At 41.2% G+C, this 144179-nt stretch overlaps 3 protein-coding genes across 3 annotated transcripts in view; 2 read left to right on the forward strand and 1 right to left on the reverse strand.

The window, feature by feature from the left end:
• Positions 1–3960: 3960 nt before the first annotated feature.
• Positions 3961–85416, reverse strand: reln (reelin; the record flags this gene model as incomplete). The annotated part of the gene is made up of 64 exons (XM_083893811.1): positions 3961–4057; positions 8125–8223; positions 8598–8795; positions 8903–9122; positions 9370–9527; positions 9622–9783; positions 10068–10141; positions 10230–10405; positions 10518–10760; positions 10838–10944; positions 11033–11208; positions 11317–11494; positions 11669–11883; positions 11978–12132; positions 12217–12467; positions 12568–12761; positions 13538–13715; positions 13924–14064; positions 14209–14377; positions 14513–14762; positions 14944–15202; positions 15307–15457; positions 15577–15800; positions 15907–16133; positions 16224–16329; positions 16422–16590; positions 16720–16902; positions 17006–17090; positions 17190–17367; positions 17484–17624; positions 17729–18002; positions 19033–19227; positions 19332–19490; positions 19708–19784; positions 19911–20118; positions 20222–20379; positions 20549–20784; positions 20884–21090; positions 21308–21479; positions 21630–21835; positions 22503–22689; positions 22854–22991; positions 24177–24289; positions 25018–25210; positions 25498–25734; positions 26229–26390; positions 27243–27476; positions 27689–27755; positions 28329–28438; positions 28525–28653; positions 28832–29040; positions 29616–29731; positions 29918–30069; positions 32158–32303; positions 32482–32722; positions 33109–33217; positions 34422–34473; positions 35919–36015; positions 36178–36256; positions 36339–36371; positions 43771–43841; positions 53243–53381; positions 68744–68851; positions 85164–85416. The coding sequence occupies 64 exons, from the start codon at positions 85414–85416 to the stop codon at positions 3961–3963; spliced, it is 10431 nt and encodes a 3476-aa protein (XP_083749937.1).
• A 31468-nt stretch (positions 85417–116884) lies between these two features.
• On the forward strand, positions 116885–132602 carry LOC310930622 (LHFPL tetraspan subfamily member 3 protein-like; the record flags this gene model as incomplete). The annotated part of the gene is made up of 2 exons (XM_083893657.1): positions 116885–117311; positions 132358–132602. 2 exons carry the CDS (start codon positions 116885–116887, stop codon positions 132600–132602), a joined length of 672 nt encoding a protein of 223 aa, XP_083749783.1.
• Positions 132603–143038: 10436 nt separating this feature from the next.
• The window catches only part of LOC310930766 (tripartite motif-containing protein 14), a gene marked incomplete at both ends in the record, with an annotated part of 5835 nt that continues 4694 nt past the window's right edge, over positions 143039–144179 (forward strand). The window contains 2 exons of the mRNA XM_083893807.1: positions 143039–143291; positions 143937–144179. The exon at positions 143937–144179 is cut by the window's right edge and continues 704 nt beyond it. Of these exons, the coding sequence (XP_083749933.1) occupies positions 143039–143291; positions 143937–144179 (496 nt within the window). The remainder of the gene's footprint in view (positions 143292–143936) is intronic.

Raw genomic sequence — 144179 nt, forward strand, 5'->3', positions numbered from 1 at the left:
GTGTCACACACACCAGACAGTAGATGGCAGTGTAACCCTGTTTTAAGTCTCAGTTTGTTGTTTCTTTTCTTTCTTTTTTTTTAAAGACTATAATGTTTTGAAGGAAAAAATGTTCAATTCTATGTGCAATAAACTGAAATATAAAATCCAATTTTGTATCGGTGGTTGATTAGTTTGTATATTTGGAGAATTGTTGATAAAGTGAGCACAAAAAAAAGGTTCAAATTAACACCTGTTTCACACACCTGCCTGGTAATCAGCTGCTTTGTTTGGAGGTTTGAAGCAACATGGGATCACAAGGACGGGACAGGTGATGAACAAACCTACACAAAACAATGGAAAAGCATAAAAGATGTAAGAATGGTTTTTAAATGTTTATCATTCCTGTATGTGTCTCTCTGTGTGGGTGGAATTACATCAGAGTGGGCGTCCGTCAGCCGGGACCACGTTGGTTCCTGACCTCCATCTTGTTGGCCACAGCTCTGGTCCTCCCAGCTCTAAGTCTGGACAGCCTGCTGTGTCACTACTGTCCTCTGCAGCACAAAAGCAAATCCTGCAACAACATCACCGTGGAGTGTGGGCCTGGTCAACGCTGCTCCAGTGACACAGGACGCTACGGACTTGTCCACGTCCTGTCCTCTCAGAGCTGCGTGGACAGTAAACTCTGCGGTTCCCATGAAATGATCTCTTACAGAGGGGTCAGGTACAACGTCAGTCACACCTGCTGCTGCGAGGACGAGTGTAACAGCCCGCCAAAGAGTGACTTTAACTTGAAGAAGCTGCTGGGGATGATCCAGGACAAAGTCCCTCTAGTTGCCGGGGAACAGCTTTACGATTCATGTGCAAATTATACATCAGGGATGAGCAACACATCAACTACTGTAGCATAAAATATATAAGAGACTGTGGAGAGGCCTGTTAGCCACAAGTACTTATCTGAGTCTTTGTTACTGCTGTGATTGCTGGTGTGTGTTCTAAATTAATGTGTAAATGATCTGTGATTTACTTTTTTTATTCCAGAGAGAAAAGGGTGGATTTGTTAACCATCTTCCTGGCATACTTTAAAAAATGAAAAAATAAACACAGCTTTAAAAAGAGTAAATACTGACATCTTCTGTGTGTTTATTGATGAATGGAGTGCAATGAAAGCATAGTGATTAAGAGGCCATTTAGGTGGACTTTGTGTTTATATGGAACAGGTGTGCTGGGGAGGTGTGGTCTGTTCAGGAAGATGTGGAGTGTGGTTGAGATCCTCTGCAGGACACTTTAGTGTTTCATACGGCTGGATTTCAGATGTGAAGGTGAGTTTTTAAGTTCTTAAAGTCAATATTTTAATTAAACATTGTTTCTGACATCACTTCCTTGCATTAGAGTCTAATCACTTCAAATCGTGTGTACTTGTGTAAGGCTGGAAAATGTCAGCTTATTTGGTCATGGGGAAGTTGCACTGTAGAATGTGACAGTCATGTTACTGTTTTGTGATGTCTGAGGTAATAACTGAAATAAAGTTGCATCATTGTAAGTGTAGCAACTAATGATTTTGGAACTTGACCTCATTTTCCTCAAAGGTGCCACAACTTGACGGACTGACACTAAGTCACTGATTGTGTGTTTTATCTTTTGTATTTTTTCAAAGCTTCATTACAGCTTTAGTCAGTGAAATACCAGACGTTTCCCTTCTTCCTGCAGACTGATCATGTTCCAGTTTCTGCACATTTTTGTGTTCTGCCTCGTCCTTCCTCCGCTACTATGTGCCAACCTGCGTTGCTACTACAGTCCCATCATGGAGAAGCAGAAGAAATTCAAGCTCATCGTGACAGAGTGCCCTCCTGACGATCTGTGCTTCAAGGCAGATGGTCGCTACGGTAATTACAGCGCCCTGACGGCTAGGGGATGCATGGAAAAGGAGAAATGCAGCCAGGTGGACACAATCCGTTTAAAAGGAACTGTCTACACCATGAACTACGCTTGCTGTGATGGAGCGTACTGTAATTCCTGCCTGGTCACCACAGCCAATCTCCTCTCTATCACTCTGACACTTGTCGCAGGAGCTGTGATATGACCGGCAACTTGTGACCAAACACTCCTGTTTTGTGTGTGTGAGCCTCTTTAATTCAATGTCAAGGTTGATGAAGAGTATCTGCAGCTCAATAGCTGCAGATGAATAGTCTGTGCGCACCAAGTCGATGGCAGGTTTCAATTGTCTTTTTTTATATATATATATGTAATTTGAGTAATAGCAAATGTTTTAATACTGTTTGATTTTCCATAAATAAATGTCACATGTTCTGTGCTCCTTCAAAAATGTTTGGCACTTCACTCACTCTCTCTCTCACACACACACACACACACACACACACACACAAGACAAGGCTAAGAATTCTGTAATTATCTTATTGTCAACAAATTTTATGACTATGCAAAACCAAGTGTTTTCTGTGTTTACATCTTTTATCACAGTGAACAAAAGCAGAAGTTTAGTGCGATTCACTGGGTTGGCAGAGGTGAAAACGATTAGGCAAGGGAAGTATTGACGCTTGCTGACGATAAAAAAAAAGGGGAAGGAAGAAATTAACAAGAAAAGCTGAAGCAGTTTGTACAGTTTGAGGTTTGGACAGTTCTTTATTTCCCTTTTATAAGGCTGCTGGGTCTCCCCATAGTGGATATACATATATATACAGGAGATTGCTATACTGGAGTTACACTGAGGGCAGAGGGTCCATATTACACAGACTTCAAAAAACAACACTAATAGAGCCTCATCTCCAGGTTTCAGAAATCAGCAGAGAGAGCGAGAGAGAGAGAGAGGAATGGAAAGGAGGGGAAACAGCACGAGAGAAGAGGGAAGAGAAGGAAGAGGGGAGATGATGTGGTCTGAGAGACCGAGTCATCCGCCTAATAAGTTAACACTAAAAAATAACATACAGATTTCACGCACAGTGCATCTTAAATAGGTTACGTGAAGAACCATTTACCATAAATATCTGTATTTTCGGGAACCAACATATATAAAAAAGGATAAAAAAAAAAAAATCATTGTTCAGTTCTTTCATGTTTCTCATTCCCTCCTTTTTTCCCCAATCGTGCAAATCATCCTTCCTTTCGGACTCGCCGTGGACGCCGGGCCTCTTTCCCGCCCAGGCCACAACCATCCCGGAGAAATGAGGAACAGGAAACAGAACCCAGCAACCCCCCCCCCCACCTCCCTCCCTCCCTCCCCCCACTCAAAAGCATGTGAATTAGTAGAAAACAAACAAACGAATGAACGGAACACCACAGTCAACTCATCACAAAAAGAACCCACAGACACACAGAACAGCAAGAACACAGTACTTTTTTTTTTTCTTCTTCATGACCATTATTCCTCTTAATGGTCAGTATCATCATCATGGTCTTTCTCCTGGCATACTGGTTGTCAGCAGTGGAGTGGTCCCCGTACCCCCCTCCCACCCGCGGCGGCTCAGTGAAACTGGGAGGCAACTCTCCAAATGGCTGGTCAGTTCAGCAGTGATATATTATGTCTCAATTTCACAGTGTGGTAGGAAAAGCAAGGTGAGGAGAAAGAGGGGGGGGGGGGGGAGTGGGGGGGGGTGATGAGGAATTAAGCGAGAAGGAACAATATCGCAGGTAGGAACATTAATCAGAGAAACCACAGCAACGATTAGAAAACAACTAGAAACCCCCAACGTCCATGAAAAAAGTAAACAAAATGGCCGCTTCACTCCTTTCTTCAGAGTTCCATTGTCACCGACCCGTGTGGTTGGGCAGGCCTTGATTGGCTGGCGTAAACTGACTGGATTTTTCAGGCAGGGGGTCGGGAGAGAGATGGGTGTGGGAAGTCTAAGGCTGACTGGAATCCACTGGTGGCTGGGACTCAACCCGGGCAAATATGTCGTCAGGAAAAAAGGATGTGCGATGTGTGCTTGGCAGGTCAGAGAGCAAATCCCTTCCGGTTGGTGTTCAGGCACGCTGTCGCAGTGCCCGCCTCTTGCGGCTGTAGTAGTGACGTATGCCGGTCTGTCTGGCAAAGTTCATCATGTAGTTTTGTTTACGGGTGCTGCAAGGATTAAAAGAGAGTGAAAGAGGGAGGGGAAGAGGAGTGTGAACCTTAGTGACTGAGAAAAGTCCACACATTAACCATGCACACACTCTGATCTGTGCATGCAAACACATGATAAGTCGATGCAGCTTTCGTTCATCCACACAAACCTACTCTAAATAGTGTTTCAGTCATAACCTCAAACACTCAACACCTGTATGGGTGGTAAGACAGTGAACAAGGCAGTGGGACTAGCTACATGTAACCAAATGGAAGACCAAAATGTCACAGGACAAGACACAGGGCACAGAACTTACAAACAAACTCTCACGGAAACTAGAGGGGAACTCTGACTCTGAGTGTTTGAGGTCAGAGTTAAAAGCAATAAAGAAATACTTAAAAAAAAGAAGAAGAAGAAGTGCGGGCATGTGAGTAGGAAAGGGGTGGTTTACAAAACTAAGAGACACAGAAGAAGCTTCAGAAGATCGCTCTTGCTTAGCCTGTTCATTGCCTCTTCCATCCAGCAGGGCGTTGCCAGTGAGCCAGGAGTGCAGCCAAGGCAGGCAGGGGCCTCTGCGAAGCAGGGGACTCAGGAAGGGTAGGGGTAAAGGGGAGGGAAGGAAAATGGTGCGCTGATGTGTGCGGTTGTGAGATGGTTGTGAAGGTGGAGCTGTGATGGTGGACTGGAGGGATGGCTGGTTGACTGTAGTGTGTCCATGCGTGTGTGTGTGTGTGGTTCTGACTCATAATCAGAGAGACAATGAGAATGGAGCTCTTGGCTCAGGGTCATGTGATGCTTTCTCCAGTCAGAGGAACGGATGAGTGAAAACAGGGTTGGAGAACTGTCATAAATGGAGCTTTTCCACTACATGGTCCCGCGGCACGGCACGGCACGGCACGGCACATAGAGTCGAGCCGGTTGGTTGGTTGGTTTTCCATTACAATAAAGTACCTCCTCAACATGGGCGGAGTCATCATAGCACAGCGACGTGAAACTTTACACGCAAAAAACACATCTAGTGACTTGTGACTTGTAAAGCAATTGTTTTCTGTGCAACTGAATCATTAGAACCAGTTAATTGAAATGATTTGTTCACAGAATCGTTCAGTACTTCCTGCATGACCGGACACCGTCACTGAACTGAAATACAGCGACAGGGGTTGTGAATCGGTCGCTCGCGATTACCGGCTTTCAGCAGCTGTCTCTGTCTCTAAATACACCGGACTCCTCTGTTAAATATTGAGATTTTAGACATTTCCGTGCTAAATGTTGGAGGTTAACGCAGGTTTTCAGGATTTTTAAGTCTTTTTAACTGATCTACAGTTCAGCATTGTTCGGTTTGATTCTTTGTCGGACGACACGCTGACCAATCAGTGCACGGCAGTCTGGCGACATCATGCGTAGTATCAGCTCAGCTCGCTTGGAACCTTGCCAGAGCAGGTACTGAAAAAAGTAGCAGGTACTATCGTGACTATATGGAAAAGCGGCATTTTGCCAGTGACTCCACAAAGCCATGCAAGGAGCTGGATGGAGGCAGTTAGTCAAATGAAACTGGGGCCACATGTGCCATCACTTGTAATTCATGTTGCAGTATGCCTTGCCGTGATGACGTGATGATCTTGTTGTACAAATGTGAAAAATAATAATGAAAAAAGCAGATAAATAAGTCCTGGGTATTTTCCAAACAAGATCATTGAATTATACATGTGGGCTCAAAAAAAGCAAATCCGTCAGTCTGTGGCAGAGATAATAAACAGAACAATACAAAGAGAAACAGGTATAATGATGGATTACATCACACATATACACACAAACACAGAACCTCTGATATTTGAAAATGTAAAAGTGTTGCATTAAAATGTACAGGACTGTAAAGACATTCAAAATCGACAGCTTTTAGGGTTGCTTTTACAATCTAGTGACATTGTTTTGTACAGTTTAGGGGACGTAAAATTGTTGTTTCGCTTTCTTTCTCAATAACCGCCTCTGTGTATTGGATCATTTTATCAGCGAGACTCCACTTGGGCACTGTGAGCGGCTGGTCTGCTTTGTTGACCTGCCTGGTGCTTGAGTTAGGAGGGCATGGAGATGACCGTGGCGGTAATGAGGAGGAGTTATGTCAGTGGAGTTGAGGGAGGGTGTGTGCGGTGTAACAGATAGAAGAAAAGAATGGGAGGAGGATGAGGGAGGGGGGGGGGCTGCATTCAGGAAGAGGCGGGAAACTTACCTGACACTAAAGCCATACCAGAGGGAGCAGAATACAGAAGAGAGCAGAGGTTAGAGCGCGAGAGAGGAGATGCAGGAGGTGGGAACTGCTGTCTCGCAGAAAGGTCTGGGGGGGTGGGAGCCCCGGCCTGGGGAGGCAGGGGCCCAAAGAGAAACAGAAGGAGAAAGGAGGTGGAGAGAAAGTCAGGGGTTTAAAGAAGAAGTGAAAGTTAGTGAGAAAAAGAGGAATGCGGAAGAAATGAAAAGCAAAAGAGTAATATGTGGACAGAAAAGTAATGCAACAAAGAAGAAAAAGATAACACAGGAAGAGGTGAAGACAGAGAAAAAAATAACCCCAGTCATAAATCCAAGAAAAAAGAGAGGGAAGGAAATTTTAGGAAGAAGAAAGTAAAGAAAAGCAGCAGGAGAAAGAGTGTGGGATGAATTGGGTAAGGTAGGATACAATGAGGCACAAGCAGAGGTGTAGCGGGACCACGTGATCAAACACATCATTGACAACAAGTAGCAGGGAGGAGCAAAAGAAACGTTTGCGCAGGTGTAAAAGTGAGAGGAGCAATATGTGTGAAGGAGTGGAGGAGTGGAGGAGTGGTGAACAGAGAGAAATAAACAACAGAGTAAAGTGTGAGGAACCACGGTTACTCTTTTTTCAGCAAACACTGTTGAAAACCGTGCAAGTGTAAGAAAGGGAGGGAGTGGGACAGGTCACGGCCACATAGACCAGGAACGGCTCAGGTGAGGCACAAGTGTGTGTTTAAGAGTGTGTGTGTGTGTGTGTGTGTTGTTTGTACATGAAATATCAATGTGGCCTGAATGACTGTTATATGCAGCATTTGAAATGCATTGAGTACTGAATGAACAGGGTCCACATCAGAGGGAACATTACTCTGATACCCAAAGCAACATGCAGAGAATGCATTCAAAATGCTTGATGGTGCTGCCATGTTATGCTGAGGCCATCGTCATATCTTCAGTGCCATACAGAATCTCCAGTTTTTTTACCCTTCTTAAGCTATATTTGAAAGCTGAAACACACTTCCACTTTGGCGCAAATGACAGCTGCTGCAGGTTGAAAATGTAAGTGCAAAGGATAAATATTAAAAGGGGGAAAAAGTTTGAGAGAAACAAATGATATATCCAATCCATCAAATCAATCATATGAATCTGTAAGCACTTGTATTTCCCATAGAAAGAAATTATGGACAGCTTTTGCATGAAATGATATATAATAGTTATGTAGGACCCCCTTGAAAACAAGTCACATTTAAAAGAGTAATTCATAATAAAGAATATCCAAATATATTGGTTTAGTGCTCTCTGAAATGTGTTTTAATGGCTTGCAAAAGGGTGAGTGCTTCAGTATGTTCACATATCTAATGTAGACAATAAGATATTTAATGTCAGTAGTATGACAGTATTATTCCCATTATAAACACTTTGGTCTTTATTGTCATAGTCCTTAAACTTTTCATTGGAAAAATGCACAAAGTCTTGACAAATGTTATATAGAGGAGATATATATGTTCTGAAAGACACTGAAAATATGAAACGACAGTAGGCGTTGATCTGTCATACACAGAACAGGCAGAATCTTTCAGAACAAAGCACACTGCAGTCTTTATTTTTTTACTCAGCGTCTCTGACGTCAGAAGCCGCAATGACTATTTAAAACAAGTTGATGTCGAGAGGTTTTGCTGTAATTTTAATGCATATTCTGCATCTGTGTTTGTGTGGAGGAGAGGGAGTGGTTTGCTTTTGTTTACAGGTGAATCTGGGGCAGAGGTAAAAAACAAGGGCAGATCAGGGCACTGTTGGGGGCCAGTCTGGTTGGCCGAGGGCTGGCAGGGAATTGGGTACTCACAGAACTACTTCCACATGGTCCAATGCCCACTGGTCATGTCCTGCACCGTCGTGACGTGGCTGCCACCATCGCAGCATCACACCTTTAACCCTTGCCTCACTGGAGGAGACCACGGAAACATCGAGAGGTCAGAAAGCTCAACAAACATGTCAGTTATTTGAGTGGTGTGGATTCACTCCAGCCTAATAAAATGTACCACATCATTTTAAACAGTACCACTTTCTATCAAAGCATCCTTCATAAAACTGAATGCATTCATAATGGTTAACAAATAACATAAATAATAATAAGATTTGTTTTTGGACTGCATAGATACATGTTGTGTCATGTATTATACTTGATTTTGGTAATATTTGAAAGTGAGGAATCATTATCATGTGCTATTTACTCTCATTTACAGTAGAAATCTGAAAGTTACGATACAGCTTTGTCTTTTTAGAACCACTGAACCACTGAACCTGAGTGTCACTCACAGTGGGATGTTGTAGGAGACTCTCTGGGCCTTTATGAAGTCCTTGGGCTGGTGCTGGGCAATCACATGCCAGCTGACTCCATTGTTGATGCTGTACTGCAGCAGCACTGCTCTGTCTACAGTGTTCGCCTGATCCAGAGCTATGTTACAACTGTCTGTCTGTGCCACACTACCAATCTGTAGCACAAACATGATCTTACTGCAGGGAGACAGAGAAGGGAGGGACACCAAAATGTTATATATTATACAAACTATGACACTTACAGATCATGTACATTTAATAAATTGCTGCGGTAGTACCTGTACCTGGCTCGAGTGAGGTCCAGCGGTTTAGTAACTGCCTGCCTCATCTTACAGCCACTGAAATAGAGTGAGTCTCCATGAGCATGTGGTGACAGTTGCCCACAACCACTGCCCACTCCTCCACCCTGGATCAGCTGCCAGCTCTCCTGAGACACACTGCCAGACTCAAAGTTGTCCTTAATGGAGCTAGGCAGGTCACTGCTGGAGAGGGAGCAATCATCACCTGTTTAGGTGAGAAGAAACAGAAGGAGGGAGTCACTATTACATAAATGATGACATTATTAAGAGTTGTGAAATACGACTTTATCAGTGGAGCTGTCTCTGTCAGATAGTAACTTTTTTACACTAAGTGTTATGCACATACTCAGTGTTCAGAATAACGTTGTCAACACATTTTTGCTAAGCAGCAGTACTAAAGAAGTGTATATGTTTTTGATCAGCTGGAATGTAATCAGCTAGTTTTGGCCCACCATGGTGTCCCTCATCACAGATGCAGACCAGTCCACTTGTACAGTAACCCTGGCCACTGCAGAGCCCCGGGCAAGCTTCTCCAATGTAAACATGGTCCACTCCCCAGCTCTGCCGCTCTCCTAATCCCTCCTTTTGAATCCAGCGAAACTGGGTTGCCCTGGAAATGTACAGCAATTAATAAAGGCTGGTATCATTGCCTATTATTCTACAAAACAAGTATGATCAGGAGTGCTAATGTGTTTCTGCGCTACCCTGAGGAGATGTGGTCTGGCAGCGGGACAGTGACCCTTGTCCATGATGAGCTGTTTACTGGACTGTAGATTGTGGACTCGTGGAACTGGAAGGGAGAGCAGCCCACGTTGTTGACTGAGGAGGGGAGACACTCGGACTGTACCAGCTGCCACGAATCAGACCTGATGGGAAAGCAAAAATGTAAAACTGGTACTTTTTAAATGATAAGATTCTTAATGAACATAGATAGAAGCTTATGTTGTTTGATTCTGTTTTATTTATTTTTATTTATTAAGTCGTGACATGGCACTACTTAGGTACAAGGCTGTTGATTATGTAGACAACAGCAGGCAGGTTAAAAGGTTTTAACTGAAGTATCACAGTGAAAGACAGAAAAAGACAAATGAACTGCAGCCAGACCTTATCTGTGTTTATTATTATGACTGAATGCCAAATATTTTCTTACCTTGCATCCTTTCTGTACTGCAGTAGGACAGAATGATGATCTTCACATGTGTCAGCCTCACACCCAACAACGATCTGCAGCAGGGAGACAGCTGTTAGGATCTGAAACCACAGTTTACAGGAAAAAAACAGCACAGTGTGTGGCTTTCTTGCTGCAACGTACTTTGAATTGTAAAATATAGCCAGGCTGCACTATAAGTTCTCGAGTGGCCAGGATGTTGTGTGTCCTGTCTTGATTCTTGTTAGGCCAGTACAAGTGAAATGAAGGGTTTCCGCAGAAGCCAGCTGTACGCACAGCATTAGGGTAAAAACTCCAGCTCTCCTCATGAGAAACACCTTCTGGTGAAAGGCAAACAAGTGATCGAGAAGAGGAGGAGAGTCAAAACAATTTCTACAATGTTGATTTAGTTGTTACACTCATTTGACACTTATGTCAGCACATAAAACTCACCATCATCAAAGGTGTCAAGCAGCATGGGTGGGTTGATGTCTGACCCCCCTACCAGGATGTTATCTATAGCCCACTGGGCTCTTTCTAAGCTGGGGCTGGCCAGGCCAGAGGAAATGGTGAAGGGCTGCCACCAGCGAAGACGGGTTGCATTGGTCAGAGCTCCCTCTGGGAGGATAATGTAGTCTCTCCTCACTGAAACATACTTTAGGTAATCCATCTCATGCAGCAGCATCCAGGACACACCTGAGGGACAATTAAGTTGTTAGACAGAATGAAAAAATACAGACACAATACAATACAGTAGTATGCTGTTAGTGCACCTCCATCAGTAGAGTAATCCAGCAGCACTCCCTCTTTACGACAGGTTGGACGATGACACATGGTCATGTTGTCTTCACTTCCAATCCTGGCCCAGTACTCCACAAACCTTTAAAAAAACATGCAGTTTTCAATGCACTTTAAGTGGCACAAACATCTCAGTGTATAGGAATGTCCAACAGAAGTTTAATACTGACTTGGACCCTCGGAGGTCGAGATCAAGGGTCACAGCTTGTCTGGCATCTGCTCCACCGAAGTACAGTGCAGTCCCTTCTACTAACACACCACAGTCTGTACAAGGCCTACCGCCTTCCAGCACCTGCCACTGATGTCCTGCTGACCCTTCCCAGTCAAAACGCTCCTTCAGTGATGCCTGTAGAACAAAGAGACAGTATCTGAATCACTTATCATTTCAAGTTTATATTTTCTAAATCATCATATTACGCGCATGTAGTCGACCAAGAGAGCCAGAATGATCTACCTTAAGAGCAGCGCTGGCATAGCAATTTGGTCCAGTGAATCCCGGGTCACAGAGACAGCGCTGATTCAAACAGTCCCCATGTCCCCCACAGTGACTGTCGCACGCTGGCCCGATGTAAAAGTTCTCCACACCCCATTGAATGTCTGAGTGCTGCTGGTAAAACCGGAACCGCACCGCACTGACACAGACGGGACAGGTTTGTCAAACAACATCATGCGCAACATTTTCATGATTTATATGATGGTGGTTTAATCATTTATAGGCACAGGTGGCATGATCAAATATGAAACAGGACTCCATGTTTTGTCAAACGCTTGTGCGTACGAGGCAGATAAGAGGTGGGGTGACTCACGTGTCAGCGAGGCTGTCAGGCAGAGGATACACTGCTCTCTTCCAACTTTCAGTGGGGAAGAAGACCGATGGCTGTGAAACCTGACCTCCACAGCGGGGGTCAGCAGGCAGGCACTGGGGCACTAGGTACTTCCATGTCACTCCAAAATCGGCTGAATACTGGACATGGACTTGCCGGTCTGCGAGACGCTCTGGCACACTGCAGCCAACTGAAATCTAACTCACATGACAAAATGTAATTAATTTGTTATGTAATAGTATACAACACAAATATAGCACTGGCCTGTGCCATATTACACTAATTAATTACCTTGAACTGCATGACCCAGCCCTTGTCAGGAACAATATCATGTGTGATTGCATACACCTCTCTTCCATCAGCATTTCCACACACCATCACTCCATCAGGAGAGCTGCAGAAACGCCTCACTGAGCAGTCTTCTGAAAACAACCAGTGATTGCTCACTGAGAATCCAGAGAAGAAACATTAGAATCAGTGTTAATGTAATTTTAGCCTTGATTTGAAGGCCTTGTCCAAATTTGCTATACCAATGGGTGTTTCCTCCTGTTCGCTCAGTTGATCTATCCTCCCTGAGGTCTCATCAGCCGGAGCTCGCTCATGGTTAGGCAGTGCCACCCCTCCGAATGTGTCAGAGATCTGTGCACGTGGGTCCGAGCCTGCAATAAGGACGTTATCCAGGGCCCAATCGCTGTGGTCTGCTCCGTCATGTTGTGGCTGCCACCAACGCACGCGCACTCCTTCCTGCCGGGCGGCAGGGGGCAGCAGCACATTCACAAACCTGAATACAGACAAGAAAGTAGAATGTAGACAGATTACTCTACTTAGTTAACCACAGGTCATTATATTTCTATGTGTGGAAGATAAAAAAAAATATTCACCCAGGCTTGGTGTACAGATCATAAAAGATCTCTGTCATTAGGTGCCAGTTGATTCCACCATTCAAACTGTACTCCAGAAGCACACCCTGGTTACGGTTGCTTGGGGGGATCATGCAGCCGTACATGAAGTAAAACTGGATAAATTCAGCATTGGTCAGGTTCAGGTCCACTGTAACCAGCTGACGACTACAGCTCTGTGCAAACACAAAGTAAATGTCAGTTAGGATAAGAAGACTTAAGGCTTAAGTTAATTACATATTTCATGCCTTCAGTGCTTATGTTAAGATAATGATGCAATTTCATAGTTATGTCTTCATGTCATCATCACAATCTGACTTGCTTGTTTGAGGTATAAACAGCATCTGTGCACAACGTATGAACCACTTCTCCAATGCTGTTCATTTATATTGATAGAAACAATGGCTTCACCTACAAAAGCAGTCTTCAGTGGCTTCTCTAACAGTGTCTTTCCATATTTAGATCAGTCTGTCAATAGGTATCCATTTCACACACTGTCCTACAGTAAGTGCCTTGGGAGAAGTTGCACATAAATGCTGATAGCTACTTACTTAGAGGTCTTTTATTCAACAAATCAATAGTTGAATCAGCATCATTCAGCTGTTAAGCTTGTGTCTATCGCTGTATCATGTTTGCAGGCATTATTGCAGAATGTTTCTTTTTCTCACTGCTCTCGTCGCCTGAATATAAATTGTTCATATAAAGCGATTGTGGCCCAATGGAGAATAAAATGGCCAGAGAATTAAAAATAAAAATACATTTGGTTTGAGCAATAGTAAACATTATAAACTAGTGCATATCCTATTTGCCCCAGAGGATGTTTGTAAACACTAACATGCCATTTTATTCCAGCTATGCAATCTATTGCACTGCTAAATGTGATGTGTATAACAATTTTGTACAAAAGAGAGAGACTAAGGCAGGATGAACAACAAGGTAGACATGTACTTACTCCACTGAAGTGCAGAGCGGCTCCAGAAGCCACAGCTCCACACACAGTGCTGAGTTTTCCACCAGTCAGTGTGTGCCAGTGACTGAGTGAGGGGGCTCGACTGAAGCTGTCCTTCAGCTGGGAGGGCAAAGGCACCACAGGTTCATCACAGTACTCTCCACCCCACTCTTGGTCACACCTAGGATGGATGATGGGGTAAGATGCGAATAATCAAAACACAATTCAATACACTAGTAAAGTATTTAGTCAGAATATAAATACATCTCTCAATTAAAAAGTCTTAATTAAAAATACAAAGCTGTTAGTGCTACTCTCAATTTAAATTTTGCAACTCCTTATTCCTGAGGTTTTTTTTTTTAAAAAGGACTGCAGCTATTATTACTTACACACAGGAGCTTTGTTGACAGCGGCCATGTCCAGAGCACATGTCTGGGCAGCCATCTCCAATGTAGAGGTTATCTAGCGCCCACGTCTGCTGCTTGTCAAACGGAGCCTGCTGGAACCATCGGAACCTTGTGGCTGGAGATCTGAAGTAATAAATTCAACTAATTGAAATATATAACATGAAAAGACATATAATGACAATAATGTAGTCATACATTTGCAAGGAGCAGCTACACTAAAAAAGTTTTTCTGGTCTTGCTATCGTTATACTACATGGTGGTGCTGACCTGACATATGATGGGAGAGGCAGGGTAATGCGTCCCCACTTGTTGAATGTGTCAGAGACCAGCAACCTCTGCAGAGTGTAGGATGAACAGTCAGGACTTGTAGGCAGACAGTCTCTGACCACAGGCTGCCAGGTCAGACCCAGATCCAGAGAATACTCCAATTCTACAGCTACAGAGAAATAAGAGAAACACAAATTAAACAACAATCAAATATCACGTCAACTCTATCATTTAATTAGGAAAAACTATTCAGTCTTTCATATAGACAATCAAAAGGTATTACTCCGATTGTTTTATGACTTACAGTAGCAGGAGTTGGTGACAGAGCAGGAAGCAGAAAACTCAAACTGGATAAAGGCGTCTTGACTCAAACTGATGTCAGTGGTTACAGCATAGCGAGTGTTGGACTTCTCTATGAATGCAAAAGCAGGTCCGTCAGAGCCACACACTGGCATTCGGGTTCCACCAGGGTGAAGAAGCCATGAGCGACCATCGATTGATGAGAAGTCATCTTCCAGAGGTCCCCAGCCACTTGCACTGCCCCCTACCACCACCTATTTGATAAAAGATAAAGTGCATAGATAGTTGATGCAAGGTAGGTAGGGAAAGTGGAAACACAATTTGATATAATGGTAATAATTACAGGATGCTTGCATGGATGACAGCCATGTACTGTGATATGACATAGTGTTTCAATGCTTGAATTAAATTGATTAAACAGATGGTTCAGTGCACCTGGTCAATGACCCATGGGCTGTAAAAGTGGCCGTTCTCAGAGGGCTGCCACCAGCGGAGGCGAGTGGAAGGTGTGCGGGCACGTAGAGGGATTTCCAGGGCAACCAAGCGAGCCTGATTACTGCTGTTACTGAAGAGAAACTCCTGGAGAAGTCCCCATGTAAGACCTCCATCCACAGAGAATTGCAGCAAGACAGGCTGGGAGCGTGGGTCAGGAGATGCCTTACCACAGCCAAGACGGAGGAAGAACTGAACAAATCTAGAGAGAACAGTCATTGTCACATGAGATTACAATAGAATGTGATGATGTCATTTGGTGTGGCGTCATTTTTTGTTGGTTTTGAATGGCAGTAGTAGCTATACCTGGCATTTGAAAGGTCCATATCAGTGGTCACCAACATGCGCAATCCATCCTCGCTAAAGAACAGGTGGTTCCCACTTGACATGATACCACATTTCCTGGATGGTTTACCACCACTAAGTTGTTTGAATCGCCCAGCATCAACAGCTCCGCCTCAAGAACACAAGTATGTACACAAGCACATATAAAGGAAGCAAAAAAAAAAAGAAAGCAAAGTAAACACACAATCACTAATCCCTCACAGAATGCTTTAAAATTAGAGTGTGGTGTACCTTCAAAGTCCTCTTTGAGAAAATCAGGGTTGGGGGCGTCAGGCACAGAACAGTCTGGTCCAGAGAAACCAGGGTCACAGACACAATGGGTGCCACCAATACATGCCCCATGTCCATTACACATGTCCTGACACTGTGGGCCTATGTAGACATTGTCTATTGCCCATGTTGGAGGAGCAGAGCCAGTTGAGAAGAACCCCTGGTACCAGCGGAACCTCACAGACCTGTAGGGAGATTGAAATCCTGTCTTGTAAGGATGTTAAAAAATTTGAAGAAGAAATTGCAAAGGTTTTACTCGCGTTTTTTTTACAAGATGTTTTCAGTGCTTACCCACACAGATGAAGCCTGCCGAAGTGAATTACCTCCCTCCTCCAGCCCTGTGTTGTACCAGGGAAATAGATGCTTGCAGGGTGGAGCTCTGTGGAGCACAGTGAAGATGGCTGTGGCCCACCAGCACAAAGAGGTACAAGAAGGTGCCACGTGGCCCCAAAGTCACGTGAGAACTCAAGACGTACTGGGTTGGCAGAGGAGCTTTCAGCTGTGCAACCCACATTAATCTGGAGAGAGACAAAATGTCTTCAGTGATTAAGTATGTTATTATATATTATCGCTTTGGAAAATAGGTCATCAAGGCAGTGGTGGTATACCTCAAATTGGACGATGGTGTTCTCATTTACTTCAATGTCCCTGGTGGTTATTGAATGCTCTCCAAGCTCACTGGAGATAAACACCACGGCTGACTCATCCTGCTCACTAAACCAGCCACATACACAAACACACATATATGGTTTTATCTTTGTTAGGCTTTTACATTCAGCATTCAAAGACAAGTGCCTTTTTCTTACAGGCCAGTCTTTTGGTAGGGGCAGTAGAGGCCAGTATTTCCCCCAGGAAAGAACAACCAGTTGGACTCATTGGGGCCTTCATCAAAGCTGTCTATAACCACTGGTGGGTTGTGTACGGAGCTGCCGTCGATGATGAGATCATCGATCACCCACACTTCCTCCTTCTTACCTGAAGGGAATTATATTTTGGTGATTAGACACTGACAGAAAGAGGACTGTACATGTTGAAAATGGAAAAATGACCCAATGTTTAGAAAGACCAAATAAAGTAAAGTAGTCTGTCTGTGTGTCCGCTCACCACTGTTGTAAGGCTGCCAGAGTCTAAAGCGGGTGGCATTGGTCTGAGCACTGGCTGGCAGTGGCAGGTGGAGGAACAGAGTGTCAGTGGAAGCTGGAAAGTAAAATTCATCCAACAGCAGCCAGCTGATCCCTCCGTTCACCGAGTACTGCAGCAGCACTGAGTGGGAGCGCTCTGGGACACCTACAGCAAGACCACACAATGAACAATTACCACAACATTTCCCAAAAAAAAGATATGAAATGTAATACATCTTAGATTACATCTCCAACATATTATGTTGTACCTTTAGTGATGAATTTAAAGGAGAACTGGATATAGAGAGTGTTGGAGCAGTCCAGATCACGTGACACTATCATTCGCAGACCATCCTGCAAGCAAAGTTTACACTGTCGGTCAGAGATCTTAAGTTTTCTAGAAGTGTTTATGTGGTTTAATTCTCTGTGTGGTATGTATGCATGACCCCCTACCCCTTTAAAGATCAGAGCAGTGCCAGATTTAAGAGGCTCTCCGTTCAGAGTTCCCCGCTCTGCTCCATACACCTCAGGCCAGATCTCCTGCTGCAGGTTCTCATTAAAGTCCTCTCTCAGGACAGATGGCAAAGATATTAAAGGCACACAGTGAGCCCCTCCATAACCCTTGTCACACCTGTGTAAGCAAGAATGAAAAGGGGAAAGGATAAGTAACATTCAAAGAAACAAAAATATGTAAAAATATAAGAACAATTACAATCAGCTACAACCATAAAAGCAAGGATCACTTACAAACAACGGCCATTGTCACACAGACCATGTCCAGAGCACATCCAGGGACACCCAGGTGCAAGTAACACGTTATCTAATGCCCATCCCTCTGCCCCTGGGGTGAAGTGGGTCTGGATCCAACGGAACCGAGTTCTGGGGGAACTGAGTGATTCAACAACACGTTACAACAAAAAGTGTGCTTTGGAGTTCATGCTTTTTGTGCAAAAACTATGAACTATTTGGAGGTATAGGAGTTAAAAACATACTTGGCAGCACTTGGCAGATAGACAGTGATCCTCCTCCAGTGTTTGTACTGAGTTGAGGTATAGATAGAACTCTGAGTATAACCAGCACAACCGATGGCTGGTGGCACACATTCTGGAGTAATGAGAGACCAGTGACGACCACAGTCTGTGGAGTACTCCAGCCGTACACCATGGGAGAAGGAAGTGGACTTGCTGCACCCCATACTCAGCTCAAACTGCAGGAATGATGAGCCTGATACCTCAAAGTCCCAGCTCTCTGCATACCTTGGCTTCTCTGCAGAGACAGTGTGAAGATGCTGCATTTGATCACATTTATTTTAACCTCACTCCAGCATCTATGCAAAATATCCACACAGTGGATATGCTTCAATGGCACCTTCACAAGATTGATGTCTGTAAACTGACATGTTTGCTGGAAATCACACCTGGTTACCACATGATTACTTTTCATGCAATAAAATACAGCTCAAGACTGCACTTAGCAAGCTTCATTCATATCTTATTTAAAACCCATTTGTCTTTCTCTTCATTTATCATGATTTAATTTCCACATCAGGGTCACATGAGACAAAAGGTGTTTACTGAATCATACATTTCAAATGCAAATATAACCTTGAACATAATAGATACTGCTGAAGAACAGCCATCGAGCCTAACAATCAGAGCTGTATGTGTGCAAAGAGGCACACGGGAGCTTTACCTTTATCGATGTATTGCCAAATTGCTCTTGCTTTGCACACTTAATGAATGGGCCCAGTTGTAATGTAATATTTGTGCAAAGTAAATCCACTCACAGCATGATGCAGGCATAAATAACAGGCAGGATGTTCAATCAGGTCTGCACTCGTTAATAATGCAGGATCCTCGGCGCCACAGTGAATGGGTGATTTAATTTCAGCCTGTTGTGGGTAATACTGTGATGTCCCTGTACAACCACTTGTGGTTTGTTTGTGTTTGAGTGTGTGTGAATACAAAGGATGCATCTGTGTTATTAAATGTGTCTAAGCATGTACATATTTTATATGTAAAGTTTATATTTTGTTACCATCACGTAAACGAAAGAAAAAAGCAAACTAAGCTGCCCAGCTGCTTTTCTGCAACATCCTGCTTCTTATTGATTCGCGTCAACATTCTGTTCACTTAAGTGTTTTACACAGTGGTCACTTGTGATTGTTAAGGTGTTTTTTTCTGAATACACACTTCCCAAGCCAGTCTAGAAGTTCAATTCTTAACTTAAAAGCCTTTGTTTTCCCCTCTGTTTTCTGTGTATCTGCTTATAGACAATGATGCATAATACGACTTACTATCAATGGCCTCAGAGTTGAAGGTAAGGGCTGTGTCCAGAGACAAACAGTCCACAGTCACCTCTCCACCCTGAATGCGGTACCAGTTGTGCCTCAGAGGGGTTGTGCCATCAAACTTATCATGAAATCCTGTTCTGGAGCTGTCGTTCATACCAATCAAGACATCATCCAGAGCCCACTGGGCAGAGTGTTTCCCTACAAGACAGAAAGTGCTAAAAGTGAGAACCTGAAATACAGAAAATCTATTCAAACAGTCAGTTTTATGCACTTTCTGATACATAGTACAATAGTGCACTTACCCTGTTGTGGTTGCCACCACCGAAATACAGTGTAGGGGGTTTTGGCTGCAGGTGGCAGCTCAATGGTCACCACTTGGGGCTCTAGGAAGGAACTGAAGTCTAGCTCCCTCAGATACTGCCACTGCACACCATTGTTGGTAGAAAACTGGACAATGACACCTAGAATTACAGAACATATAGTGAGTGAACTGATTATTACAGACAAGCTGTAAGAAGCTGGTTTTTGTAACATTTTATCAAACAGTGCAGAAACAGAGACATCAGTACTGCTGCAGGCTAGAGATCTGCAATCTGCTCACTGTTGAACAGATGAGAACAGACAAGGGGAAACACTTTGTCTCTTCACTAAGTGCTGCAGTGTTGTGCCAATAATTACCTTCATTGCGGGAACGAGGCCTGGTGCAAGTGGGTCCCAAACTTTTGCTGCCAATGCGGACGTAGAATTGGACCAACCTGTACGTGCACAGTGACATCTTAATAACTTGAGTTAGCTTTAAACACAAGGATAAGTGGTCAGGGTTATGGGTTAGGTTTGTGTTTTTTACATCTGAAAGATTTGTGGATGTGAAATCCACTCACCGTGTGTTGCTGGTGTCTAGAGGCACAGTGCGTGCTTCTCTCATCCCTGGGCTACTGAAGTAAAGGGCCTTTCCCTCACCAATTATGCCACAACCACTTCCAACTTGTCCTCCACTCAGGCTCTGCCAGAGAGGGCTCAGCTTCCCCTCAAAGCCTTCAGTCAGCTCTGTGGGACTGGCTACAGACGGTACACAACTATCCTGCTCAACTATATGAAAAAATACAAGGTAAAACATAAAGATAAATAAATTTTTCAAAATATGACATTTCTTTTTGTTTTATTCTTCTTCATTTCCAATATGGTCTTGAACCTGTGTATCCCATATCACAGAAGCAGACTCCTGAGATGCAATCTCCATGTCCCCCACAATGGTTTGGACAGGACTCTGAGATGTAGACCCCATCCAAGGCAAAAGGTGGAGCATCTCTGTACACGCTGCTCTCCTGGTACCAGCGGAATCTGGTTTTACTGTTAAAAATGAGAGGGAACAGATTAACGCAAGGGGTGGGATATGGTAAATGTGTAAAATGTTAGTGGTAATAATCAAAGTAGCTAATCTACCACTTTTAAAAATGGTTCTGACGATAAATGAAACTTCTATTTATCATAGCAATGGCATACTTGTTACCATAGCTACCTGGCTGCAACACTGCGTGGTATAACCACAGTGACCCTGGTCCATTGTTCATAGTCTCCAGTGTTGTAGACAGTGGGTTGTCTAAGCTCACGGCCGCTGCCCTCACATATTCCTGCCCCTGGGGTTCCTGGGTAACAACCCTCCCTCACGAGGGCCCAGGTTCGACCAGCATCATGGGAGTACTGCAGCAGGACTGGAGCAGATGCACTGAACTCTGACTCACAGCCGATGTTCAGCTGGGAACAGTTAAAGGAAAATCAAAAACAGGTTTTTTTCAGTTGTTTAAAAAAAAAAAAAAAAACATACAATAGTTTTCACACTTCCCATGTGAGTACCTTGAATTGAAGGGTGTAGCCAGAACGCAGGGCCAGGTCCCTGGTGACAGCTACTCTGTCCCCGTCAGATCGCCCAAACACCATGGCAGAGGGTGTTGCAGCACAAAAGCTGTTGTTGCTTTCCTTCTCCATCCCCTCATTACCCAGCATGAGCCACACACTCATCTGATTCAGAGGGTAGTCAAATGCTGGCTTCTCATAAAAGTTCTATAGAAACAGGAGGGAGACAAATTTAGTGTTTTGTGTGCACAGTCAGGTCGTGGTGTCTGCAGCACAGCACATTTCTTGAAAGATAGATGGATACACCTTTTCGTGCGTCCAGACACTTCAATTTACAACACAAGAAGCAATTTATCATGAAGCTGCTGCACAAGGTTAGAGCACAAATTATAAATTACAGGAAAACTAAACTCTTCAAACTGACCTGTGGTAGAGTTGGATTGGCCATGGGGATAATGTGTTTCTCCCTCTCTGACAAAATTATGACATCATCAATTGCCCACTGGTCGTAGCCCTCCCCAGAGTGAAGAGGCTGCCACCAGCGAAACCTTGTGGAGGGTGTTTTAGAGGCCAAGGGAAGCTCATAGTGGACAAAACTGAGCGTGGTAGAAGAAGCAGAGGCAATGTGTTAGTGCCAATTCTAACGGATCAACAACCATCACATACACATATGTCAATACACTTTTGTAAAAATGTGAAATATCAATTTCCTTCCTTCCTCCTTCCTTCATTCCAAGGATTCTCACCGAGGTTTAGTGAAGTCCGTGAAGTACATCTCAGCAATGAGACCCCAGCTGATTCCTCCATCATTACTGTACTGCAGCAACACTCCTTCCTCTCTGCTGTCTGCCTGGTTACACTCTGCCCAATCTCCACCCACTCGCAGGTAGAACTGCACAAACTCCGCCCATTCAGTGTCCAGGTCCCAGCTCACCAGCTGCCTCAGCCCAGCCTGACAACAACATGCATGCACATATTTTTTACAAATGAAGTAGAAGATGACATAAATGATGTATTATTTCTCAGTTTATCACCACCACTTCCTAGCTCTCATTACATATTATTATTACCTCCAGCAAGAAAGTTGTTTGTTTCCAGCCGCATTTGTCTGTTTATGAGCAGCATAACTCATAAACAGACAATGACCCAAGGACACAAATGGAACTGAATTCAGGCTTTGTTTTTAAACCACTGTAAACGTTGTGAGATAGGGCAGTGTATTGACATTCTGGGAAACTACAGCCTGGGTTTGCATTCTCTGAGAGACGTCCCTGTTTTTTTTAAAAGTGAGGCTGCTACATTTTCTTAGAGGCATGCAACTGTCTGAAAACTGTCCATCCAGTCAAGATCAATTAATTTGCAAGCACTGAATTTATGTCTTTTGTTTGCAGACTCCTTTAAAGTTATATTAATATCACAAAATATTTTCATAACTAAATCTCGGTTTTCACCTAAACAAAATAAGAGGATTTGTATGTCTTGAGTCAGAAGTTGAAGAAAAAATATATTATTTTAAAGAAATAATTTACTCTTTGAAAAACAATGTTAAGAAATTGTTCAGAGAGCCACCATAAACCAAAATAAATCAAATAACAAAAATAAGATTTTGCTTGTTCTACCTTGCTGAAGTACAGAGACGATCCAGACGAGACCACTCCACATCCCATGTCAGGGGTGACCACCTCTCCACCAATCACCTCCTGCCAAGTGGCCAGCAGTATATCCTGGGACTCAAAGTCAGAAAGAACACTGGAGGACAGGGGGGAAGAGGGCTGGCAGTCTGTTCCTGAGAAGCCGTCATCACATCTGTGAGAGAAGGCAGTGATTTGGTTTCAGCTCTGATTTAATATGGTTCCCGCAAACACCCATCAAAAGATATTTATAGGTCCTGGCATTAAGTGTTAAGAAAAAGTAATGGAGAAAAACCTCAGGAAGTCTTAATGTTTGTGTGACTGTGTGTTAAAGCTGACCTGCAGTGTCCATGATCACACCAACCATGTCCATGGCACATGTTAGGACACTGCTGACCGATGTAAATGTCATCCAGAGCCCACTCATCCTGCTCCCCATAGTAGTTTTGGATCCAACGGAAGCGCGTGGCACTGGACCTGAACACACAAATACAGCTCAATTTATTTGGCTCACTATAGGTAAAGTTTAACCCTATCACATGTGTGTTTTACGCATTTGTGGGTATGTGAAATGAATGTCAGAAAGAGGACAATATCATCATAATCACATCATCTCTGTAAAAGGTAAATGTAAAATGTGTGAGTGTGTATTTTTTGTTTTGTACAGTGATGACAAAGGTCACTGGAAGTGTAGAGAGTCAAACATGTTGGGTGTTTTAAAGCAGGGAAGATTTTGTGTTCTGCTGCTGCAACTGGACTCATAATAACTCAGACCATCTCCCGAACATATTAAGCAAGCCATGACCGTTTTATTATTTATTGCCTTGACCCAAAGACCTCTAATCTCACACTGCTGGAGATCTGACCACCTTTATTTAGGAGCTGGGAAATAGATTGAAATGGAAGTGGAGGTCACAGCGCTCAATGTGGAAGGTTTATTTGATTATTTGTGTTGATAAATGTGTGAGGTGTAAGAATATAAGTATTTTTCGCAAACAAATATAAAATAAAGTGTGAGTAAGTTCTGGTTTCTCTGTAAATTAAATGATTCGTTTTATAAGCCTAATACAAAGTAATTATAGTCTTTGGACTGGAACAAAGTGAAAAGTGTAAAATAAACCATGATACTCAGATAAGATCAGTGCATACAGCCAGAATCAGTGCCACAATAAATAAAGGGTTAGTGAAAACTGAGCGAGAGGAACCTCCCACATCCTTCAGATCCATGTTTGTGGGGACTATGTTTTTCTAGGAAATTATAGCAAAAACACTTGGCAGTAACTAAGTGGTAAACCAAACATAAAAAGTATGACAACATTTATCCCTGTCTGACAGAGTTATGCCTCAGTAAATGGTTGTGAGTGCAAAACCAAGTTGAGTCTGGCTGAGACAGAGCAGGGGTTATAACCTCTCTTTTCATGAGTGTTAATAGTTGTGGCTACAATGTGTCTGATGTTTGCACAGCTGTGTATAGATACATTATGAGTGCATCTGTGAATGTGCAATCACTGACAGGTTGGATATTTTGCAGTTTTTCCTTTTTAGATTTATGCCACACCTGTATCGCAATTTCCCATTTTAACACAAAAGTAAGAACAGGGGAGATTTGATCTTCCTGAACCTTGCGGTCCGTGTCTATTGTACAGATTACGTCTTACTTACCATGTCTTTTGTGGCAAAGACAGAGTGATGCGTCTCCAGTCTTTGAACTCGGACGGATGGTAGACACTTGGAGCTGTAAACTCAGAACAGCTTGGCATGCCAGGCAGACAGGCCTAGGTCAAGGAAATGGGGTTTCATTACGATACATGGTTCATCCTTTGCTAAATGTTGATTTCTGAAAAACACATTAAATACTGTACTACTACTATTGTGGATTTTATTATATAACAGAATCCTTCTAAAACAGCACAATATAGACACAATAAAAATAAATCAGCCCCATATGCATATAAGGATTACAGTGTATCTGACTTTGAACGCTGGAAGACATGCTAAGATTAACAGTACAGGACATCCAGCGACTTACATTCTGCACTTGCCTGATGACTGCATTTTCATGCACATGAGGGAAACAGAGAAAATTTGCTGATGGAGTACTCATTATGCTCTATTCAGTTTCAAAGGCAATAAAATCTTGGCAGACACTTTGGTGCCTTATGCATATTTATGAGCCAGTTGTGATCAGTCAGAGTCTTTGTTGAATCATGGGAATATAATCTACTTGCTGATTCAAGTAGTGTCATGTATTTGCTAATAGCAGAATTATAGAGAGTCAATGTGATAATTTCCCATCAGAAACAAGTACCACATTAAAGGGCTGTCATTATCTACACATTATTACCCAGGCTCTAATAGATAAATCAATATTCATGATCATGAATACATGATAACTTTCCTTCTCACTCCTCAGGATGACTTCTAAACAAAGGTGTGAGTGAAGCTGGTGAAACCAGATGTTAACAATCACTTAACATGGGGCGGATATGTTCGCGATCATTACCTCTTTGACCAGGTGCCACGTGAGGCCATGATTGGTGGAGAACTCCAAGCGGACCTGTGTGTCAATGTGAGGGGAGGGTTCCCGGCCACAGCCCATGACCAATGAGAACTGCAGACTGTATGAAGCGCCGATCTGCATTGACTGTGTTTCCACATAACGAATACTGGAGCCAGGGCTGGGCTCACCAGAGAAACTGGAGAACAACAGAAAGGGTATCACATGTGAGATGCTGTGGAACATTACCGCAAACATGTGCAGAATGATAATGTCACTTTAGCATCTGTCCATTTTTTTTGGATGGCACAAGTTTGTCCACATGCTACTTTCAGTTAATTCAGATTACAGTGGCTACTGTGGTTTAAATAGACAAAGCAACTAATGAAATGCATATACACAATTACTGTAATTTCATTGAAAATATTAAAATAATGAGTTACTGTATGATTAAAACAGATCAGTAGATCAGAGCAGTAGGTCTACCTGAGTGTCCAGTCGTGTTGGCAGTAGGGTTGGACATGGCCGAGATAGAAACCAAGACTCTGGGTCACGTCTAGCACATTGCTGAAGTCCAGACTTATGGTGTTGAACAATACAGAGGTCATGCTGATTTCATCCAGGGCCCACACGTCCTGACCACGGCCTGAATGGTATGGCTGCCACCAGCGAAACTGTACACCAAACTTCCGGGCACCGGCTGGGAGCTCAACTGACACGATCCTGTTTGAGAATAATCAAGTGTTACAACTGAATTTCATTGGCACGTGTGAATGTCTCATTGTCACGGTCACATTATGAGTCTGTTGCAGATTTAGCACTGCAGTATATTCTGTTGTATTTGACTTTCTTATAGACCTCACTTCCTGTATAATTGTGTTTTTGTACAACATACAATGATAAAGTAAGAACCTGGATTGCACCTTTCACCAGGTATGTGTCTCAAGCTTGTCCCTAACTCACTGACCATCCTTGACCTTCCTTGAGGTGATGATGAGCTCTGAGACCTGGCCTGTACAGCTGGAAGCGAGCCCACTTTGTCTTCATTACTCACATAGATAGCACTGCCTGACTCAGTGGGTCACACTGGCTTAAATATCCAGCACACCATTAACAGGGAAAATGTGTGTGTTAATGGACTAAAAGTGTCTCTATGGACTACTGAGCATAAAGCCGTGTGCATGTGTTTTGGTGCAAACACTAAGCACAGCATATACCTTGGTTCGTGGAAGCCTTGGTAAGCGTAGTGTTGCAACAGTGTCCAGGTAATGCCATTGTCTGAGGAGTAATGCAGCAGGACACCCTCTCCTGGCTGGTCTGGAGCAGGGCATGAGCTCAGGATGCTGCGACTGCCAAGCCGAAGAGTGAACTGCAGGTATCTGCAAAAAGAAAAAGCGAGAAAAAGAAAAAAAAGAGTTGCAAAGGTTGAGACATTTTGTAAAAAGAAGTGAGTGAGAAAAGAGGAAGATTGCAAGAAAGTGAGATAAACAAAAAGGTGAAAGGAGATAAAAGGTGAATGTGTAGATAAACAGTAGAGCAGCGTGAAGAGGTGTGAGTGGCAGGATGATGGATGAGATGATTAAATGAAGGAGGAGACAATTAGATGAGATGAGGAGGAGTGAAGAAAAGAACAGAATGTCTATTCATGGTAACTGTATATAATCAAAATGTTTGCCTTGTCTATATGTATGCACATAGACAAGGCACAGTCTATGTATATTTACTAATGTAAGATTTCTGATCATTTCAATCATCAGTCTTCACTATCAGTCTTCCAACACTCCTCTACCAGTTCTCTCCGTCTGTGCTGTGCTTCACTCAGTGGTGAAATTTCCTCTTTAGGCAGCTGTTCACTCAGTCAACTCGGAAAATAGCATAAATATGGCCATCAGGTGCACAATGAGAGCTGCAACAGACATAATCCATTTAACACAGATACCATAACCAAAGTCATCTCTCCCTCTATCTTTCTTTCTCCCATTTTTGTCATTGCTTTCATCTCTCCTCTCATCTGACTCTGGGAAAGAGGTGATTGACAAAGCAGGAGAGAGTGACTGACTGAAACATCTGCAGAATCTTTTAAACATAAAACTCCTTATGAAGACAAGCCATGGTTGTCTGCTGACAGCACACATTTGCTTTGTATACATGTGTGCTCCTTTCAGTCTCTTATGTGTCCATGTCTATGTCAAACAAAATGATGTTGGTGTTCTTTTTCGGCACATTTATACCTTGCCTGGGAACTGTCTAATGGGGCAGTGACCAGGTGCCTCCTGCTGTCCCTGTTGAAGACCAGAGCCTTGCCACTGGCCAGCACACCGCAGCCAAAGCTGACCTCTGCGCCACGAAGGGAAGAGAAACTGTGGTAGGAAGAGAGGCGTGGGCTGGAGAATCCCTCCGACAAGAAAGCAGGGAAGGTCTGAGAGGCAAGTTCACAGGCTGGGCCACTGAAGCCTGGGTCACATCTGGGAGGTAGAAAGAGGAGTTGAGAGGAGGCATTACAAATAATGAAGCATGTAATAAAAAAGTAGACAGAGATAATGAAATTCCATTAATAAATCATAATCACAACACAATTTGATTAATTTTGAATGGTGATTGGTGCTGTGAGGCATTAGGCGGATAATGAGCAGGACTCCTCTGGATTTATTTGGCTTAATAAAAAGCAGATCCTTACTTGCAGCCCGTGCGGGAACAGTGTCCTCTCCCCGAGCAGAAACGGAGACAGGCTGGACCAATATACACTGAGAAGCAATACACAGAACAGAAATGAATTACATTTTACAGCAACAGATACATTTTTATGTTAAGCTGAGCAATAATAGATTTTGTGACCCTAAACACAGTGCAGCCTTATGAGACTAATCAGCAGTATGTTTGTAGAAGACATTACATCCAAGGAGGACAATGGTGCACCAATGTTGTAGAGTACACAAATCGGCGCTTAGGTTGGAGCCTGTCTGAGGTTCTGAGGTTTCAAGCTGGATGCATTTCAAAGGTGAGCTGCATGGCTCATTTTGGGAAAAGACCTATGAACATCTCACTGCAAATAAAAATACAGTGAACCGATCTTATACCTGAGTTTTATTAACACAGCATATCCTGTGACTCAACTGTTTCAAAGTAAAAACACTTTAGTATTTAATGGTATCTATTATGATTTTCAAAGGCAAACTGTAAAATATAGCATCAGCTTCACAGTAGCTCTGAGGCAAATGAGCAGGAGACTATGACAGACTAAACAGATCAGCAAAACCTTGGTGCTTGAACAACACTAATAAAGCTTGAACCGTGTGACCTGTCTGCATCATCCTAACCATTGTCTATGGCCCACATGTTGCCCATTCCTGTGCCAGACTGCTTCCAGCGAAACCGCGTTGTCTCTGTCAGGGCAGCATTGGGCAGAGGGATAGAAATTCTTGTCCATCTGTAGAGAAGCAAATTTTAATGCAGACTTACAGTAAATTCTCTATAATTGACACATACATACATAATGTTCCTGTGCATTCTTACCCGCTGTAGTTGTCAGAAGAGTAAATGGTGCTGTGAGGTAGATGGGGTCCAGCACAGAGTTCAGGCAGACACTCGGTGTGTAGCAGAGACCATGAGCGACCGCGGTTGGATGAGAACTCCAGACCGACGCTAATGAAAGTGAACAGAGAACATTGTTATCTTGACAAATCAACAGCTGGATTGGATTTTTAACATAGATTAATGAAAAAACACTGAACTCTTTCTTCTTTTTTTAAACTGCACTGTGATTTGGTGTCACTAAATCTACAACAAACGCTCTACACAAGGTTTAGAGTGTGTCACACACCTGTTGGCAGGCTGGTAGGAGCCACAGCCTAGGTTGATGGAGAATTGAGCAACGTGTGTCTGCGTGCCAGGAACCACAGGCAGCAGCTGCATGAAATCCACAGCCCACACATGACGATTGGTTCCTCCGTGTGACCGCTGCTCCAGGCAGAACTGGGTAACTGGTGTTTGTAGCTCAGTGGGCAGTGCCACTGATACCACTGCAGGAGTCTGGGGAGAGGAAGCAAATGTATGAATTAACAGATCAGAGGGGACAGAGGACAGATGGTAATTAGAACTGCAACTGCAGTATCATTTAATGACTTTGTGAGTAATGAGCTGCTATTTATTTACTTAATTACTTAATTAAATAGTAGTTATTTGGTATTAATTAAATCAGAAATAGAGAAGAGTCATAAACACAGCTCCACAAAGTTCAAGATTTGGAAAAATGTTTGATTTACTGTCACACAAGGAAAAGATAAGCACACATTCACAAGGAGAAGATACTGAAACAAGTCAAAGGTTGACATTTTTGCTTAAAAAAATGTGTTTATCAGAAAGGCTGCTAATATTTGCACTCAGTTAAAAGAAATTAAATAGTTTAAATTCTTATTGATTTCACATAATCTGAGTGCATAGTAGAAATAACATTGGCTTCAGTGTACAACAGTGAGAACCCACTCACCATAAGAGGCTCACACTGCTGTCACCATGAGATTTAAATAAATGAATACAGTGAGAAACTACTGAATACTGAGAGGGCATATTTTGTGTGTGTACAGTATATGCTGTGTATATCTTACCCTGTATGAAGAGTATGAAAGGGTGTCGAGCACCACACGTTCCCTTCTGCCTTCAAACCTCCCAAATAAAATGACATCATTCTCACTGGACTCTCCTGGATCACAGCTGCCACCACCTAAAGACAAATACACTTTATTATGCTTATGCAACGTAATACATGTGCACACCAAATACTGATTAAACAACCTTAAAGAGAAGGATCTTAACAAGAACAAAGTATCACCACAAATAGATCTAGTGTTACTGACTTTTGCTGAATGCAAATGAATGAAAAAGTATGATATTTGGAGGATTTCAATACCCATGGTAAAGTAGAAGCGGAGGTTTCCATAAGACGTGGTGTCGAGGTGAGGGGTGCACACCCTCCTGCGGCCCTCCTTCTCAAAAACGAGGGCTGACCCCGACTCAATCTCTCCACACTGGGTCCCATAAACAGCTCCCTCTATGTCCCAGCTGGATGAAAAATGCAGACAGGGAGAGTTAGTTTAGTTAGGAAAATAAGTGTCTCAAATACTGTATATTTATTTTATAGGGTGTTACCTAAATATATCATGTGCAATGGTGTCTATAGTAATCGCTCACATACTGTTTTACCACCTGGTTGCAGGCGAGCAGAGCTACTGTAACTGAACACACCACGTTTATTTTTAAAAGTAATCCAAATACCTAATTTTTAAGTTTAGCATTTTTAATCCATTTTATTATTTCTTACACAATTTTGTTCATGATAATGTTATAGCAGTGTTTTGCATTTAATTGTATTTTATTTTGTATGTGACTGTCTGTTAAGCAATTTGTATTTGTCATTTTGCATGAAAGGGATAATTTGATTACCACTTTTGGTTTTCATCAATGACAAAGGTTGAACATGCCTTGTATTACATGATTCTGTATTAGATTTTTAAACAATAATAGTATGTACAGTATAATGTAATGAAGTCATGAATTATAATCCAAATCACTTTATAACTTTGTATGTCTAGAGCAACATTTAATGATGCACACTGTCCGTGTTGTGTATGTGTATGGATTTTTGATTTTCAACAGTATTAATAATTCTAACACACTCTTTTTGCATAATTTTACAAATTGTTAATGGTCTTAATGTAAATAAAAAGTACAGTTTTTAAAGTAACACAAGTCACTGTGCGTAGAGCTTAAAAATAGAGAGGGGAAAAAAAGGAAATGGAGGGGCTTGCACATATTGCAATTTTAGCACTTAACCTTTACCATACCCCAAGTGAGACATGAGAAGACATTAACACACATTATGGGATATGAACACTTGCTATTCCTGAGTTGCATCTTTCCAATGAACAAACACTCAAATCCCAGAAATACTGTTTATACATCACCTGGCAGAGGATTCACACATAAAGAACATACCCACCCACATTTACATACTTCTGCACAGTGGAGAGAGGCTCCTCATTAGCAATGACAGAAGTTAACTCAGTGTGTCAGCCCTCTCCTGTGTTCCTCTGCCCCTCCCTCACTACCTTTCTACCCCTTTTCCTTTCCCCCCTTCTTCCTCTCTATTCTCTGTCATGCAGAGTGCAGCCTGGTGTGCTTCTGTCATCGTGAGTGTTGGCTTAAATGACACTTAGGAGAGTGTGCCATCACCACACAACCTTTCCTGCTTACTTGAAACACGTGTCAGCTCATGGCACCTGATGGGTGAGAGCAAGCATGCGGTGAAGCATGTTGGTATGCTGCAGGAAGATGCGGGGGCACAGGGTGACTGTAGAAACACACTCTTGTTTGAGGTCCCTCTCATTAATGGAAAAATGTTGTGACAGACCTGGTGCATGAGGCCTGTTAATTACATTCATGGCAGAAACACTAGCTATCTATCGTCACTCTCTATTTTCTCTCTCCCTCTTGCTGAGCTTCTGATGGTGTGTCCTTGCTGTCCACTGTTATTGTGCGTTTGCTTCTATGTGTGTGTGTGTGTGTGCATTCTGAACAGATGCACTACCGTCTCTGTGGCATCAGCAGGCATCGCATTACCTTGCGTCAGTTTGACACAAACTTGTTTAGCGCTGCGTGTTGCATGCTTGACATGACAAGTGACATGTGCCAAAGCCCATGGATAAACAAAAACTAAGAGAAAGAGCAGAGCAATGATAGCATACTAAAACAATCCTACATATCAACTTTATCTTTACAGCCATATATAGTTGACTTATATATTTTGATCTTTTAGCACCATAAAAGACTATTCCCTCAGGTCTGGCTACCAAATTTAGTTTTACTGCATTAGTTTCATTGCTGTTGAACTCCAAACTCCCCCTCAGCGGAGTCGGTGACACATTTAAAAAGGCTTTAAAAACTATAAATCTGTATGGACTGGCATTTTAATAAAGTATTACTCGTGGTTATATGGAGGTTTAATTAGTCTGACCTTTTCCTGAAATTGTTTTGTTGTACTTTTATGGCACTGAATTTTAATGTACTCTTTGAAGTGCTTTAGAAACAACGGAACTGAGTCACATCAGTTGATGACGACAACAGGTTCATGTGACCATTGGCTAGACTTACTTTGATGGTGGGCTTTCAAAGTCTTCCTCCCAGTAGCTCCTTCCCTCTTCCCTGTGCAGATCAATATCTCTGGTGGAGGCAAAGCTGTGGCCAACTCCATCACCCCCATGGAAATACAACGCATTGCCCTCAGACTGACAGGCATGCTAGTCAAAAAGAAAACAGACCTTAACATAATGTACTCAGTCACACTTGCACCAAGAAGTGGCTTCATGCATTCTTCATGTAAATTAACATTTTAATCACTCGTAAATGTTTTCCTTTTGCTTTGAAACAGTGAGTCTCTACTGACAGGGCTGAAGCAAAAACCACTTGTCAGTATACCTTGATTGTAGCTCCAGGGAAGAAGAGCCAGTTAGCAGTGTCTGGGGGATCCAAATTGTCCTCCATGAGGGGGACTTTGTGAGCAGCATTGACCAGGAGTATGTTGTCTATGCCCCAGCAGGACTCGTAGCCTTCGGGGCCTTGAGGAGACTCCTGGGACCATTTAATATGAACACCGTCAGCCCTAGACTGGTGTGGCAGGGGGATAAGGTGGATGACTGTGCTGCTGTTGATGGGGGCTCTACAAGAAAGAAAAACACACAATCGTTTAAAAATAAGTTTAAAATGGATAAATCTGGAGAGGCACTGTATCTACTCAAGATGAAATGAAATGGTGACAGAAAACCTGATTTTATTTGTGAATTGAATTATTTGATTTCTTTATTGTCTAAATAAAAACACAACATGAACTGACAAATTGGTAAATATTGTATTTATAGGACTGTATCATTACATCATGCCTCTGTCTGAGAGCTGATGCATGGATGGAAGGATGAAAAACACAAGACAGGAATGACAAATTGAGAGGGGGAGGTGTGAATGAGGGAAAATGGAGAGGGTAGGTATATACCAGATGGAATGACTGTGGGATAGATGAGCAAGGAAAAAGTGGAGGAAGAGAGAAACCTGATCTTCTCCAGTGTGATCCAGTCATCTGAGGTGTTAGCGTTACCACTTAAGCTGTATGACACAGTAATGCTGGGGTCTGAATAACTGAAGCGGCAGGAGCCTGAACCTGGAGAATATAAACATAAAAGAGGACACACCGATATTATATGACTGTTATAGTTGCATAGCACTTAAGCAAGTTTGTTTAAGCTTGTTTTCATCAAATTAATTTTTGTCAGTGGGGAAATGATGTACACAGGTGATCCAAGACTCTGGGGGGCCCTGGCAAAGAAGCTAAGTGGGGCTCTTCACTATCCCTCCCCACCCTCAGCACCTGTACACCCTTTGCCCTCAGAAAGACACAGAGAGATAGACAGAGAGACAGATTCCACTTCTTACACTTCTTCAGCAGACTCGGTTGAATCAGTGCTGCCATTTTCAGGACAGACAAGGAACTGGCTTATGTTGATGTCTTGAATGAGCCCGTCAGGCCCACGCTTCGACACTCATTTCACACCAACAGGCTTCAGTAATGGGGGGTTCATTACTGCCCAAATCCAAAATCACCAGAAGTGATCAGCAGCTTTAACACACACACAGTGTGGTTTCCATGACTCCGGAGGACATTATGTTGACTTACATTCATTTCCTGGAGATGTAATCTAAACTTAACCATAACTAATACTGGCCTAACCTCATCCTAACCACACAACATGTATTCACCTTCAAATTTAATAATTTATGTAATGGGGACTTTTTGTCCCTATAATGAAGACAACTCCCCATAATGTGACTGTGTGAATACATTTAAGTCCCCACAACATGAGTAATACCTGAACACACTCACACAACACTACTTCAACAAAAACTCCTATTAATGATTTGAAAAGTGCAGCTAGACAGAAAGATGAGGGAAAAAAGACAGAATGAAAGACAGAGGGGTTAGAGGGTTGCTGAGAGTTGTTGACAGAGTAAGTACTCTTATTTCCACCTCGTCATGTTCCCATGAGAACTGGCGGATGCACGTTATGGACATGAAAAATACAATACCATTATAAACTCAGCCATGGCCTTCTGTTTTTTTTTTTCAGAATTCTGTAAATCATTCATTATTGTGATAGGAGGAGAGAGGCAGAAAAGAGAGACAGAAACAGAATACAGAAACATCCTGTGTACAAGTGGGCTCACTAACATATACAACGGGGAAAAAATGGCCACTTCCTGAATATGTCCTGGATGGCTCACACGTTTTAAATATGTCTAATACGGATGTATGTTATCTGCTCTGGTGCAGTAATTGATTGAAGTGCTTTTGGAGATTTAATACTCACCCAGGGCAAACTGTAGGACTGAGGCTGTGCTGGCGTTGAGAGGGACAGTTGTCTGGAGAAGATAAACAAAGCACATAATTAGATGTAGATTAGTAATCACACTATCTAAATATCAGCTTATACATCATGGGAAAGAATGTCCAATGTGAGTTTGATGCACTAAAGTAAAGTGGTGCTGAAAGCTGAAAATAATTGATTCACTGAAATATGTAACCACATCAAACAGTGGTATTTTCTTTAGCCAATCTCATTTCTGTATCACTGTAAAAGTGTCAGAACTTAAATGACTCCAGATGTGCAGCACATTTTCATCTGGTGTTAAGTTACTCTTTATAATTTATAGAATCCTTTTGCATATTATTAACAGAATGAAAAATGCCAATAGACATTAAAGGTCTACAGGTTATCTTTTACAGGAACCCCCCCCCACACACACACACACAGGCACACACGTACACATGTATATGTGTATTATAAGTATTTTTAACTATTGTCTCTAAGTGTTTGAAAGAGGGAGTGAGAGACAGGTTCCAGGGTGCTTCAATGTGTGTGTTCTGGTGTATTGGCAAACTCTGTATAAACGTTTCTGTGTTTCTGGATGTGCATGCTTGTTGCAGTTGATAGAAGAGCTGCCAGACAGCGGCATCAAACATTTGGAACAATGACACGCACAACGAATGGTTATCAGAGGAGTAAATAGTCTCATGAGGCACTAAACAGTCCACTGTTGCTGTCTGGCTTTCATCTCTTACAGCACCAACAGTTTGGAATCAACTTCATAAAGACAAAAAGAGGGTATGAATCTTTTTTTATAAGCTGCTGTCAGGATATGTATGCGAGTGGATGATGTGTGTATGCATGTGTACCGCATTGTATGTCAGGCAGTATCCTGATACTTCTGCACACTTTTCATAAACCTTGATGTCATACAGCAGCAGCAAAAGTTTTTGGCTAGAGCTGGAAGAGCTAAAACTCACAAAAAGCGGTGATGTACAAGTTATACATGGGAGAGAGGATGGATGACTATAGTACATTACTCTAACAAACTGACACAGAGACTGAAATGACTCAAGCTGGACAAAATCACCACACTTTTTGTTTTTACCATGAATAGGGCCAACATCATTACAGTTTTTAGTGTTTTCTTGTTTTTAGAATCACATAACAGCAAACATTCAGCATTCAGATATAGTTGGACATGTTTATATGTGGCAAAACTTGGTTTACAACCTAGATACTAATTAAAATGTTGCTAAAGAGAATCAGGTGGGTGTTTGTGGCACTTTTAAACAACAGATTCTACTGTGTATTCTACTGCATCCCGATATTGCCTAGGGCACCAACATGCATAGGGCCGGCCCTTCTACTGTGGTTGTAGTAAGTTTATAATTTAATGTAGAGGTGGCTGCGGCTACGGTGTGTGGTTGGCTTGGATATAATGGTCAATTGACTGCAATAACGTTGTGTGGTTGGAGTGTGGTCAGGCATGGCACTTACCAGCTCTCGCTCTCCGAAGGGCTCACAGAAAGTCACCGCTCTGCCGTGCATCAGTACACCACACTGCTCTCCCACCTCACAGTTACTGCACCCAGACCTGAGAGAAGAGAAGAGAAGAGAAGAGAAGAGAAGAGAAGAGAAGAGAAGAGAAGAGAAGAGAAGAGAAGAGAAGAGAAGAGAAGAGAAGATGTAACGACAAAATAAAGTTGAAGAAGAAGACTTGCAATGATTCTCTCAGAGTCTGAATCTTTTAACCTACCAAATGCTGGGTTCCAGCTCTCCTTGGAGGTTGGAGTCAAAGTCGTCACGCAGCACAGCATGTTTACCATGTAGCTCAGCTATACACAAACACAAAGCAAATGCTAGTTTCATGTTACAATTAATATAAAATTAAGAGCATGTCATGAAATGTGGACTTACCCAAACTAGGTCTTAGTGGGGATTCTGTTGGAGCTATAACACGGAAGAGGAGAGTATTATCAGGTCAGTGCCATCTTGAATGTACAGATATATTAGTATGTTCTTTTTGTGTTTATGTGTAGCTGTGGAGATTAATGTTTATATGTGAACAACGGGAAATGCACAAAGTGAAAAACTTAGTAACTGCAGGTACACTGTATGGTCGAATTCTTAAATCATCTCCGAGTGAAACAAACTTTCCCCGTGTCATGGCCAGTCACGTCTGAAGTTTCCCTGCTGGCCGATGTTAATTCCTTCCACTAATGAAAGACCAGGCAGTCATGATTAACGGTTCAATGCCAATTAACCGCCATCATTCCCAGAGGTGTCTGTGTGCTGTAATCTGTGGCCACTGTCTAGCTAACACATTGAACCATCAATCTCTCCCAGGGGATATGCAGATCTGAGAAGTAGATGGAGGTGAATGAAAACTCAAGAGTGTAAAGATGAATTAATCAAACATGAAAAACACAGACCTCACTTTCTCTCAACATTTTTTGAAACACTTTGCAAACTGCAGTCTGCATCCAATGGAAAGAGTCATCAAGTTTATGTGCCTGAGAGTGAAATATATGTATTTATTGTTTTTGACCATTCAAAGCTGCTTTACACTACAGTTTTGCTATTCTCCTATTCACACGCCAAGTAGACTTGAGCCAGGAATTGAACCCTCAACCTACCAGTTGAAAGATGACTCACTCTACCAATGAACCACAATCACTCCACATGTAAAACAAAGTAGATCATTTACTAAACTTTTAAAGAAACAAATTAAGGTGTGTCCAGTGATATATCAGATTCATACACTGACAACATTAAACTAAACGTACAAAGAACTGTTGCTTTATCTTGAAAATCACATCTCCAGAGTTTTTGTTCCCTATGTTAGATAATTTAAATTAAACCTCACTTTAAGAGTCGCTGTTATACTCAACAGCGACTTATCTTAAAGTGAGGTTCACTTTTGACCTCAGTGAACATGTGAAGCCCTCCATCTCTCTGAGCCTCTTTACTCTGCTCTGTTCAGTGAGGTGCTTTAAGAAAACCTCTTCAGACTCTAGAGAAGGATAATCTGCCATAGATGAGCCTTGCCCACCTGATAAGACACACCGTGATAAAACAGAGGACTTCTTCTAAAGTTTCATTTTAACTTACATAAGACTTTTTTCCCAAAGCTTACAGCAGTTCCTAAATTACCTGTAAAAGACGGGCTTGCAAATGTGAAAGCACACATACGCACACTCATAACAAACAGAATGTGATGCAAAGAAGGGATTACTTGAAAAAGTTTTTCTACTACTGTAAAGTTTTCTTAATGTCTGTACTTTAATCGTAAGCTTTAGTATTTATTAGTTGCCCTAATTTTTTTCCCCATGGATTGAAATGCCGGACTCCCAGAAATGGATTTACTATTCACAGGGTTGTAGTAAAGTTTTGTGCTGACTGCAGGAGTTAAAGTATTAGTCGTGTGTGTGACAGAACTGGGTGGTTCAGCTGTAGCTGTGCTGGTGGGCCTTGACGTTCAACTCTCTGGCTGTGGCTCAGGCTCAACTATGGAGCCCATTAAAACAGATCAAAGGAGCTGCTTCTTCCTTCGCCATCACTCTTCCTCCCTTGCTAATTCTCCATTGATTCAAAACATGTTTAGACAAACTATCAATTCTCGTTTGTGTAACGCTGTTGTGTTTATTGTGGTTTATTCCATATGTAGCTCCAATAAAAAAACAAATCCTCATTTGTATTCTCACTTTCAAGGCGCTGTAATGCAACAAGAGTTTAAAGCAGTTACTACAGTCCAAATTAAAAAAAATAAATATAGGCCAGCATCGTCCTATCTCCCATTTAAGTCTCCAGAGACTCAAGGTTGCCAGGAAGTTTGAGGAACCAACTCTGCATGAACCGAAAGTTTTATCTATGAAGAACTCAACTTATTTCCCTTTTCCCCAACATTAACATAAACAGAACTTGCAGGCTGTAAATTAAATATTGAATGATAAATACACTGCCGTTGCCATTTTTATCTGTGAAAAATGTTTCCTTAAAGCTCACATAGAGTGGTTCTGTTGCACATAATATGTTAGAGCCGATAGGAATCTCTCTTTTCTAATGCTGTTCCTCAGCCGCTATAGGCGTAGAGCCTTCCCAACTGTCTTGCGATTGGCCAGTACCCGGAAGTGACATAATCAGCACACCCGCTCTCAGAAGCACAGCTCCCCCCTCTGGAACAGTGGATGCACTGCTACTCATTATCAAAACATTGTTTAAAAATAGCTTCTTCACGACTCCCCGCCGCAGTCCCTTTGATGACTTTGACCCGGTGTCGGACCCAGAGTCAGAAGACACTGTCGCTCGTGAAACACCTCCACAACGGACGTTATTCTTCTTCTGCGGTTCAATGTACGCAACCGGATGTGCCCGGACTAGTGCCCGGACCAGGACGATCTGCTGTTCAGGAGAACCGGTGTTTACGTAAACGGACCAGGTTTTTTCAGAGATCTCGCTGAGCCCGAGATTACAATAAAACACAGCGTTCTCAGCAGTGGCTGAACTGTTTGTTTAGAAACTTCAGGGCTTCGAAAACAAGGTACTGACGCGGATACACACTAAAAAACAGCGTTAATTGGAACTTCCTGTCTAGGTCCGCTTTAATCTCAGTAGACATATCTTACAATAATGTATTATATATATCTACTTTAAAGGATTATATATTATGTTAATCTTACAATATGTTAAAAACTTTTATAAAATACATGTGCTCGAACTTGATTCTGGGTACAAAACCTTCTTTGACTGTCAAACAGTAAAACATGTTTGTTTGATATTCTGTATTATACTGTCTTCTCCCATCTTTTCTCTTAACAAACTCCTCTAAATCACTCCGAGTCTCACTCCGAGGACATTTGGTTGGGGAGAGGCCCAGAAGATTGTTTTGGGGGGGTGGTGGATAATCCCTTCAAGCTTCCAAAAGAACTCATTTGCAGTTTTCTTGCTCTATGCCTCATCACACTCTTCTGCTGTCCCACTTTCTTTCATTCCCTGCTGCCCAGCCCTTCATCCACACCAGTTTTGCCTCTCTCAGTCTCTGCTAAACCCTCGGCACATCTGGAGCAGACAGTGGCACTCGTTTCACTTGGATTAATCCCCTCTCACTTTCTTAAAGACTTCAATTACTACACCCTCAATTAACAGCTCAGCTCTGCTAATGCCTGCATTTCCCTGGCCAGGGCTTATACTCACACAGCGAGACACACACTCACAGATATACATAAATACACATTGACGGCTTTGTCATCCACAGATGACCCCACTCCAATTTGTCTGACATGCACATGCATGCACACGCATAAACAGGATCACCGAAAAGAAAGGGATTCCCAAAAAAAAACTACACCAGGACTTAAACCAGTTAGGTGCTGGTGAGCAGAGCTGGGTGATGCGAGTGGGAACTAAAAGAGCTTTGGCAGACTCAGACAAATCAGCACAAAGAGTGCAGGGCAAATATCATTTTAAATCTTCTCTCCATCTTCCAGCTCTAATCTCCACTTTCTCCCCACTCCACCCTGTAAACTATACCCACTCTTCTGATCTTCCTCTCTCGGCTCTTTTGCCTCGTTTTCTTTTTGTCTGACTCACATCCTTCACGACGTGAACAGCGTTTGAAGTCGAGTTGCTCTCGTCCAACTGACGGCTGCAATTACCGACACACTAGGATGCAGCAGGATGCTGTTGTTTTTCTTCTACAATGACTAAAAAGAGAGAAGGTTCTCCAAGGTCAGATTTCAGCCTCTCCACTCCACTCCATGAACACCACTTATCTTAACTGGCATCTTAACAATAATTAAAGGTGAATGTAGAGGAAACAGGAAGAAAAGAATATTACTTTCAGATTTATGGTATAACTTCTCTGACTGTGTTATTAAGTGAAAGCAGACCTTTTTCCCCCTCACAACAGGGCTTGTTTAGAGAACATTGTTGGCTGTATCTAAGACAAACATCCCCTGGCCTGGGGAAAAACACAACAGACATTTTCAATCCCTTGCGTGTTTAAGTTGATGAAGTGAGGCAACAAAAACATACATTACACAAAGAGAGTTGCAAGAAGGATAAAAAGTAATAGCACAAGGATACGAATGAAGACTGGAAAGTAAGAGGATAAATAACTGGGCTGAGGGGGACAATCACGATGAGATATAGACAACTGAGGTCTCAAGGTTTCTTGCTGGTGAGCGATGGGAGATGGCAAGCACGCTGGCATTTGGCCACAGAAACAGGCTGATGGACAGACTGGGCGGGTGGTGTGGAGGTGGTAGAGTGGAGGCCACCCATCCCTTCTGTTGCACTGTGATCAGGCGTCCCTCAGGGTGCAGTGGCCTCGTTGAGTTATATGTCCCTTTAATAATCCATCTGAGGTGTGGTGCACTCAGCCAGGCCCATAAAGACCTGATTTATTTCCCCGCTGGAAATGAGGAGACTTGGCCATGCTGGGCAGAAAGCAGGGACTCCTGGCCACGCTGTCAGGAGATAGAGCTGATAGACGGCCTGCATCACCATTCAACGCCCACAACCACCGACTCCACTCTTTAACACTGAGTCCCCAACCTCTCTTCATTCGCCAACTAGGCTGCACTCATGTGGGCTTGAATATTTTTATGGTTGCTAAGTTTTGATCCTCCTTCCTGTCTGCTCTTATTCTTGCAATCATTTAAAGTATTTAAAGAAAGGTGTTGATAGGTGCAAAAAACTACTCTTAGTTCTGTCTTCTTTTGACTTCCAAGGCTTGTTGTGAACTGGAGTAACGGGCTGTCGATTAAAGTGAAAAGTTTTGAGTTTCTTCCTCAAAAGAAAATGTCTGCTCTAAACTTCACAGGGAATAAAATCTTTAAATGGAAGCTCTCAGGTGCGCTGATCTGTGATGAACTGTTATGAATGTCCTTTTCTATTTTGACTCCAAGGATCAAAAGAACATGGTAAGGTTGTATTGCAGATAGAATAAAAAGGATTGGGTGAAGGAGTGAGTTAGATCAGTGTAGGTGTATAGTACAGACGTACACATACAATCAAAGAAATCCAGCCTATGTTTGTGTTCGCAGAAATTAAGGGACACCAAAAACATATTAGAAACAAACCCGTGTCACCAGAACTTGTGCGAAGGCTTTCTGTAACCAGATTTTCTCGAGAGTTGGAGATGTCTTCATCCTTTTTTTCTTCTTACATCTACATATACATTAGAAATGAAGGGAGCGATCCATATCGTTCTTCACCAGCTCTCATTCACACTAAACCCTTGGCTAATCTGTCAGTTTGTTCTTAAAGTCTCAACCTTATTTGATCAGCTCTCTCCTTCCATCCTTTCCATTCTCCTTCACTTCCTCATTCCCTCTTCTCCATGGAAGATGGATGATAACCCTGGTGTACACAGCTTTCATTTAAGCTCAAGTCTTAAGCATTATGAACTTCTGAAGTGGCTTGAGCTGGTTCTGTATATTTTATTCAACTCTGAATGTTAAGACGTAGATTGAGATTAACTGTACTCAGAGCAGCACACACTCCCTTTGTCTCTCTGCTGCTGAATGTTGGACCATAGCCTGTTTAATCTAGCTGGAAGGGAAGTGTCTGCCTTACTTGATGCTAAGTCTGACTCTGCCAAGGTAATTAAGATGAAAAATAAGATTTAGATTAGACATTTACTCTCTGCATTATCACACTTATTTACACAGTTGCACCAGCTGTTCATTTAATGTCAAAGCAAAAAGCAAATGTCAATTTTCATTTTCTGTCATCATGAGCCTTGCACACTCTAATTTCATGCTTTTAAATAAAAATATAAACCCCCACAGGTTTTTTTTTGAAGTTGCAGGTTTTGGTTTGTAAAGAGGAAGAGGAACTGATGAAGATGAGTTGCATCAGCACACTAAGGAAATATCATATAAAACCTCCAGAGACCAGAAACGATCAGACTCATTTCTATCATCTCTCCCTGGTCTCTTTTTGCCGTCTGTGGCCTGCAGCAAGTTCATTTCTCACTTGTAATTCAGATTTATTGGCACATTTTGGCAACAGAAAAGGAGTGTTTTGTTGCTGGCCATCAAAGGAGTGAGCCTAGAACAAGGTCAGCTGTCCTCTCACATCTTGTTTATTGGTACATTTTGTATGTTAATGATGTTTAATTACCACAGCACTCAAATCATTTGCAATTTATGACCTTCAAGTTTCCTCATTAACACAGTCTCTTCATCCTGCCATCTTTTTTTCTGTATCCTTTTCGAGCCTATCCTCTCACCTGTCCTTCATCAATGAGACAATGAACCTGTCATTACGGACACCTGTAAATTACAGCTCTACACTCAACGTTGTATCCCTGTCACCTTTGTCTTCCCTTCTTCACATTTATTCCCCTCGAAAAAGTTTTAACATGTCTCTACTAGATTCTCTGCTTGTGTCCATTCACTGACTTTGTCCCCCCAAGGCCTTGTATGGGCCATATCTTTGCTTTCCAATGTGTCTGCTGTGAGTAGATGTGTATTAGTGTGATAATACAGGGCCTTGGCAATAAAGGACTAAGTGCCTGTTGTTGGCTGCAGATATGTCATGTGCAGAGGGAGATGACCCAGGCAGTGTGTCAGTGGTGGAGAAAGTATGAGCTCTCAGGCAAAGTGTCAGAGGAGAGAAAGCTTGCCACTAACTCTCTGTCACTTTTCCAAGTACAACGGAGCTATCACGTAGAGCACTCTGTCTGGCATGGGTAACAAGCATCGGAAGCGTCTCCAATGACTTGCTAAAGGGATACGCTTATAATACAGAGTCAACAGAGGTGACCCACTGTGATTAAGCATGTTTTAACGCTGACATTTTTGGGGGAAAACAAGTACACAAGTACTAGCTAGTGTACTACTTTTAAGCATTTAAGTCTAATTTGCGCCACAAAATTTAGTTCTTAAGTGAGCTCCACGGCTTCCCTGTAAACAAGCAATTATACACACTCAGCATGCAGAGTGGGACTGCGCTGTCTGTCGATAGCTACTTACGACTGTCACAGAAAGTGTATGTAAGAAGTGTCGACCATAAAGCATAAATCTCCGAGAGGGAGAGAGGGGAAGCTGTGTTGAGCATAAGCTGAAACTAAGCTGGCAATATAAGACATCCAAATATCTCTGGCTCTGGCTGCATCATTAGTGAGAAAAATGCTGCAATGCCACTTTCATGAAGAAGATGCATAAAAAAACATATTGCATCATGCGTTGCATGGAGAGTGATAAAAAGGAGGTAAGAAGGGGCAGGTTAGTATTTGTGTTGGTGCTCTTGGGTGCTTGAACATATTCATATACAAATGTTCTTGCAAGTGCAGCATATTTTCATGTTTATAAGGTTTATGCTTGATGTCCGTGCCACTCACCTCCTTGCTCACAGAGCTGCTGGGCCAGAGCATCCTTGAAAATGATCTGTCCTCGATGTGTGGCTGTAGCACTGGGTGAAAGAAAGAAGAGAGACGCAGATTTTTCACACCAACAGCACGACCAGGAAGGTTAACAAATCTGTTCTTAATGTATGAACATTAATCCAACACAGATGGCATAAAATCCCACTAAACCAAAATGTGCTCAGGCATCCCACATGAAAGGGGACATTTCCCCAAGTTCATAATACCGTGACTGAGTAACAAAAACAAACAAAAAAGAAAAGGCTATTTAATCTTTCTCTGAGGTTATGTGAGATATTATTCACACGTGGGTTTGAATTTTCTTATTATTACATAATTTCCTCTAGCTTAGAAGATAACTGCCATTTTATTACCAAAATGCTGACAGATATTTCTTCATTCTTGTTGCTAGATTAATGAAATAGCATTTTTGTGCTAATACACATAATTTGAATAAAATCAGTTTCCGGTACCACTGCATTCATGCCTTAACTGTAGGTTGCATGATGTGTATGTATGGAATGTAATATCAATTCCTTCCGGTGGCTGTGAAATGCATTATTCATTTGAAAATGGAGAGATCTTTATAAATCTAAGAGGGTGAAATGGCTCAGTGAGTGCAGTGGGATCTTTTACACTGATACTGAGACATGCTCAGGAACAACAGGGGGGAATATATGCACAGAAGCTGCTGCGTGAGTACAGAAATGTCATCTACTTCTATAATGGTAACAATGCTGTCAACAGTAATAATAGTTAAGAAAACTTTTTTATAAGATCCTTGGAAAAACAAAAAGGATCAAAGTCACAGAATAAAGAGTAAAAACAAAAGCTTGTAATTCAAACATAGGGAAGAGATTGAGGAAGAAAGAACAAAGATTACTCATCTTGGAAAGCAATCCAAAGAGAGTTATTGGGAAAAAAAAATATGTGACCTTTGAGAGCCCTTCATTCAGATTAGTGGCAGCAACAAATGGTCAATGTAGTAAAGGCCCAATGATGGAGAAAAAAAAGCACCACTACCCATTTAGTTGGCTAATAAAAGCTATACTGCATGAATCATATATAATATAATCAGTGTTTTCTTAAGTGGGATTTAGGTCAAAAACATAAAGAGGATGAATATCATTGCCTTGATTTGTTTTCCTCATGGACTGCAGCATTACTATCCATCAAGGACAGAAGAGCAGTTGGGGTCTTGTCACATCTGTCTGGCACTTACACGTCATTTTAATGTTGTAATTTGGCTTTGGAATTAATTATGAGCATCATCTGTGGCACGCTGAGTAAATCTGAGCAACATAACACACCGAAAACACACACTGACACTGACTTTGTGTTCCACCCACACACAGGGAGTGAGCCCCTTCAAGTCCACATGTGGAAAAAACTTTTAACTTGGCCTGTGCCATGTAATGGCACACTTGTGCTCCTTACACTGTCGTCCCACTGTTCAGGGTATTCCCAGGATTCACAGACATTACTCAACATTTGGAGAGAAAAGAGCAAAGAGCTTCATGTGATGTACAGAACACAGTTGCTACAGAAGTCATTGCGCCTCACATCCACACCCTCTCCTTCTCCTACTCCGTCATTTCTCCTTCCTATGCTGGCATCCCATGTGGGTTTTTCTTTGCACCTTCCAAATTGTGCCCTGCTCTTGCCCACCATGCAGACTCAGGCCTTTTATGGGTGCCAAAGCAATTACACATTCATCTCAGCTCATGAATAATGAACAAAAACCTCATCAATTAGTAAAGAGCATCAGTGCATGTGCAAAGCTGGGGAAAAACATACATAATTACACTCATAATTCAGAATCAGATGAAAACTAATTTGAGTTTGGTATTTATGAATAAAAGATGGGACATAAAGAACAGCAGGAGGTGAGTAACAAGGCTCTTAAATATTCACTAAACACTTATCTTAGGTTCAGTAAACAGATTCAGGACAGGAGGCTCCATCAGGTAGCCAATTCAACCTCACACACACATATCATTCACACGTTTAACCCCCGCACATCTGTGCGACAACAACTCTCTGCCCATCTGCAAAACATGACCTGACATTGGTGGGAACGTGCTGCCTTCACATTGTCGTTTGCCTTGTGTTAAAACAACAAAGGGACTACATTTGTGGATGTGTGTTGTTTCTATTACAGTGGTACAGGGAAATATAATCTACATGTTATGCAGCAGATTTGTTTTATATATTTTTGGGTATTTTGTATTTTGCATAAGCTTGGGGTGAAGCTGGTTGGCTGTGTGTTAAATCTAAAACAATGCATCATGTTTTCTAAAATAAAAATAGATAGATTATTCTGCAAAGTAAATCTAATAGATGTCTCATACTTCTAAGTTTCTAATACATTTCCCCCCCTGCAATAAATAAAAATGTGATAGAATGGAAACTGTATTGTATATTAAATGGAAAAGAGGGGGCATAATAATAATACATTTTATTTACAAGGCTGTTGTCTGAGTAACTTATTAACATGTCAAACATTAAAACAGCAGCAAGGAGCGGGTCTTTAGTCTGAGCTGGAGAGAGTGTATGATCAGCGCAGCGCGACACCAGCGTCTGTACTGCTGACACACTCCAGTGGCTCCTCAGCATGTGTCTCTCATTATCACCCCCCCCTAACGCACAGATAACAGAGCTCATACACACTTAACATTTATTGAACATCGAAATGTTAATTTGACTTTCTTCAGGGGGAAAAAGCAATTAAGCCCTTAAATACGTCGGTGTTTTTCCCCCTCGTTTCCTCCGTCGGATTCAAAGAAGCACGGGATGAATAGGAGTTGTGGGATGGGGTCGGGGGAGGGTTGGTGGTTTAGGGACACTGGGATTAGGTCAGTGGAAATAGAGCGGAGTGTTTTATGGGCCTGTCCTCAAAGTCCAAAATCTCCTGTCAAACAACACGACATGTGAGCAAAGACAGTGATCCAGGCCACACACACACATACACACACACACCACACAAACACTCAATCACTCCTAGCCAAATATGAGTTTTAACCTATATGCAGATGGACAGGCTGTCACTCAAAGTGTTCCCAAAAGGGCCTGGAGTGGGTAATTACCAAGCATGTCTTCCATGTTAGATTACATGTTGCTGTCGGCCATAAGTATCCCCCAGGAACCAGCTTGACAGCTGCCTGCCAACCACACACACACACACACACATACACACACATTAAATCTAACTAATTTACCATGACGTATACACATAAATGTAGTTAAATATATCTTAAAGACAAGAACAAGCGCAGTAGACTGACCACACAGACAAACTTTCGTCAGTTATTTAATCTGAGAGTAGAGGACGCTCACATTTACTCCCTCGTCTTCCCTCGTTAGATAACGCTCACATCCCCTTCACCTCAAATCCCAATTAAAAGCTAATTTTCTGTCCCAGCTCACTGGGTCTGTTGGCGATCATGATTAATATGAGAAGTTTCAGTTGAGTGAAGTTGCAGTTGCCCGGCTCTGATTTGGTACATTTGGACCAAGCCCTTAAAATAATACACTCTAATTGGTTGATTTATCTTGTGAGTTGAGGACCAGCTGCAGTTATGGCATCGCAATCAGTGACAACAAGTAAAAGAAGAAGAGAAAGATGTGGAAATAAGACAGCATGATAAGAGATAACTGATCAGGAGCTCATGTGAAACAGAAAACCTGATTTTTCTTGATTTCAGCTTATAGTTTTGATGTTTTCACACCCATCGTCAAGACCTGAGACAGTGTGACTGGCTATGTGAAATCACATTACTCCCTCCCCTTCCTTCTGCCGCTAAATTAATTAATTGTAAAAGGCTCTTGGAGCGCATGTAAATTTAATGAAGCTCCACAGAGGAGGGATTTGGGAGTTGTTTGGCAAATTACCTGCTTGTTAGCACCAGGTCACAGAGAGTTACAGCTCCGAACACAGCCAGAAGAAGCAGTTACTGCTCAAAATGCACCGCACAAAAGTACTGTTACCGAGTAATTAAAGGGTTTAGGTAAACGAGGAGTAAGGTAGATAGAAGAAAACAATACTGAATTTCAAAATTGGCATTTGAGAAAATCTGTGACTTAACCCTTTGCCTTTCCTCCTTTCTTAGCATGGGTCAGATTGGGACAAGTTGGGGGAAAGAGAGAATAATCTACTGTATTTAACCTGGACTAAACAGTCAGGATCAATCCCTGAAACAAGTCATGTCTGTTATTTATCTTGTCAGTCACAATGTAGCGCATTTACTGGAACATACAGCATGAAATGTCAAGCAATCATTTCACACAGAAAACATGCGGAGAAGACACCGCGTCCCCTGAGCTCTGCTCCTTTTACTTTTCAATCTCCACATTCTGATTCATCTAGAATTGACAGGGAGGTCGCCACCTTGGCAGGTGGGACGTCAACCTCCTAAAGAGATTGCGATTTTGGTGTCGCACAGATGTGATGCAGACAATTAATGGCAGTATTGATCCGAGTATTGACTGATGTGCCCCGTGCGTGTGTTTGTGTGTGTGTGTGCATGTACGTGTGCCTCCGTGTACACAGGTGTATGTATATAATTACAGGAGTCACGGACCGTCCTGTGGGAAATAAGACATCATTATGGATGCAGGGACCTTAAAGGTAAATAGCAATAGGGATGCAAGGTTCTCCCTCTTAAGCTAAATATGTGGGTATGAGAGATACAGAATTTGCCGTTTTTGATGCGATCGTGTGAAACATGAAAATTGGAATTATATGACTGGACTGTGTAAGATTTGCAGCACGGGTCAGATTATGGAGGAAAAAAAAGCCCATGGGATTTATGTGCTCCGTCATCTTCCCATTACTCCTCCATATTTCTCATCTACAATGCCAAAAATGAAATTACCTTGAACCAATCATTCATGTTCCCTGCTCCAATGTCTACAGTGAATCAGTCACACGGCCACAGGCCAGTGTGGAGTTTTAATGATGAGGGAGCTCATTAACCACTGATTTTATGTTTAAACAGACTCAATGATTGACTTTGAAAAATAGGAAATCAATGCAGAAAACTAATACCAGGAGAAATTGGGAGCTGGGTAAGATAGGTCACCTGTCAGTCTGATGACTGAACTCTGACCTTTGACTTATGACTAATGCAATAATGTGCCCAATATTCTGTCTGATGAAACGTAGGGATCAATTAAACATTTAAATAATCCCTTAAGAGGATTGATGAAAATATTGATGTTTGATAAAACATTGATCTGGTTGTGTGTGTGTGTGTGTGTGTGTGTGTGTATATTTTCTGGAAATGTTCCAGTAAAGTGACAGAGAAATAATGACTTGTTTGGTCATTGTAGCATTGCTTAAACAACAAATCTAATGGTGGCCTTAGACTATGGCACAGCATACAATTTTTTTTTAATTATTATTAAGGGATTAGAGACTTGATCACGCTACAAAAGCAGCTAAAGCACATTGTTTCCATATGTAGCAGTGGACTGTAGCTAACCACACATATTAAACAATACAGTAGAGGCTGTTTCACAGACTTTACCTCACACAGACCTGCCTCCCCCAAACAGATGGTAGCATCAACAACACAACACTGGGGAACATTTGCTGCCCCCCCCCCCATTTCTGTTACCAATTTCTCCAACAAGTGGCTTCAGACATGCGTAAAAACAACAAATGTTTGCAAACAAAGGCATAGCCATAACATGCAGGAGCAGTGTGCCATGTAATTTCTAGCCAGACACGTGCATGCAAGCACAAACAAACACACAATTCATTTTGTGCACCAAATTAATGCATGTGCACCCATGATGGTTGCTGTGTAACGCATTCCATGGAGTGCCCATGCACCAGCAACAGTGCCAGTGTTTGAATGTGTCGTAGTTACACATAAAACCCTACATACACACAAAGCACAGAGTCAACTGCACGGACTGTTACTTACTCAAAGCTCTAAGTGAAGCAGAATAAAAGAACAGACAAACTGATGCATGTTTGCATTAACCAGAAGAAGCCATTAAGCATTCTCACCTCCACCAAGTGCAGCAAAGCACTCAATACACAGACAAACATGGTATGTGCAAGAAGAATAAAAAAGTGGGGCACAGCTGTGTGTGATCATTAAAGCACAAGCTTTTTTGTATTTTATGTGTCAAACATATTTTTTTAATTACAATTCATTGTTAAGTCTATCAATTCTCATGAAATGTTTGCCAAAGACCAGTGTCACAGCTTGAAATGTCTTTTTCTAACAGCATCTAAAACCAATAGAGAGATATATTTCAACAGAGAATAATTAAACCTAATAAAAGACAGACTTATATTACGACTGTTGCAGATTAATTTTCTGTTGATCAACTAGTGTGATGGGTTTTCTCATGGATGCGTGCGTGTCCTCCCGACTCCTCCACCCTCTCTCCTCGTCCAATTCAAGGCCTCTCGCTCTTTTTAGATGACAATTTACAGCCACCCAGAAAATGAGTTCTTCTGGATCTTCAAGTCACTGCACTCCGTCATATTTATCATACTCCTGCTGGTGATCTATTACCAGGAACACTCACACAACATTGCCCATAAAACTGCTCATATTAATGCAGTGGCGGTCCAGCTTCAACCCTATGAAGGACACCGAATGTCTGTGGCTTTAAATTAAACACTCATGGACACCACTCGTGCAAAATGGGCCTTGAATCAATCAGGGCAGGGCAAAGGTAGGACATGGCATTATATCCATTTTAAACTGTCAAGACAAATTTATTTTCATGCACGGAACAATTGTTGTCGACTTTTAAAACTGCAATCCAAGTTAATCCATATAAAACCAACATCCAGACACAAAACATGACAGTGAAATTTACTTTTCTGATCAAATGTCACACTCAAGTTTAACAACAGTGACGGTTTAGCCCTAGAAATGTTGATGTGGCCCCTAAGGTGGTTTTGGTTTTGGAAGAGACATAACTGTTGAATTCCTTCACAGAGCCCACTCTCCCTGGGCTCCAGAGATGAGGATGTACTGGTGGAGATGTAAGCTGTGAACTATAACAGGGTGCAGGGAGTGTGTGTGTGTGTGTGTGTGTGTGTGTGTTTGTGAGGGAGTGAGAGAGAGAGGCAGTCCTCATCCAGCTGGAGCGTGACTGTCTGACTTTGATAAGGTCGGCCATAGGGGCCCCTATTGTCACATAGCCCTGGCTCCATGCCTGTCCCGCTGTCATCAGCATTGGCACACTGCTGCTCCATAGTTAACACACGCACACACACATGCACACACTGACAAATACAGAAGAAACACACAGTCATCATAAGTGGACACACGGTCAACAGTGATTGTGTTTGCTGGCAGAGAAAAAAGCCAGTAAATCTGTTTGGCTCCGTGGATCTCATTTAAATGGCATCTCCACAGTAAATTCCCCAGCTAAATCCTCTTTTGTCATGTCTGTATATAAAAGTCTCCGCCTGATAGTGTATCGAGCTCCTCCAGGAATGCATTGAGGGAGTTTTGTAAACACTGCCAATTGTTTAATTTAGTTGTGATTTTTTTTCTTATGAAACACTGATGTGCAATTTCCCGAATATTTCATGTTTCTGAAAGAGGATGACTCGTGATGAAATAAGAAAAATAAACAAGGAATTAGTTTGCAGTTTGAGTATAGAGCCATTAAAATGATAATAGTATTTGCATCAAAATGTTTTCTTTCTAAGTATGAGAATTACCTTTGTCAAATGTATAAAAACTGTGCATGTTTTCCTCAACCACATGTGCAATTCAGCATTGTGTTGTGAGGCAGATTTATGAGAAGACACCATTTTCCTCTATGTTTCTCCAACAACTGCTAAATGCACTTTGACTGACTATTAACAGTGGACAGTAAATCAGAGTTTGAGAGTGTTTCCAGACAGAGACGGTGGAAATGATGAAGAGTAAGATAAACTAAGTGACAATAAGGATGTAATGGATCACACCGTGAGTGGATCTGACCAATAAGTCACACTCTTTCCGTTGACCATGGACCATTGTTTAAATCCATCCATTACAAAACAGTATCATAGAACGTATGCTGAAACTGTCTCAGAAGAAAGCAAAAAAAACAACTGCCTGCTGAAGACCAAACAAGGTCAACAGATTGGACAATTTAAATTAAACAATGGGTATACAGAACATAGGAATTGTCTTCTACAGAGCCCACTGAATAAGATGATAGGAACACACACACAGACACACACACACATACATTCTTGTACTTGCTGCATACTGAGGACCAGCATTTCCACTTTATAAATCAACACAATTACAAATATCTACTTCATGAATGACATCTACAAAGAACTACTGGTTGCAGTACCATAAAATGTCTGCAGGTGGAGCCCCAGAGCAAAAAAACTTTTTCGATTTTATTTTATTTTTTAAATTTTTGGTCCAACATTTTACAAAAACGTCATACTATACTATGTTTTCCAAAATTTTTAAAAAAAAATTGACCCAAAATTTGAAAAAAAAATGTGACCCAAAATTTGAAAAAAAAATTTGACCCAAAATTTTAAAACAAAATTTGACCCAAAATTTTAAAACAAAATTTGACCCAAAATTTGAACAAAAATGTTGACCCAAATTTTGAAAAAAAGTTGTCCCAAAATTTTTTAAAAAAATGGCCCAAAATGTGAAGAAAAAATGGACACAAAATTTTTGGTCCAAAATTTGACAAAAACATCATTCTATACTATGTCGTCAGAAATTTGAAAAAAAAAAAATTACCAAAAATTTTTGGTCCAAAATTTGAAAAAAAAAATTTGGTCCAAACTTTGAAAAAAAAAATTTGGTCAAAAATTTGGAAAAAAAAAATTTGGTCAAAAATTTGAAAAAAAAAATTTGGTCAAAAATTTGAAAAAAAAAATTTGGTCCAAAATTTGAAAAAAAAATGATGGTCCAAAATTTAAGAAAAAGTCGTCCAAAATTAAAAATTTTGACAAATTGAAGTATAGCATGTTATAGCAACCAAAGGAAGTGATTTCAATGAAAACAAAGTGAGGACCGGCCAAAATGTCCTCACTTTGTTGGTTTAAAACCCTCGCTGGTCCTCAGTATGCCACAAGTACAAGAACACACACACACACACACACACACACACACACACACACACACACACACACACACACACACACACACACACACACACACACACACACACACTCACACCTGTCACAACACAGGCCATGTCAAGCAAGGTAATTATGATGTAAACAGCCATGATAACCCTGTTCCTGTTTTAACCTATTTCCAGTCAGCATTCAGGCTTTCTCTGACAGGAAGACAATTCAACATCCTTTCTGCCCCTTCTCAGTCTCTTTGAGTCAAATGTGGCCACACAACAGTAACACATGATATTCTTGCAGTTTACGTGGATTCAACGTGTGGCAGCTGTAAGAGTCCTATAATTTAATTTAATTAATTAAAACATGACTTACAGGAAGTTGACACAACCAGTGCCAGGTGGTGGAGCGATCCAGACAAAGCTGAAGCTGGTGGAGGGCTGGTGGCTCACGTGGGAAGCGACGACACTGCAAACAAACTGGGTTGCGCCAAACTGACGCGATGGCATCACTCCTGCAGCAGGGAAAACAAAAACAGAATAAATGAGACACTTTTTATATTGTTTTATGCTATTTTACAAACATTTTAATGAAGCTATATATTTCGAATGTGACTGGTCGTCCCATCGTAAACCTCGCTCTCTCCAGCATGGGAATTTGTCACCCGCAGTCACACCTCTATTGTGCTTTACATTGCAAAAGTGACTTCATCATAGTGTGACAACTGCATCAGTGGAGTAACACTGTCCTTCATTCACATTCAGAGATAAACAATTACTTAAACATACTGTAGATCTGGTAGAATGGATACTTTTAAACACAAGATTCCCACTCGCAGCCTTTAAATATTAATTCCCACTCGACTGCAGTTACCATCACCAAACTGTGAGAGAGATTACCAATTAACAATTTCAAACATGTCTGTCCACATTGATATGAATTCATCCTGAAAATAGTCATATAGCATATTCAAATGAAGAAAATATATGTGATATACACAATATTCATAGTAGAAAACAGGGTGTTGGCATCTAACTATGTCTGGAGTCTTGCACATAAATACCTGATCCTCCTTTCCTTCTGTTTGCTCTTTGCTTCATTCCTCACTTGTTTGATCTCATGCCATTGTACCGGTTTTTTTCCATCCAGTGATGTCCTACTGTTTTCTTTTACTCTTTCATTGCCTCCTGCTTCCCACTTACTTCACATTCACCTCATTTCCTTTGTTCTTTTTTCCCCCTCTCTACTTCTCTCCTTTCATCAGTTATTTTTTTCTTTTTTTTCTGGACCCTCTCCCATTGAGCTGACACCACATAACAGCGTTCATATTAATCGAGGTCCGTGTCCGGCTATGATTGCACCGATGAAATGACATCATGTCACACAATCTTTCCCTCGTATTACAGAGGGCAAGGACAAGAAGCTGCTGGACTCATCAATCACTGTGCAGACTACAGAACAGTTAAATAATTTACTTTAACTATACATATTTGTGGTGCAGTAACAATCGCAATGGAATATGCATCTGAGCAAACAAATTAGGCATTTTACCTATTTGCAACACACAGTCTACAATTTGGTCGCGCTCACACGAGGCAAACACATTCAGCCAGTTTTAAAAAATATACCCAACATCCCATCTGTGTATGAATGTATGACTGTGGATTAGCTACAAGGCTCTGTTGGTTGGCCTTTGCTCGTTATAACATGTATACACAGTCTTCTCCTTTCTCCGCTGCTCTTGTCTCCTCAATCTCACTCCACTGAAAACATAATCAGCAATGATTAATAACATTGGAGCTTTAATATCCTCTGGCTCAATGTGCAAATCAATATGCAAAGGTGTGTGTGTGTGTTCTTGTATTTGCAGCATACTGAGGACTAGTGAGGGTTTTTATCCAACAAAGTGAGGTCATTTTACAGAGTGAGGACATTTTCGCCGGTCCTCATTTTGTTTTCGTTGAAATCACTTCCCGAGGTTGCTATAACATGCTATACTCAATTTGTCCAAATTTGTTTTCCACATTTTGGACGACAGTATAGTATGATGTTTTTGTCAAATTTTGGGTCAATTTTTTTTGTCAAATCTTGGACGACATAGTATAGTATGATGTTTTTGTCAAATTTTGGGTCAAATTTTTTTGTCAAATCTTGGACCAAAATGTTTTTGGTCAAATTTTGGACCAACATTTTTTTCGGCAAATTTTGGACCATTTTTTTTGTCAAATTTTGGACCAAATGTTTTTTGTCAAGTTTTGGACCAAAATGTTTTTGGTCAAATTTTGGACCAACATTTATTTTGTCAAATTTTAGACCAAATTTTTTTTTGTCAAATTTTGGACCAAATTTTGTTTTTGTCAAATTTTGGACCAATTTTTTTTTTGTCAAATTTTGGACCAATTTTTTTTTTTGTAAAATTTTGGACCAAATTTTTTTTTAGTCAAATTTTGGACCAACAATTTTTTTAGTCAAATTTTGGACCTACATTTTTTTTGTCAAATTTTGGACCAACATTTTTTTTGTCAAATTTTGGACCAACATTTTTTTGTCAAAGATTTGTTAAAATTTTGGTCGACATAGTATAAGTATGATGTTTTTGTCAAATTTTGGACCAAAAACTTTTGGTCAAATTTTGGACCAATTTTTTTTTTGTCAAATTTTGGACCAATTTTTTTTTTTGTCAGATTTTGGACCAACATTTTTTTTGTCAAATTTTTGACCAACATTTTTTTTGTCAAATTTTGGACCAACTTTTTTTGTCAAATTTTGGACCAACATTTTTTTGTCAAAGATTTGTTAAAATTTTGGTCGACATAGTATAAGTATGATGTTTTTGTCAAATTTTGGACCAAAAACTTTTGGTCAAATTAAAAAAAAAAAAATTTTGGTCGACATGTTTTTGTAAAATTTTGGACCAAAAAAATAAAAAATAATAATGTTTTCCAGCCCTTTTTGCTCTGGGGCTCCACCTGCAGACATGTTATGGTACTGCAACCAGTAGTTCTTTATAGATGTCATTCATGAAGTAGATATTTGTAATTGTGTTGATTTATAAAGTGGAAATGCTGGTCCTCACTTTGTCAGCAACGCAGTCCTCAGTATGCAGCAAGTACAAGAATGTGTGTGTGTGTGTGTGTGTGTGATGTAAAACTAATTATTTAAGGAGAAATAATTCCACCCTTTTCTGACAGTAATAAATTTGACATCATAGATTACATCCATAAATATACACAATGTCAGCAGCACCATAGTCGGTATTTGTGTAGGGTTGCATGAAATTTACACCGATGTGTATGCAAGTGTGTGCCGCGGTACAAACAAACCTAGTTATCATTGCCGGTGGATGTTTTTAGATGGAGCAGGATGCATTTATTTTACCCTGTGGGATTTTGAACAGAATTGTAGTTCCTCTCATCAAATATTAAAGGCTTTAACTGGAGGTCAAAATGATGAATTATCAAAGCAACATGATTTAAGAGGGTTTTACATGGTGCTGATATATTGTGGCATGATGTGCAAGTGCATGCAGCATGCGATCCTAATTGTCAAATTTACGAGGCGTCAAGCAAAGCAGCCCTTTACATTGACAAGGAGCTGCTGGCGTAACAAACCGAGGTGTAATCGGCCACTATTAGCACTGCTGTTCTCCCATCACCTGCTGCAGTCTCTCTGCATAATGGCCTCCATTGCGTCCTTTGCAAACACATATGTACTGATATGGAGAAACACATAACCACACATTACTGTCTGGGATTATTGCTGTGTTGTTTGCTAGAGCAAGATTCTCTAAGCACCAACATACAAAGCAGCAGAAATTGTTTCTGTGTTGGTCTCATAAAGCACTAAGGGCAACACACTTTCAAACTTCTCTTCTCAATTTTAAACCGTGATATCCATGCTGTTGCTACACACATTTGCCGCAAAAAAGACACAAACACACAAACAATTTTAGCACTAACTGTCCAATTTAGGGGTTGGCGAAAAAAGAAGGAGAAGTGCTGTGACTATTTCTCATGACTTTGCCATGGTGCCATTTGAGAATCCCCGCAAATGTGCATAATACAAGCTTATTAGGTCTCGTGGCAATGGAAATGCTGTCTGGAAAGCTGCATAGACAAAGAGAAAGAGAAAGCTTGGTGATGGAGTTAAGCAGCAGACTGAACAGAGGAGATAGCGCACAGTAAAGAGTTGTGGCAAGTGTGGACAGAAGATCTTTAAGAATAAATCACTCATTCAAAGCAGTATTTATGGTTATGCGGCTGCCACTCATCAGTGAGAAAAAGAAAAATGAGGAAAGGGCACCATTGAAAACTTAAGTGTTAGAGTGTTTTTTGATTTTCAGTTATGAAAGCTCTGGTAAAGAAATCTAATGTTCAACAGGCTACTGTAACTCTTGCTCAGTTAGGAAAACAAACAAAAAATGGATCGGATCATGGTAGAATAAACATAAAATTCAGGACATAAGGAAAAAGCAACAGAGAGAGAGAGATGGTACAGAGAGAACTGATGATATGGCTGAGCAGTATGGCTAGTGTGAAGATGAAAAGGCAGACTGATGCACTCCAGGACACAGCAGCGCTGGGACTCAACACCACTCACAGAATTTCTATTCCCACTTGAAAAATACACTCAGGCATAAAAATGCAAATAACGATACTAGTCCCTTTCATGTCTTGCTGTGGAAAGAGATGGAGAGAGAGAGAGCGCGAAAAAAATCACTATTATTCAATGAGAGCATTCAATGAAATCCCAAATGTCCCAGTGTAACAACAAGCTTAAGCAAACCTGGAGTGAGAAAAAAGAAAATTCTGAAATTCCTGGATCTGCCCAGGGGGATGAGCAGAGAAAGTGAGAAACAGACTCTGTTGTCATTGTGTGATAACAGTACTACCTGATATGCAGTGGTCACACACACTGCAAACATTCCTCATTCCTTTATTCTCAGTTGACCTCTGACTTATTTGTTTTTCCAAGATCTCTGGGAAAAGTATAATATATAATAAAATGATAATGCCACAGTTATAACGGGACTAATAGGGAGATCTGGACTCTTTATCCCACTGTCCGCTACACACAGGACTCACCTACTGAGACGACAATGACCAAAGTTGTATTAACAGTATGTAAGTCAGTGGTGTTGTATTCACTCATCAAGTTAGAAAAGTATCAGTGAGTCCACTTCTAATTCAGTACAGCCACACTGGGATCTTGAAGGACAACAATAGTCAAATTCAAGACATATTCAAATTATGTGCACACACTCACTCTCTCGCTCTCTCTCACACACACACACACACAGTTCTTTCTTTGACATGCAGATTGGGCACTTATGAGCTGTCAGCAGTGATTAATGGCAAGGGAAAATGACCTGTTAACTCCCACGATATGACTGGGCAGAGCATGTTTCATAAATATGGACACATACACACACTCACACACTTAAATATGCATAATTTGGCTTGCCCACACACAAACTCATTCAGATACACAGAGACACAGGAAATGGGTGTGTCTGGATTTTAGAGGTCATATGTTGGCTGTAGGACTGTCAGCCCAACATCAATCTCCGCTGGTAATTGCAGTGAATTTTTAAAACACCACATAAAAAGGAAGTGGGAAGTTCACCGCCTCCTATTTATTCATATTCAGTCCATCAGTGTCTCCAGGATTGAAAAAAAACAAAAAAAAAACACATTTTGTTCCCCTTTCCATCTGGTCTGTCTCTTTTAAATATGTAAACACTTTATTTCACATCTGTCTATATAGGCTGTAACATCTCCCTTTTTAGACGGCACAAATGTATCGGTCTTCATATCTCACTTTGCAAAGCTAATAAGCTTTTCACAGCCAAACTCAAAACAAGTAAAATAGATGGAGTGAGAATTCTCCCTGATGGAGCAGATGGGCAATCGGTGGCTCAGCCTGGCACTGACTTCACACTGTAGGACCAGCAGAAGCCAGTCTAACTGGCATTAGACCTAATAGATGGATAGGCTTTGTGACTTGTGAGTATAATCCAGAGACACCATTCAAACTGATGAGTCCATTTACCAGAATCATTCAGAGTTTATACCCACCATTTGACATCTGGTCTGCACTAAATAGCTGTTGGAATTTGCAGTCAATATTACACAACTGTCCTTCAGCAATGTCTGGCTCAGCAGCAACAGGAAACTAGTTTACATACATGATCTGGTTGGTTGATTGGACTATATCAAGCTCCATTAAATGGTTTAAATATAATTTCAAGCCAGGAAAAAAAAAAAAAATCAGATTTCTATTCTCTGTTGCTAAGCAAATGCTGACAAGTTGGAAAATACAATTCAGTCCCAGAAGGTCAGGATTCTCGGTGCTTGTCTCTTTATTTCTCACTCAATCTGTACAACAGTTGTTTGTTTTTATCCTGTGCACTTTTAATGTCAGAGGGAGAAAAACATGGAACCGTAAACACAGATGCACACAACTGTGTTTGTCTGCACAGTTTGCTCGGAGCATAATGTGTAAAAGGAGATTAGACTATTTGATTTTTGTCGAGGGAATTTGTATTCCTCACCAGTCATTAGTGGCTTTTTGATTAAAAACTGAAAATTGGGTCTCATTTTATGAGCACAAATTAACGTTAACGACGCACAACGTTTCCAGTGTTGTAGTGTTCCATTTTTGTGGTGTGTGTATGTAAGTGCACATTCTCCCACATGCCCAGACTGTGACATTTCAAAGGACAACACCCCAGATATAATTTGGAGAGCAGCAGACCCATTAAAGGTTCATATTTCATGTGGTAATTCTTAAAATCTGTCATAAAACTACTGGAGCATTAACACGTGTTATTAAAAAGCCTGCGAATGTATGGGAATCTGTCAAGATCCATAATAATGCCTCTGTCGACGTGTTTGAGGAAAAGGCCGCACAATGGCGACATAAATGATACATCACAACAGCGCTGACAGTCTGAGTAGGGACCTCATATGCTTTGTGCAGTCTGAATGACCCCACGCTATGTGAGTGTTTGTGCGAGCCTGTTGTGCTGCATTCACCCTTTCTTCCCAACACCATCTTCAGCCCGTCAGCTGGACGGCAGGCATGACAATCTGACTCTGATCTGCCATTGGCTAAAATGGGCATCCATCTCAGCATCTGCCAATCACAGTGTCATGGAGACAGGTTGGCAGCGTTGTGGTGATGGCAGGGGTCCGGCACAGCTTTGCCAGGAGGAAGCTGTGTGTTAATATGGATGGTGAAAGATGCCAGCGGATGGGGAAAAGGGGTAAGAGACTCTGTGGGAAAAAGTGAGGGGGAGGCGTTTGTGTTTAAATGACAGTAAAGAACACCTGGAGGTTCACGGAGCAGTATACAAAATATAAGTAAACAAACAAGTGCTTATGAAAGATCTACTGGGCATGAGTATGTGTTTACATTGTTAGGATTTTTCATGTTTTTAATTGCACGTTCTGTTAAAGAAATAATTTGTTTTGTGAAAAATGTTTGCCTTCATTGTCTTGCTCCAAGAATCTGACCAATTTCTGTCCATATGCATACATTAACAGAACAATTTCTCTTTCTTTTAGGCTTCCATTGTATGTCACAGCATCATCTCATCCATCATCCATAAACTACTGAAGTCGAGGCCACACACACACACACACGATTACTTGATACGCTGCTTTCATTGCTACAATATGGCCCATATGTGTTATGTCTACAGAAACCAACAATCCAAAACTAAAAGAGGATAACAGAAGAAAATAAGTGTAATTGTGAAAAGCTACAATTCTGCTTCTTTCAATAACAAAGAGCTATAAGTCACACAAGCATGAATGATAAATGGAATAAAGGAACACCAGTGGAGCATGATATACCCTCCTGAACTAATGTGTCATAATTAAAATTAATGTTGTTCTGAATCAAACAAGTGCTGTGTATTTTGGAGTTCCGCCCTTTATGATAGATGAGACTTCTCCCTATTTGCACAGCCCCACAATCCATCTCAAAGGCGCACTCACACACTCCTCAATGTGCTTACTGTATTTTATAACCAAATGGATGCACATACATAAGGTCCAACACGAAAGATTAGACACATGACCAGAGCAGTGCGGTTTAAAGATGCTATATATTCTGTATTTTCAGTTAAAATAAATAGATGATTATTTACCAATCCAGCAGAAATAGTGCATGTTGAGTATCAAACATAATTTCTTTACGCACCATGAGCTGTCTACAGCGGTGGAACGCAATGTCAATAAATCTTATTTTGCTTGTACTGAATATTCAACAACAACTGTACAGCAACCAGTCTACTGTGAAGATGGAGCGCTGCTAAAAAGGCACACACTGTGATCTTTTGCCTTGTAAACACAGGTTTTGCTGAAACCTATAGAAACCGTGATTATTTGAAAAACTAAATGCACATGTGGCACCTTTGAGCATTTTAGTTTGGAATGAAATCTTAATGTAAAATTCACGAGTGTCTCATTGTATCCTTGATAAGTATGGTACAGGTAAAAATGGTTCTAGATCGGCAAACTGTTTACAAAAGACAATTGGCTTATAAAAAAGACATAATAATAATAAAAGTAATCTTCTCTTCTAAGTGTGATATAATGACCTCTGTCTGACAAGACAAAACATTTGTAGAACGAAAAATCCATGTCTGTCTTAATCTGATACAGATTAAAACATACAAATTGCCAGGGTAAAGTGCTGCTAAATAACCTAATTGGAGCAACAGCCAGGCCTGCTAAGTGCTGGTGGTGTGAGGTTTATGGAGCAGCACCCAGTCGAAGGCAGCAGACTTCATGCCACAGGAAGGGCTTATACCACCCTTGTTGGCAAAGTCACTCACCTCCCTTCATCTCTCTATACTTGAGCACCTATTTCCTCTGCCATACCTCCACCATCCCTCCATCCATCCATCCATCTCTCCATACATCAATTTATCAAGCCCACAAGCGACAGCCTTCCGTGGGTATGTGTCATTGTAGCTTGGCGGGCACACAACACAGCTTTACCGGCAGGCGCCAGGGCTAATTTGATTTTTAATTCAACACGACTCCTCGGCTAATAGCTTGAGTTGTGGATTAATTAATCTGATTTGACTTGCGCTAATTCATTGCACCCACATCCCTGATTCCCACCCATCACCGCAGAAACGCAGGCAACCTGGTGAGGCCATGTCTCATACATACACATGCTGAGTATGAGAGACAGTGACCTGAGGCGACAGGTGAGGAGCAATGGGAGGCCTTAGGAAAGCAAATCATAGGGTGTGTGATGCATTTGCATGCATGTGTATTTACAGGATTGTGTATTGTGTTTGAAGGAGGCTGGAGCTGAGCCTGGTTTGACAGAGGAGTGCTGGGAGGCAGCCTGGCTCTCGTAAGGAGGGCAAAACATAGAGAAGGTCACCAACTATTTTTGTTGCCAAAATATGGGTCAGATTGTATCTGGGTGAGTGGTTCAACAAGAACTCCTATAAAATGAGAAAAAAAATTTGGCAGTTGAGCACACCTTTTGTTTTCTGAGGCTTTAAGTGAGCAGAGACCCAGATCCAGAGAGGGCTCTACAAGGACAAACCAGAGGAGTCACTTAACTTCCTCATCTCACAGAGTCAGAGAGGGCAATTCCACCGTTTCAAATACCGGGTGAGATAACTTGAATACAACTCCGTGTCCAGCCTGGACAGCATGTATTGCACACTTGCCGTCCCACAGATGCCCACACAGACTTACAAGTTGCATATAGACGTTGAGTACAGTTTCATATCACAAGACAACAAGGAATATTTTCAAACTCAGCTTGTTGCTGTTTTAAAATGATGCAAAGCCAAAATTGTTCACAGAGATGTGTCAATCTGAGAAATATTTTGAGTCAAAGCTCTCTCTCTGTCTTTATTCTATCTTTATTTATCCCTCCTCTCTCTTTCTCTGGCATGAAACCAACCTCTCTGCATGGCAGAAAATAACAGTGCTTTACTCAAGAGAGACCACACATGGGAGAAACAGCCTACGCCTGCTGCTCTCTCCTGCAGGACAAAAAATAAAACAGAAAATAAAACTGCCCAAAAGCTCATACAACACTTTGAAATCACTATCACAGTCAGTCCAGCTCTTGTTTTCCATCTCTGCTCCCTGTGTTACCCTGGACCTTTTATACCATACATTTGGATGCAAAATACAGAGAATAAAGGGAAACGGCACTGAAATCCTCAGCATGTGCATACAAATAATATGCGTGCAAGTCAGGATACACTCACGCATGAATATAGATACACATACTGAACACTACATACCCATACAGATGTAAGAACACCTAGTGAAGCTGTGGGAGTTCAAAGAAGGGACTCTGTATTCCAAGAGAGTTAGAGCTAAGTGAAATGGTAAATTCCCAGAAGCAGTGCTCAGATGCAGGTCTGCCATCACACCTGAGAGGCAAGACCTATGCTGCTGGAATGTATGGTCAACACGAATGCACCGGTCCATTGTAGAGCTACTTTAAATTATTAATGGATTGTGCTGTTTTCAGTTTGAATGGCTTGAAAGTATGGCTGCTTTTGGGAAGCTTTGCACATGAGGCCCTGTGACTTGCCATGCATAATCACATGAGCATTTCTCTGGACTCATAAACAGCCACCGGTTTCGCCACCAGGCAGTGTGAGATCAGTGTGGGTGGGGGGGCGGGGGGGGGACATGGCGGGCAATGGGAGCAGCAGCTCAGACCAGAGGGCCGATAAGGGGTGGGGAAGTCCTGTGCCAGCAAAGACGAGAGATTTACAGCAAGCCAACCCGGCTGATTGTGAGCCTGATCTAATACTGTGCTGCAGAGAACACAAATCACCTCCCATACATAACCCTGCCCCTGACAACTCATTTCATCTCCTACACTAATGAATTCATCATCAAGAGGGATCTGCTCTTGGTGCCTCTGCCCTGAGCAGAAAAGGAGTGATGGCTTAGATAAGTCATCATCATCATTATTAACAACATTACCACCACCACCACCACCACCTTGCCTCCACTCAGCCAACTCTTCAAGCGCAACAGTTTAGGCTTGTGCAGTGTCCTTGGCAGTTTTGCAACAGGAGAACTTTGACTGTGTTCAAGGTTATTATGAAGAAGGATGTCACAGGGAATGTGTCACAGACTCACAACCCTGAGTGTGAGAAATCAGCATGAGAGTGTATATGTCAATGGAATTTGAATATGCTGTGTTATGAGTGGATAAGTTGGTGAGTGTGAGAGCTCTTATGGTTGCAAGCATGTGTGTATGTGTGTATCTATGCGTTTGTATGAGGGAGTCTAAGCGGCACAGTCAGGGAGCTGTCAGCTGAGAACCAGGGAGCAGGCTGATCACAGGGATGGAGGGTGTTTGAAGTCTCCTAGGGACTGACAGCTTCTCTTCCCATGGGAACCTCTTCCCTTGCCCCTTCTCTCTTCTCAGCACCACCCTTTCTTTATATCATTCCTCTTTATGCTCTATCTCTCCCTACACAGTATCTTCTTCTAAGATTTCCTCATCCTATTGATGGAGGAGTATGCAGAAGCACACTTGTGCTCTCCTGGGACTGTTAGGGCTGCGTGTGTGAAAACACAGAGGTTCCAAAACAAGGCTTTGTTCGGGAGGCTGACGTGTGTCTCTGTAAATACTGACAAGATGAGCTGCCATCTCTCCGACAGTCTGACATTCTGGCTGACATTCAATCTGGCTTGGTGGCAAGGGTGCAGACGGCCGACCTTCAGCCTTGAAAATTATGTGTGCGTAAAGATGTACATTTGAATTGTGCATAATGGGAAAGAAAGACCATTCATTATGGTGTATTATATATTTTTCATTTGTGGCATGTGTGGGTGGCATGAATACACTTCTGACTACATACCCTCTCTGGCCCTTCCTCCACAGGTCAAGGTGCAGCAGGATCTCATCTCTGATCGGGTTGTGTGTTAGCATGAGCCCATCCGTCATGTGTTGGCTGAATGTCCAAGTCACTTAGACAGACAGCCAGATCCATCATATCTAGATGGGGACTGATGCTTGCTAACGGAAGTCAACCACCCCACAAATGCATACAAATATGCAAATTAACGACAATATAAACATCACTCGACACACAGCTCATCCATCAATGACCAGTTTCAGCGGCTCAGCATTGGCACAGCCACACCAATCAGCCACTCCTTCAGAGGGAGTGATGGAACACCATCAGCTCATCTTCTGTCCCTCCTTTCCTCTCCTTGTATTATTCACATACCCTCTCCCTTTAATTTGTAACCATTTGTCATTTTTCACGCACGATTTGTAGGATTTTCTCTTTTCACTCTCCACTCACAGCCAATGCTCACGTTGGCATTTTTACCTATCATTTTATCATTTTCATCTTGTCTATCTTAAAGCCTGTTCCTCCTTTTAAGTGCCTTTTATTAATCATCACAAGAACAACTCATTTATATACATACAATACATTTTCAACATTAGTACATATTCTGTCTTTATTTTTGAATGAATAATCATTTTAAAAACATGTTGTCATTACTTTGGCAAATGCAAATCAATCATGTGTCGTGTTTCTTTCAATCCAGGCTCGGGCCTTTGGGGACCAATACGGAGACCAATATATCATCTCATCATTGCTGTGTGGTGTTCTTTCATCTACCCAAAGCAAATACTGTAAATCAAGATGAAATTTATCTGTGTAAGCCATTGTTTTCATCATTAAATCTTTGTACATGTTAGTTTTAAGGTGTAGGTAGGATCGAAAGCCAACATGTTGGAATGGAAAGAAAGAGCTCCTACAGAGTAAAAGTCAAAGGAGTAAAAGACTAAGCAGTTCTTCAGCATCCGAATCCCTCTAGACCTTTTTTGCTTTTCTAGAAGTGTATACACATCCTCTTCACACAACTCAGACAGTTTATAATCTTTATAATTCTGTTGTCAAACTCTTCAACAAGATAAAACAAAATGTCCACCCCCTACATCATCTCTTAGCACAAAATTATATAATGAGTTTGTTGTTTAAGTCTTTCGTATGTAAGAAATAGAATAATTGCTGCAGCTGTGTCTAAGTCAGACAGGGAACATGGGTAAAGACCACAGACAATTTACACACTTGTGTTCTCCCTCCTTCAAGAAGACGTGTCTCCCAAACGTAATGTTTTTTTTAGCTCTAGTTTGTCTGATTCGACGCAAGTCGTACAGCAAAGCAATAACAACGTTAAAAGGGTCTGTGGTTAACCACGCTGTGACTCGTGTCTTGTCTTGAGGTAGAGACGGAATGAGGCTTTGGTAATATGGCGCAGCAGTAATTCAGTCCAGAAGCCAAAAAACAACATTCCTAACACTACCCCGATGCCACCCAAACTACTCCATCACGCTAATTTGACAATGAGTGGGTGTCGAGTTCTGATGACAAAGTAAAAAAAATGTCTGTTCCTCAAAGCTTCACTTTTTTAAATAATTTTTTTTATGAAACAATGCACTGTGAAGTGCATTGTTTTTCTGAGGGAGTGACCGCTCGTAAAATGTCTCAACATAATATTTGTGTACGAGTTTGCGTGCTGTCTGTATTAGTGGACATGACAAAACAATAGGGACTAAGAAGGCGACCGGTGATGTAGGGTGTGTGTTTGTGCGAAGTTTAGTCATATACGGGCATGAACATGCGCTGGTTTTATGATTATTTTCTCCCCCATTAAATGCCAGTGAAGAGTGACACGGGAGGAAGAGGGGAATTATCTTTTTAGAGGCTGGCATGCAGTCATCCAGTCTGCTCACTGACACAGCTCTGACCACACCAACCACCAGACATCCCAAACACCATGTACAAACACTAACCTCTCTGTCTCTACAACTCCCTACTTTTATCGGTTTACTCAGCCTCAATTTTTCACTGTTTCAAGCCATTTGTGTGCCTCATATATGGTCATCTGTCTCTTTCTCAGTAAATACAGGATATATAATTCATAATCTACTGTTGCTTGTGACTTAATACAAAATACATTCTAATTTTTCCCTGAACTTCTCTAAATGTGTGCAGTCGTGTGGTGGTGCTGCAGTGAGTTTTCATTCTTCTCGTGCTTGAGTTTATGCCGGTTCCTGCTCTGATGCAGCTGTTAACCACATGTTCACACAGCTAGCCACTGCTCCAACAGTTGTACACAGCTGGAGTGAGTACTCTTAAGTAAGAATTAGTTTCTCCTTTGAATTCTGTGTGTATGCATGTTGCTGTCCATGTGTATCTGTGTCCCCTATGTGAGGAGGATTGGATCTTCTTACAACAAACAAAAAAGTGTGACAGCAACAATGCATAGCAAGCTGCATCATATATATATTATTGCTCTGCTACATTTTCTCAAAGTGTTTTTAAACACAGAGTCTTTTTTTTACATAGCAATGTCAATGGGTTTGCATGAACTCATTAATGACACTCTCCCTCTCAGTAAGCATCCAACATCAGGCCTCCCAAGGCTGAGGACACGAATGCAACATACTACTGTAAAGCATGGTGCGCAGTACAACTCAGGTTGCAGCTACTGAGTTATACAGTATTTTTTTTAATATAAATCTTGTTATAATTGTGCAGATACATTAATTCATATCACAGAAAAAGGAAACTATAAGTTACTCAGTAATGGATACTAAAAAGAGTCATCCTTCTGTTTCACCTGAACAACATCTCTGCTTAGCAGAGTGAATATACAGTAATAGAAGGCTGTGGAGCCACACACCTTTCAGAGACCCACAGTCCCACAAGCTACTGCCATTTAATGTTTCACTGCAACCCTCCCCTTAAAACCTTTCAAAATAAGAAGAGTGAAGCAAAGGTGATGCAATCCTTGCACAGATGCCTCCCCATTGAAACTGTGCTGCCAAGAGTAAAAAGCTGCCCCTGGCTGGGGTGAAGTCAGCGTCTAAGGAACAGTGGAATTAGTCAGGATAAGTGAACCCACTGCACAGAAGTTCTAGGCCAGTAGCTGTGTTCTCAGAGGAATTATTTATGACTGGTCCATCACCCTTAGAAAACCTCCACCCTTTCACATGTGGCTCCATCTGAGAGTGTAGAATTTTCAAAACAAAAATCTAATCGATTCATTCTTGAGTCCAAGTGTTCTGCCAATTTGAATGAAAATCCTGAAGATGTTCCAAAAAAATCACAAGAATTGGCTGGATGGACTGACAACTTGTTTGACAAACACACTATTAATGTCATCATAGGTTTGCAGTTTTAACAGCAAATCAACATAATGAAATGGTAGCATCAGCTCCTACGTTATTTCCAGCAATCTGTATCGTTGGATTCAGAGAAATGTTTCAAGTAATTTGGCTATACTATTCAACTGGAAGACATAACCTGTAACCAGATGTTACAGGTTATGTCGGTTACTCCAATGTCCTCTCCTCATCTCACATTCAGTTCACATGTTTGTCTTTGCTCAAAAAATCAGTGAAAATCCATTTGGCAGAACCACAGTCACATCATGACATCCACCCATGGCCTGACACAATGGGTGTGTGGTGTTGTACTCAGTCTGGGAACAGACGTGAATCACTCAGCTGGGTTATGCTCTAGAGTTCCAGATCTAAGGGGCTGTCCACACGAAAAGCAGCAAGCCTGTCACATTTATATTACTTAACTGCTAAACATGCAACCTCTTGTAGCTGGTTGCAAACATCCATTTCAAGACAGTGTTGCCTTGAATTATGTAAAGCGTGATGTGTGTAGAAGAGAAAGCCACACTTCATCACACACATCTGCACTGATGCGGAATCATACGCGTCTGCATCACGATTCATGTTAAAGACGATTGTTTTTCAGCACCACTACGTCAGAAAGTAGTAGTAGAGATAACAGCACCCCTATAGCTTAACAACACAAGAACTTACCGAAACCAAAGGCAGCTGGAGCAGGAATGGGAGCTGACTGGACTGGCGTGGAGGTGTAGAGGCCAGTCACCAGCAGACCATCAAATGATACACTGGTAGAGATGGTTACTGTAAAGAGAGAGAGAGAAAGCACAACAGGTAAGGCTGATGTTACAGCAATACCACATATTGTCCTCATAAATCCTGTCAGAGAGTTGTCAGAGATCACACATACAAAGATATAGGTTCACACTTTGATTGCAGGCTCAGCAGATAATTAGCTGGTGTGATGTGCATAAGCATATATTGATCACTAACATCTTGCTACTAATGAGTACAGTGCTCAGGTGTTAACAGACCATTAATTAGGAAATCAGGAAATCTCCTGTGACCCTACAGGAGGAGAGGATGTGCAGGCAGGTGTTAGAACAAAAACGTAAGCACACACAGAAGCAAAACTACAGAATCTGCTGAAAGGGGGGTCAAGTCATGTTTTTAAAAATCAAACAAAGAGAAAGCAATACAAACCTACTGACAATTATTGTAGTGGTGAACGTACAAAAAGACAGCGATGAGCTAATTGGCTGTAAACTTGATAGCAGTGATATTTATCACAGCTCAACACAAACAGTAGGAGAACAATCAACTGCCGTTAGCCTTTTATCCAGCTGTACAAATCTATAGCTTAGCGAATCCAGCTGCAAGTTAGCTATTGATCTGCCCAGTAAACAGACACCCTGAGTGACGGGACCACAGAGCCAACTACATTACTGGAGGAAGACAGCTGAGCCACTGGACTGCTTCCAGCCAGACAGATCAGAGCACAAGGGAAAAGTCGGTGGTTCAAAGAACAGTCTTGAAAATATTTGCTTGAGATGAGTTTGAAATCCTTTCAAGGCATTGTTATTTCATGACCCTGGAATCCCCCTGTCTTTTTGGGGAAAACTGAACGGGAAAAGGAGGAGACACTTGCGGTGTTGGTGTGTTTTTAGTAACAATAGCTCGATGTCAGTTTGGCCATGGGCGTTTATTCTTCTGGGTTTGGTGTGTTTCATTGTGGGACTGTGGGCAGAACAGACTCTTGTGTGGCCCAGTCTCTCTGTCTGTATGTCTGTCTGTCTGGGTGACTCCATTAACACATACTCACACAAGCTGCCCAACACTTGTATGTGTCTGAAAGTGTGTGTCTGTGTACATTGGATGTGCTACACCCTGTCTTAAAAGCATGGTTCAGCCCATCTTTCCCCCATATCAAAGCCTCAATAATTGATCCCACAACTCTCGTTATTATATCCAGACCCGTCCTCCTCTTCTCTCATGTCACAGATTTTATACAAATAGCTACATTTACTCACAAAATATTAAAGAATAAAAAGGAGGAAGGTGATTTAGCTGTATGGTGCAAAACGAATAAAGTATGAATAGAGAAATAAGTACAAAATCACTGTTATTTGCCGTTATTGGGTTTTCTTTATGAGTGGATCTAAAACAGTTATCAATAATTCTGTATTCTCTTCTCCTTGTCAGCTCTGTACACTGCCAAATTTTATCAGCACATACAGTGTGTACAAGAAGCCGTATTGTGGGAAAGAGATATTTTGGTCGGCAACAGACGTATTATCATATTCAATCCATGTTGTGCAGTGCACCTCTTGCACCACAATACCCACAGTGCACAGGGGAAAAAACCTTCTCATTCAAACAAACAATTATCACGTTCATTTTGTGTATCTGTGTCTCTTTTGTGTCTGTGTGTGGTTTATTTTTTGCTTATCAGACTATCTGCTCAACAAATCCAATCCAGTGTGTGGTGAGACACGTTATCAGATGTTTACATTATGTTGTATTGATCCAAGGCCATGGCATGATGCAGTATTTAATGGAATAATGGACTGGGTTTGATGTACTAAGTTGGACTGGGATTCACAACCCTCGGCACACACAATACACTCATTTCTACATTTATACTGACCTGCATCAACAAGGTCACACAGACTCCATTACTCTCTACAGACACATGCATATAAGCTACACAAACACATGCACCTACACACATTTTTCTCTCTGTCTTCACTCTGCTATTTTTTTTCTTTAACCATTGCTTTCACCTTTCTTTCAGTCGCTCTTGTTTGAGAGAAACCGTGGTTCAAAATGCTCTCTCCTTACTCCATCTACTCCCCTTTCATGCATGTTCTGCTCCTTACTGCAGTGAACCTGCACAATATTTGAAGCAGAGGTTGGTGAGAGAAAGAATTGAGAAGGAAAAAAAAAGCTAGGGGCACAAGGTTATAACAGAAAAGGGGAAAAAAAAATAAAACAAGAAAGGGGCACAGAAGGATGGAGAGAAAAGTAGTAGTAGTGGAGTGGTCCATAGAGAGCAGAGCTACCTGATCAATACAAATGCAAGATTTAAATTATTTAGACATGCCTTGAACACTCCTCTCTCACTGGCCTGTGAATGTATCAGACAGATGAGCTAATCAGATGAGATCCAATCACCTGTGGGGGTACTCCACACCCACACACACACACACACACACACACACACACCAACACACAGATCTAAAGGAAGAGACTGGCAGCCTTTGATGGTAGCCTTTAACATTCTGGTCCATACTTCATTTCTGAGTACTGTTCACTTGGCCGAAGGGGATGAGGCAGGAATGGAGGTGAACTTTATTACCAACACTCTCATTCACACATTATCACATTCACCACGTGTGCTTGGAACACTGTTGCACTTGTGTGTGATTTGACCATGTGTGCACACAGGTATTGCCTATTTATTACTTATTTCTTGCAAACATCTAGACTTAAATTTAAAGCTTTCCTCGTCATTATGGTTAAAAGAAACTGATTCACTACAAAACACGTAAGATTAATGTGCAACAAATAAAATACGCTTTGAATGTCTTATAGTAACAGAATAATTTTAAACAAACATATCATTTAGTTTTATGGAAATACAGTATGTATGTCCATAGAGTTTGGTGGTAGTAGACTATGACAAGTGCAACTTTTGCCACGTATTAATAAAATGTAGACCTCTTAGTAATTTGAATGGATACAGACCATCAGCACATCTCCACAACAAATTGTCAAGAAAAAATGCACTGTACACACACTGTAGTCCTGCTGTTTATCAGTTGTCTTAGCAAAAATGTAACAGCTGCCACTGTGATAACTTTAGAAAATTAATTTTCTGTCTTTTTAAATTGCTTTGCTGTTTGATAATCCTTGATGCACAGTACTATGTGCAGACCAGACTTCCTGAAACTTCACCAAAGATCGAGTCTTGCGAAATGCTTATTACACTGTATGCAGATCACACGTACCCACATAAAACCACTCGTACTATACCTGAACACAGCACACAGCACACAGCATATCCCTTTGCCCTAAGCTAGCATGTAATATTAATGATGCGAGGTGGTATGCCTCATTACATACACACACAACCGTGCTCCTACTCAACTATTGATGGGCCAGGGGTTTTCTTCACTTCTGTGGAATCCACCAAAGGCACCAAGGAAGAACACACCACACATTACACCAAAACACAATACTGGCTTTGCTGACAAGTCTCTAGGAGCTCAAGATCATTATGCAGAATATAAGACTGATTAATAAATATCACATTCGTCTTTTCTGAAATCTATCTGTATGTCTGATACCTTCGCCATCTCATGTGCTAAATATTATGTTCCTTTTTGTCTCACATATTCCCAGTTTACATTTGTTGAGTTAATATTTCAGCTTCTCTCTTCTTCTCAAGAAGAGCAGCACTGAATTAGCTCCTGGTATTACCTGAGTGCATCTTAATTGCTGTAAAATCTCAAAACAGGACAAAAACTCACTGACAGAAGACTGTGAACATACATGTGTGTACATACACACATGTATATATATATATATATAAATATACATACTCTTCAAAGTCTTCAGGTACTACTCCTATTAAATAGTGAAAAACATCCAGAGAGCTGCTCATGTTGGACAACCTAAACTAGCCTGAATGGCTCACTGTAAGCTTGTCGAGTAATCATGATTAAAAAAAAGAAAAATAGGGCCCAGTGGCATCCTAAAAGCAACATTAATGTCTCCTTATGGAATCTGCGCTGTAGTTGGCACTTGGTGGCATGAGCTCATTCTTAGAAAACAGCGTAGTTCAGGATTAGGTTGGAGTCGGACAGGAAAAAGAGAAGACCTGATTTACGCTAGAGCTTAGTGTGCTTGCAATGAAGTCTCCATGTGGTTGGCATGGCCTGAACAGCTTCTTTCTGCTCTTTGTGTACAAACACACCCACAGGACTTCACCACGCCTACAGTCGTAAGATTTACTCACACGAGTTTTAGAAAAACTTATAAAAGTGCTTAAAACTGGATAGACATGCACTAGGAGGTTCTGGCAATATTTGGTTGCTCTCAAGTGCTTTTACTCTAGATTCAAAGATATACATTGTCCATCTGTAATGCAATATAATCACAGAAAAATTTATCAATGGTAAAATAACTTACATAGGTAATAGTAATTTGTCATGAAAAGGAAATACTATCACAGAACATTTTATCAATGAATCTCAGTGAATCAGGAGGGCATCCTTTTTGTTTCCAAATGGATTTAGGTTTTTCTGGCAACAACCTAGACAAAGATAACCAACCATCTGACCCATGTCCCACTGGCAAACACACATGTACCCCAGAGAGGACCAGGATATAGAGCTCTGACCATGGGGAAGCAATAGTTCCATCTGTTAACCCCAGTCATGCCAGTGTTGGGTGTCAATTCACTCCGAGCTCCCCGAAATGGTTCAAACTGTCAGTCACTAGCATGACACCAAAATGGATGGGTCCCTATGTCTTCTCATCAGAAAGGAAAAGATCAGTCCTTTGGATTGACAAGTTCTACAAGTAACTACAGACAGACTGTATCACATAAACACAAACACTTCTCTTCAGTTTCAGAAGATGGTGTGGGAAGTGTGGTTCTGCACATGTGTCATGCAGTGATCAAGTCAGGTCTTAGAGGCATCATTCCATTGCGTAACCTTCTGGCACCATCCTGGCCTGCTGGCACTGCCATCTGCTACTGTGAAACACTACATCATAGACAACCTCAGCCACCGAGTCTCTATCGGCTATCTGCGTGACTACAACATCTCCGACAAATTCTTCATGAAATCAATTGATCTCCTGAGACCATATTATTGGTCATTTTAAGATTATTGACTGAGTTTATAACGTGCAGCTTGTTATGGTTCTGGGTACTGTTTGTTTTGACGAGTTCCTACTCTGTTTGACAAGGAGGTAAGCCGAAGCCTTCCTGCCTGCCTGCCTCACTTGGCTTCAGCCATGGAGAAAAACAGGAGTGAAGAGGCAGTTCTATCACACAGGCATCCTGTTCCTCACACATAATCTGCTGCATGATCACACTTCATTTTGCTGCTTGTATATGATACAGTGCATTTGGGTCTGTTTACGTTCATACGAGCCCGTGTGTCACATGCTTGAACAGAAGTAATCACAGGTGCACATATTACTCTACCAGAAGCCTCATTTTAAATGCCCTTTAGTCTCTGGAGGATGAGAATTTAACATTTTGTGAATCACTAGGATATTTTTTTTATAATGACTTTCAGAGTAGTTTCATTTGCATAGAATTCTCCAATAATACTATTGAGCTTAAAATGTGCTTTACATTGCTTGTACCCTGATAAAGGTTTGACATTTGACTTGTAAGCTGCACGCACACCCCTGAGAGAAGGCATCTCCACTAACCAACAGGGCAAAACCAGTCTTGACAGAACATTTTTTCGTAGTTTTTCATAAAACACCATGTTCAGAAGAAGCATATCACAATGTGACAACTCAAAGGCCTTTCCCTTTACCTGAGATTGCCTTTGATTGAGAATCATGTTTCTGGGCTTTCAACATTATTCATAGGTTCACTGGGCCTCAAAGAGCGTGCAGATCCCATCTCAGTACTGATCTCTAAATGCATTTTGATTAGCTACAGTTCTGTTTATTGGATTTTGTTTCACTCTTCATCTTCTTAGAGAAATACTGACAGGATCAAAGTAGACAGGATAAGAATGCACCACATGTGTTAATAGCAAAGGAAAGCTTAATATAAATAATCACAGATCTAAAGCATCAGGCAAAATTTATAATAAAAAACAATTTCAAATCAAGTTGACATTATTAAATATAAGATACATGATTGGTGGTTACTGTATGGGTTTCAGGAACACCATGATTCTTTCCCTCTTCCACCTGCCGTGACCAGAGTTGTCTTAATGATTAACACCATGCGTTTGTCCGTGTGCATACAGTTAACAGATTAAACCAGTGAGATACACATTTCCATCACTTATAAAAGTCATATTGAAGAGCCATCAACCCGGTAATATAATGCCAACTACGACAAGTTACAGATACAAGTTGCCAAAGAGAAAAGTCAAGGAATGGTCAGTGTAACCAAAGCCCATAAAAACCAAGATACATCCCTCCATAAGTATACGAAGAGACGTCATCACATATACTGATTTGTTTGCACAGAAACATACAGCACACATAGCCCAAGAGCAAGTCATCTGTGCTGTGATTGTTATTTTGCACAAGGTTGTTTTACTTTTTTCTTTCACATTAGATACATAATTTATGATTTCCATTAAAATGTAAGTATCCTAAGAATCAATTGTTCAAAACAACAGATGAAATCATAGCAAGGGCAGAGAAGCCAAGTGTACAGCATAGGAGCGTCAGCAGCTTGATAACCCTGGCCACGTTTACTGGAGTCAAACTGGAGAGCTCTTCAGTTACTGGTGACATATACTGTACACCCCTCCTTACATTGAAGGAGATAATGGACCAATCATAGACAATCATGAAGTGCCTTTATGAATTTATTTTACAGAGATTTAGTAGCTTTGAAAGCAAATACATTTTTCAAATTAAACATTGAATCTTCAATTGCAACTGCATGTTTCAGGTGCACAGAAGTTTATGAGATGAAAGAGAATAAGTGAGTGAGTGAACACCAGGTGCACCTGCCCTCGTCTAAGCCGTCCTCATGGGCCGACACTTCACGTTGCAGATCTTATCACAGAATCAACCTGGACTTTGAACAGTTTGAAATAAAGGAAAAGACCTGAGGCTCACTTTATACAGCCATTGTTATCAGTGTAGGGATTCACAATATTGGACCAGATACACCAATATATTGAGAGTGTTTGGGTCAATAACCGATACCAATACCAGTGGCAGTTGCTGGTCTTTGAAATAGTATAAAATATAATACGTTTTTTTTTTTTTACAGTGTTTATGTACAAATGAAAATGCGCTATATCGCCGAGCAAATAACACACAAAGACTGGCTATTTGTCTACAGATTTCCCCTCGCAAAATACACACAGAACTGAGACTGAGGGTTTCTGCAAAGCTGTCAGTCAAAACCTGGTTATGCCTTTCAGACAATTAATATAATATTTTGCAGCAGCGGATGTAGATAAACATTTTCTTCATTGTACAAAATTAATAAATGTCAAAAATGATAGTTGGACAGGGTGCAGGCATCGATGTCAAGGCGACTGTAGCCTATTCTGTCTACTGATCTTGGCTTGTTTTTCCAATATCTGATATTACATTCTAATATTGGTCAATACAGATATTGTGCATCCCTGGTGAAATGCATACTACAAAAGATTATGTATGGATTTTCAACAGGTTTTATTCTACTCTCTGATACTCTCTGTTTAAAACTTAAATCAGTATATGGACGTGGGGCCAAAGCTTGAGATTTGTTATGACCTGTACAAATTAAAATATTTGAACGAAGCATAATTTGCATTGTTCTTATGCAAAATAATAATAAAAAGTACAACAGCAGAGTCATTAGAAACAAGTGGTGCAACAGCAACTAAATTAAAATTACAATTTTGCAACAGTATGAATTCGTTCAAACTGCTTTTAAGCTGAAGAACTTAAACAGTTAAACTGATGCACAAAAATGTGCACACAAGAAAAACTTCACTACTTTAAGTTCAATTTATATCTCCAGCGTTTTCAACTGGCACAAACTTTATAGTTCATCATGTTCTTGACTATATAATAGTGGTATGATTTAGACCGAATCGTACCATACAATATATGACCAACAACAAATGCCTTTTGGAATCAAAACAAATCAATTGATACAATATGGGCCTCCTTTTAAAGATAAAGATTTTTGCACGCAGATGGGGTTGAACTGTTATTCAGCTCATAAATTCCACTTTAGTTCTCAGTTTTAAAGCAATCCCAGAGTTTGGCAAATTCTTCAGAGAGCTCAAAGACACCCTGGGAGCTGGAGAGGAAGGCAGGATACTGTGCCTCACTATTTTGTTCTCCACTCCCTGGTCTTTCTTGGCATTAAAATTAGAGGTTATAGCCAACTAAGTGAAAATATACTGACATTAGTCAAAGACTGACATGCCTCCTAAGGTTTTGGGTATGAGTGTTTGGGTGGAAAGAGAGTAGGGCAGTGGGGTGGAGGGGGCTGCATATAACTGAGGGGAGAGAACAGAGATTGATTTCTAATTAGCAAGCTTGTTGCAGTAATAAAATGGTCTCTACTGGCAGTTGATCAATGGGGAGCATTTGACTTGACATCTAGTCTTAATCAGACTAGCTTAGCTTGGTAAGTCATGCTCACTTTACCCCCCCATTCCACTTCTTACTGTCTTAACCCCATACCTTTGCCTTACTTTATAGCTGCAACCATTCAGTGACTTTATCACCATTACCATTCCTTCTACGGTCATGACTATACCACTATACAGTTCGAGCACTACTCAGCTCTACTCGGTTTGGGTAACAGGTGCGTTGTTTTCCATTGCTATAGTACCTCCTCAAGGTGGGTGGGGTCATCATAGCACAGATGCATGAAACTGCCATGACTGATAAACAAAGAAATCAGGATCAATATCATTTGTGTTGTTTTTGGTATAATCTCTGGATGTTGTAATCCTTTGTCGTAGCTCACTGGTGCACCTATGGGGGCTTGAGTTACACGGTTTTATTTGCAGGATTTCACAACAGAGCATCAGGGACCCTGTAAACACCAAACTGTCAACCATGCTGTCACTTTCCAAAGGAATACGTGTGAACTTGTGTATTTGCCTGGGTGTGTGTAATCTGCATCTGCCAGCCTGTTGTGTCTCTCTGGGTAGAGTGGGTCTAGCTGTTCGAAAGAAGCTGGTGCTGAATGGGGGTTGATGGGGATGGAGCTAATCCGCCTGTGCCACGTGCTGTATATGCTCAGCATCCAGCCAGTTGCACCAAACCATCTCCTCTGTAGTGGATCCATTAGAGTGCTACAAGGCCTTCTGAATGCTATCAGCACAGACGACACACTGGCCCCCAAGCAGGGATTACAGCTCTCTCAATGAAGCTGCCAGTAGGAGAATCCAAAGCACGAGAAGGAGGAGGTGGTTCACAATCCTCCGACAGGACCTGCTTTCTCTCGAAGGAAGAGGCCATTGGCAAAGCTGACACGCCAATCAACAGCGGCTGGGAAACCACCCCAAAAGAACAACACGTTCAGCAGGAAGGATAGGGAGGAGGAAAAAGATTTTAAAAGGATCCATCACTATTCAAAATCCAGCTTAGAGCCACGTGGTACTTGTTAAAGACAATGAACAGTGGCTCTTTGTTATAAAGTAGATTGTGATAAGAAAATCGAGTTTGCATAGATTATACATAACTCTAAATATCAAATGAAGTGCTGGTGTTTGAGATTTCTGAAAAGTAACAACATGTCTGTGCTTTAAAAGTAGACATCAAAGAAGCACATACACTGGGGGGGGGGGGGGGGTGCAACATACCAATAAAATAACTATTCAAATAAACTGTGTAGGGTGCATCCCTTGTGTTTTCTTTTGGAAAACTTAGGCAACAAATGCAGTGTGGTTCAAATTCATCCTCGCCCTCAGGGTCTAGAGTGTGTTGTGTGGGCTTGGTGAGCTGGTGCTCTGTTTTCCACTATGATTTACCATAGAGACTGATGTATGTACAATAAATGAAATCCTACTTCCTCTTCATACTTCATCTTCAGTCACACCAGAAATGAGAGCAAAAAGAACACAAGCAAATCATTTTTCACTGCAGGCAAGGAAAAAATGCGTAGGTCACCATATTTCTGGTTGGTTTACATGTTGCTAAGGTAGTGCTCGGGGTTGTACTTCCTGTTGTAAATTTATTTAAATTTAGTGGATGTATCTGGGATTTTTAAACCTGTGTGCGAAGCTCCCAAAAAGTGGTTGGTCTGCACTGAGGTGTATGTTCACCCATGTGTGAATGGTGACGTCATGGACGTGACAGAAAAAAAACAAGTGGGGAGAGGAAAAACACCATAGTCATAGGCGTTAATATTATGGTGGCAACTATTTTGCATCTTTCACTTCAGTTGCTCTTTAAATCAATTGTTAAAAAATAAAACAAATAATATTAAGAACTGTCATAAAAATGGTTATAAAAAGTAAGGATTACTACAAACATTATGGCCATGATCATGGATAGAGGATGAATGTATGTTGTAGCGTTGTGCTGCAATTTGTGCATTAAAATAGAGCAGACAAATAACACCAGAAATTTGACCTGTGGAAACGGGGTATAAGGCATTTGGAGTCATCTGATAATTTGGAGAACATCTGCACCCCCAAGCTTGCACAGTCAACAGAGAGGCACTCCAAATCAGGCAAACCCACAACCGGCAAGCACACACTCCAACATTGTGAAAATATAAATGCCCACTCGTCTACCAACTCAGAAAACACTACTCATGTTTGCTTGTTAAGAGCATTCTTGTTTTGGCTGTAAAATCAACTCCTAGCTACTTGCCACTTCTCCAGAAAAGACTGGCACAGACACACAACTCCTGCGTGGCAGAGATCCACTCACTGCCTTCATATTTAGCTCTTTCTACCACACCTAATTTCATTCTGCCATCATCTGGCACCAACCTGGCAAAGGCTTGCAATGTCACTGTTATTCGAGGCGATTCACTGTGCTCCGATGCAGGAAATCAATTTTCCATAAATGTAGCATATACGTGGCATCTGGCCCATCTCAACTATCATGTCCTCAAATTCTCTAGTGCACTCTGTGGCTCACTGAGGCTTTATGAGGAAATGCACTTGTAAAGACATAAGATAATGTCTGTCACTGACACTTTGTCAAAGGTTTGTATGGTGATTTATAATAGCTGAAACATGTTCCGATAACATCAACTTGACACGACCATTAGCACCTGAAAAGAGAAAAATACCCACCCCTATTCAAGTTATCATTTCATGTTCTGTTGCAACATTAACACAAATAATTGTAATAGCTCGCTGATCAGGACATTTGTGTTTAGCAAGTGGAACATCTGACCCGTCTTCATGTGATGATGGATCACCTACTAAGAACTGAGTGCTGTTTGCATGGCCAAGCATGCATGTGTGACAAAGGAAAGATTCCCAATGAATATCCATTCTCATTTCTCGCCCATCTGCTCCCTCATATAAAGGAAACTGGCATATATCAGTGAATACAATGCTCTTTAAAATGGTTCATCATTCAATGACCACAAAGACAGAACATCCAAACACACCCAGCAAGCCGTCACAAACAGTAATACACTTGACACACTTCCCTCCACTCAGTGAAATGACCTATTCAGACAAAGCAGCGGGAGACAGAGAGGCTGAAGAGCTGGAAAGCTAATGAATGCATGGATTTGGACCATTTGAAAGTGTGAGTGCTATCGGCATGTTGCATTTCCTTTACTCATAAAAGAGTCCTATTAAACCATTAGCCCCTAGCCCCCTCTACTCTTCCTCACCTTTCCTCTTTTCAGTGTCCCTGCTCTCCTAAACAGGCCATCTCATTAAAAAGTAGGCCAGTCTTTTGATGGTTCACTGACCGATGCTCGCTGCTCCGTAAGAAATACTTAGATGTGTTCTTTCCTTTTTAAATCAATAAATGTAAAACACTACAGCTTGAACAGAGACATAATAGTAGGAGCATGGGACTGTTGGAAAGGAAGAGACGGGACACCAGCCAGAACTAATCACTCTGTAAGAACAGACCTCCAAGCAATGCAGAACTTACAAGAGATGGTCAGAGGTCAGAGAGCGGACCTTTGTTTCCCCAAGAGGTTAAGTGGTGCAGAAGGTGATGATGACGTCTAATGGGGTGCATAAATTGCCGTAGATTGATACAATAATGGCATTCAAGCTTGAGCCAAAGATGGCTCGCAGCACCTTTTTTAAGATAAGCCATGTGTTTCCATGACATCTGGCTGTGGCTTTACTGATATGACCTGGTGTTTGATCAGATAATATTGGCTTTTCTCCAGCTTTACTGGGGCATTGAGTCTTTGACCTTCACTTCACCATTACAGACTTCAGTTGCACAATCACAGACAAACTCCCACAACTATGACAACTAACCAACTTTACATATAGTTAATAGCATTACATTTTTCCCTTGCAAGTCACAAGCTGCTGAAGCAATGTACTATAATAGAATTTCACTTTGTGGCAATGTCCAAATCTCCTTGAAATGTTAATTGTTTCCAACATGTCCTAATTTATAATAATTTGCACATGAAAAGATCCATGATACAGGGAATGCTGTAGAGACAATCAGCAGATGAGCAATGGTCATATCAGCCAGTACTGTCAAAGTAGTTCTGTAAGCAGCTGTCTTGTTCGACCTTCTGTCACTTTCCCTTCCACCTCTGTTTCGCCTTCTGTTTTTCTATTGTGGAAGACACACTGCCGACTCCTATTGAGCATTGCTTCATTTTCAATAGTGCAGAGGAACAATGAATGTGGTGACAGGGACAGCTACGCTTCCAACCTGAACCTGCATGCCTCAGCAGGGACTTGAGTGAATGGCTCATTCATTGACATCAATAACACTGTAAATGGAAGCATTAGCAAAAAACCTTACATTGTGTGCAAATGCACATCCTGTCCAAACAAACATAAAACAATACAAGCTTTTTAATACAACATTGTAATTGACACAAGACAAAACAGTGTGCTGTGCTTGAAATCACTGGCATGATAAACCCAACCTTGGCTTTCATTAATAGGCTAAAGCATCAATTCAAAAATGGAATGAATTTGACAATTCATTCCATTCCAACAATTGAAACAAACTGTAGAAATTCGTTGACATTCAGGGCTATTCAATCAATCTCTCTGGCCCATTTCTGCTTGTGCATCTCCATTTTGTCAGCTATTCTCCAATGACTTGCAGAGGACACTACAATGCTATTCCATTCCTTCACCAATGTTTTCCATTGTGCCTTTTAATTACACTGCATAACACAGAGGAATGGTGTCCCCTCTTCTCATGATTTGAATCCAGTGCTTACGAGAAAGGCCATATTTTCTGATACTAAAACAGTCTGTTTAGAGGAATTTAGCCTCTTCCTGTTCTCTCACTGCTGTGTCACCATCCCTTCTTGAGCACTGTCGCTCATCTGTGAGACTGAACATGCAGGCTTTCCAGTGCAGGAGGACAAAAAAAAACCATCAGGAATGAAAAACAGCAATTTGATTAACTGGTAGAAACAGGGTTCTGTCTTTGGTTGTCTGATGTTGTTTCCTAAATAAACATGTGGTTGCTGTATAGAGAATATATCGCATTTCCAGAGCAGTGTTAAAAGAGGTCAGACACAAAATGAATAGAGAAATGCTTAGACATTATCACAATAAAGAACTGCCTCCAGAGTTTAGCAAAAGTGGTTCAAATGGGTCATTTGATTTTTTTTAGAGGACAGGCTCAAATCTCATAGTGACCTTGCATCTTATACTACTTTCTGTTTCTCTCCTCTGAAAGATAAGGCTGTATGTGGGCAGTATGTCAGTGACACTTGTTTTCCATTTGTCTTGTGCAAGATTTGACCCAAGAGTCTGAATGCAGCTACACTAAACTCCACAAACCTTTTCATTTCTCCCCCCCCCCTATTTTTTCGCAGCGGTTCAGACTATCGCTACAGGATTTCTGTTTTCATTTAGTCCACTATGACCCTGCCAGTACACCCACCCTCTCAACGATTTCAAACAACAGTGACACAATCTCTCTTGGTCACTTCATTCTGATAGCTAAACACAGTAATCACATCTACAAAACACAGGGCACAGTGTGCTGCCCACACATGATTCAAAAGCAACAGAAAAGTGAGAGGCAGTGAGGTCAGGTCAGAAACCCAATTACTGAGCGATAAACTGGTCACACACACACACACACACACTCGTGTTCAGCACCAACTGCTGAGGTGGTTCTCTGAGACACTTATCTCCAATCTCTTTTATAAGAGGTCATTTTGCCTCTCTTATTTTTCAATCTTCTACTCCCTCAAGTTAAAACATTAGTCTTCTTCTTGTTTTCTTTCCTACAGCCCTTCAACCCCACCACTAGTATCTCTAATGCTGTCGCCCACCATTTCCGAATGCAGCACTTTCAGCGGTTTGATCACACATTGCTTTTAGAAGATTAAACTGAGCGTAATCCAAAACTACAGCCTGGCAGGCACATAGAAAAGCAATGAGAGAGAAAATAACTGACCAATTAAAAGAAACATTCTGAAAAAGAAAAGTTAATTTGTAGAATATTTGACCAGAATATGTAATATGCCATTTTGTTTCTTTCTCTCACATAATTTTTTTTTACCAAAGCTGGCAGATGGAGATACAGCTAGATCCATGTCTGTTGCCCTCAAACCACACCATTTCTGTCTAAATGAGCAAGGTAGGGGCCATGGTACAGACTTGTAAGCATGGATGAAACCAGTAAAGTGTGAGAGGAAGAGAGAGGCGGAAAGGATGCAAACTGTCCACGCACAGACAGCCATGTTTCACTTGTTCACTTGCCATTCATCCTCACATCCTCAATAAAGTCAAAGAAATTCAACAATAAGCTGCCATCATGTGCCACAACAGAGGATGGGGAAAAAGTGAGCAGCTTGGAACAATGTAATTTTTTTTTTCCGTGCAAACCCCGCTGCTGCTATCTTATCAGCTCAATCCTCTCATCGCATTTAAATCTCCCCCTACTCCATCCGATCCCAGCCATGGCCCTATTTAAATCTCTCCCTCCTCCCAGTCGACCACATTTCTAATGCTAATTATTTAAACCTCTCTTAGTGCTCTATCCTCCCATCCACCAGCTAGTTATTCAAATCTCTCTGTACAAGCCCAGCCCTTGATAAAAGGTTCTTGGCTGAAGGGTTGATCTGGACTGTTTTTTTAGACAGAGGATAATAGTGATTCTTCCACACTTCTCTTCTTCCCTGCTCCGTTTTCATGGCCTTCTCATTTTTCCTCGATACAATTTAACTGCTGCTCATGTCCATTTTTGCAACCACTGGCCAAGATAATGGGATGTAGCTGTTAACGTCACAAGACTGGTGTAATAAATCTACTGTTTACATATCAAATTACTAAGACAACAACGACAGGGTTAAGAACACATATGGGCTATGTACACAAAATGTGTGTATTTAGGGAACTACATGTAATCAGTAATATATATAGATTGTATATATGTTTGTATATGTATATTGTAACTTTTTACGATAGCTGCATGGGAATGTGACCTCAGTGGGTCTGTGATGGTCTGTACAGGTCACTGTCCCCAGTGTCATCCGAGTGGGGAGAGTGAGTGACTGAGCAATGGTGACACAGCTTGAGAAGTCAGAGGGGATCTCATTTTCCAAGACCAGGTGCCAGCACATCAGTGTGGGAAAACGGATGATCATCGTCACTTCTGTTTATACGCAAAACGTGCTTTAGTGATCTTCATTTCTATCTGTCAGAGAATCTTGTTCTGTGGCGCTCTGTTTGTCCATTCGCACTTGCAGTTTTCTCACTCTCATTCAGTTGGAGGGTTCTCACTGTTAGTCCTGTGGCGAAGCCACCTACGCACAGGATCACAGCTCAGTAAAACACCAAAGCTGCTCACAGCACTGAACAGGAGTCCCACTCAGCATCACTACTTATTAGTTACATAAATGCTGGTTTCCGACAAAAACTACCCCACACAAACTGCACAGCCCATCCACACCAGTGTATTATATGTGAAACTAAATTAGAAACTAAATAAGAAGATCCTTCTTGCGTTTGGGTTAATATCTATGGTACAATGTTTAACATGCATAATAACACATTTTGCGTTTTGAGTTGGTGATCAACAACATTTACAATTTTAAAAGGAATTGTTTTCATAAAAGCAAAGCTTTTTTCAAAAAAACGTTAACTTGTATTTTCATAGCCAGTGAAAATTAAAAACCAAACAATTTAATATACTTTTCTTATTTTACTCACTATCATTGAAACAAACTAATTGCTGAAACAGTATGCTGTGTGGACATCAAAAAAGTGGACATTATAGGGGGTGTGCTCACCTTGGTACTCCTGTCCAGGAGTGTAAGCAGTAGGGCTGCCCACAATTTGAAGGGTGAGTAGCACCTCTGCCCCACCTTCTGCCACCCCAGCTCCCTCCAGTTCACCGTGGTGGGTGCACAGGAAGAAGAAGGGGTTGAAACGGGGGTAGAAGCTTGCTGGGGGTGCCCCGAAATCCATACTGCTGCTCCCCAAGACTAGGACCAGCAGGGCACAGCCTAAGGCAGACCCGAGAGAGGCCCGCACCATGGCCATCTGCCCCCACCAGGCGAGGGACTAAGGAGTTGAGGATGTAGGTGAAGTGGTGAGGAGAGTAATGAGTGGGAGCAAGGAAGGTAGAGTTCCAGCGGACAGCCCTCGGAGTCCACAGATGAGTTGAAAGTCCAAAAGTGCGTGAGAGTTTGCGTGCGTCTGTGTATTTTTATGTGTGAAATTTATGAGTGTAAGTGAGGAAAAACTGAAACTGATCTGTTCTTCTGCTCCTTCTCCCTGTCCTACCTTCACTCTCGGGGAGTTCAGAGCTTTGCCTCTGCTGTCCTGCTCTGGTGTTTAAATACCTCACCCCTCCCTCTGTTTCCATCTCTCCTCCCACCCTCCCTCCTTCCCTCTCTCTGTCTGTCTTTCGCTCTAGCACCAGCTCCACGCATGCTGTATGCACTCTATGAGACGGCCTCCCTCTCTCTCATCCAGCTCTTCTCTCCTCCCTCTTCTCTCTGCCTGTCTATCACTCTGCCCTTTTCCTAGATTTCATCCTCCATCTCTCTTTTTTCTCACTAAACAACTATGTTATTCCATATTGCACTCTTATATGGCTCCCCAGAGACCTTGGGTATCTTATCTCTGTGCATCTATTAGTCACTTCATCCCTAACCAGCCCTCTGACAGATCCCTTTCACTCTCCTTTCTTTCCTTTGTCTTTCTGCCCATCCACCAGACTGTCTCCTCCTCTACCACCCACTATCACACCTCCTTTCTCCCTCCCTCTACGGATCTTCTCTTCCTGCTGCTCTCCCCCTTAAACCCCCTCCCCTCTTTCACCGATCTCCCTCTTTTTCCAATCCTGTACCTCCAAGTCTCTCCTCTTGTCTTCGGCAGTACTCACATTTGTTTTTCTTCTTCTCCTCTGTTGCTTTTTCAATGGTTTTCCATTGGAATCTCCATTTCCACAGGATCATCCAACTTTTTTTCCACATGTCACAGCATTGTGCACCACACTCCGCTCTAGATTAATCCACCACTACACTGAAGAAGGCACTCAAAATACTTGCTCAGCTCTCCCCATGAGTCCTTGCTTGCCAAAATGATGGAGTATTTCTTTAATACACACCCCCCATCTTACTTGCTCATTTTACATCCAGTCTCTCAGCAGATCTCATGGATGCAAAAATAATTCAAAAAGATTTTCCAAGTGTATCACAAATACACTAATGTCCTCACTGGTTATACAATACCTTCCATGATACAAGGCCAAAGAGAAAAACTGCATTAAATTATCACAGTAAAGGGAGGAACTTGCTGTTAACACCACTGAGTATCTCTTCTGGTCTCTTTAGCTGCCTGCTGGGTTTGTGTGGTTAAGTGCCTATTACAGATATAAACACTCCCAAGCCAGCAAGCTGCACTCACTCTCTCTCTCTCTCACACACACACACACACAGTCAGCTGCATCATGTCCAAGCAGCCTGAGTGACCCACAGCAGGAGCACACAGCCAGGCCATCATGGCCAGAAAGCTTTCACAACCCGAACCACAGATGCATACACACCCACAGATAAGCAGATACACACAAAGGTTAATGCATGTGTACTGTGCTCACACATACAATACACATACTGTATCTTTGCAGATGTCTTGAGTGTCTTCACTTTGATGTGAAGAAAGATTTATACTTGACTCAAGTGAAGTTATCTACCTGCCAGGCCAGCTGCTGCTCCCGGGCCAGTTCTAGTCGACGTGTTTATCCACAAAGAAGTACAGACCATCCAAGGGGGCGGGGGCGAAAAAAAGGAAAATATTAGGCAACTTTTATAGTTGAAACATTTCTGTTTCTCTCTTTGGCCTCTATGATCTACATACACTTACAATATGAAAACCATGCTGCAATTAGATTCTACCAGCCATGACCTGCGTCATACTTGAGGACAGTGAAACTTAATTACTCAGTGGTCATTAATACATTCATACAAGTGCTTGTGAGTGCAATGTGTGTGTGTAAGTGAGACAGAGAGCGACAGAGTGCCCTGAAGACACCTACTGTAACAGGTGGTGTTTTTCGAATTTTGAAACACAAATGCAGAATGACTTCTCAGAGCTATCCTCATCATTTTTACAACCTCTAGCGATCCACTGAGATCATGTGTTTTAGTTTTAGTTCTTCATGGGCACCACGTTCAGCAAGTCTTTCCCAGAGTCTTAAAGGGGGTAAGTCATCACATTTGCCGACATGAGAAAGTAATTATTTTCCTCACACAGAAGTCTCAGTAGTGCAGTTCCCTGCTGCTACTGTTGCACACAGGTCAACACAACATTGGAGCGCAAGATGCAGTGATGTTGAAGGAATGGCAGCAGCTCCATAAGAAACAGGTGTTTTCTCATGTAAGGTCATATTTGTTGTTGAGACTATGACAAGCATTATAAGCACTACAACACTGTGAAAACAGAAATTAAATAAAATGACCAATGGTTACATGATGCCACTGACCAACAACATGTTCAAGAGGCCAAAAAAAATGGTGGGCCACCATCACCTTGGCCTTTTTACATTCAGCCACTTGAATCAAGGAGTTTTAGTCAAGTCCCAGTTATCATTTTTGCTAAATCTGAAAGGATATTCTTCAGATAACACAGTAAAAAAAACAAAAAAACATTTGTGAGGTCATAGTGGTCTTGACCTATGACCAGTCCAAGTTAACATTTATGTCAAATTTGTATGTATACCCTCAAGATGTGATTGGACAGATGGACCTGAACTGTTTCTGCCGTCGCTGGTGTGAGGACATTAAAAGAAAGTGGCGTAAGAAAAAGTTCATGGTACAAGAAAAAGCAGTAACTTTTTGTAGACTGTGTGTGTGTCCTCCCCAGTTGTTCCACGAGGTCAGTTAGGTGGTACAGTCTGCTGAGTCAGAGGTTATCCGAGGTCTCCTTTGCTTTGTTCCTCTCACGCATGTCCATAGCCACCTTCCTGTTCCTCATTAGCTTAATTAAACACTTTTAATTAATCTAAATCACCACCGAGACTTCTTGAAGAGCTTAATTCCTTTCGAGCAGCTTTGATAGCATTACACTGTACATGGCATACTAAGGTTACAGTCAGAGAATTTGTTGAAAATAAATGCAGAACCTCACAACTTGCCAGTTCTGGCTTGAATTCCGAGTTAGGGCCCGACTTGGCTGATCTAAAGTGCATGGTCGAAAGTGTGCTTTGATTGCCATTCCCTATCTGAGCTGGAAATCATTATTTAAAAAGAAAGGTTTATGCAACTTGTGCCAAAGGGAGTAAGACTGGGCCCAACGTCTATCAATAAATAATCTAAACAAGAAGTGATCCATGTGTGAATTGAAAGCAGAGTTTCAGACCTAAATACAGATAAGCTGATTTACCTATAAAATGTAACTTTTAAAAACCACAATGTGTAAGGTTCTGAGGTCTAAACCCAAAATGAGATACCAAATAGTTATATTCCCTGTTAACTGTGTTGTCAATGCATTTCAGTGCCAAGTTATCTCAAATAGATAAAAAGACACTCGGTCACATTAGTTTATAGATGGCAAATATAAAATTAGTAATATTCTAAAATTCCACTATACTTTAATTCCAAGTCACCATGTGGCATTGATGGTGTGATAGTTGAATAATTTGTCCAGTCATCTGGCAAACAAATTGAACCTCAATATGGAGAAACAACTGTATTAAAGCCAGCACACATGAGAAAGTAATTATTTCAAATGTCGTATGATAAAATATCATGTCAAAAGTAATTGTTGAATATGTTCAAGAAGTTTGTCACACAAAAGGTAATAAAGAAAATGTACATGTAAAACTGAGTACTGATAAAAACCATGTAGTCTTTCATTCTTAAATCAAAACGACAATCTCTTTCTGTCTGTCAAACAGTAAAGAGGCATTACACCCAGTGAGTTCAACAGTCTTTTCAGTTTTCAACATTTCATCGTGAATTTCCTCCTCTAGTGGCCCACTGCCATATGTAGTGCACTTTACCTTTGCCAGAGAAACAGTCAAGGCAAGGTTTTCCCCATGTCCACAGAGGGTTTATGAGTCAGTTGCTCAGTGGTCCTTCTGTTGCTCTGTTCTGACTTATTGCCAGCAGTTCTCCACTGGTAACAGTTAGGCCTCAGCTCCCAGCTGTTGGTCCTTTAGCCCTATGGCCCTTTCTGAAACTGAGAGACCAACATTATGCGACTGTGTGGGAGTTCATGGGGATTTTTTTTTTCCTGCAGGGAGGTTGAGAAAAGGGGACTTGAATAGACCACGTTCAATGCTCTAGACAGTTTTCCACGATGGTCAAAGTGGCAACTCTATCACCTGCTGGGCAACATTAACAATGAACGAAGCATTCAAGCTGATGAAGGTTTTTCAGACTTGGATGGGACAGGGTTAGGGTTAGCATGAAGGACTTACTGCTCATACACTAGACAGGACAGCAGGGCTGACATGGAAAATTACAAAAACATGGCCACTGGAACATTTTAGAGATCTCATAATATTTTTCAATAACATGTGCCCAGTATAATATTTACCGCTGTCAAAACTTAGCCCGGCAAAACTGTAGCCTCCTTATTTTGTTTTTATCAAAGCGTGTTTGTATACATAATGACCACTGTAACACAAAGCATCACTATTTCTAGAGTAATTTCCATGCCTGGTTCACTGACAACCCACACAAAACATTATTCTTAATTAGGTAATTACTATTTGGGCAAAAGCATGCGTTTAATGCGAGACCACTTCCCTGATAAACAACATAATGCAGTGATTATATGGGAAAGCTCATGTGTCAGGTAGCACACCTTGTGGATTGGCATTTTTTAATGCAGAGATTTTTGGTTTGAACACAGTCTTAGTCTTTTTATGCCAAATTTACAGATTATGTCGGCATGTCAACAAACGCACTGCTAATAATGGTTGAATGTCACTGCTCTCAGACTAGAGGTGTGATTCTGCATCTGAACAGGGTCATAAGATAGTATCACATTAGCAAGAATGTGAGCATGTGACACTGTCTTGTATAGTTGTAAAAATGTGTGTTCATACAGTGTGTGTGTGCTTGCAGAGCTGCTATTGCAAAGCTCACAGTCACAGCACAGTCTTCTCTGCTTGTTCCATACATGCCTGCTCTGCTGAATACACATGGTCACAGTGACCAAACACACACTCGATCAATAAATATTTGTCCACAATGGGGATGTGAGCTTGGATAGCTTAAACTCCAACACAGGTGTCGATGTGATGCACAGGAGGCAGGGGGAGGGTGAAGCAGCATCCATCTGTTTTACCTGTAACAGTCTTTATTAGCAACAACACACAGGCTGCACCTGATGGCCTCTGTGATTTCCTCATGTAAGTCCTGTCCTACATCCATCCCCATTCTACCATGGTGATTCTGCAACCTCTGCCCCTACGTGCACACGTAAAGTCACACCAATACACACTTAAACCCACACACAAATAGTGTGCGACTGGGGGCTATCGTTCTCTATTATGGAAACTAGGTCGGGGAGGAGTGGGTGAGGGGAATGGGACAGTAATTATTTTTATCATTATTAATTTCACCTCAAGGTTGCGCCAGGGCTTTTTTGTCCACTTCAATCTTCATTGCAGACCCCCCTGCATCCACACACACACACCAACATGATCGCTACCAGTCTTTGAAAAGACTGCGTGCCAAACAAGGCAGAAAAGAGAGTGGGGGCACAAAAGAGGAAAGAGCTCAAAGGGATAGAAAGAGTGTGCCAGCCAGGGACAGAAGCGAACGCAGAGGCAGAGGAAGCAGGAGGGTTTGTATATGTGTCGCTTCATCACTCACTGAACCCTAATTTACACTAACAGGTTGTTTACTTGATATGGCAAATGATAATAAAAGCCTGGGTGTTGGAGGAGGGGAGAGGGCAAGAAAAGAGTAAAAGAGAAAGAGAAGCCCTGCGGGAGCACTTCAGCTGTGATGGCTTGCACACTCCAATTAGCCCCATGAAAAGCTTGCCCCCCCCTGGAAAGGAGTAATAGGAGGGGTGCATTGCTCAAAGTGTAAAAACCAGCCAGGATCACCCCAAAACCTCAAAGCCCTGTCACAGATAAAGGACATGAGTCACAAATGTCAAGGGTGTCAGCACACAAAGAGTCTGGTATTCAGGTCGAGGCAGTGGACACAGGCAATGAAATCCTACTGAATTGAGACAATCAACGGCACAGATAAGTTGTAATTTATGTAACTGTAAATATAATCTGACTGCACACACCACGGCTCAGGAAAAGTGGAATATAGTAGAGCAAGTTTGCTGACACACAAGTCTATGTTGTGTTTTCCTTTGTAACTTAGCACCAGTTTAATAATTGCACATAGGAGAGCACACTTTCCATATGAACTGGTGCCACCAAAAACAATTAAATGCCAAAAGACCAACAAAGTTTTCAAATTCCTCATATGCTAAATGTTGAATGGTCAGCAGCTTGTAACCAATTGTCTATACTGTTGTTTACCATACAAACAAATGCTTCATATCTCACACCTCTAGTCCATCTGAAAGGAAAAAGAAAATCAAGTGGTTTCAAGGGGTGCATTTGAGCCATTGCATTGTCAAGTTTTTAACTCGTAAAACACTGAATGTAAAACAGTTGCAGAGTATTGCTGTAGTGTTCAATGGGCTCTTCCAGGGAGCAGCATAAAAGGCCCCACAGGTAATAAAAGGCCCCGTCATGTCCCCTCCACCAAAGACTTGGTTGAGAACCTCTGGATGCAACCACTAACACTGATAAATCTATAGATCAAGTGAAAATTAATGTTCAAATTAAGTTATGTTCTCGATAGGTTCACAGGTCCTTGTGTGTTCCGTATGTTTATGACGTTTTTTGTATTACATGTTGATTTTTCTGTGATGCTGCAAATGTTTATTATTTCTTATAATAATTATTATCCTCGCTTATCCTCATAGCAGGAATTTTTAGGATCAAATGTCGATGATTTTGCATGTTCTCCCAATGTGTGTTTCAGTTTCCTCAAGCTGATTTACATGATTGGAAATTTGGATTATTTATAATATTAGAATTAGTGAGAATGCGTTTTGGTGTGGTTGAACTCTGCCTCTAGACCCAAAGTGAGGTCTTGTTTACTTCACCTCCCCCCCATGACCCCTAAAGGATAAGAGGTACAGATAAATAATAAAAGTGAGCTACACTCTGGAGCTAACTGCGGGTCATTGAGCATTTCTATTAGACCAGACCTAAAACGGAGATACAGGTCTTATAATTGTGTTGACTGATCATGGCATCTCTCATGGCTTTTAGTTTTTTACATTCATTTTAACTATCCAAGATTCTGATACTTGAATGTTGGCCTTTGTGTATTGTGTTGAGTCTACTTTAAAAAGAGAAAACAAAACAATCGATATAAAGCAGGCAGTTAAATATTTTTAGCTCTCCCCTCATGGCCTTGTCCCTTACATCAGGGAAGGGCATGCATTTGAATACATCGTTTTTATTACAACATCATTTCATTATTAACATGTCATTCTAAGCTCCTGTGAACGAGAAAACAAACAGGTCAATTTTAATTATGTTATATATTATTTTAAAATAATAGTTCATCTCTATTACCTAAATAAATAGATGGTTCTCCTATCATTACTGGTTCCATGTACCCCAAGTAAGCAAAATTTGGTTACATTCAATCAGCAGTTGCACATTTTGTATATCCTAAGGTAGATATTGGTAGATGTTTTATTTTCATATTGTATAAGCTGTGTGGAGATTGTCAAGATAAGTGTAGAGGAACTGTTATTATGTTATGTATTATTACACACTTTAATCTGTGATAATTCATTGTGCTGAAAAGTAATTTGATTACTTATTGTCACCTTTTGTTGATAAGATAAATAATGTTAGTAAAGATTTACTATATGGTGTTGCTAGATGTGCTCATATTCAATTTACAGGGTATGGCTGGTTGTGTGTGTGTGTGTGTGTACGCATGTGCGTGTGTGTGTGTGTGTGTGTGTGTGTGTGTGTGTGTGTGTGTGTGTGTGTGTGTGTTCTTGTGTACAGATTTTTACAAGCCTTACTGGTAATATTACTTGGGAGGCAATCTTGAATCTTCAAATTAACTTTTGGACCACTTGTCATGGTCAAGGTCAACAAAATAAGGACAGAAAAACACATTTTCTAAGATAAGACTGCCAATAGTAGGATTGTAAAGACAATTTGGCAGAGAATGATTCTCAATCATGTGATCATCATGCTATATATAGAGAGAGAGCGCACACACACATTTGATAGCAGGTAAATGTCTATTATACGGCATCTTCCATCTTGATCAACTTTTGGGGAAATAGTTGTGTCTACAGCTATATGCTTAGCAAGTCGCCAACTGTGGTGATAAATCCCTGAGCAGGAAGGCCACAGATTCTCTGAATGCTCATCACAAACAACTCCCTGTCACAGGCAAATTGTCGTTTGACAAATGCGTTTATTACAACAAAATATCGGTTGTAAGCTTCAACAACAGCCCGTGCAAAGCTCTGTCCCACAAAACACATGCAGAAATAAATAGAGGTTAAACAAGTGCAGGTATAGATTGTTGTGTGGAAGTATGATTGGTAGCTCTTTCTCATTTTTTACCACATTTCATGGTTCAGTTCTGAACCTATGCTTTTTTCTTCAGAAAAAGCGGTCAAGTAATGGATTTCTAACAGACATCACAGTCTGCAGCAACTACAGCAAATGTGCCTGTATTTGTCTGCATTTTAATGGTGGAGCCACATGGCCTGGCATCATTTAAGTGTGATACATTTTTCAATAGCTGTGAGTCATAGTTCTTTCGCTAGATTCTGAGCATGGCAAAGTGCATGCTCGGATTGCCTGCATCCACAGACTGCTAAACTAATACTTGTTTTGTTTCTGACAGACAAAATCTGTCCTCCAAACTCCCTGTTTTTGAGTTCACCTACCAGTTCAGTGACATTACAGCAACCCCCACTTCCATCCTGCAGTCATGGTAACAGAGATGTGAAAGAACAAGCTGAGAAATATGAAACATTTGAGATGACAGACACATGGCCACATTGTGACAGAGACAGACGGAGCAAGTGCTGAGTGGTTTGACACCACAGAATGCCATTTCCCTATTCTATGGCCAGCATGCAAGCAATTAGGAAGGACAGGAGGTAGAAGTTATGTGGGACTCAGCAGAGTCAAGAAAAACAGGACTCCTAGTGTTTCAGTGGCATTCAAGAATGGAAGCAATAACCAAATATGTTCCACTGTTGAAAGGGGCATCCATGTATTTCTGGTCCTGAAGTATCACATTTTTCAACCGGTTCTGACATCTGGTCAGAATTCTAGCTTCAAAACCTCTCTGTTCTGCATTCAAGAAAACACAAGCTTCTGACTGTGGCTAAAAATCAGTGACACAAATATTCGAAACATCCAGCTTCTGAAATCTTACACTCACATCGTCTTTCTGTATTAAAATTGTTTTGACCAAATATAGGTAATATTGATCATAGTGTGGCTGATGCAAATCTGCATGAACATGTAACAAAAACATCTCTTTTGTCATTTACCAATATCCTCCATAATCAACAACATCCTGTATTCAGGCACTGCATTTGCTCAGCAGCAGCCTGGGAGCTTTGTGTGCCTTTCTGTGTACAATAGACGCAGAGCTGAGACGCACACATAATAACACAGATACATCCCAAAAGATACCATTCATCCCCAGACATTCAGTTCAGGCCCTCGCCTCATACGAGACAGAGAGTGCATAAACACATGCAGTGATAGCGGGGGAAAGCACTGCTAAGATACACAAACTCTCACTCACACTGTGCAAACACACACACACACACACATGGTGAAGAAGCAGAGGTGTAAATGTGCAGGCACACACAGCATTTACACTCGCGTTGGAAACACAACAGGAGGAGGGGGAAGGGGGCAGCAAGGCCACAGAGCATACAAAAAAGACAGCCTTGAGCTATGAGCTCAGCTAAATAAATAAATTAATAAATATGTGTAAATCTCATTTTAAACCAGTAGCTTCACTCCCCCCCCCCCTCGAAGACCATCTTCCTCCTCCTCCTCCTCCTCCTCCTCTTCCCAGCTCTCCCCCTTCCCATATCCATGATCAACATTTCATTCTGGAGAAGCACAAAGGCTGGCTGTGCAGCATCCATCTCTTCACCTCCACCTGTTCCACCTATTCTGGGACCCTGGAGACATGGACTGTGAAGTGCTGCCTTCACATGGTTTTCTGGCATTACCAGACCACACCAGTATCTGACATCTGACAATCAACCTGCACAGGGGGAGGGTTGTCAGAGCATTCATACATACTGTGCTTGAGTAAATCTGCCGTAACAAATTCACCTGGCTGTAGTTTTTATTCAATAATTTACTATGCTGGCATTTGTGGCAGGTAGAATGATACCAATTAAAGAAAGGCATGGATATGTTGTGGTATGTGGGAGCTAATAAATTCCAGTTCATTCCAGACCAAAGATCACACTGGCACAGAGCCTTCTTATTTTACCATTAAGTCGAGTGTAGCTCCACAAGCTTAACACAACCAAAATGTTGTAGACAAATCCATATTGTCCTGCATTGTGTAAATAAGCAAATATGTAGTGGCTGCAGGTATGTGTGTGGATGCTGTAGAGACCCAGCAGATCTGCTTTGGCATGTAAACCCCTCACAGATGGATAAGCATCCTGCCCTGGGCTTGGTAAACCAAAAGGATTTGGTCAGGCATAACACATACAGTATCTCTTCAACAGAGCACACACACTCAGAGTGTCAAAAAACCACCAACAGAAGACAGCAGAAGAAGAGATACATATGCGGAGTGCAATGGTGGTGATGGGGGTGGTAATATGGTCTTCATCTACACCCTATGGATAAGAGGAGGGGGGGCCTTTGCCCTTAATTACATGGGTCATTGGAGTCGGAGTCTGGTTGTCCCACATGGAGGCACTCAACAAGTCAAACAAATGCACAGACAGCTAGTTGATTTAGAGGAACTCATTCAATAATGAGGTCTGTTTAATAAAGTGAAGCCTTTATTAAATGAACGATGCTTGAATTGAATTTTGAATTTAGCTCTTTCAGTTTCAGGATGCATGCTAGATCACGAGCCCGTTCTTATTCCAAGAGCGTCCTATACTGACGCTCTGTCACATCCCTCAGCGTCAACTTAGGGCACATAGGGCAGCACATTTAGACACAGCTGTCTTGAGTGTCCATACACACATTAACATGGCTGTGAGCACCAAGTTGGTACTAATCAGTCACTGACAAGAAAAATATATTATATTATTTATAATTATTTGTGATTTATTTTTGGTCGAGCAACAGTGAATATTCACCAAGTTTAACCTATAGAATATTTATCCTAACCTGAGTCCTCCTGTCCTGGTTCCGAATCGTAATCTATTACTCTCAGAAACTTTTCAGAAATGTTACCCCTGCTCTGTCGAAACGCGCCACCAACGGGTTTACTTTGCAGTCATTTGAGAGCCCGTGTCTGACGGTCTTCAGACATGGACAGCTCCCTTGTATGTCTGTCAGGTGACGCTGAAGGACATGACAAAGCAGTGGAATATCATGCTCTTGGCATGGGAACGGGTTGGATTCACTGTCACACTGTCCTGACTAACATGAAATGAAACAGAGCCGCTGTTGACCTGATTAGTAACACCTGTGTTTCCTTCTAAAGCAGGTTAAAATAGCTGATGAGCAAAGGGTCCATCACCTCACCTGACACATGTATGAACAAACAACGTAAAATACTGAACAGAAAAGGGTCAATTACAATGCATTTCAGTTGAAATTGTTTGAATAAAAACAAGACACTGAATACTTGATAGTTCATTTGTGAAACAGAAGGAAAATGGCAGCTCTACCAGAATATACAGCAGAGCTTTGTTCACACCTGCTTCAGCATCATCAGACACAGACACAGTGAGGTTACAGATACACATGCAGACACACACACACAGCCACACCTTTACATAAAATGGTCTGCTGAATCCTGAACTGTAGGCCCTTCAGCACAGTGCTTCCAAACACTCACTGATCCAATTACAGGTCAGAGTTCACAAAACAGTCCCATCCTACCACTATATACAATAGGACCTCCCCCACCCTCACTTCTCCCACCCTCTCTGCATTTCCCTCATTCATTCATCCTCCTCTCTTCACACCCTTCTGCTCAGCTGTCATCTCTCACTTCGTCTGGTCTAAATGGCTATTGACTGTGCTCACGGAGCTTTCCTTCTTTGTCCAAGTCCATCACAAATGTGTCTGCCAATCACAGCCTTAGGTTCTTTGTATATTCACTACTCGGCTCTAGCCAGCGCTATATCTAATAGAAAAGGCCCACTCCGTTGCTACACTAACAAAGTACCATGTTATGTTTTTTTTATCTAAAGGCTTTTCCATAAAATAGCTCTCCTTTCTGGTGTTCCACACAAACATTGTTGCTGCCGTTTTCCAACTAATGTATTTTCTCTGCTTTTGCCCTTTCCTCTCCCATTGCCCTCTCTTCAAGCATCTTCTCCTACGCTTCTCCACTGTTACTCACCATCTTTTTCCTACTCTCTCCTTTATACTTCTCCTTATTCTCTTTCCCCAACACACGATGAGCCTCTTGGCCTGAGGGAATCATTCCCATTCAACTCAGCAGTTATGAAGAGAATACAAAAATCTACCCCCCCCCCCCCCCCGCACTGTTTGTTATAGCCAGAAAAGTCAGCCCTGATTGTGGCAGTCACTGTGTTACTGTGTCACTGTGTCAACGTGAAGTACATTATAGCTGGCTTTGGAATACACTGTGCTTAGAATAGAATAGGATAGAATAAAGTAGAATGTCAAATCAGTCGCTACAAAAGACAAATAACTGAAAGAGTAGAAAGACCACAGAAGGGAGAAAGGGGGAGGAAGGAAGTGCCAGAAGAAAGATACAAATTAAATACCCCCGTACAGACAACCACACATCCCACACAGACAAGGCTATGCCTCATTAATCAATCACTCCAACAAGCCCCCCCCCCCCACCCAACACACACACATGCATTCTTATTCTCCACTTTACATTTGCTACGTGTCCCGCACGAGTGCCCCATACTTACAACCTCTGCTCACCAGCAGGAGTTTGATTGATATACAGTGAGCAGTGAAAGGAGAAAAAAAAGACGGGGAGGAAAAAAAGAGGAAGAGATGAGAGCTTTGATTTTAGCACTTCATTCCCTCAGCACCTCTGCTGATGAGTTTTGCTCGGCTGGCATCAGTCAAGTGAAAGCGCAAAAACTCATCACCTCTCTGGGCAACAGCAAAGGTAATTATGACTAATGAAGTGCAGTCTTTTATGGACAAACACGGGGATAGCTGCATTTTGTGCTCATAATGGCATACAGAGACACACTCTGCTGCTCTGGCACAGACACTACTCAGATGCAGAATCAAGGTCACCTCAGCAGATTATCATAGACTGTAAATGACTTCAATTAAACAAGTTGCTAATGACTGCTTGCTAATGACTAAGTCAGCGACAGCCTATACAGAGAAAAGTCTTTGTTCAACCTACACGATCACTTTACATAATAATTTTATTTTATAATTCATAAATATATGTATTTTATATATACATTTATCTAATATCTATGTTCAAGATTAAAACAATTCAAGAGAGTCATCTAATTTAATGTCCTTAGCGCCCATTTAGTCCTTGGCTATTAATGAGATAAGATTTTCTAATAGAAAATAGTGTTTTGCTAATATGAAAATAATCATTGAACTGCTAAAACACGAGTCATTCTAATTCGAACATGGAAATTAATAGCAAACATTTTTCTAAGCTCCTAAGCTCATCCACAATTAACCCTCTCTTCGAGAGAGAAGATCAAAAGAGGACCACAGACCGTGAGATAAGGGTGAGACGTAAAAAATGTGAGTGAGATCAATCCCGTTTGCTCGGACCAGGGTGGAAACTTTCTTTCCATGCAATTAAATGGCAATTTGAACCATGAATTGGGAGGGGGATCTCATCATCAGCAGAAGCTGATGGATTATGCTCATGAGCCTAAGCGTTACTGTCATGGGGCCAGACTAGGGCTCATTCACCCACAACACCCCTTTACTTGCCATCATTGCCGCCAAGCCATTTAACAAGCCATTAGGCCATCTCATTACATATGACGTCACAGTAGGTCGTTTGACCTGGAGCAGCACATAAGCAGCGAAGGCGGGAAAAGCCAAGCGGCAATTAAAGAATCACTATTATGCTCTGCCTCTGAAGCAAAACATAAACAGATTATGAAAGCGCTTCAGTCGAGGCAGATTTTTACTTCATGAGAAATAAGACAGACCCTAAAAAGCCAAAAATAAAACCTTATATACACAAAGAACTAAATCATATAATGGGTAGCCAAAGGCAGCGTCAAACCCCTGATTGGAGTAAAGCATATTCAAGCCCATGGGCCAAACGGTTACTTGGCTGCATTTGGCCCAAAATGTAATATAGTTCTCATTTCTGTGATACATCAAGAACCTTATTGCTTCTTTCTTACTGTTTTATAAGATGTATATTGATATTTGCAGTCCCATTCACTTTTTGATGGACAACTACACATAAAAGAACTTGCTAAGAAGATATGGAATTTTTTTTTATAATTTCCCAAAACATTAATACAAGTGAATTTATTTAATTTATTTCAATCTACACCTGCAGGACAAAAAAACAAGATTTACACCAAAAAAAGTGATGATCTTTCCAGAAAATCATTGCAGTGTTTGTGGTAGCAGATCATTTAATCCTCCACAGTTGTGTGGTGGTACCATGTTTCAAAAAACGAACTGTAGACCACAGGCTCAGAGAGGTGGATCTTAACGTGGAGTTTTGTTAAACCACCACAATCTAAAAAGTTTTGTGGGAAGATTCTGAAACCACAATCTAATTCTATCCTTATTTTATGTGGATTAGGTTTACACACGGAATGACTAGTTAGTTTTATTGGTGCCCTTTAAAATTACTGGAGCAAAACAAAAAACAAAATGGACTTTATTAGGCCGAACAGGAAGCGTCACCCTGTGCTCTTGTCCTCCATGATTCCTTTGTTGGTTATTGAGGACAATGCAGAGTTCTGCTGTACACAGGCTCAGTGGTGAACCGCTCAGACAGAGCAGTAAAACTAATGACCAGTGGGAGGTTAAGCTACTCCAGTGTCACTCCGACAACCCACAGTGATGCCGACACACTTCCTCTGCCAAGTTCCGTGGCTTGATCCTGACAAAGATGAAAATGTTTCCCAACTCATCCACTGGGGTCTGACTCTCACACCATGGCTGAACAAGCTGAATAAATCATACAAGTTTGACTGGGAGTGTGTACAGCCAGGAATCCTGATGGAACGACAGAGTGGATTGTGGGCTTCTTTCATATTAGCAGACTGTTGGCCGCATGACTGGGGGAGCTGAGCCCTTCGAAGCACAGGCTGTTGTGAAAGAAACACTGAATTATGCATCTGAAAAGGGAAGGGAAATTGGCTGCTGCCTTCAATACCACCCCCACCCCCCTCACCATTTACCCACAGATAGATGGGGGCATCTAGATGAAGTTTCACAGGAGGTCAGCCTGCACACTCATGATTGATAGACACTGTGGGGCGTATCCCTCCTTCCCCAGTTTTCTGCACCACTTCACAAAATGGCAGAAATTCCACTTTCTGAGCTCTCATCCGACAGCGGGCAGGTGGGGAAGACGTATGTTCAGTGACATGTTGATGACACATTTGCGCCTCAGAAGCCGGCCCGAGGGTGGTTATGAGGTGTGCTGCATCGATTCACAGGAATGAGGACCATCCCCTGCTACACATTCAATGAGCAATGGGGTCAGAAGGTCACTCTTTTAACTGCTTTTTCCTCTCCCTAAAAAAATCAATTGCTTATTAGAACTTCATCGCTGTTTGAGGAGGAATAGCATCGCACTAAAATGAAGACAGAATACATTCACATATGTCAGATATGATTATAGATGTTCTCTGGTTTCCTTCCTGTTGTTATGGAGGAATTTCAGCAGTGCAGTGCATACTGGGCTTGTATGGTTCCTCCTTCTCATTTGAACCTTATTGCCCCTAGTCTCTTGACAGTTCATGGCCAGGCTGTTGGTTCTATTTCTGTTCATTGCCGCAGGCTATACATTCTGCATATTGTGCATGAAACCCACATACGAAACACCTGCTTTCTACACACTGTACAATATGACATTCAGCATGAGGATTTCTTTTCACGGCAGTTTACTATGTGGATTCTTGGCTACGGAGAGATCACTACTACAGCACAGTGAATTATTGAGAGGGCAAAATAACCTGCTAGTATACCTCCAAGACAGCAGTGATTGCTTTGCTGCTTTTCGGTTCTGATTTATCATTGTTAGTCCTCATAGGTGCCTTGAAAACCACAACGTAAACCACAGTCCCAATGTCCTTCACAACCACTGCAGTTGGCGAGCACAGCACCTCTGGCTAAATGGCAAGACATGCTGTTATAGATTAGGACAGGTCCCTTAATGGATTCTCCTGACTGTCATAACCAGCCAAGGCCCATGGCAGAAACATCCGCCTGTCGTCAATTTGACTCCTGAAAGTAGAGCAGTGGGCCCTTCCCCGTCCCTGTCCTCTAAACTACCTCACTCACCCTGACGAATGGCTGGCAGTGATGAGCTAGCCGAGGCTACTTGAGGCAGCCTAGCGAGCAAGATCGCTTCTGCCACCAATACAAGGTTTATTACATTTCACACAAAAAATTACGTTCTAGCATGACCCGACACACCCAGTTAGACAAATTCACAAAAGGCCTCCCATTAAATTAATATGCATAATATGCATAATTCCACTGTGGATACTGTGAACAGTTAATTCAATCCCACACTGACCCATCTATTCATTCATTTGTATGTGTAAGTACACATTATCCCTCCCAGTTGAGATTATGCAAGGTCATAAAGAAAGGGTATTAGTGTACAGTCCTATACATTAAATCAATTTGCCCAAGTAGTATTTATGGGCTGCTACAAGCTGTGGCCAATCTGCACACACAAACAACTAAATGACTGCATAAATATAGACGACTAGCTTCGGGCTTATGGCAGGAATATATGGCACCCTCGGGCTATTGGTCCATTTTGCCTTCTTCCCCCACCTTAAGCTCTGAGACGAAGGAAAGGGGAGAGCCATTAAAGTCTTTTTCAGTGGAGCAAATTCATGATAGGGATCTGTAGAAGAGGGCAGATCAGCTTGTCAGATCCACAGAGGTAGGGGTATATTTTTCAAAGAGCTTACTCCACTATAGCCCTACAATACATTATGTACCTTCTCTTGTCTTATGTAGCTCAACATGTCTCGTATACAGTGGTGACCGAACTGATGCATAACATGCAGTCATCATGAAATGAAATATGTTTAATAATTTTCTGCAACTTGGTCGACGGACCATAGATCATGCAGCTGGTATGAAACATCAATAAAGGAGCGTGAGCCAGGAAGAGTGACAGATCCATATAAGCATGCAACACAAAAATATAAACAGTTCCGTCTCAGGCCATACATGCTCTCATTCTCCACCTGCTTCTGTCTGTCTCCTGTCACAGTACGTGTCTTACTGGTGTAAATTATCATCTATGAAGGGATGTGTGTACCAGGCCTCATGTTTGGCAAAAGGCTGACCTTGACCCCATTGGTGTTTGAAGAGCAGAGGAGGACTCTGTATCGTTCAAACAGGTTTTGCTTTTGCATACCACCTCCAAGACGGCTGGAGACTGCACAGTAGTATTCTCCTCAGTCTTTGGGATTCAAATCATTCCTCATCGTCACTGAAAAATAATTACATCCTCATGCTTTGGATGAATTTATAAACATCAGGAAACATCTGTATCAACCTGATGCTTGCAACCTTCTCTGAAGTCTGTTTTTCTTAAGGATGCATTTTGTTTTTGTGACGAATGCAGTTTGTAATTTATATAACCACAGTAATGCCACATATTCACTAAATATTATTATCTTTTTCTCCTCAGCCTCTAGCCCTCTTAAATTTCTCAATATTAGGGGCCACAGCAGGTTCCTTTCTTTTCCCTGACTCGCTTCATCTCGTGACTTGGAGTTTTATGTCCTGCTTAAAGTTTACCAGTTCATATCGTTGAGAAATGACTGATGATACATTTTTCATGTGCGGCATAAAAAATTCAAAAGATCTGTTCTCCTTCTTTATTCTGAGACTCAAGGAAAAAAAACAAGCCTCAATAATGGATGAGAGAAAGGTTCGCTAAGAAAAGAGAGCTAGTATGGTGCGATTGAGCTGAGGGGAGAGAGCGAGAGATATAGAGGTAGTGAGAAAAGATATGAAAGGAATTATGGATGGACACAGTGTAGTGGAAGATGCAGGAAAAAAGGGTGTGCTGACCAGTGTGTTTATGTACAGACATTAGGAAGTACTGTTTGAGTATGTGAAAGGTGATCTGACCTGGTGTAGTGAAACGTGCAACCTTTGTCCATAGGTACACATGCTCCTGGTCCTCTGCTCTTATTCAGTCACGCACGGCGACCGCAGCCCGGCCCATCTCACAATGCCAAACCTTCAATGCACACACAGACACACAGGGTTCTCATCACCTCAATGCTACAGGCCATTTATGTGTCACTATAAAAGAACATTTATTACTGAAGAGTCTTTTGTCGCAGAAAAATGTTGAACTATTTGGAAATGCTGAACATTCCTGAAGGCTCAGGGCGGTTGTTGGACAGTGTAAACATGTCAAGAAGAGAGAGGCCATGTAGAGGACTCACAAAACATAAAAATTGTCTTGTTTCTGGAGAACGATAATAATAGGGAATAATATTTCCCATCTCAAAACACACAAAAAGCACATCAAAGTCGGTAATTCTTAATATAGTTCAAATTGTAATGGGAGAACACAGAACAAAAAATAACACATAACATTTTGATAATGCTTTTTCAGTGTTCCATCTGCTTTTATTTTGTTTTGGTTTCTTCTTAAAGTGTTTTATACTTCTAATATTTCACAACATTTCAAACATGATTAACTTTCAAATGCCGTGATCTTATTCTCTTCACTTAATGAAAAACTTCTCTAAACATTAGTACGGTTGTATCAACAGCACTTGGATAATTTACAGAAATAAAATGAAATACTGGGGAAAAAAAAAACAGAATCAGAATATTTTACTTTGAGGTGTTGCAAAGTGCACCAGACACATCAAGTCACTTTAAGGGGTACATATTAAATGTATGCCAGTGAAGAGGCATGTTATTTCATCTATTTATGTCCCTCTGCACTGAAACAAAACAGTGTTGTTGGGGCGATTACGGCCTCTCTCGTGGTGCCATCTAGTGGTGAATACTCGCACATGCAGTACATAAGAACCTGGTACACAACACTACCCACTCACACATGCAAACATTACAGTGATCACTGATATGCTGCAGTGTAAACATCACATCATATCAGAGACAATGAAGTGGCAGACGTGGAGAAGCAACAGACTCTCTAACCTCTAAAAAAAATCCTACTGGGAAGTAGACAATATTGTTATCCCTGCACCTGCACATGATTAAATTAGTTATCTTATTATGGGGCAAGCCTTGTACAAAATCTCTATTGTATTTATTGTCAATAAATGCTAAGGGAAAACAAACTTTTTGATCATTATTTCCAAAAAATGTCCCACATTAAAGACTTAAACTTTAAAAAATTGTTAACACATTTCAAAAAACCACATGGACAGTTATTTGTTCAAAAAAAAGTAAACTGGTTTGTGAAATTTCTTTCGTGGATTTGGTACACTAGTTCCTTCTGGAAGCAAAATAGTATGTTGAAGCAAGTTAGGCTGCAGATCTCTTGGTAAAGTAATGCAAAGCCATGCCATTTTAATATTTTTTGTTGAAAAATTTAATAAAATTGACATTACTTTGCAAATGCCAAGACTTTCACATATTTCTTTGATAAGAGCTATTAACCAATCTAAAACGTTTGCAGATAAATATAAATCAACCTTCACTGTGCCTTCAGAGACACATGCATGCACCTTGCCCCTCAATAACATCAGCCACGCAGTATCAGACGACACATTCCTCCTCACATTATTCAACTCCTACCATTGTTTGGTTGGTTTTTCCTCCCTCACCAGCTTTAATTTGAATGTTTTATCTTTTGTTTACTGGCGTTTTATTGTCAGCAGCTCGGGGATGCAAAGTGTTGGCAGCAGCTCATGGATGTGGATGAAAAATGCCAGTGGGGGTAAACAAGGGCATTTTGGAAATATCAACAGCACTGCCATGTAATTACAATGAAAATACATAAATACAAATCCTGCTGACAGCAAGGGAAAGTGCCAGTGTCAACATTGTGATGTTAACAGTTTGTGCAGGAGTGTTTGTGCGACACAGATGGGGGTGACTGCTATAAACAGACAAGCCCGAGTTTTAAGTGGACACATAAAAAGTCCGGAAACTTCCTCACAATCCAAGCAGTGCTTTCAGACATTGCGTTGGCACTCAGCAGGACTTGGCATCAACATCACCACATGACTTTTTGATGTTGAGGGGAAAAAAACTAGGCACAAAGGATCAAGATTTGCCAAAGAATTTCAATGAAGGGTTTTAAGATCAAGGCTGGCTTGACTCATATTAGCTCAAATAAAAGACGGGATGACAGAGAAAACTTTGTATGTTTGCCAGATTTACTTCTTTTGACTCTCTTATAAGTCACACAAGTAGACATAACAACATTTCACGTGATATATTTGACATGACAACAAATAGAGTTGTATTATAATTATTTGTCCTAATTCAGGGTATATGCAGGAATCCTGAAGTTAATTTCAATAGCTTTTTAAGACACCTTCTGAAAATATTTTAAGACCTTATCGCCACTTCAAGCTGTAATCAGCGACACATATTTAACTTACAAAACAGTTTTAGTTTGCAATTGAATCTATAGAGCACAACCATACAAAGGAGCTCATGGAAGCTACACGGCCCTGAGCCGATCTTGCAGGACGAGCATGCCGGCGCATTGTTATTTTTAACAAACCCGGGGAGGAACGTAAATACAACCATGCATACTGAGTGCACTCAAACTCTATGGACAAAATGTAATACCTCATGAAATGACAATTAAGACTTTTTAATACTTTTTAAGGGCCACCCCATGGACACCCTGTAATTAAACAAAGATCAGTGACCACTATGGCAAATACATTATTCTTGACTGGACCGTTTAAACTTCTAAAATGATGACATGACTCTGAATGTTTTCACCTTTGAGCGTGTCACTGACTAAATGATTAAATCAAATCAGAGATTTGATACAGAAAGAGGTGTGATACAGTTTCTACAACTTAAAAATAGCAAGTGGGCCACACAGTTGGTGTAGTGGTTAGCACTCTTACCTTTGCAGCAAGACCCGGGTTTGGGAACCCAGTTGGAACAAGGGCCTTTGAGCATGGAGTTTGCATGTTCTCCGAGTGTGTGTGTGCAGGTTTTCTCTGGGTCCTCTGGCTTCCTGCCACAGTACAAAAACATGCAATGGGTATGCGGTAAAATGGACACTCTAAATTAACCATATGTGCAACTGTGTGGATAGTTGTTTGTCTCTATATGTGGCCCTGTGATGGACCGGTGAACTGACCAGGGTGCACTATTCACAGAACAAAGATAAAGCACAACATCGAGAATGCTCATTAAGACTGAGGGAAACATTAAGAGATCCAAAAACTAAGAAACAGAGAAAGATGAGATAATTATCAAGGGTGAAACTACTTCTCAAAAACTGGTCCCAACAACCGCTAATGTGCACGCATTAAGACAAGCATTAACACTGGCACATGCACACAAGCAAATAAGAACATTTTTGTGTCCAGCAAACAACAACCTCCAAACAACCCATGCTTATCTCAACACACCCAGACATTCTCTCTTTGGCATTCACTCTCTCTTTTTCTCTCAAATATACCAACACACATGTGCATATCTTTTATCCCAAAATTCACAAGGGCAAATCTCTCTCTCTTATCCTCTACCAACCATTCTTTCTCCTCAGCTCTCTAATTTTTCCAGGCAAACATTTGCCAATTCACTGTCACAGCTCACTCTGCAGCCGTCCCTTTTTCTGGCATTCTCTCAGTTCAGTGCCTTTTCTATCCTGAACACAATTGAGTTCAACTTCAAGCCTCAAGCTAACTTTACAATTATTTTCTCATAAGACAAAAACCAAACAAGACTGGTTCCATAGGTATGCCATGGCACAACTTTGTAGGGTTTCAGTGCAAACAGGTGTAGCAAAAAAAGACCCAAATAATTAAAGAATTATGATACTTGTATTTAGGTGAATTACTGACATCCTCCAGTGGGTAAATTATCATTAGAGCATCTGTAACAATGGTCAACATTATGTAGTGAGAAGAATGAATGCCATGTTTAATGCAATGTGTAATGTAAGGCTGTTGGCAAATAATGTATTTATTGTGTGCTTATATCATTCTGCACAGCACGAGACTCATGGTCTATGGTGCATAAAGATTAGTAACATATTAAATCATCTCCATTATCTGCCTTTTAAGTAACACAGCCAGACAGTCTCAATAACACCATCGCCCCCATGACGAGTTAGTATATCAGATGCACTGTGATTCAAAAATGACAAGAAATGTTTTTTTTATGTGCTAATTCATGGAAGGACATCTTACACTAAAGTTAAGCTATACTGACCCTCGGTGGTTACATTAGGTACTACAACCAGTTCAGGTCAAACAACATCTGTCCAAACCGTTAAGAATCTTATTTAAATGTTTAAAACCTTTGATAAATATATTATTTCGTAATCTGCCTGAGCTTTGAAGACTGACTGAATGAATGAATGAATGAATGAATGAATGAATGAATGAATGAATGGTCTTTTTAGGAACTCACCTTAGTAAAGCAGGGAATGCGGAGGTTGAGACAGATATTTGATTTTGAATCCTGCTGTTTACATTATTTAATCCATCCGTCTCCTCAATAAAGCGATTTATTTTGTTCATGTATGTGTAGCATGACAGTATAGCCGGCACTCTATAGCTATATATAGCTGTACACAACACATACAAACTTACCTTATAGTCACTATTTTCATTGTATACAGCATGAAACATAATTATGAAGCATGTATTGAAAAAAGATGTAACAGCATTAGGAAGAATGGTACGGAGCCTAACGGAAGAACCAGTTAATCACATCTGTGTTTTTCCTGCTGTAGCTAACTACTAGCTGTTAGCTGTTAGTGCTATAGGCTAATGGACTAGCATAACGCTGCAGTGTAAGATACTTTCTTTCTTTTACGTTATTTCTTTTTTTTTGTCTCTAATAAAACCACACGTAGAATAAGTGCGTTTATAACGTTCTATGCATTTGACAAAAGGCCATGAGCCAAACATTAAAAGGCAGATGATAACTTACCTAATTTTTACCGTTCCTTGGACACTTGTTGTCTTTGTATTTGTCGTGGTTTTTACACCTTTTTTTCATAGCGTTAGCTGCATTTATCTCTACACCAAACCTCTGTCGTTTCTTGTTGCCTTCAGTTGTTTATCCGTTAGTCGAAAAAACAAAAACCCTGTACCAGAACCTGAGCTGAACACAGCAGAGTCATATTTACAGGTCTTAGTGCCAATTTCCACAGGTGTAAATAATCAAATGAATTAAGGCTGAGTTCCATTTAGCTTTGTCAGTTTCAGGGATCATGGTGGTTCACTGTCAAAGTGTCCTGGCTAACATGAACTGAACACAGCCAACGTTAATGTGATCAGTAACACCTGTGCTTTTCCAGACCCTCAATAGTTTAAAGTCTTTTTTAAATAATTGATTTGCTTTGGCTATTAATACCACTTGTTTTATGTCTTTATTCTTATTTCAAATGGGTGCAAATCTTATTGTCCCTCTTTTATTATTATTGTGTTGTTTCCATTCCAGTGTTTTTACTCATTTCATTCAATGACTTTTGCTTTATTGTATTGTAAAGCACTTTGAGGGAAAGGGGGTCGTTTTTTAAAAAAAAGTGCTATATGAATGAAATTGACCTAGACAGAGACAGGGCTGAAAAGGATGTGCAGAGATTAACTTATAAGTGAACAAAGTGTGTTGAGAAGATAGAAGGAGTATTTTGAGGAGCTGACAAATGAGGAAAATGAGGAAGAGGAGAGATGGAGAGGAAATAGTGCCCCAGGAAGTGCAGTAGATGAATAAGGAGGAAGTTAGTGCAGCTATGAAGAGGTTAAAGACGACATACCTGTGAAAGTAATGAAGATGACCAGGAGAAAGCAGCAGAACCATATATTACAGAGGTAAAAGTCAATCAGCCACACCATTAGGATATAGGAAATAGTTTTTCAAGCTTTGTATTTGTGGATCTAGAGCAGGGGTCTCAAACTGGCGGCCCGGGGGCCCACATGTGGCCCCCCAATCGATTAAATGCGGCCCCCCACTTAATATCATGCTAGAATGAAAACATGGCCCACGACCTCACTGTCTTTTAAAGGTGAAGTAAGTAGTTTATAGTGCCATCTAGAGGAGAGGCTGAAATTTACAACAAAGAACTGCTCCTCTGCTCACCCCCTCCCTTCCCTGAGCGCTACGGTGTCCTCAGCCGGTCAAATGTCGTCCTCGTCGTCTTTCTCCGTGTCAGCAGATGAGGTTCGTGAGGCGAGGGAGAGGGCGGAGCTACCGCGGCCGCAGCAGACGAAGCGGAGAGAGAGGAGGCGGGACTTCAGCTACAAGTAAAGAGACGCTTGATTTGTTCTCTCGCGTTTGTCCTTACAGGCTCCGGTAGAAACATGGCGTCTCGCTGCTAACAGTGGCTATGCAACCGCGGCCCGCGACCTTGTTATTTTACATGACTTTTTGAAACACTACGAAAATGAAACAAAAACTATTATACAGCGACTAGACAATGCTGGAGCACATAATATGTATAAAAAAGTGGATTTTGGGTTATATAAACCCATAAATACTACACAGTGTCCCTTTAAATACAGTGTGTAGCTGAGGCACAGCTGCCAGTGACGTGATAGAATATAATATATGTTTGCTAGCAATGTTTTTATAACAGTAATAATAAGACATTTGGTCATTATTATCCCATTATTAAATGTATCATATACAACATTAAATTACATATATAAATACACTTGTTAGGGCCTGAGCCACGAATGGCAGTGGCCGAAAACGGCTTCTTTAATTACAGTTGTCCACACTATTATTAATGTAATTTAAAATAAATGTCTCTTGTTGTTTTTCCCACTTTTTTTGTTTTTCTAGGCCCGCCCCCTCTTGACCACAATAGATGCGCTTTGGCCCCCAGGTCACTTTGAGACCCCTGATCGAGAGAAAGCTTATGATCAGGTGCCAATAGAGGAAGTGTGGTAACGTATGAGGAAGTCAGGATTGACAGAGAAGTAAGGTTCATGGTGGAGCTGGGATTTCATCAGGGATCAACCCTTAGAGTTGACCCCTTCTTTTTAGCAATGGTGATGGACAGGTTGACGAATGAGGTCAGGCAGGAGTCTCAGTGGACTATGGCGTTTGCAGATGATATCGTATCTATAGTGAGAGTAGGGGACAGGAAGCGGTCCTGGAGAGGTGGAGGTACGCACTGGAGGGATGTTTAATGAAGGTTTGGAGAATGGAGAATGACAGAATACCTGTGTGCGAATGACAGTTAGACAGGTGTTACAATGAAGATAGGAGTAGTGGCAGTGGAAATGGATGAGTTTAAATAGCTGGGGACACCATCCAAAGCAATGAACAGCGCACAAGAGAAGTGAATACGGGAGCGCAGGGAGGGTGGAGTGGGTGGAAATGAGTGTCAGGGCAGATGTGTGACAGAAGGATAGCAGCAAAAGTGAAAGGTCCACAAGACAATAGTGATAGCCGCTATGATGTATGGGTTAGAGACAGTGGCGCTGTCTAAAAGACGGGAGGCAAAGCTGGAGCTGGCAGAGCTGAAGATGCTGAGATTTTCATTAGGAGAGACCAGGATGGACAGGATTAGAAATAGCATATTTAAGGGACAGCTCAGGTGGAACACTTTGGAAATAAAGTAAGAGAGGTAAGTTTGAGATGGTTTGGTCATGTGAAGAGGAGGAATTGTGACTTTATTGGACAGAGATGTTGAAGATGAAGCTGCCAGGCAGGAGGATAAAAGAAGACCACAGAAAAGGTTCATGGATGTTCGCTATAGCTTTTAACACTGTTTAAAATGCAACCTCAGACTCTCAGTTTCATCATAATCAATGTATTATTTATGGTCAACTTGATTTTGGACATTATGATGCAATAAGTACTGAAGTATTGAAGGTTTTGATCAAGGACCTGCTTCAGAAAAGTGTGTTCTTTAAAATCTGGTGTGTTAAACTCACAGCCTACCACTGTAAATATGATTACATTTTGCATCATAAATATGTTTTTTTTCTTTTCTTTGTTTAACTATATATTGTTTCATATCAGAAACACATGCATGATGACATTATGTGAAATATTGTCTCAAATGTCATTATTGCTATATCATGATGGAATATTGTGAGCTCATATCACACACCCCTACTAAACAGTCATTTTTTTCCGACAGTCTGACTTTTTTTTTGTTTTTTCAATTGACTGGTTCCTCCTGACCAGATTAGAAGCTCATGTGGACCCTGGGTCATTTGAGTTTGAGACCTTAGTATTAAAAGTTTATGTCCGATCTTGAAGCTCAGTCATGAACATTGATGGGTTCCTTTACAAGCGCATATAACATTGTTCACCCCGTCTGCGTTTACAATGGGTAAATCCAGTCATAATCAGAAGTGCTCCTGTATGTTCACAGTAACATTTTACTACTTTATTGTTTAAATGAAAAAGAGACACTTTATGTCAGATTAAATTGTACAGCATGTTCATAAATATTCTGTAGTTTATGATTTACTTTACTTTACAGAGTGTTTATTACGGTGGCCCTGAGGGGCAAAACGGTTTCCGTTTTGAGTTAACGTGTTTGTATTTTTTGATTTGCGTTTGTGTTTTTGATTTGTGTTGTGTTTTGTGATTTGTGTTGTGTTTTGTGATTTGTGATTTGTGATTTGTGATTTGTGATTTGTGATTTGTGTTTTGTGATTTGTGTTGTGTTTTGTGATTTGTGTTGTGATTTGTGATTTGTGTTGTGTTTTGTGATTTGTGTTGTGTTTTGTGATTTGCGTTTGTGTTTTTGATTTGTGTTGTGATTTGTGATTTGTGTTGTGTTTTGTGATTTGTGTTGTGTTTTGTGATTTGTGTTGTGTTTTGTGATTTGCGTTTGTGTTTTTGATTTGTGTTGTGTTTTGTGATTTGTGTTGTGTTTTGTGATTTGTGTTGTGTGATTTGTGTTGTGTTTTGTGATTTGTGTTGTGTTTTTGATTTGTGTTGTGTTTTGTGATTTGTGTTATTTTGTGATTTGTGTGTTTTGTGATTTGTGTTGTTTTGTGATTTGTGTGTTTTGTGATTTGTGTTGTGTTTTGTGATTTGCGTTTGTGTTTTTGATTTGTGTTGTGTTTTGTGATTTGTGTTGTGTTTTGTGATTTGTGTTGTGTTTTGTGATTTGTGTTGTGTTTTGTGATTTGCGTTTGTGTTTTTGATTTGTGTTGTGTTTTGTGTTGTGTTTTGTGGTTTGTGTTGTGTTTTTTTATTTGTGTTGTGTTTTGTGATTTGCGTTTGTGTTTTTGATTTGTGTTGTGATTTGTGTTGTGTTTTGTGATTTGTGTTGTGTTTTGTGATTTGTGTTGTGTTTTGTGTTTTGTGATTTGCGTTTGTGTTTTTGATTTGCGTGTTTTACACCTAAACCTCATGAGGATCAATTGCACATCGTCTCAAAAATAAATGAAAATGTTTTTAACCTGATAATGTCAAACACTCTTTGAGACAGCAACCGTAAGATATTCACTTTTTGCTTTTACTGTTTAAATATGATGAACTGAACGTTTAATCAATTATGAATGATTATCATTAAATACCCCTGGCATTTAAAGGTCTGCATTATTCAATCATATATTTGCATTGTATCATAAATGCATGTTAAGTGTTCACTATTCACTACGAAACATCCATTCAACATGCATCTGTTTCATGTTCGTGACTCTCGTGGTATCTTCAGGCGAGTGCCTCCACTCCCTGTGATGAATAGACTCCAATCCATCAGTGCTGAGTGCTACAGCAAAGCCTCTGAATACTAATCCACGGACAACTGGAATTATGCACCGTGGCCATAAAGAAACTGGAAACAGGAAAACACATCTGATACAGAAAAGACTCCAATGATATAAAGTGCTATAGAGCGCAGCATTATAGACACAGCTATACTGGGACACTGTGGGTATCAATTCATCAGAGTTAGCCTAAAATCATAACTGAAGGTATGAAGGCGCAAACCAATAAAATACAACTTTATTTATTCCTGTGGGGCACAGCTTGACATTCACATACACAAAAGTTGATCATATACACCAGGATTATTATGTTGTTTGATTCCAGATGTGAAAGATTTTTTTTTCATTTTTTTTCATTTAAAGTGACACTGTGTAGTATTTATGGGTTTATATAACCCAAAATCCACTTTTTTATACATATTATGTGCTCCTGCATTGTCTAGTCGCTGTATAATAGTTTTTGTTTCATTTTCGTAGTGTTTCAAAAAGTCATGTAAAATAACACGGTCGCGGGCCGCGGTTGCATAGCCACTGTTAGCAGAGAGACGCCATGTTTCTACCGGAGCCTGTAAGGACAAACGCGAGAGAACAAATCAAGCGTCTCTTTACTTGTAGCTGAAGTCCCGCCTCCTCTCTCTCCGCTTCGTCTGCTACGGCCGCGGTAGCTCCGCCCTCTCCCTCGCCTCACGAACCTCATCTGCTGACACGGAGAAAGACGACGAGGACGACATTTGACCGGCTGCGGATACCGTAGCGCTCAGGAAAGGGAGGGGGTGAGCAGAGGAGCAGTTCTTTGTTGTAAATGTCAGCCTCTCCTCTAGATGGCACTATAAACTACTAACTTCACCTTTAAACGAACATAAGATATTCCTTCAGCGCTGCAACATTTGCTGTTTTAATCCGTGATGACAATGTTTTTTTTCTGTTTGTCTATTTGAGAGCAGCATAACTCAAAAAGTAAAGGATGGATTTGGATGAGACTTTCTGTGGATAATGACCTGCAAGAAAAAAAAGATTAGATTTGCTGGTGACAGATATGGATCCTCCTGGTGCAGGGGTGTCGTGACTTTGTTGGAAACTAAGCTTCCGCTTGTTTGTTTTCCCACTATCATTGTGTTTGATGAGGCATTTCATTTAGGACTGTAAAGCATTTACTGCAGGGTGTATATCTGGTTTTTCTCAGGACACTGTATGTAGTTTCATAAAGTATTACATAATGTGACAGCATGGAGGCGAGCTTGATAAGGTGAGCAGTGCCAGCTGGTGACAGAGATGGGCAGAATAAACATGCATCGCCCAGGAAAGAAAAAATAACGAAGAGCAATTATAAAGTTTTCTTCCAGTGTGTCGTCATTTCAGTGCACGTTGACTCAGCTACTACACAGAACGTTTGCTGTTCAGTTTTGCCACAGCCTTGACTTTCATGCGTCACTGACGCCGTCATAATCACAGACGACGCTTCATGATCAGCAGCATTGTACCTTGACGTCGCCTCCATATTGTGAGTGGTATCAGTAGGGATGCCTCATTCGTGATATGATGTACATGGTGTCGTGCATCATATCATCATATAATTTCACAGTTGTCAGTGAGGCTTTTTTTATTCTTGATTTGGTGTGAAATAAAGTCCATCTTTAAATGTTTTATAAGAAAGCTGATCATCATACTTTAAATTACAATTATTTTCATGAAGATTAAGTTGAAAGTACTTTCATATTGAGATCATTTGACTGTGCAATAAAAAGATCCATTGAACCAAAAGCACATTTTTATAACTTGAAATCACATAGCAGTTAACCGCTGAATATACAGACTATAGTTGATTTTCTGGATGTTGTTTGCTTTGATCAAAGCTATATTGTGATTATTGTTATTTGCCCATAGAAATGTATAGAACATGTGTTTTTAAAGTATGTATCTGGTACATATTCTGCTGTTTCATTGGGGATATTTTATTATGTTTTATCACTTCCATGTTTGTTATATTTGGTACTTTCTTTCTTGTATGTGTGTAACTTAATCTGGCATGAAGCAACCGTGTGACCACACAATTTTTTTCGGGCTTAATGAAGTATTTGTATTCTGATTGATTAGTATTGACTCAGGATCATGTATGATTATTATTTATAATACTGGGGACACATGTCCTCCTTAGTTTTACTTATTTTAATTTAGGAGTCTCAAAACAATTATAGCTTCAAGTGGACAAAACTAATTCCCCTTCCTCTCCCATGTTTGATGTTATGTGTTTGCAAATTAAAACTATTGCATTATGAATTTGGACTGTTCACAGTGTATTTACTGTGACCCACTGTTCACAGTGGGTCACTTTTTTTATGTCCTTTTTGACCCATACTCTGGTTGTTGTTGTTGTTGTTCTTTGTTTTTAGCTGTATGCACTTTCAAGGTGAAGTCAAGTAAATCTCGTTGTACAACTTGTATAATGACAATAAAGGCATTCTATTCTATTCTATTCTATTCTATTCTATTCTATTCTATTCTATTCAAATGTGTGGAGAACGTTGACATGAAAAGTTTGCCACAACGTTTTATTCTGAAAAACGGATGTTGTTAATTCTGCACAACAGTTGACATTTACCATATCCGCTACGATGTGGGAACACTCCAAATGCAGTGTTTGATGGTTTGACTCGGGAGAAACGACAGCTTTAACGCAGCCACTGTGTTGTTAATATATATTATAATATTATTAGTGTGCTGAGCTCGTGCTGTGGTCGTTGTGAACAATAACAGGTCTACGATTCTGTGTCGGTCAGACGTTTTTTTTTTTTTTTCCAAGGGCATCATCAGTGAGCGACACGGTGCGGCAGTGATGCGCACAGCTGACGGCAGGACACATCCAGTGTGAGGGAGCGGGTTTGTGCTCGAGGTTCCCGCTTTTCACAGCTTAATTCTCGGTGAAAATCGCCAGCTTTGCTTCCAGTTCCCTGACTGTTGTTGCTGCTGTTGCTGCTGCTGCTGCTTCACCTGCTCTAGGATGCGACGACGTCATGAGTTGATGGCGCCTGCTGCTGCTGACAGATGTTGCTGTGCTGCAGTTGCACGGGCATAGATTCTGCGCCTGTGCCGCCTCTCGCTGTGTTCTGCTCATTCGGTGCATTTTATTTTTAATTTTATTTAAAAAAAAACAAAAAAAAAACCCTGTTCTAAATGATAAGTCCTCGCGCTGTGCTCGGACACGTCGCAACATTCATCTAAATCTTCGGTGTTGCATAAAATGCTACCTGGATCTGCCGCATCAATGCTACCGTCTGCAGAAGCTGCGAAACTGTACCAGACCAATTACGTCCGCAACTCCCGCGTCATCGGACTTTTATGGGCCATCTTCACGATCCTGTTCGGCATCGTTAACGTGACCATCTTCTCGCAGCCCTACTGGATCGGGGATGGCGTGGACACGCCGCAGGCCGGATACTTCGGTCTGTTCCACTATTGCGTCGGAGACGGAATCTCCAGAGAGCTGGCCTGTCAGGGCAGCTTCACCGAGTTCGCCGCCATCCCCTCCACTGCCTTCAAGGCCGCCTCCTTCTTCATCGGAATGTCCATGATGCTCGTCGTCACCTGCATCGCCTGCTTCAGCCTCTTCTTCCTGCTCAGCACGTCCACCGTCTACAAGATCTGTGGCTGGATGCAAGCAGCATCAGGCAAGTGTCTTTGCGTGCTAACAGGGTACTTCATTATAAAAATATTGTTTTTTTTTATACCCAGTGCTTAACGTTATTATTTATATTGCTAATATGACATACTGTTTGTGGGGGAGTATTTTGTTCTGTACACTGCAGTTCCGTTGATCTCACACTGCGCTGGGATACAGATGTGGCTGTGAATTAGACTGATCACATGATTTGATAACAATCATTTGGAGTTAAGGACTACGCTGTCCATGGTGCTGAAGTTTGGCTGAGACCATGGTACGCGTTGGGGGGGCACTGTTCCTGTCAACCTTTCAGCACCATGGACAGCACAGTGTGTTCAGCACAGGTTTTACAGCTCGTCAATGGTTGTAAACCTTTATTTTCTTGATTTTCCAAAATATGCACTTAACAGGTTTGTTGGTAAAAAAAAACAAACAAAAAAACAATAATAATGATTATCAAATGTACCCTAGCATGTCTCTAACTGCTTGAAAATTGAAGGCTCCGTAGCGTCAGAACAGGCCTCCATCTTGCGTCACCGTGCATTTTCATGTTGTGAAGTAGGAGCTCACTCAGCCACTCTGCCCTCATGCATAAACCAACACAGACTGAGGCAACAGCAGAGAGAAACAAGGAGGAGAAGAGTGGGGAGTTGTGAAAGTGTTTACATCCTTTCTGCTATAGAAAGCCAACCATAGGTGGAAAAGCGAGAGCAGTTCCTCGTTGGTTGCACTCTGCAGCTTCACCAGTAGATGTCACTAATTCTTACACACTGGACCTCTAAATACATTCATTTATTTGACCTTTATTATACCAAAGAAGTCCCTTGAGATGAAATCTCCTGGCCAGTCTCCCTTGAAAAAAAAATGGTATCAGAGCATTTATTTATTATCACATATGCAGGCATTAGACAAAATATAAAGTTATACACAATATTGCAGTATTTGTACATTTTTTAATTTTTTATTTCTAATGTCATTTGGTAAGCTTACATAAGTTGTGAAATAAAAAAGACTCTTAAATAAGTACATGTAATGACTAGATAGATTCCGGCTCCCCCTTTCATTCATTCATTTGTGTGGCATATCAACAGTTTTCTTCATTCGTGATTATCTCTAAAGTGGAACTTCACCATGATAAATGTATTGTGATGATGTCTACTGTGTCATTCCAATCTTCAGTCGAACTGAATACAAAGCAGCACGGTTTGTTTTCCTCTTACTGTTACGCATCTGCAACTTGTCCTTATCCAACAGGTCTGTGTTTGCTCCTATTAGTGTTGACAGTGTAGTGGGTGTAAATGTCACAGAGGTCAGTGGCGAGCTGCTGGCAGTAGTTTGTTGCTGTAACGGAGGGCTAATGTCGTCCAGTGTGAGAGGAGTTCTCCATCATTTGAGAAGAGGTGAAGCGCTGCCAAAAGATTGGTCAGCTCAGCTGCGGCACTGGTCGAAAAAGCACCTGGCTGCCTGTTCACAACAAACACAGACGAGGGGTATCATTTGGAACGGCTCCAGCTCAGTGTGTGATGTTGGGTTGAATTATTGTGCCACGCCTGTCTAATGAAGAGGCCGCTGGGCTTTTGTGCTTCTTCAGCTGAGCGATGAGAGCCAAGAGGTGAGACCCTGACTGTGACAGGCTGACACTGAGATCCCTAATGAGCAAACCTGGCAAACCTGCTTTGCACTGTCAAACACTCTTACACTTAGGTGAAGGTTAGAGTCTACACTGCCTTCTCTCACTGGCCCTGAGGAGCACAGGTGGCCCACTGGAATCACTAATGGACCTCTTACTGTCCACTGGTGTTTTGATGAGGAGATACAAATCATCAATATGATGGCGATGAATTGCAAAATGTGTGTGTGGGTACACATCTTTAGTCAAACCTATGTTTGTGAGGACATTTTTGGCTGGTCCACACAACTTTAACAGGCTTTTTGAGGATTAAGACCTTGTTTTAGGGTTAGGATTAGAATTTGGTTTAGGTTAGACATTTAGTTATCCATCCATCCATCCATTATCTACCGCTTTATCCTCCACCAGAGGGTCACGGGGGGTGCTGTGCCGATCTCAGCAGACATTGGGCGATAGGCGGGGTACACCCTGGACAGTTCGCCAGTCCATCACAGGGCCACATAGAGACAAACAAACCAATCACTCACACACTCACACCTACGGTCAATTTAGAGTGACCAATTCACCTAATCCCCATATCGCATGTTTTTGGACTTTTTGGACCATGTCAACCCGGGTCTTCTTGCTGCAAAGGCAAGAGTGCTAACCACTACACCAACCGTGGCCCCCATTATTATTATTATTCATTACATTTCTAGAGCGCTTTTCTATACATGGTGGTTAAGATTAGGGTAAGGGTCTAGGGAATGCATTATGTATATAAGCATCCACACAAAGAATGTAAAACCAGCGTGTGTGTGTGTGTTCTTGTATTTGTGGCTTTTTAAACCATACGGAGTGAGGACATTTTGACTGGTCCTCACTTAAAGTTACAGGGCAGAACATTGGAAATACTTGGCTATTTCAACCCTAGCATGTTATTGGAGACTATAACAAGACCTTTTTCCTTTTGTTACATTTTTCATGCAGAAAATCAAGGTCTAGAAGACAGGTTTTACTGTGGTAAAAAGAAATCCAAAAAGACCAAACATTTTGAACATTTTAAACAGTGTTTCCCAATCCTGGTCTTTGGGAACCCCTGTCCTGCATGTTTGTAGATGTTTCCCTGATCCAACACATCTTTTGAGGATGTTTCCATTATTAGGGGAGGAAAAGACTGAGCTGAATAATCATTGTTTGCCCCCCTGAGTGTTTGCAGGTCTCCACTGATTGGTCAAATTTCTTGTGGTCTTGCGATAATGCACAGTAACTAGGTTTCGGATGTCTGCGGAAAAAATATAGTTCTTTTTCTGGTAAAGAGTTGAGGGCTTTTTGGAGCTTAAGACTTTAGGGTTAAGGTTCGGCATTTAGTTGTAATGGTTAAGGGTTAGGGTAAACATTATATCTATGAGGGTCCTCACTATGAATGTGCAAATGTGTATTTGTGTGAACAATAAGATGCATCGTCATGGCGACACGTGTGATATATGTATTCATACCACATATAAAAAAAAACTGTTTAAATTGGGATCAATTTAGATTGTTGCTCATGTTAGTTTTGTTTGGCCAAGAAGTTACAATATGGGAAGATCATTTTAGTTTTTATTATAATGTATTCCCCATATGTGAGCCTTGTATAATTTACACTTCTTCAATCATGAAGGAGACATGAAGACCCTATATTTTGGGTTTTGTTCATATTGCGAGTCATATAGACATTTCGGTATTATCACATTTTCCTAATATCACACATCCCTGCAGAGCTCTTTTTTCTTTATTCATTTTTTTACCTTTTAGGTCGTTGTCATTTGGTGCGTCACATCTCATATCAATAAATCAAACTCACATTAGAATTCACACAGTGGGTCAGCCATAGCTTGCCGTCCCCTGGTCCAAGGACATGAATGACACGGTCAGTATTCAGAGCACTGTTGTTTACTCTGTGGTCGCAGTCTCTCTCTGTGCTTCCGCAATCTTAAGTCTATGCTTCATGACTTCATTTGTCCGTGGTGCTGATTTCGGGTTGGTGGTATGACAGGTGAAAAACATGTCAAACAGTGAGTGAAAGAGTTTATTTTATATGACACAAAAACTGCATATTTTCCAGCAGCTTTCACAAATCCCCTCAGGCTGAGGTCGGGAGGCTGTGGATAAACATGTAGTAGCATGTATTAAATTCAGGCCATTGCACACAGCTCCTATCTAGTGAATTGTTAGTGAGAGCATGTGCACATCGCACAACATTTTCTAGGAAGTGAGTTTTCTGAGGCTCAGGTAAAAAATGTTGAATGTTTGATGAGAAGGCAAACAACCAGGACGCATTACAAGTCTTACTGTCGACTATGGCCAAACAAAGTTGAGCATGGTAGTGGCCTAGATGAACGTGTATTCTTCTCACCGATGCTATTTTTGTCTGTGCATCTGCTCAAGTCCATGGCATGCATGCAGATGTAAGTGTGTGTTTATTTCCGCTGAGCTGAGCACAGCGAGGTGCATGTTGCAAGGAAGCATGTTGCAAGGAAGCAAGCGATTTACATTATCTCGCTGAGTTACCTTCACGCTAATTTACCCCCCTGTGCATCGCGACTATCACCTCATCTCCCACTTCTCTTTATTTATCTTCCTTCCACTTTTCACAGCTTTGTGTCAGTGAGTCCTGCACATCACGTTCCGTCCATTTCTCTCTTCTGTCAGTGCTGTTCAGACGGGGTTCGTACACCAATTAACGAGGAAGGCTGTGAGGTCAGATAATTACTTCACAGTCGTACACAGTGGTCTACACTCTGTTTATGTAGACTTCCAGTGCTTCTCTATGGTAGGTTGTCTCTTCTCAAGGTGTGAGTCATACTGTACTTAGATAAGCTGGATGTAAAAGCATAAAGCAGACTGTGGTTGGCCTGTTTGGAAAGATGTAGCCTGTTTAAAAAAGGACTGGATTTACTTTGGGGTCAGAATTGTTTTCTAAACCTTACTTGTTTATTTTATTTATCGGTCTGTTCTTGTCAAGTGAGATCCTATACCTATATTATAGAGAAATAAAGTGCTTGCTGAAATGAAGAGGTGAGCAAATTGAGAAAGTGGCTTTTAGAAATAATGTCTGCCTCTTATTTGATGTCTTTGATACTTAGCCAAATAATACAGGCCAATCTTGTCAGATTGTCCATGCATCTGTGCTATATGTTTGCTTTGCATTAGCACATACGTGTATGCCAACGTTCTGCTTGATTTTGTACAATCATATGTTGGACAAAAGGACAGACGTAATCATCCATTCCACCACTTTATCCTTCACATGAGTCACAGCTGGTGTCAATCCCAGCTGACGTAGGATGAAAGGTGAGGCACACCCTGGATAGATCACCAGGCCATCACAGGGAAACAAACAACCATCCGCTCTCACACTCACACCTGCAGTCAATTTAGAGCGTCCAATTTACCTAATCTCCAAATCTGCATGTTTTAGACTGTGGGAAGAAACCAAAAAAACCCTCAGAAAAACCCACACATACAGACGGGGAGAGCATGCAAACTCCTGGTGTTGTACACGCTGCTCCACTCACAAACTGTCATGGTTTACGCCTCCATTGCTAATTTTATTAGCATCAGCTATGCTCTTCCAACGATGATAAAGCAATGTCTGTTACACCCAAAGTTGACTTCTATTAGTTTGTGATATTAGTCAGGCTTTTTACTGTATAGCCTTAGTGACAGCTGCACATCAAACGTATGGGGAACACCTGTGTGGATATAGATTAAAAATCTGGTCTCACATTGAGCTCACTGACAGAACAAACAAAGTACATCCATAAAAGGTGCAATTTAATTACAAAACTAATTTTTCTAAAGCCTCTTTCAATTTAAAATTCAAGGGTATACCAAGAATGTTTGAACCTTCTAAAGAAAGGCGAGAAACAACATTAGCATTGCCAGTGCTTGGTCTGCCAACAACTGAAGGATGAACACAGGTTAAACAGCATTGTGCCAGAAATGGCGCAGTAAAGTAAATCACTGCCAAAAATTCAAACGACAAAGAAGAAATAAGCAAGTTTATTTGGATTTTGCTTCAAAGTCACATTAAAAACACAGGCACACACACAGCCTTGTGTAAAAACCTCAACAATCACATCGACAACATTTGTCTCGTCTTTGTCTTTGAACCCTGTCTCTCCCACCGTCACTGTTTTCACATCACACAGCGAGGGACAATCACTCACCTCGTCTCTTCCTGGGTTTTCAAATCACTCCCTACATTAACACACCTAGACTCCTTTGTATTTGCATTTTAAGAAATGCGTAAAGCTTGTTGAACCATGTAATTATAGTTAGTGGGAGGCACAGGGGAACCATCATGCATGCAGCGCTCCCTGCTGAGGACGGATGGATCTACATGCGTGCACTGAACGTGTTTTTAATTACACACCGTGGGCAGGTTGTTCCAGCGCAGCATAATCTTCACGTGTCTGGCCGTGTGCTGTTTTATAATGTGCGTTTGTCGATACGAGGCTTAGCTGCAAATGCAAATGCAAACAACAAAAAAAGTTGGTATAATTTTAGACTCCTGAGATCATCGTGTTTTCAAACACCACATCAAACAGATCGATGGAGAGTAATTAGCCCACACATTGAGTTTTGGTGAAACGCCGTGGAATACAAAGACACAATTCAAGCCAAGTCTTCGTCATGACTCTTTTGTGTGTTTGGTGTCGCCCTGCAGGGTGTGAACTATAGATTAGCTGGAGTTAATCTATGTGATCTCAGTCGTGGCCACAGATGGACGGACAGAAGTGACACTGTGTCCCTTACCCGACCTTTTTCCTGCAGTCGTGTCACTAGACATGGGCACAGATGAGCCATCTTGAAAATGTATGTAATTTAAGTACTGCCAACTATAAACATTTACCTTTTTGTACTATATTTGACTGTTTCTATTTAGGGCCACTCTGTTAAGGCTGACTCTCACTGTGTTTTCCACTTTAGCTGTGTTTTGTGTGGTAACATGGAGAATGATGGAGGAAAGGGTGGAAGCGAGACGGTAGCAAACGAGTCGTCCTTTAAAAAAAGTCTGCAGACTCACCTAAGGTGATGTGCAAGTCTTAAGCCCAATTTATACTTCTGCGTAAAGTGCTCTGCGTAGGTTACGCAGAGACTCTGCGTCGACGCAGAACCTGTCGTAGAGCCTCTACGTCGTCTCCGACTGCACGAAATATTTTTTAAGTGTCCGTCACTCCGTCAAGGGACAACGGAGACGGCAAGAGCTGCGATTGGTCCTCAGGACAGGCCGAGCTAAGCTGCTCTGTGCCGGCTCACAGTGAGCACCGAGCGTCCACAGAGGCGGAGCTCATCCCCGCCGATAACGCCGCTGCCAAACTATAAATACGTCATATCTATACACACACAGCACATGTTTAGACTCTAAATGGACAATTTCTCGCCTCAAATTATCTTAAAACTGCGTTCCGTCACACAGAAAAGTGAGAAACGGCCACTGTTTCAACAACAACAGTCTTTCGCTCTCTTTCTTTCTCGGACGCCATTGCTCACTGTAGCCAGAAGCACAACAACCTTGCGCAGCGACCCCTACTGATCGGGCGGGAAATTGCAGCCCGTGTCCGTCACCACGACGCAGAAGTATAAAGGCTTGAGGCGTCTCCGTGGTGACGCAGACGGATAACGCATACGCAGTCGGAGAAGTATAATGTGGCCTTTGCGACACAAGCTGTGATGATTTATAAAGGATAAACTGACTGAAGCCAAAAATGAGGTCTGAATTTATTTACAAAAATAAACAAAACCAAGCCAAATGAACTAAGGGGGCACAGGCAATTAGAGGCAGAGGCAATTAGAAAAGCGTCAAAGGAAGAAAAATACAAGACACAAGACTCTCTGTGAATCAAGGAAATACAGTTGTTAGCACACGGAGAAGACGTCCAGAGTCTAAATAGCAGAAGTAAACGAGGAGATGAGTTGCATGTGAGTGGCTCAGAAGCTCCGCCCCTCAGAATCCAGCCAGCCTTCTGAAACAAAAAAGCAGAAAATGCTACACAGGAACACAGGAAACCAAGAACTTTGACTAAATAAAGGACAGGAGCTGAGCCCATGACACAAGCATGTAGTTTTTGTGATAGTGAATCAAACCCGACCCCTTCCTGCTGTGTGGCAAATAGTGCTAACCACTACTGTGCCATAATACAAGATGATTTTAACAGTTTTATATGACTGTATTCTTTTTTTTATTTTTAGGTTTAAATGTCATTTTTTTCACAGATCTGCAAAAGTGTCGTAATGAGAAGGTTTTTCATAAGTAATTCCTTTTAATACCTATGTTTGTGCCGTCTATTGTTGTTCGTCCTCTTTTGTCGAGTACAAATAAAGGTCGTATGTATGTTTACAGTAATATTCTGAGCGTATCTCATGTAGAAATACTCCATCGTGGTCTCTGCAACACAAAAAAATCACTAAATTCATTCAGCCCTACTTATGATCCATTATGACACCTTGTAGCAATTGGTATAATTTCACTTATTTTGTTGCTGTTGTACTTCAGTGATTCCTATTTTTTCCTCACCACTGCATATATCATAATTTAGGTTAACTATAGGGGTTCATGTTGAGCCCTGTAGCATTATTATGTAAGACCATCATTTACTGCATCATCATTGGGCTCCTGTGTATTTTCACTGAGAATTTAAAGGTCTCCTTTGATCCCTGCTGCCCGTGTCAGTCTTTATCCTCTGTTGAGGTACTGGTTGCATCTGGATCTGTTACATAAGCTCTCCACCCGAGCCTCTGATTCCCCCCCTTGCTCTGCTCACAGTGGTTTGCCCTGCACTCCCCTTCCTCTTCCTCTGCAGTGCCAACTCTGCTTTAAGACCAAAGATGCGAGACGTTGTAATTTCATGGCACAGAGTGCGTCCTCTTTTCTCATCGTCTTCCACAGTGACAGACATTTTAACACTATCTGCTGTTTTCTATAACGGGAAATTGTTCAGCCGTGACACATTTCCACCGTTTATTTAGTCCCTGTGCAGTTATGGCGTATCACTGGTCATTCACTCATGGAGCTGGACAGTGCGAAGAAGAGTTTGAATCATGTGAGTCATGTTTTGATTTTGGTCCTTGAAACTCGATGTGACTCATCAAAAACACCCAGCCACATCATCACGCTGTGCCCCAGCCCCAGCCCCAGTGCCATCTCTCTGCCTCGAGCTTCATACTGAGAACAGCAACGTAGACGACGAGCATCAGGGATGAACCATATCACGTAATTAGCCCATGAAGAACAATCCAAATGTCATTTTGTTTCCGTTTGGATGTGAGTAATAATGTTCCTCTTTCTCATGTTTTCAGGAACTCCCATCAGTGGCCTTATTTATTTAGTATTGGATCATACAAAGCTGTGCAAGGAATGGGAGTTGTAGCATCAGTTATCACACTGAAGCAAAGCAGCCTTTGCATATTCATGGGAAATTTTACTGAGATAAACACTTCAAGCTGTTTCTGGAACGTCTGTGCTGACTTGTAGTTTTTACATTAAAGGTACAATATGTAGTATTTATGGGTTTATATAACCAAAAATCCACTTTTTTATACATATTATGTGCTCCTGCATTGTCTAGTCGCTGTATAATAGTTTTTGTTTCATTTTCGTAGTGTTTCAAAAAGTCATGTAAAATAACATGGTCGCGGGCCGCGGTTGCATAGCCACTGTTAGCAGAGAGACGCCATGTTTCTACCGGAGCCTGTAAGGACAAACGCGAGAGAACAAATCAAGCGTCTCTTTACTTGTAGCTGAAGTCCCGCCTCCTCTCTCTCCGCTTCGTCTGCTACGGCCGCGGTAGCTCCGCCCTCTCCCTCGCCTCACGAACCTCATCTGCTGACACGGAGAAAGACGACGAGGACGACATTTGACCAGCTGAGGACACCGTAGCGCTCAGGGAAGGGAGGGGGTGAGCAGAGGAGCAGTTCTTTGTTGTAAATTTCAGCCTCTCCTCTAGATGGCACTATAAACTACTTATTTCCCCTTTAAATGCCACAGTATTTAATGTGTTTGTGTTAGGAATTAATATAGATGTACAATCTTAGAAATAAGGGTTCCAGAAGTGTCCTTCAACAAGGGCTGAGGTTCTACCTGGAACCATTTGCTTCTGAAAAAGCCTTTTCTGAAGAAAGGGTTTTTCAAAGGTTCTTGGTTAGTCTGGGCTGCCAGCCAGGCAACCAGCCAGGGGTGGAGTTGAACATGTGACCGTGATGTCTTTGCACATGGGAGTAACGGTCTTAACCACTGAGCTACTCCACCCCATTGCTAACCCTAACCCAGTTATTTACAATGTACTGCATGTTAAAATAATGTTTTAACAATTTAAAATAAAGAAACACAAAAAGAGATCATTTAAAAAAAAAGGCACTAAAAATAAATTTGAACAGTGTAAAACATATTTATCTATGTACAGGTGTATGGTAACACTTTATATTAAGGAACACACCATTAACTAGGTACTTACTAACATGCATATAAGTAGCATACTAGCCCTTTATTAGTAAATATTAAGCACATATTAACACCTTATTTAGAAGATATCTTAATTCACGTCGTAATAGAGGTAGAATAAGGTTATGTATAATAAGGTGTAAATACGTGCTTAATGATTACTCATAAAGGGCTAGTATGCTACTTATATATATATATATGGACCTTCTGGTTGGCGCTCTCTGGCCCACAGTCCGTACGGCTGACCTCCCCTGATGTAGTTGTTTCTTTGGTAAATCGAGTCGCCGACAAATCCTCACACAGTCATCATACAGTCTGCCGTGCTGCCCTCACACATCCCTATAGCGGCGTTTGCACCGATTCTGTTCTACCTACAGCCTCTTACATAAGCGCCTCTTAGGCAAAAGGCAAACTCTCAGTCCAGTTTTTCCACTCACATGCTGATCGCGCTTCCCCAGGAAGACAGACACGAACAAAGAGGTGTATAATATAGAGACGGCAGAACGGAGTAAATGCTGAGAATAGCTTCGCCGAGGGCATATGGCATGTGGCAGCCATGGCTCATGACGGGCTTGGTACACACACACACACTCACCCTCCACAGGCCTGTCTCTCACCACATCTCCATTCCCTCTCATGATCTGTCTGTCCTCTCTCTGCACCTGTCTGCTGCTCACCACCTCCTGCCTCTCCAGAGGCGATGGGAAGGCTAAGGCCATCACTTAATATCTAGTCTCGGCTCCGACTGACAGCTGCGCTCTGTCAGGTGCGCTGCTATTTCTGTGCTGATGGTTTGGAGCTCAGCGTTTATGACTGCGGAGAGGAGTTCTGCCCCAGTGCAAATGCTCCACGTCAGCAAATATTAGCGGATAATGAGAGGATATTTTTCAGTGAACACATGAACTCCCATATATGTATTGTTGATAGGCATTCACTCATATTTATAACACACTCCAGCATAAATGAGCTACGTGAGTTTATTTAAAGTGCTTATTAATGTTTAGTATTTAACAGCTACTTTATTGTTGTGCATGACATGGTAATAAGTTGGTTACAGACTTTGTAGACTATTTTATTTATCGTTATCATAACTGCTGTTGTGGTTTTCTTTCTTTAAAGGTTTATTGAAGTGGTGAAGTTGTGTCGTGTTGCAGCTGAATATCGCTCAACTCAACTGTGTTAGAGAACTTACTGTACTGTATGTATCATCAAAAATCAAAACTCAATGTGTAGTCTGTCCACTGAGCTGTTGTAAAAACATAGTTTTTCACATTTAAATGTAAAATACTCATTCTGGGTCAATGAAAAGCAGCAATTCATTCAAAAAGAAAAAAACAAGTATAATTATTTTATCTTCAATTTCTGCCAAATCAAAATAGTTTCACCCAAATTTCACACATTGGACCTTTAAACTAACATGTTTTGCACCATTTTTAGTCTTTAACTTGTCTCATGCATTTTGATTTCAGTTCTGATTTCTGTTATTGATGATTATCACCAGGTTGTGATGCCTAGAGTAATGGTTTTGAGACATTTTAAGTAGTTTTCTTGTCAGTAATATAAAAACTAATATATTAACACTACTGTAGTTGTAGCATTTCACTCAGTGTTTTTTGTATTGTTCCCTCAGATTCCCCCCTTTTTGTATAATGGTATATTTGGCAAAATATAAAATGTATTTATTACTTTATTACTTGTGGATAATGTGTGTAAAATGTTCACATGAATGCTGTTTCCTCCTGCTGAGTATGCAAATGTAGTTGTTTTATTTCCCTCTGTGAGTTTCTTGAGGCTTCTCCTCGTCTAAAGTGGATGATGATGCATTGTGCTGAAACAAATGTCCTGACCTGCGTTGTATTAAAGGAGACTCCAGACGACCGGGACGTTCTCCTGCAGAGAGACGGCCTTTGCTGTGGATAATGTTCAGCGGTGACTGCGACAGATGCTTTAGTTCTTCTATCGCTCGTTTCTCTTTGGTCTCTCTGCCCTGATGCTATCAACGATTTTTAGTGAATTCCTCTTCTAGTCATCTTTTTTTTTTCCTCCACCCGCACTCTCACCCCCCTTTTCTCCATCGTCGACTCTGTGAGCCTCTCCTCCTCCTCCTCCTCCTCCTCCTCCTCCTCCTCCTCCTCCTCCTCCTCCTCCTCCTCCTCCTGGGTCTCCATGTAATATTCATGATGGTGTAGAAGTGAGCCAAAGGCAAAGAAAGCACCATGAAGGATCTTGGAGGGGAAAAATAAACACAAAATTTCACATGTTTATTGATTCTAGCATGTTAATAGAAAGTTAAACCTCAATAATCTTTATATACAGCACTTATACTCTAATATAAAAATACATATTGGTGATTGACATAATGATATGTTGCTTTTTGGGCTTTATAACTATAACAACATTAATGTAATTACATGGCGTTGGATCACTCGGTATAGATTAGAGTTTTCTTTGGTCCAGCTCATGGATTATTCTCTCTCATCTGTTGGCCTGAGTCTGATCGAGCACCTGAGATATTGCTTTCTGAAATACTGTGAGCATCATGAATTTATCATGACAGCTGGGTGAAGGTAGAAGAGCAGTCCTGGGGATGTTCTGCTCTGTTTGGTATGCAGTCTGTCTGCTGCAGCTATTGCACTGTAATTTCTGTATATCTCTGTATATGTCTCTGTCAGGACTATTAAACACTGCAGCTGTACCGTAACAGACTGCAGTGTATGTATGTGTGTACTGTGGGTTTTCAAGGTCAAGACCTGGTTTTCAGGTAAAGGTTAAAATTGGGTTTAAGTTAGGGTTAGGGTAAGTGTTAAGGTTAGATAATTAGTTGCGATGGTTAACCCTTAAACACCTAAGCCCCAAAATGTCTGTCTTTTTCCTTATTTTAACCATAAAAGGGCCAGAAAATGTCCTGTAAGCAAGTGCTTTTACCAATTTTTACAGAATAATGTTCAATATCTGGCAGTTACATTACATTACATGTCATTTAGCAGACGCTTTTATCCAAGGTGACGAGTTCAACCAGCCAGGGGTGGAGTTGAACATGTGACCATGATGTCTTTGCACATGGGAGTAACGGTCTTAACCACTGAGCTACTCCACCCCATTGCTAACCATAACCCAGTTATTTACAATGTACTGCATGTTAAAAATAATGTATTAACAATTTAAAATAAAGAAACACAAAAAGAGATCATTTAGAAAAAGCACTAAAAATAAATTTGAACAGTGTAAAACATATTTATCTATGTACAGGTGTATGGTAACACTTTATATTAAGGAACACACCATTAACTAGGTGCTTACTAACATGCATATAAGTAGCATACTAGCCCTTTATTAGTGAATATTAAGCACGTATTAACACCTTATTTATGAGATATCTTAATGCATGTCTTAATAGAGGTAGAATAAGGTGTTAATACGTGCTTAATGATTACTAATAAAGGGTTAGTATGCTACTTATATATGTTAGTAAGCACCTAGTTAATTGTGAATTATGTGCTCATTAATATAAAGTGTTACCAGGTGTATTTCTAACTCTCTCCTCTCTGGTGACAAAGACGCTGATCTGCCGGCTTCCTGCAGCAGCGTGAGTGAAATTACCGTAATAACCACATGTTGGCTTAGACTTGCAACTTCTCAGCCTTCAGAAACTGTTGGAATTTTAACGATAGCACAAACCGTAGCGCAATTGCGGTAACGCAAAATGTGCTTGTGCAAACGTGTCGTCTGCGATGTGCTCAATGTTAAAGGGATTTAAGGTTAAGGTAAGGGGGCTAGGGAATGCATTATGTTTATGATGTGTCCTCACTGAGATATAAAAACAAATGTGTTGTTACCATTTTTGGGTGCTGAGGAAAAATCATTATCCAATGTTTTGCTGTTTATTGTTTTGATATTGACTTTGGAGAGTGCTGTGTGCACATGATCCAAAACATGCTGTTTGGGTTTAGATGTGGTGACTGTGAAAGTGAAATTTTGAAATCATTTGTATCATTTTCATGTACACTGTAGTCTGTGACACTGTCTCGTTTCATAAGGTGTTTAACTTGTGTCTGTTTTTATACTCGTGTCAGTTCTAGAAAAACTAAAAACTCATATAATCTTCAAAATCCTGTATCCCAACAAAAACACACGCAAACAGATTTCAGGGTAGAAACATTACAAGCGATTGCTTAAGGGATAGAGACCTGGGTGGGTTTTTTTATTACCGTGTTTTATTATTAATGTGCAATGCGCTCCAGAAATGTGTGCAGTCAGCTTTCTTTTTCCAGGTCTTCCAGCGTTCTGCTGCAGCATTATCTCTGAGGAGAACCTCATCCACGCTGAAGATGAGGCATTTTGCCCATTGGGCCTCGAAAGTCTCTGGTTTTCCTTAATTAAATTCTGCTCCAGCATCACCTCAGAGAAGAATCTCTCTCAGTGTGAGGATGAGAGCAGTCTAAACTGACGATGAAAGAGATTTGCCACTTTGGGCAAAATGTGAGAATAAGAATGAATGTGCAAGTTAAAATGCAAGGATGAATGAGGGGGAGGCAGAGAAAAAATAAGAAGTAAATCCTGGCATTTCACATGACCAGCTGTATCTTCATTCTTCATGTTTTTGCCCACTTGTCTGGCTGTGACTGTCTGCTGGACACATTATTCACGGTGTCTGGACATTTGTTCCTCACCAAAAAATGAAAAAGAATGTGACGAACGAACAGTCAAATAGACAGAGATGAGAAAGTAAGGCTGAAGCTTTTCAAAGGACATTATCCTTGTCCTTCGTATCCCCGCAAAGCCTCGTTATCCATGACCTCATTTATTATTGTGATCTTTTCCTACGGTGCTCATTCTTGTTGTGCCTAAACCCTTTCATCCTCCTTAATCTGCTCATCTCTCTATCTCATCCACTCTCCTCACTAATTTAGCCACTCTTGCTTTGACTCATTCTTTCCCTTCTCTCCCTCCCACCAGGTGCCTCTCTGGTGCTGGGCTGTATGATCTACCCCGATGGCTGGGACAGTGAGGAGGTGCGGCGGATGTGCGGCGATAAGACAGACAAATACAGTCTGGGAGCCTGCTCAGTGCGCTGGGCCTACATCTTGGCTATTATGGGCATCCTCGACGCGCTCATCCTCTCTTTCCTGGCCTTCGTCCTGGGGAACAGACAGGACGGGCTCATGTCAGAAGAGCTGCTGGCTGAAAGCAAGGGTGGGTGAGAAAGTACTGTCTGAGCTGATAAATCACACGCTGAAAGTGTAATTTAGTGTTTTAGGACGGCGTCTTGTTATCAACCCTTTAACACCTAAGCCTCGTGTCCGTCTGGACTTTTTTTTTGGCTAATTTTAACCATAAAATGGCCAGACAATGTCCTGAGTCAGTGCTTTTGCACCATTTTTCCAGAATAACTTTCAATATCTGGCAGTTAGAAAGTGAGAATCAAGTGAGAAAAAACACTGTAGTCGTACATGAACACCAGATTTTGTGTGTTAAATTTGAAATTTGAACATTATAACACGTTTAAAATTACGTTTGTTTGGGTCTTTGTCTCATTGTCCAAAAACAGGCCAAAAAAGTACAGGCGTATATTTCTAACTCTCTCCCGTCTGGTGACAAAGACCCTGATTCGCCGGCTTCCTGCAACAGCGCGAGTCAAATGACCTTAATAACCACATTGTAGCTTCTCAGCTTTTAAAAACTGTTGGACTTTTTTCCGACAGATTCCTACGTAATTACGGTCAAATGCGATACGCTCGGTGTTAAAGGGTAAAGATACAATTTTATTGTTACCTTTAATAACAATGTAGCATTAAAATATCTAAAATGTCTCAAAGGATCAAGACTAATGTTCTATATTTTGGTTAGTAGTGTTCCAGCACTCAGGCAACAAACCGTTTCATTACTGTCACCTTTTGATTGAGAAATTACATATTGTGCCTTTAAAAGGACACTGTGTAGTATTTATGGGTTTATATAACCCAAAATCCACTTTTTTATACATATTATGTGCTCCTGCATTGTCTAGTCGCTGTATAATAGTTTTTGTTTCATTTTCGTAGTGTTTCAAAAAGTCATGTAAAATAACATGGTCGCGGGCCGCGGTTGCATAGCCACTGTTAGCAGCGAGACGCCATGTTTCTACGGGAGCCTGTAAGGACAAACGCGAGAGAACAAATCAAGCGTCTCTTTACTTGTAGCTGAAGTCCCGCCTCCTCTCTCTCCGCTTCGTCTGCTACGGCCGCGGTAGCTCCGCCCTCTCCCTCGCCTCACGAACCTCATCTGCTGACACGGAGAAAGACGACGAGGACGACATTTGACCTGCTGAGGACACCGTAGCGCTCAGGGAAGGGAGGGGGTGAGCAGAGGAGCAGTTCTTTGTTGTAAATTTCAGCCTCTCCTCTAGATGGCACTATAAACTACTTACTTCACCTTTAAGTGAATTTCAGATTTTGCCATGGATTATAAATTTCTTCTTTATTGATGTAGAATTTATCTATTGTCTTGTAATCTGGGTGGTACCAAACAAATTTCCCCGTAAGTGCTCGCTCAGTACAATTATGCTATAGTGGGCTGGCAAAAATGGAGAGCACTTTAAAACTTACAATAAGCGCCAACTCCCTGGTTTATTACAGCCATGTACTGTCCATATTGGAAAAGTGCAACTAGACTCAAAGTTTTGAACACGGGAGCAGAGAGATGAGTTCACTGAGAGGCTTGAATGCAGAATGAATCAACAATGAGATGGTTGAGTTTCTCCGTTCTCCGTCAGAGAAGAAGCGAGTCAGCACTGAGTGAGTCTGAATCCTTCTGAATGAGTCTCTTTGGCAGAGACAGAAATGTGTGGTCAAGGATACTGATCTGAAAATAGGCCCGATCTGCTCGTTTAAGGATGTGAAGAGTGTTCCAAACACCTACAGAGCAACAAAAAAAGTGTTTATGTGGATTTGAATACAGTCAAGAATAAAGTTGTTTTGTTTTTTTTTTAGCTGAGATCTCGGTGGTGCTGGTGCCAGGACCGATGAGACATTTAAAAAGCAAGTCACACGATCTTAAAATGAATCCTAAAAAAAGACAGGGAGCCAGTGTGAAGAGGCCAGAGCAGGATTGATATGCTCTCTGCGTTTTCTCACCCTCAAAAGGCGAGCAGCAGCATTTTGGAAAATGTCAGAGAGTCAACTAATCGAGACCAACATATAGGGATTTACAGTCGTCGAGTTGAGACTTAATGAATGTGTGAATTGTCCTCTCAGAGTCTTTCAAGGGAAGGTACGCGCAAAAGGATCGGAAGAAGCTCGTTTTCACTACTGAGCTGATCTGTTTCTCAAGTTTAAACGTGCTGTTCACAATCCAGTCCACTTTGTTAAAAAGCAGTACATTTAAAAGCAACACAGTTGTCCAAAGTACTCTACAATAACATTAAAATGACATAAAACACAGGTAAACATAATATACATGTATACAACAGTTTTGCACAACGCCAACAACTCACACTGCGTCAAAGGCCAAGGAGAAGAAGTGCGTCTTTTGACAAGCTTTAAAGGTGAAGTAGTTTATAGTGCCATCTAGAGGAGAGGCTGAAATTTACAACAAAGACCTGCTCCTCTGCTCACCCCCTCCCTTCCCTGAGCGATACGGTATCCGCAGCCGGTCAAATGTCGTCCTCGTCGTCTTTCTCCGTGTCAGCAGATGAGGTTCGTGAGGCGAGGGAGAGGGCGGAGCTACCGCGGCCGTAGCAGACGAAGCGGAGAGAGAGGAGGCGGGACTTCAGCTACAAGTAAAGAGACGCTTGATTTGTTCTCTCGCGTTTGTCCTTACAGGCTCCGGTAGAAAAACATGGCGTCTCGCTGCTAACAGTGGCTATGCAACCGCGGCCCGCGACCATGTTATTTTACATGACTTTTTGAAACACTACGAAAATGAAACAAAAACTATTATACAGCGACTAGACAATGCAGGAGCACATAATATGTATAAAAAGGTGGATTTTGGGTTATATAAACCCATAAATACTACACAGTGTCCCTTTAAAAACAGGAAGTGAAGGGGCCTGTCTGATATTAAAAGGCAAATCATTGCAATTTGGGAGCCAAGGCTGCAGAAGCCCGGTCCCCTCTGAGCTTCAGCCTGGTTTTGGAGACAGTCAGAATCACCAAGATTATTTACAGCTTGACAGAGTGAGCTTAGTGGGCTGATGGCACGGTGACACCATCTAAGAGGAAAGGTCGTCCAAATAAGATAATTCCAGTCGTGTGTCTGTAAAGAGTTAAGACGTTTAACTCCATCCATGTCTGTGCATCTCTGAGACAGTCGAGCAGAGACTGAATGGAAGCAAAGCTGTTTGATAGTAAGTGAAGATTTATCTATAATCATCTGCAACAAGATAGAAGGAGATTTTTTTTCAAATAGACCCCAAGGGAAGAAGGTACAGTGAGAAAAATAATAGGACCCAAGACAGAGCCCTGAGGCACCTCACGGCTGAGGAATATTGACCTAGATGAGCAGAGAAGCTTCTGTTCAATGATAAATTGGACCTGAACCAATTAAGTGCTGTTTCCCTTATGCACACACACACAACTGGACCCAAGACAGCAGAGTTAGGTCATTAAAAACATTTTTAAAAGGCTGTTTCTGCGCTGTGGTGCATACTTTGTCACACATTATCATACATTGTGTTATATAAAATGATTTACACATGCACTTTGACAACGGTGAATAAGGATTCAAATGAATATACCGGGGCCCACGGTTGGTGTCGTGGTTAGCACTCTTGCCTTTGCAGCAAGAAGACCCGGGTGTACCCCGCCTATCGCCCAATGTCTGCTGAGATAGGCACAGCACCCCCCGCGACCCTCTGGTGGAGGAAAAAGCGGTGGATAATGGATGGATAAATATATAGCCTATTTTACTGTGTTAAAGGTTTTAACATCCTTAAGATTACATTTTGTGTTAAGTGATTTAATTGGTCTGTTATGTTTATTGTTTACAGTTTTTTTTTTTTTTTTTACTGGTCTCTTAAGTTATTGTTTACAGTTTTGTTCCTTGTCTTTAGCTGGTCTGTTTAGTTATTGTTTACAGTTGTTGTCCTGTTTGTCTTGTTTGCCTAGAGTTGTCTTATTTTTACCTTAACCTAATACGCACCTTATTTACATTCACTCTTATCTTATTTCTTTCTATGTACAGTTTTTATAACATTGTGTAATTGTTAATCTGTATACGGAGCTGCTGAAACCCTGTTCTCTCCCCACTGTGGGATAAATAAAGCTATCTTATCTTATCTTATGTGACATAGATCATACAATTATCCAAAATGGTGATAACAAGTGATAGTCTACCACCAACAGTCATACAGTTAGTGGGTGTGATGATGACGTGATGGTCTGCGCTTATATAAGAGCACAGACCGAGTTCTGGATCGCTAGCTCAGATCTAACCAGCAAGATACTTTGAAACGACCTGTGTCTACGCATGTGTCCCAGTGGGAAATGGGATTAGTGTGTTCACGGCATGCAGCCTGTAATGGATTCAGAAAGAAATGGGCAGCCAGCAATCTGCTACGGAGATTCTAGGAGAAAGAATGAGAAGTAAGGAGGGAAAGGCTTGTTAAATGTGCACAGGGTGACTGATGATTCCTCAGTTTGTACACACAGTTCATACATATGGTGCCACATTTAATCAACTGTGGGTGTAGCTGTGAAGATCCTCCATCTTATTATAGTATCTATAATATGATTATAGCTTTCAGAACTTGTTGGACAAATATCTAACATTTGGATTGTCTTTGGCTGCACATTTTCTACATCAATACGATAATCACATAATACAACTGACCACAGAGTACACAGAGAGAAAGGTCCTTTCACCATGTATTTGACCTTGATACGAGTCGTGCACAAACTCATGATTCGATTTGATCCCGTTGATCAAGGGACGCTCCTCCATCTACAGCGATGGTTAAAGAGATACCCACAATCTCAAGAATTTCTCATCCCCAACCCCTGTGACCTTCAAGTCAACAAATATAAGATCAAATGCCAGGATGAATGATCTGTACACAATGTCATGGAAGAAAAAAAGAAATGATTAAATTGTCTCTTTGTGTTATGTACCCGTCCTCAGTTCCAGGTCTCCGGAGATGCTGTCATTCATGAAAATTCATTACAGCCATAATATTTCTTTGCGTATTAGTTCATCCTTGATGCCATCTACTGGTGATAGTGAGCAGCACAACCAGGCACTGTGGACGATGCACGGCGTGTACATGGAACCCTATTAACAGCGTGACCTTGAAGAGGCATGTTGCAGCATTTTTATGACCGTTTTCTCTTCTGTTTTCTTTTCACAGAGGGAGGCAACGCCTAATTCAATCTATAGAGTGAGTGAGAACAAAATATACTGTATAGCTCTTCCTTTCTGAGATAAGATTCACATCCTTTTATGTTTGATTGATTTCACCACAAATGTCTCTCTTGTTGTTGTCGTTCTCTCAGGTCCCTGATTCTCCATGTGTCTGTTTTCATACTAGCCCCTTGACATCAGCATAGAGGAAGGAGGTGGTCCAGGTCTGTGAAGGAGAGGAATCGTATTCAACCAGCCAGCCTGCCTTTGACATCTACCTGCCAAAAAAAAACAAAAAAAACAAACCCCAGTGTAACACTACTGTTGAATCCATTCTGCTCACAGTTCCCACATCATTCCCAGCAGTTAGATGGAGCCCAGTGCTCCTTTATCCCCTAGTGTGTCCATGGAGCTAAGACTTGCACAACATCGCATAGACAATAGCAGGGGTGGAGACTGTTATTCTTATTGAGATGCGTGTGAACTTCCCACTGCCTACTGGAGGAGGCACAAGGTTGACACCTGCAGTACGAGCACAGGCACACATTAACAAACACGTAAGGAAACCTCACTCTTCTCCACTAGACCAACTCTGTATACTGCATACATAACACTCAGTACCAACTCAAACACATTAACCAGTTGTAATAACAAATATTAGAATATGTTAACACATTAGGCGTGTGTATCAATGTCAGAATGTGTCATGTTTTCCTTTGTGAAAAGAAAAAAACTGCTCAGTTCCAGATAACTTACTGGGTGACTGTAAATCTATTGTGTTTCATATGTAAGGTTTGACAAGACATGACTCTTCTCTCATGTGCTCCTTTGTTCATTACCATTTACTATAGAAAAAAAAAAAAAAAAAAACGATATTTAAGACTGTTTTATAAAAAGATTATCACCAAAAATAGAGAGGAAAAAAAAGTATTTACAAAGTATGTACAGTGAATATTAACTATGTTTTAGAACTTTTAACTAAATCCATCCAATGCCCTGCTATCTAACTTTGCACAGAGCTTCTGTTTGAGGGGAAAACAAATCTGATATTTTATAGTCTGTACACTGTGACAGGGCTATATGGACTGTGTGTGTGTGTGTGTGTGTGGATGGAGGGGGCGCGTGAGTGCATGCACGTACGAGTGTCGGCGTGAATGTGTCGTGTGCAACAGATTTGGTTGAGCTGGTGAACCAGTGTTCCAGCCTCACACACAATTATTGTGCTGTTGTGTAGCTAAATCCGTCTCTCTGTCTTTCTCATGTCCTGTTTCTCTCTTTGGCCGGTTTTGTTTTGTTGTTCTTTTTTCTCGCTTGGTTTTGTTGGGACATACAGGGTAACACACTGGAGCTGGAGGATTGTATAAAGTGACAGATGTGCCTGAGGACTGAACTCTGGAGATAACGGATCAGTTAGGCCTGTCCCAGCCTCACCTGTGGATATATTCTTATGTACTGCACATAGATATTCTATACATACCAAACAATTAGCAAATGTGGACGAGGAGGTTTAACCTACAGCAATTAAAGAGATTCATTTGAGAATATATTAACACTTAGTAAAGGTTTTCACTGTAAAACAAAAGTGTGTTGTTTCTTCATTAAGTTGTTATTTCTTTGTGTCGTCTGTGGCTGTGAACTCTGTCAAGTCTTTTTCAAACTTTTAGTTAAAGGTGCCATATGTAAGAATGTAGCCAAAAACAGTTACTACATTCAAATTCAAAATACTGAGGTCTTACAGGTTTCATTTTCTGACGTAACTGGCAACCCGTGATTGCTTGGCAGCTGAGACTCTACTGACTGCAATGATTGGTAGACGGCGGTAGGTGGCGCCACATGACGCCAAAACATGATTTTAAAACATAAACATGATTTGCAGTCTGCAAAAGTTTGTTATATAAACATTATTCCTGAGTCTCTGTGACATTTTAGGAGGATTTTATGGCCAGTTGCTTTAGATTTATTGCATGCACCTTTAACTAAAGATGTAAAGACTACATTATAGACAATGTGAATTGGGGTCACCTATACAATTTGTTTGTGTTTTCCATTAAACCTTTAAGGTACGCACCAAGAAAAAAGCAAATTATTTCTTTGCATTTTTTTATTATTTTATTTTATTTACTTATGATAACAATAACGACAATCAATATATATATATATATTTTTTAATTAGACCCTAGAGTATTTCAGATACAGGCCTCTACCAAACGGTATCATAATAAACCTGGTTTGCATAATTCATAAAGTACAACATTCAGAACAAGTCGCATTAATTTACTGTTAGTGAGTTCAGGTTGCTGCATTTTTCAATGAGATATAGTGACTTAAAGTGTGGTTGACCAAATGGTTGAGTAGTACCTTAAGGGGTTAAAACTCACACTTTTATTCATCAAAAGAGTTGTTGCAAAATGAATAGAAAATATAGTCAAGAAATTGACAAGATTAGAAATAATGGTCCAAATAATAATTTTGCCCTTCAAACGCTGCTTTCGTCAAAGAACCAGCAAAACTGTTTTCAGCTGTGCTAATCATCCAATAGTCTTCTAACGTGATTAGCAAACACAATGTACCATAAGAACGCTAGGGCCTCTATACACCTATGTACGTATTCCATTAAAAACCAGACGTTTGCAGATAGAATAGTCGTTTATCACATTAACAATGTATAGAGTGTGTTTCTGATTAATTTAATGTTATATTCATTGAAAAAAAGTGCTTTTCCTTCAAAAATTTTCCTTCCAAAACTTTTGACCGGTAGGTATTATACGCCCTCATTCACTCACTCACTCCCTCACTCACTCCCATTTTATCCTCCACATGAGGATCACAAGGGGGCTGGAGTCAGTCCCAGCTGACACAGGGTGAGGTCACCAGTCCAGCACAGAGTCAACATACAGAGACAAACAACCATTCGCTCTCACACTCACATCTACGGCCAGTTAACCTAATCACCAAAAGTGCATGTTTTTGGACTGTGTGATGAAGTCTGAGAAACCCAGAGAGAACCCGTGCTCTAAAAAAAAGGCCCTTGATTAAACCAAGATTCAAACTGGGGACCTTATTGCTGTGAAGCAGCAGTGAGGCCACTTCACTACCGCGTGGCCCGTTCTACGACACTATGCTATGTTATATTTTGTTTCTGCTGCATCAATTTTGATAATCCGTCACTTGCAAATCCAGGCTGTTTGTATGGTAAAGCAGTGACTGAGGCATCAGTGAGACCAAGGATCACATTACTGGCAATTATTGTTGTATTGCTGTCAAATATAAATAACAGAGGTTTGAATGTTGAGAACACAAATCAAGCTTTTCTGTAACATCTTCAACATTTTAAAAACAGCATGTACGATACGATATGATACAATACTACTATATGATGAATTCACCAAAACAGCCCCAGCTCAAGCTTTGCTTTTAAACATAGCATTTAACCATATCACATACACAGAAATCATCTATCTATGCGGTTCTGTAGTTTATCATAGATTTGTTACTAGCGTGTTACAGACGCGTCTGTTGACGCTCAGTCACATCACTGAAGGTATTACACGAGTGAAAGGTCCAGGAAAAAGCAAGGATGTTGTCCTTGTTCTTGAGTCTGTACTTTGATAGGTGAGGAATGAGTAAACCCTTCAGTATACATACTACAGTATGTATTTGTTGGTTATATCATTGGAAACATGGTTGTTTTGACTCTGTTATTGGCCACAAATATGACTTCATAATGTCGATCAATACTCTTGTCAAGGTTGTTCAGAAAATGTAGCTTTTTAAACTGCTACCAGATTATGAGATTGAAGTCGCAAGTTGCCTTTTAATCCAACTCACATGTCCACTGACAACAATAGAGAAGAATGTTTCAGAGCAAAAATGTTACGCCCCAAGCTAAGATTTCAGCAAACCCAGGTTATGTAGATTAAATCATGGGGGTTGGAAGTGTGGGATACCTTTAATGACGACTTGTGAACAATTATTTAAGTTACATTCAGCCACAAACGCATAAATACAGCCAAAGAAAGTACTACTAAATACAGATACAGAACACTATCAAACCAAAAGGTAAAAATACCTAACAGACAAATAGCACCTACAGATGTTGTAAATGAATATTACACTGTGAGTTCATTCAGATTCCAGGTTAAAAGCCTTGTATGTGGATTATGAATGAATACAATTAACTTGATGCATTTTAAGTACATTTCCCTTGCTTATACAGTCAATTTTAATTAATGACTTACTTTTAATATACACATGCATGATGATAAGTGGTATAGGTACACTGGTACATCTGGTAGGAGACACTGTCCTATTCAGTCCTTCCTAATAAATCACTGATAACTTCCCAGTTCTGGCAGAGTTACAAGCTTTTTTAGATCATATCAATGTGCTGTAAATCACCTTGTGACATCCAATCACAGCAGTGAGGCCCACAGGGAGACAGGAGTGGAGAAAGAAGAGACTAATAAACCCGAAAAGTATGTATATAAGTATTCATATGGTACGTTCTAGCAGTTGGAAAAAGTTGTTTTATAATTTTTTATAAAACAACTATATAACTTTCACTCAAGAAAAAGGGTTATACATTTTCTTCATCAGGATCGGGATTAGTCATAATCCCTCTGATGAAAACTGTCACATATATTGTTACTCTCTGAATTGTAATTCTACTGCCCTGAAATATACGGATTGTATCTTTAAAGGGGAAATAAGTAGTTTATAGTGCCATCTAGAGGAGAGGCTGAAATTTAAAACAAAGACCTGCTGCTCTGCTCACCCCCTCCCTTCCCTGAGCGCTACGGTGTCCTCAGACGGTCAAATGTCGTCCTCGTCGTCTTTCTCCGTGTCAGCAGATGAGGTTCGTGAGGCGAGGGAGAGGGCGGAGCTGCCACGGCCGTAGCAGACGAAGCGGAGAGAGTGAAGGCGGGACTTCAGCTACAAGTAAAGAGACGCTTGATTTGTTCTCTCGCGTTTGTCCTTACAGGCTCCCGTAGAAACATGGCGTCTCGCTGCTAACAGTGGCTATGCAACCGTGGCCCGCGACCATGTTATTTTACATGACTTTTTGAAACACTACGCAAATGAAACAAAAACTATTACACAGCGACTAGACAATGCAGGAGCACATAATATGTATAAAAAAGTGGATTTTGGGTTATATAAACCCATAAATACTACACATTGTACCTTTAAGAGTTTTGAGAGTTTGATGAATGGGCGGAGAAGCGGGATTCAAACACGAAGCTCCGCCCCTACCGCCTGACAGACAGTGCGGAAACAGGAAGTGGACAAATAGTTTGTTTTCATCACTCACACCGAAGAAATGGGAGCCTTGCTGGACGTCCCCGTGCGGTGTTCTCTGTGCAACGAGCTGACCCGGGACCCGGTCAACCTGAAGTGCAACCACCGCTTCTGCTCACGGTGCATCGGAGACTTGTGGAGCGTCACCCCGAACGGGCCGTACCATTGTCCAGAGTTCCGGTGTAAAACTGTGTACCAGACTCTGCCGTTTGGTCGCAGTTTGGTGGAGCTACAGACCAGCCCGAACCCTTGGACTCAGCCTAACAGCAGCGCAGGTACCGTTTAAAACGGGTCAGCACTGGGCTTGAAACCGTGCGGGGAAAACTAGCCTTTTAAATATCAAAGTGTACGGTTAGCCACTGTAGCTAACTTCGCTGCGAGTACAAGCTAACGAGGCTAATAGTTGTCAAACTCATGCTAGTTCACTTTATCCTTTCGCGTCAGTGTTTCTCTTTACTGTGAAGTTGTTCGAAGTTCCACACCAAGAGATTATAGTGGACTAATAAAATATACTTTGATCTTATTGATTTATTTAACGTAATTTAAAGAACATTATATATTCTAAAATGTACCATTAGGCTACAATAGAAAACAGTTTTACGAGTGTTGTAGAAGCCTAAATGCCCCCACTGCCGATTATATTGTTGCTAATATTGATGCTCAAATGTTTATTTTTAATTTTTATTAACCAGAAAGGTTTATTGACAACATATTTTAATGTATTACTGTGGCCTGGCAAAGGTAAGGGGGGAAATGGGTTATAAAACAAAACAAAAGTGTATGCAGCATGTCCCTGACTTTCTATAAAACCCGTGTTTGCATGCTATGCAGTATAAGTGCAATTATGTTGGTCAATTGTGGGATTTTATTTGAAACATAAGTGTAAATGTTCTAAATTAATCTGTTTTTTAAAATTCTAGCTACATCCAATAATCATGAGCAAAACAAATTTGACTCGGCATTGAGGAGGCCCTCACTCACCAGCCGACTCCTGGGGAAGAGAAAGGCCAGCGCTCCTGCATCTGAGCCACCTGATACCAAGCGATCAACTGTGTCCTCCCCCCGTGAGGAGTCCAGTTACTCCGAGACACCCACAACTTCCTTTTCACATAAATTTGGGCAGTCGACCAATGTGGAAACATCCGAGGTAGAGGTGCACCCAG

This window comes from Microchirus variegatus (assembly GCF_963457635.1).
Source record: "Microchirus variegatus genome assembly, chromosome: 8".
NCBI classification, from domain to species: domain Eukaryota; kingdom Metazoa; phylum Chordata; class Actinopteri; order Pleuronectiformes; family Soleidae; genus Microchirus; species Microchirus variegatus.